At 53.3% G+C, this 107,531-nt stretch overlaps 4 protein-coding genes across 13 annotated transcripts; 1 reads left to right on the top strand and 3 right to left on the bottom strand.

The window, feature by feature from the left end:
* Window positions 1–2,574: 2,574 nt before the first annotated feature.
* Llgl2 (LLGL scribble cell polarity complex component 2) lies at window positions 2,575–38,436 on the bottom strand. Of its 2 annotated transcripts, XM_075990095.1 has the most exons (26): window positions 38,319–38,436; window positions 27,115–27,216; window positions 17,940–18,037; window positions 16,333–16,414; window positions 15,926–16,041; window positions 15,357–15,515; window positions 11,259–11,421; window positions 11,034–11,166; window positions 10,722–10,776; window positions 10,077–10,231; window positions 8,685–8,902; window positions 8,543–8,610; window positions 8,260–8,413; window positions 8,067–8,171; window positions 7,481–7,773; window positions 7,223–7,373; window positions 6,212–6,362; window positions 5,378–5,494; window positions 5,084–5,250; window positions 4,440–4,704; window positions 3,959–4,118; window positions 3,737–3,765; window positions 3,467–3,514; window positions 3,274–3,316; window positions 3,126–3,187; window positions 2,575–2,895 (listed from the first exon to the last, which is right to left on the bottom strand). In XM_075990095.1, exons 2-26 carry the CDS (start codon window positions 27,187–27,189, stop codon window positions 2,888–2,890), a joined length of 3,075 nt encoding a protein of 1,024 aa, XP_075846210.1. In that variant the 5' UTR covers window positions 27,190–27,216; window positions 38,319–38,436; the 3' UTR covers window positions 2,575–2,887. The 2 variants fall into 2 exon arrangements, with proteins under 2 accessions (XP_075846210.1, XP_075846209.1); XM_075990094.1 differs by lacking the exons at window positions 2,575–2,895; window positions 3,126–3,187; window positions 3,274–3,316; ... (1 more) ...; window positions 3,737–3,765; window positions 3,959–4,118 and adding an exon at window positions 4,125–4,263 and having other exon boundaries at window positions 4,378–4,704.
* Window positions 38,437–38,979: 543 nt separating this feature from the next.
* Tsen54 (tRNA splicing endonuclease subunit 54) lies at window positions 38,980–47,111 on the bottom strand. 2 transcript variants are annotated; one of them, XM_075990104.1, is made up of 11 exons: window positions 47,010–47,110; window positions 46,748–46,912; window positions 46,597–46,660; window positions 46,421–46,504; window positions 46,035–46,133; window positions 43,735–43,787; window positions 42,076–42,174; window positions 41,265–41,890; window positions 40,564–40,624; window positions 40,156–40,272; window positions 38,980–39,677 (listed from the first exon to the last, which is right to left on the bottom strand). In XM_075990104.1, the coding sequence occupies exons 1-11, from the start codon at window positions 47,063–47,065 to the stop codon at window positions 39,527–39,529; spliced, it is 1,575 nt and encodes a 524-aa protein (XP_075846219.1). In that variant the 5' UTR covers window positions 47,066–47,110; the 3' UTR covers window positions 38,980–39,526. The 2 variants fall into 2 exon arrangements, with proteins under 2 accessions (XP_075846219.1, XP_075846218.1); XM_075990103.1 differs by lacking the exon at window positions 38,980–39,677 and adding an exon at window positions 39,692–39,942 and having other exon boundaries at window positions 47,010–47,111.
* A 1,029-nt stretch (window positions 47,112–48,140) lies between these two features.
* Caskin2 (CASK interacting protein 2) lies at window positions 48,141–62,382 on the top strand. Its single transcript, XM_075990093.1, has 20 exons — window positions 48,141–48,300; window positions 49,473–49,958; window positions 54,208–54,259; window positions 54,742–54,839; window positions 55,194–55,339; window positions 55,439–55,534; window positions 55,614–55,744; window positions 56,114–56,222; window positions 56,537–56,645; window positions 56,770–56,864; window positions 57,330–57,591; window positions 57,699–57,820; window positions 57,903–57,963; window positions 58,080–58,168; window positions 58,323–58,433; window positions 58,508–58,609; window positions 58,893–59,031; window positions 59,176–60,636; window positions 60,722–60,944; window positions 61,288–62,382. The coding sequence occupies exons 2-20, from the start codon at window positions 49,865–49,867 to the stop codon at window positions 61,376–61,378; spliced, it is 3,591 nt and encodes a 1,196-aa protein (XP_075846208.1). The 5' UTR covers window positions 48,141–48,300; window positions 49,473–49,864; the 3' UTR covers window positions 61,379–62,382.
* Window positions 62,285–98,238, bottom strand: Tmem94 (transmembrane protein 94). 8 transcript variants are annotated; one of them, XM_075990091.1, is made up of 32 exons: window positions 98,108–98,238; window positions 84,984–85,113; window positions 75,344–75,463; window positions 74,984–75,111; window positions 74,595–74,731; window positions 73,535–73,737; window positions 72,948–73,099; window positions 72,510–72,612; window positions 72,243–72,329; window positions 71,911–72,027; window positions 71,579–71,635; window positions 71,203–71,307; window positions 70,902–71,066; window positions 70,309–70,518; window positions 69,724–70,039; window positions 69,184–69,357; window positions 68,745–68,847; window positions 68,434–68,651; window positions 67,561–67,742; window positions 67,348–67,486; window positions 66,804–66,919; window positions 66,572–66,671; window positions 66,167–66,275; window positions 65,853–66,042; window positions 65,491–65,568; window positions 65,190–65,275; window positions 64,879–64,960; window positions 64,076–64,224; window positions 63,886–63,980; window positions 63,687–63,780; window positions 63,363–63,533; window positions 62,285–63,048 (listed from the first exon to the last, which is right to left on the bottom strand). In XM_075990091.1, the coding sequence occupies exons 2-32, from the start codon at window positions 85,005–85,007 to the stop codon at window positions 62,976–62,978; spliced, it is 4,083 nt and encodes a 1,360-aa protein (XP_075846206.1). In that variant the 5' UTR covers window positions 85,008–85,113; window positions 98,108–98,238; the 3' UTR covers window positions 62,285–62,975. The 8 variants fall into 8 exon arrangements, with proteins under 8 accessions (XP_075846206.1, XP_075846201.1, XP_075846204.1 ...); XM_075990086.1 differs by having other exon boundaries at window positions 67,561–67,739; window positions 98,108–98,233; XM_075990089.1 differs by having other exon boundaries at window positions 70,309–70,452; window positions 98,108–98,224.
* Between the last annotated feature and the right edge of the window lie 9,293 nt (window positions 98,239–107,531).

The following is a 107,531-nucleotide window of genomic DNA, read 5'->3' as shown; positions in this document are numbered from 1 at the left end:
TGGACCCAGGCTGGGTTTTCAGCACCCATGTGTGGTACGAAACTATAACTCCAGTTCCAGGGGATCCAATGCCCTCTTCTGGCCTCGGAGGCCAGCAGGCACACACCCAGTACACAAACATATGTTCAGGCCAAACACCCATACACATAAAGTAAGGAATCATCCTTTGCTTATGTTATAAACAGCCCTGGGGTATAATCTCATCCAAGTAGAATTAACTCCTAGGATGAGACTTGCTGGGCCACAGGGCTGGGTGTGCTTGTAATTTTGAGATTCCTAAATTTTCTCCTATAGAGGTTGTGCCAATTCACAATCAGGAAGAGGAAACAACTGTCCCAAAAAACCACGAGATCATGGGCAACACCATGTGCCAGCAGACAGCCGCACGAGGCAATACCCACTGCCCGCAGATCTCGTCAAAGGGCTGTGCGTCCAGTAAAAAGGAGAAAGTTCATGCAGGGGATTCTCACGCAGCAAGGAGAGACACAGGAAGTCAGGGATGACAAGGGCGATCTTGTAAACAGAATGGTGCGTGAAAGCAGCCAGGCACAGAAGGGCATCCAGCATGGGATTCTATTGGTAGACAGGGCAAACATGGGTCTACAGCAGGACCCCAGGGCACGTATGATGCTGTGTGGCTGTGTGCTCAGTTTATGGAGATTTATCCAGATGATGACTCTGACCTATGCAGGACTACTATGCTTTCCTAAAGATATCACGGAGAAAGAGTCCTGCACAAACAATAGCAAATCCCACCCATGGGCTTAGTATGTCCTTGGCAATTTTTAACATTTTGCTTTGAACTTACTGAATCCCTGGGGCAGGTACTCCACAGATGTACTCTGAGGTCACAGCTATTAAACTGGCATGCGACCCCAGTCTAGCTCAGAGCCCTCGCTGGAGAATGGCTGTGGGGTACCACCATCGCTGACCAAGGGAACGCTAGTTTTTTGTCCCTTTTCCAGCATGTCCTGTGGGCTCTTGGACAAACTCTTACAAATGGAAGACTCTGCTCCCATGGACGTTCTGCTTCTCCTGGTGATTCAGAAGTAATATATAGTATATTGGTAAATGGTTGTTTTTTAAGAAAAGATTTATCTATCTTAGTTTTAATTACATAAATGTGTGTGGGGATGTTCACATGAGCACAGATACCCTCAGAGGCCAGAAGAGGGCGACAGATCCCCTGGAACTGGAGTTACAGATGGTTATGAGCCACAATATGGGTGCTGGGAATCAAACCCAGGTCCTCTGGAAGAGCAGCCAGTGTTCTTAACCACTGAGCCATCTCTCCAGCCCCCATGCTCTATTACTTGAAAGTCTCACCCAGGAGAAGGCATTCTGCCTGGACCCTCCCAAAGAGAATGTTCAGATAGAAGCATGGCTTAGAGCAGTGACTGTCCTCCAGGGTGAACAACCACCATCTTGGGGCATTCCGCTGCACCCCCCTGCAAAGAAGCATCTTGGACATTTTTCTGTCAGCTTAGAGGCTGTATGTGAAGCTACTGTTTTTTGGGGTTTGTTTGTTTGTTTGCTTGTTTGTTTTTTGAGACAGGGTTTCCTCTGTGTATCTTTTTGGCTGTCCTGGAATTCACTCTGTAGACCAGGCTGGCCACGAACTCAGAGATACCCCTGCCTCTTCCTCCCGAGTGCTGGGATTAAAGGCATGTGCTACCACACTTGGCCGAATCTACTTATATTAGAATTATCATCTGCAGTCTCATGGCCCCACATTAAACACTCTGCTAGCCACTCAGGCCCTGGAGGGCCTTCCAGCCCCACAGTTGAGGAAGAGCCGGGGCTGCAATATGTATGTTTAAACTAAATTTCTTATCATTTTATTTACCAACAAAGACTCAGAAGTCAGATGTGGGGGTGAAAACCTGCTAGATCAGAGAAGCTGAGAAGCAACCAGCTGACCTTCCTTTTTGGCTGGAGAGCCAGCAAGAGATGTGTCCCAAAACCAAAAGGAAGCACCACACTCAAGCCCCTGCCCTTTCCTTCCTGTGTGCCAAATTCCTGGCTTCTCTAGGGCAGCCCTAATGCAAAGTAAACTTTAACAGTCTTGGGAGTGTCACAGTAAGATCAAAATTCCTGCAACACATCCCTGCTGGGCTTGTTGGCAGTTTATATCCCAAAGGGTGGAGTAGGGTATGAGATTCTTGTCCAAGTATCCAGTTGCCCCTACTACCCCTGGAGGAGAAACCATTCCGGGGTCCCCACTAGCATGCTCTATTACTACAGGGAAGCTCTCACCCTTGCTGGGTAAAGGCTTTTTAGGGGCGGTCTATTGAGAGGAGGAGCACCCACACCTCTGTAGGTAACCCCTCACCTGTGCTAAGAAAGTCCAATAAACCGCATTAGTGCACCCAGGGTGGACTTTGGCGGGTCATGTCTCTGTTACTGGGACCTTAGGAGGAGGGACAGATGATGTTTGCATGCCCACCGCCATTCCTGGAAGGCATTTTAGCAACATTTGATGATTCAAATACGTAAAGAGGAGGTTCTCTGAGCATCTCCGAGCTGGGGATGGACTTAAGCCACCGAAAAACTCGTCCTCAGGCTGTTCCAGTGAAGACATAACAAGGTATTTATTAAAAACTCTGTTTTACTCAGAGGCAGTTACAATTTATAATTTAAAACCAACCCGCTACAAAAGGGGGTGGGGGGTGGGGAATAAAAACTGTGCACAACAAAAGGACAAGACACACAAAGGCCCAGGAGGGGCAGCCCAGGAGGGGCAGCCCAGGAGGGGCAGCCCAGGGTGGGGTCTCTCCTCTCCCAAGGCCAGGAGCAGCAACAGGGTGGTGACCAGGGTAGACCCTGGCCAGGCTCGGGCTGGAAAGGCCCTCAGTAGTGTGTTCATCACAGCCTGGATGCTGTCCCTTCACTCTGCTGTGGAAGGACACGGGGAGACAGTGGGTCAGGACCACCGGGGCAGGACAGCGTCCCAGAGTCAACCACCCTGAGCCCCCCATACCATTGGTGTTTTCCAGGGCTAGGATGGCCTTGTGGGCCTGCTGGGCCCTGAAAGGGTGGCAATTGAGGCTCGTCTTCCTGCTGTGCCCCCCACCCCAGCCCCGGGCAGCAGGCCCTCTCCTCCTCTGGGGTGCCCAGAGCCCTACCTTCCCCATTGCTGAGGCTGCATCCCACGGCCACATGGTGAGAACGCCAATTACCATAGCTCCTGAGGGGGCAACACAGGGAGATCACCATCCATGGGTGGCCTCATCCTCCATGTCCCCACACTCTCCCAGCGATGTAGTGACTTACCCCCGGTTCCCCTCCAGTGTACTCTGAATTTCCTTTAGGACCCCTGTTAGGTAGGAGAGACCCAGTGAGGCCTGCAGGGATGGGGTGCCTGACAGGCTTGTCTCCTGGCTTCCTCTGGCCTCCAGGCTTTGCCCTGTACCCCAAGACATGCTCCCCCACCCCGTGAGTCTCACCAACCCCCACATCGACTCACACTCGTCGTTGAGAAGTGCATGCTCCATCACCGGGCCGGGCTTCTTCTCTGGAAGGCAGAATGGTCAGGTGGGCCTGTCCTGGGCCCTCTGCCCAGCCCTCCCATTACAGGGGTAAAGGGAGCGAGTGCTGGAAGCCAGAGCCCCAGATGTAGGAGACCGACCGTCCCTTCCTGCTCCCCGTCTAAGCTCTTCCCTCTCACTAACCCTAAGCCCCTTGCCTCCCTTTACCCCAGGCTAGCCAGCTGGGGCCCAGAAGAGGCCTGTCTTACCTTCCCCGTCACTCTGGCTTCTGGAGCTCCTGTGGAGAGGCAGACAGTGAGGGCTGGGTACCACTAGGCTCTGAAAATCTTGGTCCCATGAGGTGGGTGAGGCCAACCTGCTTGACCAGGTGTGCACTAGCAGCTGGCCCAGGAAAAAGGGTGTCTCGCCCAGTCAGCAGTTGCCTCAGAAAGAGCAAGGCTGTGGAAAGGCCTCTGGGCCCTCATCCTCACCTGACTTGGCCCGAGGTCCTTTTGGGGTCTGTGTTGTTGCCATTAATGGGGTGGCTGTGGTTCTTGGTTTTGGTTGAATCCACTAAACACTGGGGCTCAACCAGCCACTTGGTAGAGAGAGAAAAGCGCTCGAACTCTGAGGGTGATATCAGGTAGAAACCTGAGGAGAGGCAGAGAACGTCAGCTCAGGGCTCCTGGGCTCCTGTGGCTGTGGCGGAGCCTCCCTCCCAGGGGGACAGGGACAGAGCCAGCCTGGCAGAGCTGCGTATCTGAGTGGCTCTTGCCTCTCCACCCCCTGACAGTGCCTGAGAGACCCTCTCACCCAGCCGCGCCCCGTTCACTGAGGCATCCCCTGATAGCACCTGAGAGACCCTCTCACCCAGCTGCACCCCGTTCACTGAGGCATCCCCTGACAGCGCCTGAGAGACCCTCTCACCCAGCCCAGCCCAGCTTACTGAGGCCCCAGTCCGTGCCTGCACACCTTGGCCATATTTGGTGAAGACACAGGAGGCAATGCCACTGACGTCCTCCCGCCGGATGCAGCTGTACCGCACCTGGGGCTTAAGCAGGGGCATTGAGACCACCTGGATGTCACCCAAGTTGGTGAGCACAGCCAGGTGGTGCTCCCCATAGTCCTCGGCCCTGCAGCTGCCAAAGTGAGCAACGCCAACTCTTCGTACCCGTGAGCCCTCCAGGGCCGTCAGTTTCAGCTTCAGCTTGGCGCTCACCTTGGGCAATGTGAATACCTGGGCACACGTGACAGTTGGTCATGAGTCACATCATAACCAGGCTGTGGTTCTCCTAACCCATTACTACCATGGGGATCTTGTCCTATAGTGGGCACTGCATGGTGTACATCTGAGTCCTATCGTCCATCAGCTCTCAGATGCAAATCTTGGGCCGGGAGGATGCAAGGCCACTGACATCAAGTTTGGGCATTCTGTATCTCCCACAGATGCGGGGCTTGCCCCTGTGTCTACCTCTGACCTGACACACACAAGCTATCCACTACCCCTCCTCTTTCCTGTGACCCCGAAACAGACACTCCAACTCCAAATGAGAACCTTGGTCCCAGCTATCATTACTTATGTGCAGGGACATCCAGGGGACCCAGCCATGTGGCACCTTGAATTGTTCCTCTGATACCACGAGCAACTGGTGGCTCCCTTGCATGTCTGGGCTCTTCGACAGGTCGTGGGCTACTTCCAGGGGCTCGGGCAGGGGTACATTGTGTCCGTCAAGCACGAGGATGCCCACCACAGGTGCACGATGCATCAGCTGGATCTCCTTGGCTACAGAAGAGGCAGGTTGGGGAAGAGGCAGTTTGGGGACCGGGCTATGATGGGTAGCTTGGTGACACCCTCCCCCCCACAACTCAAGCAGGTCAGGTCCCCTGGGTTTTCCCGGTCCATCACTCACCCTGCTCAGCCCGGACTGGCTCATCCATTCTCCGCTCTGCAGGCGGCACGCGCAGGGAAAAGGCGTAGACAGTACCTCCATTGGTGCCAGCCCACAGTGAAGGGCAGTGGCGGGAGCCTGTCGAAAGGTAAAAAGGCTTGGGTACCTAACCCCGGGCTCTGGGAGTTGAGCGGGGCTGGCAATATGGGCTTCCACCCCAAGCCTTGCTCCTGAAAACCTAAAGTCAAGTTGGCAAGCTTCTTCAAGCTCAATTTCCACCTCTGTTACACAGATATGCTGTGGACCTCTCCGGCTTCCCGGGAAAGTACTCCCACAGTCTCATGGGGCTCCCCACACAGAGGATACTGAACCTAGGACAGGGCTGCCCTTGAAGGGACATAGGAGTGGCCACTCACTTTCAGCAGGGAAGAACCAGCTAGGGATAAACATTGCCACATGCCTATTGGGTGGCAATGGAACTATGCCACCTCCAGCCCCTATGGAGGGAGAACATAGCAGTCCCCTGTTTTACATGAGAGGAAGCTGAGGGCCAGAAAGGTTAGGTGACATGTCTAAGGCCATGTTTCAAGAGAGCAGAGGAGAGAGGCTATCAAACTGGGCAACTGACTGTCACGTCCAGGAAGAGAAGGGAATGCAACGGGTATTGGCTCTGTCTGCACCAACAGACCAGTTCCTTGAGGGTTCTAGGCAGGCAGCACCGCCTACACGATTTCACACCGGGAGCACCCATCTACCATTTCCTTATGCCGGAGAGTCCACCTATTCATCCGTCATGCTAGGGGCATCTCCCGCCACGATGTGTTCTACATCCCCAACCTCAGGCTAGCTACTCACTGTCCCTTAGATAGGTGTCAGCAAAATAGAGGGTCCGAACAAAGCCAGTGAAGGAGTCCTCTGCCGAGCGGGCCTCGATCTTGCGCTGCACCGGTGCCAATTCCATGTTCTGCAGGCCTGCTCGCTCCGCCTTGCTGCCCACAGCCTGAGCCTGCAAGAAGTTGGGCTGGGCCTAAGGGTGGGCTCTTGCCTCTGCTCCTCAATGCTAATCCTTCCAAGGAAGGACTGGCCATAGCCTAGCCAACCACCTGACTGCCTGGGCCCAAGAGGACTTTGTCCAAATAAGAGGTTTCCTGAGGAGAAATTGCTTGACTTCTCAGTATCTCATGGGTAGAAAGGGACAGAAAAATAATACGACAATTGTGCTGGCTAATTTTCTGTCAACTTGACACAGGTTAGAGTCATCTGAGAGGAGGGAACCCCAGCTGAGAAAAATGCCTCCATAAGACTGGTTCCAAAGCAAGCCTGTAGGGCATTTTCTTAATTAGTGATTGATGGACGAAGGCCCAGCCCATAGTGGGTGGTGCCAATCCTGGGCAGATGGGCCTGGGTTATCTAAGAAAGCAGGCTGAGCAAGCCAGTAAGCAATACCCACTATGGCCTCTGCATCAGCTCCTGCCTCCAGGATCCTGCCCTTTGTGAGTTCTGGCCCTGACTTCTCTCAGTGATGGACTATGATATGGAAGTGTAAGCCAAATAAACCCTTTCCTCCCCAGCTTGCTTTTGGTCATGGTGTTTCATCTCAGCAACCCTAACAGTCATCATGAACATTTACTCAGGACTTGTCTTTAAGGTTAAGTATTACAGCTATGGCTTTTTGGATATGGGGAAACTGAGGCATAATGACAGCATGGCATATATAAGCCACTTGGTTAGTAGGTGGTGAACCTACTTGGCCTGGCCTGGATTCAGATCCTGGGCTCATAGCCCAGAAAGAGAGAGAGAGAGAGAGAGAGAGAGAGAGAGCGAGAGAGAGTTGTACGGTCCTGTAGATGGTTGCTTGGGCCTCACCTCTCCTGCGGGGCCACCAGGCCGCCGTTTATGATTGGACACCCTGCTGCGGCGCATCCGACGGAATGACTGACGCAAAGACTTCTTGAGGGACTTTACTCGAGACAGTGGGCCCTCCAAGGCCAGTTGGTCACTGGGGTGCAGTGTGCACCTTGAGAGAGGAGGATGTCATGTCAGGCCATCAACACAACACTTCAGGTCCCCCAAGAGCCCCACGAGGTCCCAGTCCCAATCCCCAGCCCCAGACACTCTGCTCACTTGACAAAGACCTGCCGCCGCTGCTGGTGATCAAAGAGGCCGAAGCCATGGCTGGTGCCAAAGGCTACAAGCCGCCACTCAGAGTGCAGAGCCAAGGAGGTGACCACGGCTGGGGGCTGGCACTGGACCAAGACAAAGGGCTGAAAGCCTGGCTCAAAGCTCACGGGCCCCGGGCGGGCGGCGAGGCGCTCATGCCCCTTCCAGCGGTAGCCCTCCTGGTCCTGAAGCAGGTCAGCCTCCACGTACTCCACAGCATGCTCTGCCGCCTCATCGTTCAGCTCCAGCACCAGCACCTGGGGTGGGGCGAAGGCGGCAGACAGTTCAGCTGAGCCCAGGCATCGCAGCGCAGCAAAGGACTTGGGAACCAAGCCGAGGTCCTCTGCCTGACTCCAGCAGATCCTTATTTCAGGAGCGGAAGCACAAGTCACTCAGGGGGCCACTCACTATGGGGATCAAGCATCCTGCGCCTGCCAGGAAAAGCTCCAGGCGCGCTCCCAATGCTGCTGCCAGATAGGGGATCCTATTCCCGATTTGCAAAGCCACCCAACCACTCTGCCCTCGACCCCCACCCTGCCCAGCCTGCTACCTGCCCTGCCGTGCCTGCCACAGCCAGGTAGCCACTGTATTTACAGAGGAAAATCTTCTGGATGCCCAGCCGGGGGTCATCACTGTAGGGATCAAAGGAGCCCACCTGCCGAGGTAGGGAGAGGTCTATGAGTGGCCACTGGGCCGTCCTAGCTTGGGTCCCCTCACCCCGGCACCCGGGCTCCTGGCCTCACCTTGCGGAGTGGGGGCCACTCATCCTCACCCTGGGCACTGAGGTTCTCGCTGAGGTCTGTGTCTGTGAGGAACACCCTCACCGTACTGAGTTTGTAGAGTAGCCGTAAGCAGACCCCCGAGGCATCCCAGAACCGCACTGTGCCATCTTCATGCCTGCGGGCAGAGCCTGGTGAGGGCTATGCCAGCCAGGATGCCTGGGGTTTGCAACGCACAACCCAGGGCTCTGTTCCCACTCACCATGGCCTCCTTAGCAAAGGCAAAGTAGCCATTAAAGTCACCTACCCTGTGAGCAGCAGGTCCCTCTGGGGTGGAGGTGGGGCTAGGTTGGTGCCACCATCTATGGGCCACTCCTAGAAGAGATCAGAAAGTCCAAGAGAACCTGGGCCCAAGTCAGGAGTGGGCCTGGGGCTAGGACTGGACCTACCATGGCGGAGAAGTGCAAGTTTTGGCGGCTGCCCGCGGCTATGACGCGCTCCCACAGCTTCAGGGGGATGTTGGAGACGTGGTGAGAGCAGGTGATAGCGGAACAGTGCAGGGAGGCGAGGTAGGGCAGCTGGACCGGTGGCCAGCCCGGCGTCTGCAGGTCAATCACCACCAGCTCCTCCTCTGCTAGCACCACGAGGGCGTAGGGGTCATCGAAGGCTGGAGTACAGACAGACAGTCAGGGCCAGGAGGCTGCAGCCCCATCTGGCCTGCAGAAAACGCTCCAGGCTAAGAGCAGGATCCATCAAGGTCTATAAGAGCTACAAGCAGGCCGGGCAGTGGTAGCATGCGCCTTTAATCCCAGCACACTGGAGGAGATTGAGGCCAGCCTGGTCTACAGAGCGAGTTCCAGGGCAGACAGGACTACACAGAGAAACCTGAAGAGCTCCAAGCAGAAGTATCACAATCAAGGCCTCTCTGCATGGCTGTCCTAGGGATCAGTCCCACTGAGAACTGAACAAGAGCTCCATCTGGCACGGAAGCGGCTAGAAGTGCTGGCTTGGGAAACTGTAGTGTTTGGTCTTGACTGATGACCTGATCTGTCAAGGTTGGGATGGTGTGTATTTTGTCTGCCACACCACCTAGTTTGCCCTGTAGGCCCAAAGCGGGGACGGGCGGCAAGCCGCCAAGTATGCCTGTGTCCCCACAGAGTGGCCCTTAGGCATTAACCTATAGACTGCTTGTGGAGTAAAAATGGGAGGATGGACCAGAGCAGGAGGAGGGAGGAGAGGCTGAGAAAGAACAAACACAGGCCTGGGGTCTCCCGGGGTGGGGGAAGACCAGAAGACTCAAAGCCAGGAGTAATTGGAACAGTCCCGGCTGCGATCCCTGAGGATGCTGGCTGGGTAAGTCATGGTCACTGGTCAAGCAGGCCTGCCCTCCTCTCCCGGACAGTTCCCAGGCCTCCTCCCTGATTCTACACCAGCCCTTGCTAGGCTTGTCACTGTTCCTATTTCTGGGGCAGACTCAGGGTTGGCCCCACACAGCCATCTGCTACCCCACCCAGACTTCACCACATCTAAGCCAGGACCCTCTTGCCAAGTTGGATGGGCAGAAACCCAGCAATGCGATCTGCCCGAGTCGGGCCAAATCCCTTAAAGAGAGCTTGGGACAGGTAAGAGGTGTAGCCTGGAACGGTGACATTCCAGACTGGGTCTCCACCTGGGAGAACGGCAGGGAGGGACAGAGCAGAATCACAGGTGTCACTGGCCTTGGTGACACTAAGAAGAGGTAATAAGGACAAGAGACCCGGAAGGGTGGCAGGTTTGGGAGCATCTATCCCAGCACCCTTCTTCATTTTTTTCCAGAACCCCAACTCCTCATACTCGCTCACCAGCTGTAGGGTCCGCCTCCGTGAGGACGGTGAAGTCAATGACACGGGAGGTGAAGTCGAAGGCTGTCTGCTGGCCATTGTGGACCACGGAGATGCAGTGGCGGTCCCCATAACTGGCACGTGGCATACCGCCCTGGAAGATCGTGAAGGGCAACCTGCAGGCACAGGAGAAAGGTGGGCTGGGGCTCAGTACCACTCCTGACAGCCTTGTGCAAGCTGGGCTGGAGGCTGGGGGACCCCAGAGCCGGAAGGGAAACTAGTCCCCAGGATGGCTTTGGGGTGAAATGGGGCACCTGGGCCAGGAGCCATCCCCCCTCTTCTACAGGGTCCTCCTACACATTCCCACACCAGGCCTCGCTAGATACAATTCCTTCTGAAGAAACGGGGCTGTGGCCATCAGAGTACGGAACCCTGGCTGACGGCATCTCTCTGGGAAGGCTGAAGGAAGGTAGGGGAATGGATTTTGCAAGAACTATTTACAGAAAGGTGGAATAACAAATCTGATACCCTACCCTACCCTAGTGTCCCTGGGACCAAGACCACGGAAGTCCTCATTAGGCCCTGACTCCCCAGAGTCAGGGCTGAGCCCAGGGCTCTTTCCAGGGAAGCTGTACTAAGTGGGAATGACAGGGCATCGGCACTCACCCTTGCCTGGTAGTAAGCCAGAAGATTTTGGTTATAGCCTTGCAAGGAAAGGGACCTGGAAGAAAAGGTGTTATCTTGAGAGGGTTTCCCACAAGGTCTAGTTTCCTCGCTCTAATCACATGTTACGGGGAGGCTTTCTCTCTGCACATCCCCGAGGCAGCCACAGTGGGAACCAGGAAACCAGCTGCGTGGCTTTAGACTAAATCCTGAACCTCTCTGGGTCCAGATTCTGGTTCTACGAGCTAGGCAGCCTCCACCTGAGGCCAGGGAAGACGGAAGACAGGGAGAGATCCTATAGGCAGAAGCACTGACCATAAGGTATGGAGCTGCGCAGGGGATCTGGGTTCTGGGTGTCACTGGGCACGGGCCACTGGCAGTGGCTGCCGTCCGAGTGGCAGGTGACGATCAGGCAGCCATCCCGCTGCCAGCTGACATTCTCCAGTTGCTTTGAGGGGGGAAAGGAAGCGATTAGAAGCGGATCAGGGCAGCGGTCTACACATGGGCCTGGGAGAGCCGCCCCCTCCAGACACCACCTACCTGGCTGCTGAGGAAATGGGAAAGCACACGACTGCCCTGAAGGTCCCAGATGACAACGAGGCCTCGGCTGTAGCCAATGAGGATCTGGTTGGGGTCACGGGGGTGCTCCTGCAGAGCTTCCACCATCTCGAACACCCGCCGGTGGCGGGCCTCTTCTGGCAGCCTAGGCAAGGGAGTGCCATGAGCCCATGCAACAGTGGGTACCCCACATGCCAGCCTGGGAAGATGGTAGGGCCAGCCACATCACAGTGAGGGCCATGTCGAACAAGACATGGTAGTTATATATTTAAACACACACACTAACCCCCCGGGGGGGGAGGTATAATAGTAAGCACTAGGTGTTCAAGATCAAATGTAGTTGTACAGTAATTTGAAGCTAGCCTGGATCACATGAGATTCAAATCTTCAGAGGCAAAAGTCTGCTGAGTGTGGTGGCACACGCCTTTAATCCCAGCAGAGGCAGATGGAGCTCTGTTAGTTCAAGACCAGCCTGGTCTATTTACCAGGTCCAAGGCAGTCAGGGCTACAGAGAGACACCTATCTCAATCCACCCCACTAAAAAGATGATTTTTATTTTTTTGATTATGCATATATGTGTTAGCATGTGCACACGAGCGCTGGTGCCAGCGGAGGCCCGAGGCAGCAGATCCTGTGGAGCTGGAGTTAAGGAGGTTGAGAGTCACCCACGGAGGGTGCTGGGAACGGAAGCCTGTCTGTCTGCGAGAGCAGCAAGTGCTTATCCGTGGTGCCTCTAGCTTCTTCTGTCTCGCCTCAGACATTTTTAACGAAGGCAAGTAACATTTATAGGAATTTAAGTTGTAGAACAATTAAATGTGCTTGTTTTAAATATCTTCTTGAAATTTTATTTTATTAGATGTATTTATTTTATGTGTATGAGTATACCATGTATGTATGCCCACAGAGGTCAGAAGAGGGTATCAGATCCCCTAGAATTGGAGTTATGGATAGCTGGGAGCCACCCTGTGGGTGCTGAAAACTGAACCTGGGTCCTCTGCAAGAACAGTCAGTACTTATAACCTCTGAGTCATCTTTCCAGCCCCTTGTCTATTTTTTTTAACAATTTTATTATATTTATTATGGGTGTGTGCATGATGCATGTTTGTGAAAATGGACATGCACAAACCATAGCATGTGTGTGGTCAGAAGACAATCTTTTATTTTTTAAGTTTATTTTTATTTTATATATATACATACACATTGGTGCTTTTGCCTTCATGTGTGTTTATGTGAGGGTGTCAGATCCCCTGGAACACAGACAGTTGTGAGCTGCCATGTGGGTGCTGGGAACTGAACCTGGGTCCTCTAGAAGAACAGTCAGGCACTTAAGCACTGAGCCATCTCTCCAGCCCCTGGAAGACAATCTTTTGAAGTCAATTCTCTCCTGCTTTTAACCGGGTCCCAGGGATCAAATACTGGATGTCAGGTTTGAGAGACCAGTGTTAAACTTTACCTGTTGGGTCATCTTGATGGCCTCTTTGTGCCGCTGTTGTATGGTGCACGTGTACATATGTAATCCTGTATGCGTATGGGGGAGGGGGAGGGTGCCCAGAAGCTGACATTGAGTGTCTCCCTCAATCATTCTCTGCTGTAGAATCTTCTTGAGAAAAGATCTCTTATTGAACCTGGAACATACTGGTTCAGCTAGACAGGCTGGTCAGTCCCTCAGGTCCCCACATCCCCAGTTCTATGATTACAGACATACTATTATACTGGGTTTTTCTTTCTTTCTTTCTTTCTTTCTTTCTTTCTTTCTTTCTTTCTTTCTTTCTTCCTTCCTTCCTTCCTTCCTTTCTTTCTTTCTTTCTTTCTTTCTTTCTTTCTTTCTTTCTTTCTTTCTTTTTGATGGGGGGGTTAAGACAGGGTTTCTCTGTATAATCCTGGCTATCCTGGAACTCACTCTGTAGACCAGGTTGGCCTCTAACCAGATGTCCTCCTGCCACTGCCTCCCAAGGGCTGGGATTAAAGGTGTGTGCCACCACTGCCCAGCTCAAGGTTCTTCCTGTGCTTTTGTTTTGTCAAGACAGGGTTTCTCTGTGTAGCCCTGGCTGTCCTGGAACTCACTCTGTAGACCAGGCTGGTCTCAATCTCAGAGACCCGCCTGCCTTTTTCTGCCTCCCAAGTGCTGGGAGAAAAGACGTGAGCCACCACTGCCAGGTTGGCTAAGACCTAATGAACACAAACAATATCATCATAGAAATGAAAACTGCTGGGCAATTAGACGGTTTCCAATCTTATTAAAAACAGCACGATGGGTGGGGTGCGGCTTAGCAGCCGAGCACTCTCCCAGGATGCCTGAGGCCTTGGACTTCATCTCCAGCACACACCAGCACCACACACGCGCGCGCGCGCGCACACACACACACACACACACACACAGAAACACTCTACAATGATAACAGAGAACCTCTGTATTTTGTAGTATTTATCTCTTTAGATGGAGACCTTATTAAGTGTAATGTCACCAGAGTTAAGGGATGGACACTGACAAAACCTAGGCACCGTGGCTGGCGCCTGTAATCCCGGCACTCTGGAAGTGGAGACAGAAAGATCTAGACACCATCCTTAATACAGAGCATGTTTGGGGCCAGCCTGGGCTATATGATACCCTGTCCTACCCCCTGCCCCAAACAAAATAAAAAGCTATTTAAGTATCAGAGTAAAAGGTGAACAAAGACTTAAACAGCAAGAAGAGGGTCTCGGGGCACTCCAGCCCTCCCTGATAGCTCCCCCAGCTCACCATGGGGTGACGGCGAGGCTGGGCCTGACAGGGCCATTTGTGTAGGAGTTGGTCCTTCTAATGCCCCGCCCATAGACTTGGTCCAGGCTAGACACCAGCCATCCCACCGGTCACCTCACAAACTGCTCTGACCTCAGGCATGCTGCCCTAGCCTAGTTCTGCCCAGCCCTGTCAAGCGGGAAAGAACAGGGGTTGAAGTCAGAAGGACCCCACCCCACACAGGAATCCTCCCTAGCCGGCACCGCCACGCCACGGCTGGACAGATGGGTCCTGCTTGGGTCTACATGGAAAGTAGGAGAGCCTGGTTTGCCAGCTGCCTGTGCCCTGAGCCTGGTCCGGAGCCTTCAGGGCCAAGTCCTAGACACTGGCCACCTGCCTTGGAAGTGAGGCATATTCCAGTACCCTCAAACTGGCCCAACAAGCTTTTGTGCAACCAACTCTATTGCCCTTCTAGAACCATCTTCCCCTCTGCATTCTCAGCGCTGCTCTGAATTCGCCTCCCTGCTAGCTCCTGTGGTCAAGCAGCAAGTCTCTGAAGTGACCTTAACAAACTTGCAGCTTCTCAGCCACAGCAGAGCGCCCCAAACCTCAGGTGTCAGCGGGAGCAGGCTCAGCTCCCCCACGGCACAGGTCCTCAGGACTCTGAGATTTGTGGTCCCATGTGCTGTGGACACTGGACTGAGGAGTTGCTGGCATACCATTATTTTGGGTCTTACTTCTTTTACATTATTATCAATTATTATTCTCATTTGATGTGTGGGTGTTTTGCCTTCATGTACGTCTGTGCACTTCATGCATACAGTGCCCCTGGAAGCCAGAAGAGAGCGTCAGATCCTCCGGGACTGGAGATGCAGACAAGGTTGTGAGCCACCACGTGGGTGCTGGAGATGGAACCTGGGTCCTCTGAATTCCTAAGCTCTTAATTCCTAAGCCATTGCTTCAGCCCACTTTTTAGTTTAGCTTGAGACAGGGTTTCTCTGTGTGCCCCTGACTGACCTGGAGCTTGTTATGTAGACCAGGCTGGCTTTAAACTCAGAGATCTGCCTATGTCTGCCTCCTGAATGCTGGCATTAAAGGCGAGTGTCACCACACCCAGCCACTTCTCACCTTTAAATGAGGTGACAAAATTATTTCTAAGACCCGCCCCCACTATCTCCCCCCACCTTACTGCTATGATGTTAGCAGACAGAGGCTGATGGACAAGCAATCTGGGATTGGTAGAGGTGGGTAGAAAGTTGAGGGTATTTCTTCCGGGCCCCCACACTTCCAAGGGATAAAATGACAAACTGAGCCTATGCTGGAAGCCACCTGGAGAAGGCCACGGCCCATTTGGAGCTCACCATTGCAGCACTGCCTCAGAGCTGATGGTCCTGTCGTCCAGCGTGCGGAAGCCTGGTAGCTGCACCACAAACACGGTGCCGCTCTCGGTGCCCAGGTAGAGCAGTTCTCGGGAGGAGTGGGGAAGGATCTCGGTGATCTGTGTGGCACTGGGAGCAGCCCTGTGAACAGGGACAGCTGGTGAGATGTCCGAGGTCTGGACAGGTGGGACCCCAGGACTTCCCGGAATCTCTACCAGCCCCTGGAAGATCTTGTCTAGGGAAGACAGGCCCATAAGGGCCTTGAGTATCCCGGTTGGTTTACATTCTACTACGGTGGGAGCCAGGTGGCAGGGCACATGAGCTGTGGGGTAAGAGAAAGACCTAGCACTCCTGTACACAAGAGGGTGTGGGCATGGGAGGGCACAGCCCACCATAGTTTGGGACGGGCCCCTGAGCATGAGGTTGCGGCTTGGACACAAGTTAGGCACTGCCAATCAGTCGACAGGACTCTCAAGAGATGAGTCCGCCCTAGAACTGGGGGAGAATAAGGTAAGGAGGGGCCAGGAAAGCAAGGGGACCACCACCCTTACCCTGGGGCACCACGCAACGTGAAGCTCTCCTCTTCCTGCAGCTCTGACACCCCACCCTTGACCTTCAGGCTCCATAGGTGCAGGCTGTTGTCATCCAGCAGAGTGACCAGCTGACACTAGGAGAGAATGGGGATGGAGCTGGCTTGCTAAAGAGCCAACATTCTTCAAGGCCTCTCCTTTCTGGGCAGTCCAGCCTGTGTTGGGTTTTTTAAGAAGCCCCAGGACAAACACCCCTCTGTGGTTCTCAGGGTGGCCTCGAGCCTCCAGTGGACAAATGGGGGAGGGGAGGGGTCCTAGGTGTTCCACAAGCACCAAACCCAGGGTCAACCCCAGGCCAAGCCCAGCCCCACTTCTTAGCATCACGGAGGCCCCTCCCCTCCATGGCCCCTCCCCAAGCAGGTGCTCACCTGACCAGGCAGGAAGTGGATCTGCATCACCGCGTTGTTTTCCTTGTGAAGCCCCATGAACTCTACCCCAGGGGCGCCATATCTAGAAGGCTCAGGAAAACCTCAGAAAGCTGGACACCAGCCCTCCCCAAACCTAGTGGTCCATAGCCTGGGTGGCAAGGAGTGCTCGCAGGCAAGTGCCTGTGTGATGAAACGTCTAGGGGCGTGGGATGCGGGGGAGATAGCAGCTGCCCTGCCCCAGGTGCACTCAGTCAGTGATCTGACCCTGGGGACAGTTCCCCCAGCAGGACAGATCAGGGGCAATTCCCCAGAAAGGTAAACTCCCCATCCTGGCAACAGTTAGACTGCTCCCTCCTCCCCCCTTCCCTGCAACTTGAGCTGTAACAACAGACGTATCACCTGTCACCTGGTGGCACCTGCCAGAACATGGGGCACGATGGGGGGGGGCACCCCCAGCAGCTTTGCCCTGAGTCTTGGCACCAGCGACTAGCAACCAGGATGTGATTCTGGCTGGTAATGATTAACCAGGTGGAGGAACATTGGACTAGCGCTGCCTGCTGCAGGGCTCAGGCCCCTGGCCTCCTGTGTATACACTAACCCAGCCCACCTGGCACCTGGACTCGGGGGAGGACTTTGTGGGAGGAGGTGCCAGCTCAGGTAGTCAGACATCAGAAGTGAGGGGCTTTGTCTAGGACTCAGGGCCCGGCTCATCTCAGGCCGGCTAGAGGAGCTGTCCCCAGGGTGGAGCCGCTGGTATCCCAGCCACATAGTGCGGGGGGCAAAAGACTGCACAGCTAGGTGATGTCTAGTCATGGGTCAGGGAGGGCCTGTTTCTGCTAACCAATCCCCTTTCAGGGATGTGTGTGGCTGCCCAAGTGCTAACCCCACTGCTCACCTAAGGTCATTCCACCTTCACCTGCAGACACGACAGAGCCCAGGGCCAGGCTGCTCCAGCCTCTTATGGAGGAGAAGCGTGAACGGTTAAAAATGCATTGCCCATCCCCTCCCTGCCGTCAGAGCAGGCTCCTGAGGGGATGGATACCTGCACCATTCCCAGGGACAAGATGGGTCACGTGAAACTAGCTCTTGGCAGGGGCACAGAGTTGAAGGCAGCAGAGAAATAGAGACCAGGCCTCCCTAGAAATGTGCCCACCAGTCTTTGAGATACGCTCCCACGAGTCCCGTTGCCATTGTTGCCTGAGTGGCACATTAGGAAGGCACCTCTTACACAGTGAAAGGGCACAGACTCCTTTAGGACCTCCTAGCCCCCTATCCTGTCAAGGCAGAAGGAAAAGATGCTGAGGCCAAGCCCGACTCCTCTAGACAAGGTGCTAGCCACAATGGGCCCACAATCACATCTAGCTCAAGTCCTGAAACCTCCGGCTAGGAGGGGGACTCGAGCAGTCAGAGAACAGAAAATAACCCTCTCCTCCTCCTTTCTCCCCCCACTGCCCCAGCGAAGGACACATTGCTTGCCATGTTAAGCTCTGCCCTGTCTTTGGACCAACTGCCAAAGATCAAGCAGGGACCCCTCCAGATCTCACCCACCCCATGCCCTAGACCCCACCTTGGCCTCTCCCCGTGGCAGCAGGCACTGGAAAGGATACAGCTTGATGGCTCCAGAGCGGGTGCCAATGGCCAGGATGTGCAGCGAAGGGCTGTAGCCAAGGGCGCTGGGCTGGTGAGGGAAGCCATGCTCCACCGTCTGTAATGAGAACCATGGGGGTTGGACCTGTGACCCTAGGGTTGGGGCCAGGCTGCGGAATCGCAGATCAATAGGAAGGAAAAGGGGAACAGAGCACTGCACCTTCTTGGCTCTTCTCAGACACAGAGGAGGACTGGGGTCATTTATTTCTGTAGTCTACACCCCTAGCCACACGGCCACTCCTGTGAGTTCACCCAGGCCACCTGACAATCTCCAGGAGCTTGTGCCTCTACTGAGAGCACTCTGGGTCACACTCCAGCCTTCCTGAGTCTCTGGGAGGTGCTGGAGGGGGTAGAGGGTGAACTCCTGGAGACAATGGTTCCTTAATAAGGAGGCCTGGAGATGTCACAGCTCCAGGCCCGCCCTGTGGTCTGAGGATGCCCCGGCGTCCCGGCCTGGCTCTGGACTCCCCCTGCCATCGTGTTTCCCTCAGCCATCTTCCCCGACAGGAAATTCCTGGAGTTACATGCTTTAGCTCAGTCCCTTTTCGTCAAACGCTTCACATTTATTTATTTTGTGTGTCTATGTGGGCAGCTGGGGGTGTGCGTGAGGGCTATGGGGCATATTCAGAGGTCAGAGGACAACCCACGGAAGTCTTTTCATTCCGTCCATCTTGTCGGTCCCGGGGGATCTGGGTCAAGTGGTCAGGTTTGTCGGCAGGAGCCTTTTCCTGGGTCTGCTCAAAACCAGAATTCGACCTTTGGCACCCACAGAAAGGTGAGAAGAAAACTGACTGACAAAGTTGTCCTCTGCCCTCCACACAAGCACCCACGTGTGAGCTCACACGCCATTTAACTATACACACAACACACATATAAATTCACATATATGTAATTTTTTGTGGGGAGATACAGGGATTCTCTATTTTATGTACCTCTGGGTGTCTTGGAACTCACTATGTAGACCAGGCTGGCCAGAGATCCCCCTGCCTCTGCCTCCCTGATGCTGGGATCTAAGGGGCGTGCCACTACACCGGGTTATATATAATTTGTGAAAAAAACAGAGATGCGACTGGATCACATTGCACCAACACTCCCACACGTGCTCGTGCACAGATAGAGCTTTTCAGGTTATTTATATGCATGAAATCAGCCTATGGTTAAAAGCTTTAAAATGAACAGCAAGCGGCTGGAGAGCATTCCCGAGGGGTCGCTGTCTCACTCCCAGGGTTTCTGAACAAGAGCCTCACTGGTGATCAGGTGCTTGCCCGAAGCTCTGGGTGTCTGTGGAAGGAACTACAGACTGAGAGGGTGTGAAAGATAGAAGGACAAAGCATCCCTCAGGAGACTTGGGGCTCTGCATTTAACCAGCTACCTACCCCCAGGGGCACAGATTCTGGCGAACTGGGAAGGAGCTGAGTACAGGAATGGCAATCAGTCACCTCTCAGTTTCTTAGCTAAATCGATGTGGAGAAGGGTGCCGAGGCGGCCTCTCTGGCCCTCTGGTCGGCTTTCCTGAGCAGCCCTATCAGGCCTCCAAGCAGGACAGAGATAAGCTTTGGTGACAACAGGCCTCAGAGCTGGAGCAAGGGCTGCACCTCCTCACAGTCCAGCCCAGAGGCTCCAGGGAGGAGGTCAGGCAGGGAGAACTCCAACAAAAGCCTCCTTGGAGAATCCCTGGGGCTGAATGGGTGGATGGGGCAGGAACACACTCAGCCTTGTAAAGGGCCCCTACCTGGAGGGTCAGCCAGGAAAGCAGGCACCCAGAGGGGACCCAGTCAGAGGCCCCCAGCCAGCCCCAGTCCCAGCTCAGCTATGTGAAGAATGCGGACCCTGGAAGAGCCTTGAGTAGATAGCTGAGTGTCTGGAATGCAAACATTTCTTAGGAAAAGGAGAGCATAGAACTCACACAGGTTGGCTGTGTGGGTGGGACAAGCTCTTGCAGGGCTCAGCTGGGCCTAGGCTGATCTCAGGTTGCTGAAGCCTGGAGAAGTCAGAGGCCTGGAGAAGGTTCCAGAAAAGAGCATTTTGCTCATCACCACAGGCAGGGACAGTTTAGGCCAAAGCCTTTGGAATGTGGAATTTGGGGGACTGTCTGGGGGTGAGGTGGGGGCTGGGAATGCCCTCGGGAGCTTGAACCCAGTAGGAAGCCCCACACCTTGAGCAGCCCTGAGAGCAGCCACAGCCCTTCCTCTCTTTCAGTGTGGCAGCTGCCATACCAAGGAGCCAACTTATTTTTCCATCAACTTAAATGGGGATTCAAACTGCAACCCCAGGAGCTGGAGAGATGGCTCAGCAGTTAAGAACATTCCAGAGGATCTAGGTTCAATTCCTATCACCCACATGGCAGGTCACAACTGTCTGTAACAACAGTTTCAGAGGATCTGACACCTTCACACCAATGCACATAAAAATAATTAAAAAAAAAAACTGCAACCCCAGCACTCAGGGCAAAGGAAGACGACAGGAGTGTTAGGGGTCCGAGGGCAGCCTCACCATACAGTAAATTCTGGGCTTTGTGAGACCTTATCGCAAAAAATTAAAAAACAAACAAATGAATAAGTAAAGAATGTACCCTCAGTGCCACCACGGGGAACCCCATTTCAAGTGTCTTTATTGAAACAGCCTGAATTCCAAAGAGACAGGGCAGGGCTCTGCCAGCCAACTGCAAACCTTCAGCTGGACGTCTCAAACTCTTAAAGCAGAGCCAGGTATTTTCTTTCTTTTCTGTATAGCTCTGACTGTCCTGGAACTCGCTCTGTAGACCAGGCTGGCCTGGAACTGGCAGATCAGCCTGCAGGCTGGGATTAAAGGCCCACCACCACAGGTGCTAGATAGAGCCAGGTTATTTCCAAGAGCTTGTTTTACAGCTGAGACGTGTCAGGAGCGCAAAATATACCTGAATTTACAGACTTAGTATCAGACAAAGCAGGTAGGTTCGATTTCCAGAACCCACATAGCGGCTCACAACTATCTCTGACTCCAGTTCCAGGGGCAATGCACACATGTATCCCACAGACATACTCGCAGGAACTCATGTCTCTGTGAAGATGCCAGATGCCCTGAAACTGGAGTTACAAGCAGCTATGAGCTGCAATTCGGGTGTTGGAAACTGAACCTGGGACCTCTGGAAGAGCATCCAATGCTCTTAACCACTGAGCCACCTCTCTCCAGCCCAAAAGGGCTTTTTTTTTTTTTTTTTTAAGATAAGGTTTCTCTGTAACAGCTCTGGAACTTGTTCTGTAGACCAGGCTGGCCTCAAACTCACAGGGACCTGCCTGCCTTTGCCTCCCGAGTGCCACGATTAAGGGCATATACCACCACTGTCCGGCTGTTCCTATTTTATTCTTACTGGACCAACACACATCACACCATCCTAGATTATTTTGTGTTCTCATCAGCAGGGATAAAGTCAAAGAAGAACAGATGTGAGGCTGTATGCTATCCCACCAGCTTAAGCAGTTCCACAGTCTTGCTGGACCCCTCCGTCCTGCTGCAAAGGCTGGGCATCCCCCTCCATCACCCACAACTCATTCCTCGCTTCCTTTGCAGTCTGGTGGACACCTGACCACTCCTCCCCGCCATCCTCTCCCCGTTCTTCCAAAGGTCAATTTAGAACAGGCTCACCAAGCCCCGCCAGGATGATACCCACGATGCCCTGCATGGAGTATTCTTGGACCGAACATGAGGCATCTTGGGAATATAGTGAGTGTGGGGGGGGGTTGCTCACCCAGTGTGAGAGCAACTGTCCCCAGGCTGGCTGGCTGCAGTATTCCCCCCAGGGCATCTTGTCCAGCTGACAACACTGTTCCCTCAGAAGCAAAATAAGGGACGTAAACTCCACAGGACTTTTTCTGGACAGGGCCCAGGTGAGCGGCCACTCCCTAGGTCAAGGCTCCTATGAAGAGGCAAAGCCAGTCCTGAGCGCAGGGAGCTCTATGGGGAGGGGGTGTGGAGGACTCAATGGCCCCAGCTGGGACAAGGAGAAGGATGTGGTTCGGCCAGGAAGGCTGACAGAGCCAAGAGAAGAACAAGGGAAGAGCTAGAAAGCCAGGGCGAGCCCTAGGGAAACCAGGTAAGAGAAGGAAGCCATCCCGTCCCAGACATCCTCTCCTCAGTCCCTGCTCCACGCTGGCTGGCCCTTCCCAGCATAACACTGATTTAAGCCTTTCACGCTTCGGATTCCCCTAAGTTCTCCATGGATGATAACTGCCTGACCTTGTTTAGGGCCCTGAAAGGATGAATGTAGATGGCTTTTCTCAGAGATGCCCACAGGGTACCATGGGGTCTCCCCTATAATTCAGAGCACCACATGGGCAACAGGTACAGCCTCGGGGAGACTGGAAGTATGGAACTCCCAGACCCCAGAGAACTCCAGCTCAGGACTGAACTAGGCGGTGGACGGAAGCTTGGCAGCTCCCCCTTCATCTCCCCAGCCCCTGTCCTGTGTTGCACCTTGAGCTCAGGTGACCGCTGCTGAGGGAGCCAAGAACAATGGGCTCTTTTGATGTGGAGAAGCGAAAGGTGAGCAAAGATGGACAGGAGCTGCCAAGACTGTAATATCAGCCCAAGTCCCTGTCAGATTGCGAGAGGCTGGAGGCCTTTCCCCAACACTCAGCTGGGAAGGACTTCTCTAAGCATGAGGCCTTGGGGGAGTCTGGAGTATCTGTCAGGGGCTGAGAAGAAAGCCCCAGGAAGCCGCTCAGGGCCACAGGAGGAGGGGGCACACCTACCTGGTCAGCTAGATGGCTCTGCCAGGCACTGGGTGTGGTAAGCTCAGATTTCTGGCCCAAGCAGCTTGGTCCTCTCTATGTGCCTGACACCCGACACTGGGGCGCAGGTAGGAAAAAGCCACAACAAAATGACCTGGCACTGGGCTGGGTAACTGGTTAAGAACATGCTGTTCATTCAGGGGGCTGGAGGTGGGGTGGCAGGGAGACCCTGGACGAGGCTGCAGCCCAGGAGAGGCACCTAGGTCCAGGTCTGCTCACACCTGGGTGTGGCTATTCTGTTCCTGTGTGTGCCTGGGTTTCACCAGAGAAGCAAGCAGGCCCCAAGCAACGCTGAAGGAGGGGAGTTTCACTCTGACTAGGAAGTCCAACCCCGGATGTTCCCATAGCTGGTCTTCAGTGGCCTTATGCAGCACCTCGGTTGTCTGACTGGGTTTGGGGACCCACCACAACTGCTAAAGGCAGGAAAAGAAACTGAGACTCCAAGAGGCAAAGTCACCTCAAGCCACCCAGCCAGGAGCAGACAGGACAAGACCTTGACCGTCCCTGGAAGATGCCCTCTGGGATACACTTAGGCTGGTGATGCCTGGAGACCTCAGTTTCCTCGCTTGTGGAGTGGGGACAGCCCCCATCTGTGAGTCCTTGTGAGAACGAGGTCACGACAGGACAAACCCTGGTATGGGATGCTGCCCATAAGAAGCCATTAAACACGGGGCAGCAGTTAGAAGTGCCTGCTGTTCTTGCAGAGGGCACAGAAGCTGCTCCCGGCACCCAAATGGTGGGACACACGGTCCCTAACTCCAGTTCTAGGGGATGTGGTGCCCTCTTCTGATTTCTGGAGGTACCAGGAGCCTGTGTGTGGTGCCCATACATACATGCAGGCAAAACACATATACACAGGCACACACACACACAAAAAAAAAAAAATCTAAAAAAATAAATAAATAAAAACAAAGCAATTAAACTCACTTAACACAACGGTGCTCCGGCAACGCCCACTTCACAGAAGAGGAAACTGAGGAACAGACAGGCTGAGCAAAACCAGAACCAAGGCCCAGACTGTTTGGTTCCAAATCCCTGTCCCAACCACTGTAACACTCAGCCCGGACGGCCTGGCGCCCAGCCCCTTCTCCTGCCCAAGTACAAGCACAGCCCTTGTGGCCCTAAGGCAATGTCCTTGCTTCCTATGAGGCCTCTTGCTGACACTGGTGTGAAGGAGTTTGGCAGGAAGAGGCTGGAGGGAAAAGCCCAGAACTGGTTTAGAAGCTGTTGGGGGCCAGGCTTGCCATGGGACCACTCACTGTTCCATATCTGCACACCAACTCGGCCCTCGGGACGGGGCTCTCAGAAGTGGTGCCCACAGCTCCTGGGTAGACACAGACCCTAACCTACACGTGGGGGGTTCCTGTGTCTAATCTACACAACAGCACACATGCCGCTTAAGGTCCAGCTTGGTACATCAGTCTGCAGGACCCCCCTCACCTGAGGGTCCCCAGGACCCTCAAATTCAGCAACACCTGTAGATCCAGGTCACATGATTCGGCATCCGTTAGCTATGCACACATGTGCACAGCCCTTTAGAGTATGCTGGATCTGTTATAGCTCTCACCCAACCTATGGACTAGCTTCTAAAATCATATCCATTCCAGAGATCTGCTGCCTGCCATGGCCACACACGGAGTGCATGGGGCCAGCAGGTGCTGGAGTCTATACTCACCGTTGGACCAGATGCTTCATCATTAAGAGAGGTCACTGCTTTCCCTTCTATCCTAACCGAGATGGTCAGAGTGACCGGGCATGGTAGGGTGTACCCTGAGCCTTTAATCTCAGCATTTGGGAGGCAGAGGCAAGCAGATCTCTGAGTTCAAGGCCACCCTGGTCTACATAGCAAGCTCCAGACTAGCCAGGGCTACAGGAGACCCTTTCTCAAAAACAAAAACAAACAAAAGGCCAGGTAGACCATTTCTCTCAATGGGCCCCTCGCTGCTCCTGGCAGGGACCCTCGGTCCTTCTTTTTCTGCCTTTTCCCCCCTTACATCTCTCACCAGGTCTCAGAAACCAGGATCCCCTAAAAGAATTCCCAGCCAAGAGCAACTGCAATCCGCAGGTGACAACTGACAGTGTCTGGATGTATTGTCACATCCGGACAGAGGCACGAGACTGGCATCTAGTCAGAACCAGGGTGTTGCTAACTGCAGTGCCCCAGGCAGGCCTCTCAGCACAGCCCAGACGTCACCGCTGTGGAGGGTGAGACACCCTGCTCAGGCCGTCCTCTCAACCTGAATCGTCTTTTCTAAACTGTCACTGGGACACTGACTGCCATGATCAGAATCTAACCAGGCTCCGATGGTACAGCTTTCTCCTGGGCCATGGAGAGGGGCTGCCATGGGTATGATTCTTGAGTCTCAAATCCTCCAGAATCTGACTTTACCTTCCAATCCTACCCTGCTAGATTCACCACACTCTCAGAACCTCGAGGTCTTGGTGTACCCAGGCCTTCCCTCCTGTTTACCCATCAGCCCCTTTCCACCAAGACTGAAGGGCAAAGGCCTTACCAATTCAAGTCTTATAGACCCAGGCCTTGGTCTACGTATAGAGTAGGTTAGGTTTGACTAGTAAGAGGTTGAGGAATTCCAGGCCACCCTCACATCCCATGAGGCCACATTATTTGGGGACCACCAGTGGGGCACACTAGAGGCAGGGGTAAGACTCCTTCACCCCAGCCCCACCCACCCAGCTTCACCCATAGCACAGAGGAACTTGAGGCCTAGGTTTATCCCTTTGCTGAGCCAGTCTGTCTGGTTTCTGCTAGAATTGGCCTCCTTTTCCCAGTGAGAGATTCTAGCATCACCAAGGACAGCAGTGGCACCTGGGGTCACTCGGGCCAGCTGACGGATACTGACTGGTTCTAAGACTTACACCCAGCTCCTGGGGGTCACTCGGGCCAGCTGACGGATACTGACTGGTTCTAAGACTCACACCCAGCACCCAGGAGTAAGGGTGTCACCCTGTTCCCAACACCCGCACCAGACGACGGCCTGTGGCTTAAAAGCCAGCCAGGGAAAGAAGCAATCTCTGAAGCAATCTCTGGGGAGGCCTGATTCTAGGGGCAGGTGTTATGAAAAACTCCAAGGCGACACCTCCCACGGGGCTGGGAAACAGCGGGTGAGCGGGACCCTGACATGCAACTTTCTGGACACAGATCTAGGAGGCACAGGCTGATAAACAAGACACAGCAGCTAAGTTTTCTGGGCCACGGTGCTAACACAAAGCTCCCCTATTCCCAGTGATGTCTGTATACAAGCCCACTGCATAGGTGACACGCATTTTCCCAGTCCTTAAGTGGTAGAGGTGGCTTTGGACCTGGGTGAGCCGACTTCTACACTTCTCAAATGAACAAATAAATCAAGACAACACAGAAAGGAGGAGTCTGAACTTACTCGTTCCTTTCAGGGTGAGGGGATTCCAAACCTAACAACAAAAGGCATGGATGGAGGGGCTGCTCAGTTGAGGGCTTGCCTACTATAAAGGTTTGGGTTCAATCCTCAATACAAGAAAGAAGAAGAAAAGAAGAAGAAGGAGGAGGAGGAGGAGGAAGAGGTCAGAGTTCCACCTATAAGATGTGTCCTGTCCTGGAGGTTCAGACCCCAGGGGAGAGGATGGCTGACTCAGGCTTACAATCTACTAGGACAAGGATCAAAGCAGAGGGCGAAGGCTAATTGCCCCCAGGCAGCTCCAGTTTGCTGGTGGCAGGAGCTAGGAGCTAATGAACCACGCCACAGTCCTCTTTATGGGCCTGTGCAGGCCTTCCAAGGCCAGGTCTCCTGGAGCAGTCCAGCAAAGCTCCTGGCCCTTCAGATGTCAACTTTGGCCCCCTCCTGCACGTGCTGGTCCCTAGGCTGGAGTCTGTGTCCAGCTTGCAGGGAAAGCTTTTGTTTCCTTTGGGGCGGTCCTCAGCCCCAGGGACTGTAGCATCATAAGGATGTTATTATATCAGATCTCAAGGTGCTTTCATCTTTTCTGTCCCTCAGCGCCCTGCACAACCCTGTGACAAAGCAGGCGGGCCGATCGTTTTTGTGCTCATTGTAAGTAGAAAGGCAGAGACTTGATAGAGTAACTTGCAGAGTGAGATAGCCAGAGAGAGACCTGGGACAAGGAATTCCAAATCACAGAAAAATGTCATTCCTAGACAGGGTGGTGACACGTGCCGTTTTGATCCCAGCACTCAGGCAGAGGCAGGTGGATCTCTGTGAGTTCCAAGTCAACCAGAGCTATATAGACAGTGAGCCCCGTCTCACAAACAATGTATCTCTTCCTAGGAAAGCTGTCTACTCCTGCTAGAATACTGTCGTGGGGTCTTTCCCATAGTGAGGAACCCAGAGCACCCCTGCTCTCCCTCACCACTCACCTTGTTAAACTGGAACAGATCCCGCTTTAACCTTTCCCGGGCAGGGTCTTGTCCCGTTCTCAGGAACCGTCTCATCTTCAGTTTGCAGTCTCCACCAGAGCCCTGCCAAAGACAAAGGTGCCCGTGAGCCCAGGCCCAGGATCACTCAGGCCACAGCTGCCCAAGCCCAGGGTCATCCCTGACAGGCAGCCTCCAGTTGCTCTGCCCAAACCTAGCTTCACCTGCAGTTTCCGGTACTCCCTTCCCTGTGTGGGCCCAGAACAGGAAGTCAGTGAGACCTTGGTTCCTGGAGGCCTGTGCCTGTCCTTCCCTGGCTGATGTTCTAATGCCACCAGATACCATAATGGGAGCAGGAGAAGCTGGGGGAGGAAGCCATTTAGCCTGGCTTTATGGGAACACGGAGGGCCAGAGGCCCTAAGGTTAATTAGCTTAATTGTTAACCTGTTTTCTGAAAAACCATAAAATTCCAGAAAGAGAAACTTTGCAAGGTTGGTGGAGGCAAGGCAGTCCTGTGGAACTCCTTGGTCAGAGCTCCAGTGGGACAAGCTAGGGAGGAACCTGGGGCAGTTTCCACAGGACCACCCAGGATGGGGTGGGGTCAGCATGCACCTGGGCCAGCCCTTCAGGGAGCCTATCAAAGGACCCAGCCGCTAGTGCAGGGGACCAAGGTCTGGCTCCATGAGGCTGCTGGGGTCCCCAGGTCAATCCTAGCTTCACCCCACTGCTGATCCCCAGTTGCAGCTCCCTAAGTTCCCTGTGTACCTACAAAGGCTCCTTTTCAGGTGTGCATGGTGGCACAAGTGTAACCTAGGCAACTGGGAAGACAGACAGAGGACCAAAAGTTTGAAGCCAGTGAGGGGTACAAAATGAGACCCTATTTCCTGTCACTCCCGAAAGAGGCTCCTTTTCCCAGGGGCTGCAGTAGAGTCCAAATCAAGAGAAGACACCTGTACCTAATAAAGAAACCAGATCAAGGCCCCCCAAACCACCCACCTACCATAGGAAGCGCTCCCAGCCCAAGGGGAAACTATTTTTGACTCCTTGGGGGAGGGGACACAGCAGCTAACTGCAACTTCCAGCTTCCAGTAGCAGCAGCTCCCGCTGACCAAAGGACACTCAGGCCTATCCCTAGGAACACAGGGGCCCAGGTCCATTATAGGACCAGCTTCCTTCATTCCACTCTAGATTAATAAAGAAAACAAACACAGCCAGCACCCTTCAGCGAGGAGCCCACTGTGGGTAGGGACAGACAGAGAGACAGGCCAGCAAAGTACGCTAAGTGTTTACCCTGGGGCAGCGTGGGACACCAGCCTCAACCAAGGGTGGGGGGTGCTTCTTATCTAAGCCAGGTTCGAAAGATATCCCGAAGGCTGGGGGCGGGGTGGATCTAGTTCAGTGGTGGAGTACTTGTCTGGCGTGCAAGGCCCTTAATCTTCGGCTCTGCAATCAATCAAATGGCCAGGACATTGAAAGGACCCTGTGGATTTAAGACTGGGGGTCCTAGTGGCTGGAGGCCACTCCCCACCGCCTCCACGGGTGGGTGGGTAACTAGGACTTGCTACACATCACATTGAGGTTGTGGAAGAAAGCCAGTGGCCAACATCCCCTGCAAAGGATCCGCAGGGCAGTTAGTTCACTTCCAAACCAAAAGCCAGGGACCAGTCCCAGGGGAACTGTCACCCTCTGGGGACAACCAAAAAGCCATTATTTGCAGTGGGGGATGGGGGTGGGGATTAGAGATTACACGTTGTAGAGAAGCCAAACCACTCTGGGAGGTGGGGGTGGGGGTGGGATGTTGGGAAGATCTGGGTGCCCACAAGTCATCTGAAGCTCCACAAGTCAAGGAACGGAACAAGCATGTGGCATCAAAGTCCTGGGAGCTCCTGGGGCTGGAAGTGAAAACAGGCCCCCAGACTGCAGCCGTCCCTGCCTCTGAACAGACAGCTGAGCTGGCTAGCTGAACATTCCAGCCGTGGGGGAGGGTGGCGCAAGCTCGTAAATCAGCAGCTCCGGCTCCTGGGGTGCAGGCTCTCCCCTCCCCAGTCGGGGTCACTGGGTCAGAAGGCACAGGAAGCTGGGAGTGACTCTCTGGGAAAGAGACCTACAAACTCCAGGGAAGGGACAAGAGAGACCAGCCATCTGTGCTAAGGACCCCCACAGGAGCTCAAAGGCAGAAGGTGGCAGGAGAGAGGGGAGACGCCCCTTTTGGTCAGGAGGGCAGAACACTCCATGGTGGCCACCAACCCCAGTGCCCCTTTAAGCCCTGCTGTCCACCACCAGGGACCGGTCCAGACTCCCCGGAATGTACCTGTTGATAGTTTTAAATATTTTTTTGATCTAGTCACAGAGGGAAACTCCAGATAACCTCAGGAATATGTGGGTGCAGGTTGGGAGTACCTCCTGCCCTCTGTTGTTTGTGATGGCAGAGTAAACACCAGCCTCAGCTCAGGCGGAAGCCACCTGAGAGGGCAAGCGGAACAACCACCTGACAGAGGAAGCCAGGCCACAGACTAAGCAACTCACCCAAGGTCACCACTGCATAGGAAGCGGCAGAACTCAGCTCTGACCAAGGGTGACTAACGCTGGAATCGAAGGGCTTATAAAGGAGTGGATGAGGGACGGTCATTACGAGCGGGGATGCCTAATTACACGCCCACAGTTAAAAGGCAGGGGCACGCGCACATACTCCCACAGGCCATGAGCTCAAAGCTAGCCAAGCAGTTTGGAACCTGATACCTGGCCACTGCTTTCAGAGCTGGTAAAAACTAGACTGGCAGGACTCGGCGACCTTGCAGGGGTCTTGCTGCTCACCCCCCAGGAAGGACCCCAGTGGCTTGGGAGATAGAAGAGGGACTTAGGAGCTGGAACCAAGGTGGAGGCGGGACAGGCGTGGGGGGCAATGTAACTGCCCCAAGGCAAGGCATGAAAACACGCCACCTCTCCTTAGAGGACAGGTTTAGGCCTGGCTAGACTCAGTTCAGGAAGCCCCCACCTCCTCCCACCCCAGGCCAGTTACTGGAGATAAGCAAGTTCTCTGGAGCAGCCGAGGAAGTCAGGCAGGGGCTGTGAAGCCTGATACCGGGCAGATTCCGCCTGCCTAGCCTACTCCTGGGAAATGGGGAGGTAAAAGGAAGAATAGGGGTGCATACCTACAGCCCCCAAGCCTGGTGACTCCTGGGCAGACAAGCTATGAGGGAGGCAATCTGGAAGGAGAGAGGGTAGCGCCAAAGGCTGAATCTGTGGTACAGTGCCTGGCACCCAGCAAGCCCCGTGCTGGGTCCAAGGATGCTTCAGTGATGGTGGGAGAGGGGAGGAAGCAGCAGATTCTTTAGAATCTTTAGTTCAGGCCTATGGGGAAAACAAAGTGCCCAGGGGTTGCAGGAGGGGAAGCCTAGCAGAGTGTCTTTGATCAGTGCCGACACGGTCACCGCGCTCTACGGGGCATACCATCTTGGATGCCCACACACAACCCTCACTGCTCAAATGCCCCTTACCTCCTCGGGCTGAAATTGGTGGCTCCCTACGGTTCCCTCCTGACTTTTCTCCTCAAACCTTGGCCCGCGGAGCAGAAGATGAGAAGCAATTACTGATTTAACCCTGTTGACAGCCTGGGAAGGCAGCGACCTCGCACTGATTCAACAGTGTGGCCCCTTTCCCCTGTTGAATCCTGCCTGCATGGAGTGGACATTACTGTGGCCCCTTACCCTGTTGAATCTTGCCTGCATGGAGTGGACATTCCTTACCTGCTGACGGACTGCTGGCTGGCTGAAAGACTGGAGGAGTCAATACCCCTATTCAGGACCTCAGTGGAGGAAGTGAGGGCCACACAGGTAGGGGCAGGGTTAAGGGGTCAGAGGGTCAGGCAGGTGGAAGAAGCATAGTGCCTCAGGGCAGAACAAGAAGCGCATTCCAGGAGCACTGGGGCAAGTCTAGGCTGAGATCATAGAGACCCCGCACAGCGCGGCATAGCATAGCACAGATGACACACCGGAAAGATGAAAGGGACAGCCAGAGGCAGGGCCTCGGGGACGTCACCTGTCCCACCACGCCACGTGCCCTCTCCTCTTTGACCCCCTTTTTTTTTCTGTACAGCCCTGGCTGTCCTGGAACTCACAGAGATATGCCTGCCTCTGCCTCCTGAAGAACATTCCCGCCCCTTTAGCAGCAGGATTCAAATACACATTCCTCACCTGATCTGACCCTGGTCCTGTTTGCAACGCCTGGTTGCCCCCAAGCTATGGGGATAGCTCAGCTGGGGAGACAGCTGTCTCGCAAGCGTGAGGACCTACCTGAGCCTGACCTCCAAAGCCCAGGTGAAAAAGCTGGGTGTGGTGTGTGCTTGTAATCTCAGCACACAGGCAAAGGAAGAAGGATCTCTGGTGCCCACTGGACAGTCTAACAGACTTGGTGGGTTCCGTGAAGGATCCTGCCTCCAAAAACAAAGTGGAAAGTACCTGGGCAATGACATCTGAGGGTGACCCCGGCCCAAGCCCCACCCCCATACACGTACACGTCACATGTACCCGCTCACATGCATGAACACGCACACACACCTAAAAATAATAAAATGAAATGATTACTTAGAATCACATGGGTGGGGGGCTGGAGAGATGGCTCAGAGGTTAAGAGCATTGCCTGCTCTTCCAAAGGTCCTGAGTTCAATTCCTGGCAACCACATGGTGGCTCACAACCATCTGTAATGGGGTCTGGTGCCCTCTTCTGGCCTTCAGACATACACACAGACAGAATACTGTATACATAATAAATAAATAAATATTAAAAAAAAAAGAATCACATGGGTGGGCCACATATCCAGCTCCAGTGTTAGTAAGCTATAAGGAGAATGAGAAGCAACTTTATATGACAAGGGACAAGGGACAGGACAAGGGGCTCAACCTTGCAGCAGAAGTCTATTTACTGAGAAAGGAGTAGTATACTGGGTTTTGAAGCAAGGTAGAATCTACTAGAAATAATAAGACACACAGACACGCGATGAAAAGGTTATGACATTTATGTTAGGTTTGTCTTCAGGGACATAGGAGGATCAAAGGGGAAGAGATGTGTCCCCCGAGTATGTTTGTGTGTGTCTGTCTGTGTGTCTGTCTCCATCTTGCAGGTGCGATCGCTCAGGGAACACAGGATTCCTGTTTAGCCACGTTGGCCTCAGTGGATGGGACACCCCGTTACAGACCCATATAGACACAAAGCTGAGAGCATGCAATCGTCAGCTGGGAGGAAACCAGACGCTAATGAGAAACTGAGGCGGTCATTCGGGTCACCATGTGGCTATTTGAGGCCCGGCTTCTATAGAAAAATGGCTCCTAGTCAGGCGGTGGTGGCGCACGCCTTTAATCCCAGGCAGAGGCAGGCGGATCTCTGTGAGTTCGAGGCCAGCCTGGTCTACAAGAGCTAGTTCCAGGACAGGAACCAAAAGCTATGGAGAAACCCTGTCTCGAAAAATCAAAAAAAAAAAATTAAAAAAATAAAAAGAAAGAAAGAAAGAAAAATGGCTCCTATGCTCCCTAACTTCTAAAGATGAATCCGTCTCCATTTCTAACCCTGCTGGTCACACCCCCGATCAGAACCAGACCAGCCTCTGGGCCATCCCCCTATTCGGCTCCTACAGGGGCAGGCACTCAAGACTCGGGGGTGGCCATGTGAGCCATGCGGACCATTATCCACACAAGTCACTGCCCTGTGTGTGGAATGAGTCCAAGAGTGACTGCAGGGGTGGCCTTGTCTCAGGTTCGGATCTGGCCACGTCTGGGTAGGACGTGGGGATCTCCAAGTCGGACATCTCCTATGGGGTGCCTGGGCTAATGTGTTCCCACGCAAACAACTTGTGGCCCAGCAGAGTCCATCTGTCCTGTTGGAGCCTCACCCAGAATCCCTGGGGCTCTTCAGGAGCACACTGTGGAATCCAAGCTTCCCTCACCTGTCCCCCGTGCTTGGGCTTCCCACAACAGTCACTGATCAAGGGACTGGCCCCCTCCCTTCCCCAACATCCTGTGTGAGGCCAGTGTGTGTGGCTTTGGCCTCCTGCTTGGCGGATGTGAGAACGCCCATGCACCTCCCACTGACAGAGTGTAGGGCGGGGCGCTAAGGTACTGAGGCAGCTGCTTTTCTGTCTGTGCCAACTCAGAGGTCCATGGCTACTCTTCAAGGACTGGTGTTGCTTGGGGAAACTCAGTCTCCCGAAGGCCCCAGGCAAGCCTGACTGACCAGCAAACCCCAAATAAGAGATAATTTCCATGTAGATAGAACCTAGGAGCCCACGGGACAGAGGCTGTTGTCAGGTCATAACAGGAGAGCGGGAGCTAGCTGAGGCTAGACGTCCCCAAGCCTCTCCCTTGCATTAGTTCATTCGTTCCTCCAATTACTGACACAATAGCCGACTCAGGACCGCATCAAGTTCAAACTGTCCCAATCCATCCAAGTCCCAATCTGGCTGACTCCGGAATCCTCTAAGCACCTTCGGCTCCTTCTCCAGGATACAAGGGCTAAGCTAAGAGGTTAGCTTGGGCTTGGCCTCCCATTCCTGGTCCCACAACACAGAGAGAGGAACCCAGGATCCTCTGAGGGTTCTATCCAGTGTCCTTGAAAGCTTCTCTGACATCCCCACATCAGGCTCCCCAGTAAAGTGTACAAAAGCTCTCTGGGAGGCAGACAGTTGACTGGGTTACCCAGCCCCAGGCCAGCCTTATCCTAGGACCCGCTATCAGCCCCTAAATGTGAAGAGAATGGCTGTCCCAGCAGTTACAGGGGGAGAGTACGATGGCAGTTTCGTCCCCAGGGCCACACAGCATTTGAGGCACTCAGATTTTATTTTCAGAACTCCCCTGTCTCCTCAAGTCTTTAACTCAAATATCCCCCTCTTGTCAAGGCCAACCTTGCAAAGCCACATACAGCTCTACCCACCAAGGGACATCCCAACCCCTTCTTTGGTTCTTTCTAGTCTACAGCTCATATTACCTGCTAATGCTGTTTATTTTCTGTCATCGGGGATCTCCGGCACTTCGAAAGAAAGAAAATTCCAAGACAGGACCAAGAAACAATGAGAACTTATTGTTAAATCAATGATTAAGCAGTCAGTCCGGAGATTAGGTAGGCACGGTCTTCCCTAGCCATTGCCCTTAAGAATGCTGAGGCGGCCTGGCAGTGGTGACGCACACCTGTAATCCCAGCAGAGGCAGGTGAATCTCAGTGAGCTCAGGGCCAGTCTGATCTACAAATAGAGATCCAGGACAGACAAGACTGTCACTCAGAGAAACCCTGACTTGAAAAACAAACAAAAGAAAAGAAAAAAGAAGAATGCTGAGATGGAGTTTACAGGGTCCTCAGAGAACTTTCCTCTTCTGGCCTCAAGTCACATGGGTGTCATATGTGACATCCTCTCAGGATACCTGAGACCCTGCCACAGATTGTGGCTTCAGGATACCAACTCCTTGGTGAGGAATATCCCAGAATAATATTATTTAAAATAATAATATTATTTTTCCTGGTAGCACCAAGTCAAGTCCCTCAAGAGAGGGCTCCAGTCTCTTGCTGAATTCCTAAAGGGTAGAGTCAGACACCTCTCAGTTTCCCCGTCCCCACGCCCAAAGGAGCCTCTCCTAACTCAAGAATTCATCATCGAGGTTCCTGGGAAGGGCAACTGACTCCTCACAGGACCAGCTTCCTGAGGCAGGGAAGACAGAGAAAGCCGTCTCAAAGGGAGTAGGTAGGGCACAGCTAGGAAGGGTTTCCCTGGGATCTCTAGGAAGCCAAGTCTGGGGAGGCCACGTAGTACAGGTGGCCCTGATGGGCAGGGCAGCGCCCATCTCCTGCTCTGGATCCTGCCTGGGCAGAGGAAAACAAAAGTTGTCCAGCAGACCTGGCATGCCCGGCCCAGGAGGAGCGAGATAACAGTATCACTGGGAGATAAGAGGCCCCCCCCCCCAGCCCGAGTGCGTCTAGCTGCCGATGCTGCTCCAAGGAGCCACCTTGGAGATAGCGTCAGTTTTTCCAGCCTCCAGTGGTACCCAACTCAGGTGTCTCAACAGCTGCTCCTGGGTGTCTTAGAAAACCAAGAAGCTCAGTCTCCCCACAAGGCCCCAAGGTTCTGCCAGACCCATCCAGGAGAGCAAAGGGCCACAGGCTGATTCCAAATCTTTTCTCTCAGGGCAGGCAGGGGCAGGGAGAAAGAGGGCAGGAAGGGCACCTTCCCTTCAAGTGTCTTGAGGACGCATGGAGCAGCGCAGGAATGTTCTCACTCCCCTGCCCGCCCCCCACAGGGTGTAGTGGAGAGGGGACGTCTGGGCGGAAACAGATCACAGGTTCTACACTCAGAAGACAGACTCAGAGCCACAGACAAACGGACACACACGGACAGGGAGAATGTCTTGCCCATCAGCCCTCCACCCTGGCTTTCCCAAAAGAATAAGGGAATTAATTTTTAAGGACCAGAGAAAGGAGGATGTCAGACTAGGAAAGGTCAATGCCCTCTCCCCATGATACCTGTCCTCATGATAAAATTCAGACCTTCAGCTTCAGAGACCAAAAGCCTACAAGGGGCCAACTGGCACTTTCCTTTTTCCTTTTTCTTTTTAAATCCTTCTAGGAAAGTTAACAGATTCTGGTGGGGGGACACCTGCTAGGTACGAGGTCATGTGATCTCGTGTTTACATGTTCTCAGCAACCACTAGGACACTCAGGCCCAGTGTGGTTAAGTGTCAGACCTAAGACTATTCGGCAAGAGCTGGAAGACAGGGTTCAGAGCCATCTGATGTTAGGGAACGAGGCTACTGTGTGTTTTTCGAAAAAGGGTCTTAGGGCTGAAGAGATGGCTCAGCAGTTAACATTTTCCAGAGGACTCAGTTCCATTCCCAGCACCCACGTCTGGCAGCTCATCAACTACCTGTAGCTCTGATGTCATCTGGTCTCGTCTACATGTGGCATACACTCACTCAGACACACACACACATAAAAGTAAAATCACGCCAGGTGGTGGTGGCGCACTAGAGAGGCAGAGGCAGGCGGATCTCTGTGAATTCAAGGCCATCCTGGTCTACGTAGACTTCCAGGATAGCCAAGGTTATACAGCAAAATTCTGTCCCAAAAAACCAATAAATAAATAAATAAATCCCAGCACTTGGGAGACAGGCAGTTCTACAGATGGGGTTCCAGGACAGCCAGGGCTACACAGAGAAACTCTGTCTTGAAAAATCAAAAATAAAATCAAGAGACTGGTTTTGTAGCCCCGTTTGTCCTCCAGTTTGTACAACCTTCCTGCCTGTCTCAGGAGTGCTGGGATGCAGGGATAAGCTGCCCATCCAGCTCCTTGTCTGTTCTTCAAATGAACATATGAGCCTTCCTTTCTTTTTTGTTTTTGATACTGTTGTTCACTGAGTATTATTTTATGGCCAGCAAGATAGCTCAGCAGGTAAAGGCACCTGGCAACAAGCCTGATGACCGGAGTTCAATCCTTAGGACCTGCATGGTGGAAGAGAAAGTTGTCCTATGACCTACATACATACATGCATACATACATACACACACACCACAACATGTGCATGCCCAAACATACACACAAGCACAGATACAAATAAAATTTAAATGTAATAAGAGACTAAATTTGTTTTTCAAGACAGTTTCTCTGTGTAGACCAGGCTGGCCTCGAACTCAGAGATTCACCTGTCTCTGCCTCCCAAGTGCTAGGATTAAAGGCATATGCCACCATGCCTGGCTTGAGACTAAATATTTTGATATAATTAAAATTATCCCAATCTATATCTAAAGAGGAGCCATCATTGCCTCAAGGAAGAGTAGAGATGCAGGATGTTCCGAGGACCTGGAAATGCTCTCCAGGAGCTGATCAGAGAACAGCAAGCTTGCTTTGAGTCCTGTCAAATGTTCTGCGTGCAGATAACTTAAAACTTCCTAACTCAGCTGGGTGGTAGTGGTGCACGCCTTTAATCCCAGCACTGAGGAGGCAGAGCCGAGCCTCTGTGAGTTCAAGGCCAGCCTGTTCCACAGAGTGCCAGGCCAGCCAAGGCTACACAGAGAAACCCTGTCTCGAACCAAAAAACCAAAAAACAAGCAAGCAAGCAAACAAACAAACCTACCGGTCTTGTACAGTAGAAACATTTCTTCCTCCATCCTCCCGCCTCTCTGGGTAGCTTACTACAGGGACCCAGGGGATTTTCTCCCAGACTCTCTCTAACTTTGCTTTCTCTTAGGGAGGCCACAGTTCTTCGGCCGTGCAGCGCAGCTCAGTTCTTCCCACAAACATTTCCTTGTTACCCTGACACACCCATTCTCTCCCGGCTCAGAACGGCCTCAGTCTCCAAAGCCTGCACCAACGTAGGTACCCAAGGGAAGGGACGCGGTATCTAAGTCCCGCCCTCCTTACCGGAAGCTCACCTGTTTCAGGTGAAAACCTTTAAGAGCTACACCGCGGTTACCCCAGTTATGGCCACGTCCCACAACTAAGGCCCAGTGTGTCCACCAACTGTTCAAACACAGTGAAAGCACAGCACACTTTCTTTGACAAGAATTTTCCACTCCTTGCCAAGTCCCACAGTGCAACCCCCAGCTATCAGCGTGTAAAACAGTCTGGGTCTCCATACCGTCGGCTAAAGGTGTCCAAAGCCGCCCCGAGCGTAGAAGTGGCCCCTTTCTACGAGAGAACCAGGTCCCACCCGCGGACTTCCTGCGTCGGAGGATTAGGAGGCACAAAGGGCGGGCAGGGAGAGAGCCCAGATGGTAGAGGTAAGGGCTAAGCCGCCAAGGTAACACTCTCCAGACGCCGCTGGCGGACGCCGGGTCACGGGAAGCCGTGTCGCCCGGCTCTGAGTCCAGGCGCCTCGCTCGAGGGTCCGGGACTGGGTCTCCGCTCACCGTGTCCCCTTGTACCCAGCCAGGCCAGACACCTGTTCCCTGCTCCCGAAAGCCAACAAGATTGTGCAAACCCGAGTCCCAAGTTTGGTAATCCGTGTGGCGAAACAGGAAAAGACAAGTTTTCAGAGCCACTTTCTACAGGTGTCTTTCTCCGGGACGAGCCAAACGTCGGAGATCTGGACGAGCAAGGAAGGCAGACCTGGGCGCTGCCTTCTCCGACCCGCCCGGGGAAGCCCAGGGGACTCGGATCCCCTCGCGCCGCGCCGCGCCGCGCCGCCCCGAATGGTCCGCGCCCTCGAAGACAGTGTAAAGCCAGGTAGGCTCACCTGCAATCGCCGGCCGGGCCCTGCCAGAGGCCTCGGCGTTCCTCGGCGCCCGTCACCCGCCGCTCCGGTTCCCCGCGCCGGCCCACGGGCTGCAGGGCGGCCGTCTCCTTCCTGCTCACCTCCGGCGCTGCGAGCGGGGGGGCGGAGCTGCCGCGATTTACATACAGGGCAAGCCTGCCGAGCTCGCGCCCCGCCCCTGGACCCGCCCCCTAGGCGGAGCCAATGGGGCGGGGGCCGCGCTCTGGCCAATCGGGGCCCCAGGAGCGCGGGGCGGGGCAGCAGCGAGGAGACTCACCTAGTGCAGCCAGCCCGACCCCGCCCTCACCTGCGCGCACCTGGTCACAGGACTGCTCCCTGTTGCCAGTGTCCCACCACCTCCCGGAACAGGAAATAGTCCCTAGGTGCCTTCTAGGATGGATGCCAGGTATCAGGATATGTTACTCTCGCAGCTGTTGAGAGAGGGGCATAGCCAGGCGGGCTCCTCAAAAGAGCGTTCCTTCCAACTAGAATGACCCGCAGGTGCAGGTTTCAGACCCAAGAGTAGGGCCCTGTGGGAACGAAGGCATAATGGCGAGATGCCTAACCACTGCTGGGAGCCCCCCACTTCTGTCTTCAGTGGTCGACTGGAGCCCGGGGTCCAAAGGGCTAGACACTGCAGGTAGGCTAGTTTTATTTAGCTCAAGCTTGGAAGTTACATGTGGGGGAAAGAACCATGGGGTGGTCCCTCTGCGTGGCTGGGGTCGAATCCAAACCGACAGAGGCCTCTCAGCCACCACCCAGCTGCACCCGGGTTAGGACCAACAGGACGGTCTCCTCAGGCGTCCTTCAGACCTCGGTGTTAGAAGTCAGACAGACAAGTTCAGCGTGGACAAATGAGGAACGAAGGGAAGGGGTAGTCCAGTAAGTGATCAACCACAGCAGAGAATATTTCTTTTAATGGCTTTGGCTTTATGGCACGAAGCAGGCACCCCACTGTTTAAAAGGCACAGAGTCCTCTCTTCTGCCCCATCTCCTGGGCCTCTGAAATCAAGTCCTGAGTTCCAAGGGGGTCACTGCCAGGCAAGAGGGCATGGGGCAAGGCTTCACTCCCCTACAAACAGCAGATACCCAGGGCTGTAGACCACACTGGCCCAGACAGTTCCCGATGAGTCCTGTACAGGAGTCAGCCGACATGGTCCCTGAGAGCATCGAAGTCCCCCAGCTGCATTTCAGTGCTCCAGATCCCTGGGCAGTGTGAAGTCTCTGAAGCTATAGAAGGAGATGTCACCGTGATCCACCAGGGCAAAGATCAGGGGGACATCCCCACTCTGGTAGGTCAACCGCTTGAGGCTGCAGAGGTCTGGGACAGGCTCATCAAATCTGTAGGAATAAAGATTAAACTGAGGCCTAGTCACAGCCCACCCACGGCCCTGGGCTGCCCCCCCTCCCAGAGCAGGAAGGCTCTAAGACAAAAAAGCTAGGAATACAAGAATACTGGCCCCGGGCTCTGCTGTTTACAAACTCTGTGGCTTTGATGAACTTCCAGGAGCCCCAGAGTAGAGGGACAGCAGGACAGAGTGGGTTCTCACCACTCTTAGCCAGAAATCCCTTCACATCAGTTCCCTCCTGCTGAGTGAGCCCAGGACTAAAGTGGAAGAGAGTTTACTGCAAAATGCCTGTAATGAGGAGCCAAGGATTCAAATGCTTGGGTTCCTATGGCACCAACTGGCCATATGGCCTTAAGATAGGTGGCACTTAACCCTCTGGACCTCAGATTCTTCTCAGGGACTGGCAAGCTGGTGGCAGGGATCAGGCGAGGGGCTGGCAGCAGGCAGGGTACTGCTCAGTCGTCTCGTACCCACTAATGCACATTCGGACATAGGGTTTGCCAGGGTTGTTTTTTCGGAACGTAGCCACAGCGTCAGCCTGGTAAACATCGAAGCTGATCTCCAAGCCTCTCGACTTCTCCAGAAGCCTGAGGACCAGGTAAGAAACGTTACAAGGACTTCTTCTCCCACCTCCCTCCACACCAAACCCTCTCCTACTACCACGTCTGCACAGCAGCTTAGTCATGGGATAGACCCAGCATCTTGTCATTCTTCCCTTTCCCTGACGCACAAGAGTAGCTGTCACTGGAAGCTAAGTATGTGGGCAGGTGTCCCTGGGGTGATCCTCTGACTCACACCCAACTCCAGGAATCAAATCCCAGCTGTCTCTCCACCTGGCAGCCAGTGTCATGGAGACAGCGAGCGCAGCTGAGACTCACCGGTAACCTCCGTCAGCAAGATGTGTTGTCTGCAGCACGGAGACATGTTCAAGGACCGCGGCTACAAGGACAGTGAAAAAAAGATGTGGAGAAGGGGAGTCAACTTCCTACATGCTCCTGTGGTGCTACCAAATCTGCTAACCAGGTTAGGACCACCAGATTTACCAGAATGTATTCAGTAAGGTATGCTCCACACAGTAGCAGTATTTAGAATACGCTTATCTGGTAACCCTGCTCTCCTCACCCACCACTCTACCATGTTCCCATGATGCCTTTACAGAGTTCTGAATCTGTTACTACACTTAGCTCAGACCACAGACTTAGTTCCTTGTGTTTAAAACCAAAACCAAGAACAGACAGTGAACTTTCCTCTTATTTGATTAAAACCTCTGTGGTGCCACCATGTTCTGGCTAACAGGCTGTAAAGGTGAGGGACCTGAAACTGGTTGCTGGCAAAACCATCCAGCATTCTTGGGTATGGCCTTAAGGATGCGGGTACACCATGCAAGTGTCCCTGGGCAATCTGGGCTCTGCTGGGGCCACGGTCCCCACCTACAGAGGAGCCTCTGCGGGGCCCACGCCACTGCAGCCTTCTCCTCTCATACCTTAGGCATCAGCCAGCCCTGGTCAAAATAGCCCTTTTCAAGTCTCATGATCCTTCTGCTCCCAGTGGCCTATCGTATAGCAGAGTGAGGGGATACCTGGGGAATCTGCTTTATCAGGGTTGAGCAAGGGAGTAACAGACTGGCCCCACAGGTGTGGAGGGCGGGGCTGGCTCTTCTGCAGCTGTCGCCTCTGCAGCAGTTCCTTGTACTCCCGCCAGCTGGAGCAGCCCTGCACCTCGGGATCTGCGTTCACATCCTCCCGGAACTGCTGCGCCTCTGCTTGCTGGTCCCGGTCTCTCCGGGAAAGCTTCTCCTTCCGCTGGTTCAGCTTTTGGCACCAGGACTCAGCATCTGTCCCTCGCCCAATGACATTGGCGGGGAGCAGTTCTGGGGCTGGGGCAGGCAGGCGGGTGTGGCGGCTATCTGAAGCCATGTTGGGGAAGGAGATCTGCTCAAAGTTCCAGCGTGGTTTAGGAGCCCCCTTGGCTCCATTCTTGATTTTATCATTCTCCTGGCCACACTCCATATCCTCCCTGGCCAGAGCAGGGCAAGGCTCTGAAGACCCCAGAGCCTGAAAGGAGAGTCCTGAGCCCTTTCTGGGGCTTGACTCCTGGGGCTTCTCTGAGTACTGGCTACTCTGGTCACAGGCAGGTGGGCTGGAGGCTGCCCCGCTCATGGGTGGCAGAGAGTTCTGCAGAGCCTTAGCCTTCTTACTAACAGACCTTAGAGACATGGGAGGAAAAGCAGTGTATTCATTCCCCTTGTTGCTGTCACCAGGACAGGTGTGTCCCACTGGAATTGAGGTGGACCCCTACTGTCTCCCAAAGCCTGTATGAGAGCATCACAGGCCCCTTCTTAAGCCCGGAGCTCATGATATCCCTGGGGTGGCAACAGCAGGGGGCATTACCGACAGCTGGAGCTCCTCTTCCTCTTGCCAGTCCCGTCCTCCAGGCACTGGGCATAGCCATCCAAGTTAAGCTGCCTCTCATAAGGGGACACGACAGAGCTGTGGGGCGAGAACAGCAGGCAGGCAACAGATCCACCTTCTCAGACTGGTGCTGCCGGCAGGATTTGGGAGGGAGTGGCCAAAAGGATGAGCCAGAGGCCAGAGGCAGATCCATACCCAAAGGAAGGGTACCTGGGAACAGCCATAGGGGCCTAGTCACCCACCTCTGTCCAGGTCCCGAGTGTCAGCAATAATACCTGTGTAGCCCTGGCTGTTCTGGAACGTGCCATCAAGTACACTTTTATCTCTTGCACATACACACTACTGTTTCTCTGCTTGTTTCTGTTTTGTTTCCTGACAAAACCGACATTGTACTAACACACTACTTTGGATCTTTTTTCTTCCCCACTCAGTTACACACTGTGGGCTCAGACCCTCATCACTTAGCACCACAGCACTCTTCCTGCTATGAGAAGGGGAGAGGGTATGTGACAGAGAGAGACAGAGAGAGAGAGGGGTGTGGAGGGGAGAGCACCCAACAGCAGAGTGCCTCTTGGGAGCTGTCTATCTTGTTTGAGGTGGGGGTTTCTAGTTGGCTTACAGCTCACTGATTAAGCCAGGCTCGCTGCTGAGCCCCAGGAATCTGCCTGTCTCTGCCTCCCCAGTGCTGGGAATATAAGGATAATCACATGGCCTTGGGTTCTGAGGGACTGGGCTCAGGTCCTTGTACTTGCTGTAAATCCCCTCCCAACACTATGTATTTTTATAGCTCCCAATGCTGCACAGTTCAGGCGCAGCATGGTGGATAGCCACGAGTGTCTATTCACATTAAATCCAAGCCAATTAAAATTACAAAATGAGACCTCAAGTCCTGTCACTTCCACAGAGGGCATCTTTGTACTACACAAGTCCTAGGTGACGACCGCTTTAAAAGAGCAGCCAGTTTGTGTGGGTAGGTCTCCGCAGCTGAGTCCAAGCTTCTCAAGTACTGATTCTACAAAGTGATGGCGTTTTGCTACTGTTCTTTAATACATAATAAGCAGGTAGCGGCTGTGATTTCGTTCTGTTCTTCCTAAGCCACTAGTTCAGGGCCTAGCATCAGAAGGTGCTCAATAACACTGCTGAGTGACGGAACAATTCTCAGGAGGAACTTCTGCACACAGCCATGCCTGTCTCCCTAGAACAGATCCCACTTTGGGGAACTGCTTTAGGGTTTTGGGGACAGACTGTAGAGGCAACACCAGTTTCTACTGTAAGTCCGAAAGTGGCTGTGGCATTCAGCAAAGCTGGACCTCTAGGTAATAGAGGGAGATCTAGCCCAGCCTAAGAATGTGAACGGCACCTCAATTATAAATCCAGCCCCTCGCTCTTGCACGCGCTCCACAAATGGGCCTGCACACCTACATGCCAGGCACTGGTTACTGCAGTTCTGCGCTCACAGTGAGCTGCAGGTACTTGGTTATTACCTGAGCAGAGCCCAGTCTGACAACCCAGGAAAAAGTGCAGGAATGGAATTCACCCCCACATGCTGCACTGTAGCCAAAGGCCCCAGGAAAGTGGAGGCCACTATAACAGTCAGTCAGGTCCCCCCAGCTGCAGTGGATGAGTCAAAGGACTTACCTCGGCTGGAACCGGCGAACCACGTAGCCTAGTCTCTTCAGGTGGCTGAAGACCTCAGGAGAAGAAAAAGGAAATCTTAGATGCTTTTTGTTTGCATGTTTGTTTGCAAGGCTCTTGCTATACGGTCCTAGCTATCCTGGAACTACGTGGACCAGCTAGCCTCACACTACTCAAAAGTCGTATTTCTCCCTCTAAACCTCTACGTGCTGAAATTGTGACAGGTACTACCATGCCTGGCTTAGATGTCCACTCTTTTTTTTTCGAGACAAGGTTTCTCTATATAACCCTGGCTGTCTTGGAACTTGCTTTGTAGACCAGGCTGGTTTTGAACTCAGAGATCCACCTGCCTCTACCTCCCCAGTGCTGGGATCAAAGGCGTGTGCCCCCATGCCTGACTTGGATGTCCATTCTCTACAGTAACATAGTGGTTTCTCCAAACACAAGTCATTTCCTCTATCTCCCGAAACTTTCTCTCCTACAGAGCTCCAGGCTCCAACCTCAGGACTGCTTGAAACACATTCCATTATAAATATTACCCGCACCAGGCCTACTGGTTCAAGCTTGTAATCCCAGCTGCTAGGGAGGCTAAAGTAGGGGGATCACAAAATCATGGTCAGTCTGGGGTACAGAGAGAGTTCAAGGTCAGTCTATGCAATTTCCAAAGTCCCTGACTCAGAAAATAAGAGTGGGCGGGGCCACAGATCAATGCGAGAGTTTGCTAGCATACACGGGCTGCTGGATTCTTCCCCAGTAAAACTAAAAGTAAACTAGCAAACACCATGTTCCAAGGAAGTTTCACTCTTTGAATTCTGTCTCTTATTCTGGGTACAAGTGACATCTAATAATTTATCGACAATACAAATCTCAAAAGAAAAACACAAACAGGGGTGGGCCTCCTGGGAAAGACCTACATCATAGGATATGCTGACATTAAAGTCTAGGCAAAACAGTGGTAGACAGTGTTAGACATCACCCCACCTATCCAACCCTCCACAGACTTGATGGGAATAGTCTCCGCTAAGTAGCCACACGTTATTGCTCGTGTCCTGTCCCCACAGCGGAGGAACAAACCCAAAAGTGTCCCCATCTCACTCAGTCTCCTCCCAGCATTCAACACAACTGATTGTTTTCTCCTTTAAAAATGAGCGCAGGGCATAGTGGCCTTTAACCTTAGCACTTGAGAGAGTGAGTCAGGCAGATCTCTGAGTTCGAGGCCAGCCTGGTCAACATAGTGAGTTCCAGGACAGACAAATCTGCACAGTAAGATCCTGTTTCAAAACAGAACACTGAAAAGAAGAAAAAGAGAGGAATGGAAGGTTGTACTAGAGGCTTTGGCGTGGTTTCCTCTTCTCCTCCTGATCACGGATGGGTCCCATCTCTTCACTAACCTTCCCACATCTGTGAGCTCCAGGGGACAGTGACAGTCCCCTGCTGGTTGCACGCCCTCAGAGACAATGGCTTATACTATCCACAGCATGCAAACATCCAAGGTTATATTTCTAGCTTTGCCCTCACCCTACATTCTAGGTTGTATCTACTGTGTGCCTGAAATCCTGCTGGATGTCCAGGAAGTACCTCAACGTTACTTTGTATCAAACAGAACCCCTGAGTGGTCCTAGTCTTCCATATAAACACCCACCTCAGTCTTCCCAGCTAGATGACACCATGGTGGTCACAAGCCTTGAGTCTCTCAGTCATCCAACCTTTCCTCCAAAACACTCCTGCCATACCTTTTCCTGCTCACTGCCCCTAGCCCAGCCTACACCGTCTCTCTCCTGAAAGGATGGTCCAGAACAGATCTTTTTCCTTGTCTAATTTGATCTTCCACCTAGCACTAATTCTCTATTTGGTTCTTGTTTGTTTAGTAGTTCTGTTTAAGGCTGGGTTTCATTAGGTAGCCCAAGCTGATCTTAGACTTGAGATTGTCCTGCCTCAGCTTCCAGAGTGCTGGAATTACATACGTGGTTAACCATGAGAAGCACTAAGTACTTTTTGTTTGGAGACAGAGTCTCCAAATATATAGTATAATGGATGGCCTGGAACTCACAAAGATCCTCCTGCTTCTGCCTCCTAAGCACTGGGATTAAAGAGTGCACCACCGCCCCGCCCCCCCCCCCCCGCCCCCAATGCCTGGCTTCTTAGTAACTTTTTATTATCCAACTGCTTCCTCTGACTATAAGCCTGACCCGCACAGGCTCCTAACTGTCCTATAGCCGTGATATTGTGTTTGCAACCTCAGAGGTACTTGTCACCGTCCATTAGCTTGACCAACGGGAGGCTCCTTGAGACGTAACTGATACCTGATATTGTAGGAAATTCAAGGTGTCCTCAGTCAGCAGCAGCTGGTAGGCCTCTTGGATGGACAGCGGTAGGTCTTGGTAGAAGAGCTGAATAGAGCCCTGGAAGCGGACCAAGGGCTTAGCTGTGTGTAACCTTCCTTCAGCGCCCAAGTCAAATAGGGTCAACTTCTTGCCTCTGACCCTCTCCCCCCCACACCCTCAGCATCACTGCATAACCATGACCAGCTAGGAGAAAGGATTAGCATCATCGCTGCTGCCTGTGTGGCATTCTCTTCTGTTCTCCAAGTCCGCCTTTAAGTTCTCCGAAAACGTAATTCTAAATTCTTCCTGGTCCTTCCCATTCCTTACTCTGAACCCCTTTCCCACAGCCCTAGGAGCCCACTCACACACTCCAGCAGATACAAGGCCTCTTCGGGGTGAAGCCGCTGCCGCCCTTGCTCTGAGTAGCCCATGGTCTGCCAGAATTTCCCCTGTGGGGCATCAGCGCAAGTGTCACCAAACAGCTAAGGGAACGAAGGGAGGAGATCCACCCCCCAGACGCGGAGATGCTCGGGTCGCTCACCGCTGGCGACTTCAACTCCACGAAGCCCTCTTCGGGTCTCCACTCCGCGGCCACCAAGCTGCCCCTGGCGAGGAGTGGGTTGGGGGCGTCTCGGTCTACACGGGCAGTCCCCGGCCCCCGCCCACCCGGCCCCGGCCCCAGCCCCTCTCACAAGCGTTCCACGCGCTCCTCTGCCAGCAGCTGCCACAGCTCCTGGCGACACAGGCGCAGCCGCTCGGCCTGGGCCTCCGAGCCGTCCGGGAGGAAGTCCTTGGGGCCATGCGACCGCTGGGGCAGCTTCTGGGACCGCGAACGAGCCGCCCGGAGTTCCGAGGCGCTGGGGCGAGCCGGGGACACGCGGTCAGCACCACGGCCACCCCGCGAGGCCCCGGCCCACGCCACCCCCCCCACGCCGCCCCCGTGCCGGGGAGCACCTGAGCACACGCCCCGCGGGAACCTCCACGGTCGCGGGTTCGGAGTCCGGCTCCATCGGGCCGCCGGCTGCGGCTGCGCGCGCACCGCCCAAGCCCCGCCCTCTCCGGGAACGTGACGTCCGTGCGGTCCTAGCGCTCGGCGCTCCACTCCCGAGCGCAAATCCACCTGGCTTCGCGCCTTCCTACCTGCCCTGTGTCCCTCAGACACCTGACTGCACGTGTCCCTAGGTCGGCGGGGCCGAGTTTAATCTGCAGGTTTCCAGACGTGCAGGAACACACCTATTCAGTTTGCAGCGCTCCTGGGGGCACCTCGCTCTAGTAAAACCTCCCCTGGCGACTGGGCATGCAGTATGAATAATCACGTGTGTGACCTCTCTCCAGCCCTGAACTGCCTCGTGCTCTTCCACTAAGAGGAAAGAGATTCGAGGTGGGGAGAAGAGCAGTGAGCCCTCGAATACCAGCTTTGCAAACTGGAGGCCACGTGGGGACGGTCAGGAGTGGTCCAGAGACATTCGGAGTTCCTTCGGGATGAGCCAAAAGAATCTCTCCAGAGGAGCTCGGCTACAGGGTTCAAAGGCCACGGGTGGGAGGCGCTGTCCGGCTCACACTGGTGCTGAATCGCCACCCCAGCCTCCAAAAGCACCTCCTCAAGGCTGGGGTCCCCGCCGTGACACCGTGGGTCGTTCCTACGCTCACCACTAGGTGGCACCATTGCTCCAGCCAGCCGCCGTGGGTCAGCGACTCTGCTCGTGGACGAAGGTCGCTGAGGGCAAGCCGGGAGAAGATGGGACGAAAAGGAAGGGATCCCCGCTCCTAGTGGGGTCCCCAGGCTCAACCGCCAAAACGTCCCCTATTCTACTTATTCACACCTCATTCTCTGGTCTAGACTAGAGCCCAACTCGCTCGGGATCCCCAGCCAGGACACAGTGGCACGTAGCTTCATCCACCCGCCCTCTCACCACCCACTTGGCACCCCAAACAGCTTCACCTGCGCGCATGCGCTGATCCCAGGGGCTCTGATCCTGGCTGGCTGGCGGGGGCGGGACCTAGTGTGCATTGGGCGGGACTCAGGGTGCTGATTGACAATCCGACTGTGCGGCTGGGACAGTCCCCCAGCTCCCGATCCGGCGGGAGGGAGGGGGGAGGGGCGGGATTTCCTGCGGGAGGCGCCGAGCCGGCCTTGGAAAGGAGGAGAAAGGGGTTGTTTGGGGGGGCGACAGTGGAAACCAGCGTCAAGAGTGCTTGGGACTGAGCGCCGCCAGCCAGACCCCCGGCGGGGCGGCCGGGAGAGGTGAGACTGCGGGGCCCCGGCTGGGGGTCAGAATCCTTGAGAGCATACGCAAACTAACTTTTCTTGTCTGATCGGCGGGCGCCTCCATCTCTCTGCTCCTTCCGCCTTCCTTGAGACCCCCCTTTTCGTTCTCCTCTATCTATCCCTCGGACTCTTGACTCTCCGGGTCCCTCTTGCCGCTTTGTTCCCGGGATCGGTCGGAGCTGGGCTTGGCTGCGGGGAGCTGCGCGGCGCTAGAGGGGCATTCCGAGGGGCGGGGGAGCCAGCCGACCCCAGGCACTGCCAGGAGCACCCTCCCCCGGTGCGGGTCGCGGGTTTTGCGGAGGAGTGCCCTCCGGCTTGGGCTTGGACTTATGAGGAATGAGGGGTTCCCTACCTGGGCCCCAGGCCTGCACGAGTCTCATGCCACAAGATTCTGGCAACAAAATCACCGCCACCGAGGAACTGACTTAAGGTTTTGTGCGGGAAGTCGAGGGTTGGGGTTTCAGATTCAGGCTTGGGAGGCAGTTGGTTAGCAGTGTCCAAGCCCTGGCCTGGGTCTCTACCCAGCTGTTCCCTCACACCTCAGAAGCAACAAGGAAGGGGTAGCAACAGGTGTTGTAGAACTTGCCTATCCTACAGGTAGACCTCCCCAACCCCGGAAAATGAGGACCATAGCTCCCCACTCCACCCTCTAAGTGGAGCTGGGATGTTCACTTATTAAGTGAAGCCTAGGTAGTGAGGAGTCTGAGGGCAGACACCGTGGACAGGAGTGACCCCTGCCCATCTGCCTGTGCTACTCTTCCAGGCCCTACCTCTCGGCCCCGCCTGTTGTCTGTGGGTGTCAGAGCCTGGGGCTGTGGAGAATGGGCTGCTGGCCCTGCCTACCCCAGTGTCTCCTGCTGCCAGGGCCCCTCCTGCCCAAGGTTGAGGAGCTGCCCAGTGCCATGGGGCACAAGCAACTCAGCCCCTCCTTCCTGGACTACTACTCCCTCCCTTTGCGTGTTATAGTTATATACTAATCTCAAGTACAGCACCTTCCTCCCCTCCCCCTGAGTGGCTCAGACCCTCCATGACTCCCAGGGCACCCAAAGTGATTTGGGGCTCTCTAGAGGTCCTGTCTTGGTCATCGTCTGGGTCCTGTTTCCTGGCCGTGACCCAGCTTTTCAGCGGAGAACCTGTACCTTTTCCAGACCCCCGGGACTTGTCTACAGCTGCTGCCTCATGCCAGAGGGAATGCTGACTGCTCTCTGGATGGGCATTGGTGCTTCTGAGCTAACCCAGGAAAATTGGCGGGCGCAGTCTCAGCCCATCCCAAGGCCGTCGGAAGCAGCAGGCTGATCTTAGTCCAGACTTCCACGCAGCCTCCACCCCCTAGAGACTGACTTTCCTGCAGCTGCCAGAGCACCTTGAGGGACTATATCTCTGCCTGACAAGGAGCCCATTGCCTGGGACACCAGGCTCGTGCCCCTGGGACCAGGAGTCCTCCGAAGCACTGAGGCATGGCGAACTGACATTTGGCTGGACCAGCGTCTTGCTTCTTCCTGGACTCGGAAGCCCAGAGCCTGGCGGCGCCCTAGTCAGAATGGGTCGTGAACAGGACCTGATCGTTGCCGTCAAGAACGGAGATGTGACATGTGTGCAGAAACTGGTGGCTAAAGTCAAGGCTGCAAAAACAAGTGAGTCTTCCCTCGGTGGGGTGGCCATTCCAGCTGAGGCTGCTCCCTGAGTACTGAGGCTACAGAGGGATGCTCAGAGGGGGAGGGGGAGGGGGAGGGGAGGGTAGCCTCGGTTTGCAGACTTGAGGAAGAAGACTGTCCTGTTGTAGACAAGGAGTGCTTCTGTGTAAGAGTGCCAGAGAGGAAAGGGGGTCCCTTCTTGCTCTGGGTCCCCAGACAAGTCATTTAGCCGCTCTGAGCCACGGAATCCTGGCCTGCGAAGGGCGCATATTGAAGTGCATTCTATTTGCGTTTTTTTATCGTTTGTTGTGCGTCAGGCTCTTTTCTAAGCCCTGGAGGTTGCCTGTTGGTAGCTGGCTTTTCAGATGTGTTCTTTGGCTCTGTGGGACTTGGCTGCAGGATGGGAAAGAAGGAAGAGAGCGCCGTGACCACCCCCAGTCCCATCCGCATAAAACCAGAGTTTCCCTATATTTGTTTCGAACTTCATGAGGATGTCTGTAAAACCTCTTTGGAAACAGCGGTTGGGTTTCTGGTGTTATTGGTTGTTTGGTTTGGTTCTGAGAGGCTTAGAACCCAGGACCTCACACTTGACACATAGTGATCTATCATCGCTGGCAGCGTATTCCCAGCCCCCAAAGAGAGCAGATTCCCGGGGACTCATAGCACCATCTGACCGGTACTAAAGCTCCTTGCTAGCTCACCTGCTGGTGTTCCTGGAAGTGTGTAGCCCATGCTAATTTTCTAGAGGTGTCCATAGCCCTGAGGACTCTATCCCTGACAGGGCAGTCAGGGCTGGATGCATGGGTGGCCACTAAGCCCCATCTCTCAGGACCCTGTGATGGTAGGGACCTCTCAAACCCACCTCAGGAAAATGGACCTCTTGACTTCAGGCGAGCACCCTGGGCTCTCCCAGACCCCGAGGCTTGTCTCCTCCAGGACTTACTTACAGGAGCCAGTAGTTCTTCCGGCTCCTCTGGGGTTAGAGAAAGTGTTCCCTGAGGGGAGGGTCTTCTCTGTAACATTGGGGCTTTAACCCCAAGCCACACCTGGGTCTTGTACACAGGAAGGAATCCCCAGGCTACTTGGAGACATCTTATTATTCCCGCCCACACCTTGGAGTGTGGGTGCCAAAAGGAAAGACGTTAGTGACGTGCACCCACCTGCATAGCGAGGCGAGTGGGGTGGAGACCCAGCCATGGGGTGGAGCTATGCCCCTAGTCCTTTCATCTTGGGGAAGCGAATGAGGGTGTGAGGGTGAGTGGGATAGAGGAAGGGGCCGAAGCAGTCCCCAGGAGATGGCCTGAAGGTCTGAGAGGGAGCCTGCTCTCCTCCCCGCTCACCTCTGTGTTGCTTTTGGCCACCTGCCCGGTGGGGCCTTGATCACACTGCTGCTGGCCTCACCGGCCTGGCTGCCTTAGACAGTGAGGCCCATTGGAGGGTAGTAGCAGGGTCGGCTGGTGGCGAGACCCCCGCAACTAGGCTTGTCTTCTCTACCAGAGACAGAGCCTCTAGGGGTTGAAGTTCCTTCCCTGCATCCAAGGTGTGGACTCCCCTATACAGGGGCAGACACACGGTGACAGGCCTGAGTGTCCTTTTAGGTGTCGGCACCGTCCTTCCCTTCTTTGTCCTCTGAGAGACCAGTGACAAAGATGAGATCACAGGTGACCTTTGTAAACCCTGGGGTTTGTGAAATGGTGTTACCCCCTGGCTTCCTGTCAGGTAGGAATTTCTTCGGCCCTTGCACAGATAAGGAAAGTGACGCTCTGGGGTAGTGACTTACCCAAGGTCACGTAGCCCTGGGGTCAGATGAGAAATTGATAAGCCTGTGTGCTTTCCTCGCCTTTCCTTAGCGACCGCTGATTTCTGTTCGGTCAGTACCACCTAAGGGACGTTCTACACACATAGAGTCCCCTAAATTAAAATTGTGCTAAAGAGCCTGGGACTCAGCCGGGCAGTGGTGGCGCAGAGGCAGGTGGATCTCTGTGAGTTCGAGGCCAGCCTGGGCTACGAGAGCTAGTTTTAGGACAGGCTCCAAAGCTACAGAGAAACCCTGTCTCGAAAAATCAAAAAAGAAAGAAAAAAGAGAGAGAGAGGGAGACAGAAAGAAAGAAAGAAAGAAAGGAAGGAAGGAAGGAAGGAAGGAAAGAAAGAAAGAAAGAAAGAAAGAAAGAAAGAAAGAAAGAAAGAAAGGAAAGAGCAAGCGAGCCTGGGACTCTGTGGATGATACAGTTTATTTGATTCCAATGCAATCTCAGAGAGCGATGCAGGGCCCCTGGACCAAAGCAAACCACTAAAATCAAGTCATCGGGGCGCCCCTTTTTCCTCTCACCGCACTGGCTGGGAGCCTCTAGCCGATGACTCTTTCCTTCCGCCTCATCCTGATCCACCCTGTCCCAGGCCCTCTTCTGGAGCAGGCTGCTGGGAGGGGTGCGATTGCACCGGCCTTGCCTCTTCCCTCTGCCCCTCCCCATCTTTTTCTGAGGTCTCCTTCCTTGGCTAGAGGAAATGGATGGGCTGGGGTGACTGGCTGAACTCATATCCTCTGCTTGGGCCTGAGACGGGGTGACCCTTCCAGCTCCAAAGCCAGGCTGGGGAAGAAGGTTTTGCCACGTCGGAAGTGACTGGTGCCTCTACAGGACCCTCCGCCCACCCGCCAGGGTCCCCAGCCCAGTTTCTGTGGGCCTCTTCTCCGCCACCTTTCCGGCTATTGTTCTAGAAAGAACAGAGCCACCTATCTGGCCCTGCCCCTGTTCCTGTGTCCCCTCCTGTCACATTGTCTGCCCCTCCCTAGAAGGGACACATCCAGCCACCCAACTGTCCCATCCCAGACTTTAAGTGCTAGTGAAGGGCCGCCTCCCTCAAGGACTCTGGCGCTCCTCTCTTGGGACCTTGTCTTCACGGAGGCTTAAAAGGCACCTTGGCAGCCAAAGTCACGCAGCCCAGGAAAGACAGAGTAGCCTTTCAGCTGTGCACTTCCTGCTTCCACAGCTTCTGTTCTTTCCGTACTCCACCCCCACCTCCCCACCCCACCAAAAATGGTTCTGTGTTATAAGAACTATCAGGTCAGAGGTCTCTCTCCTGCCCCTTCGTGGTTCTGTATTTACCTTCTCAGTATAGAGTCTTTCAGCTCCACCTTGTGTGTGTCTGTCCCCTCCCTCCCTGTCCCTTGCTTCCCTCCCTGATGGAATGAGGCCCTGCCTTTCCCAGGCTGCTAGGGTATTTGGGGGCCCACCAGGGCCTGGGGGGCAGGCCTGGGCCAGCATGTTTGGCACCTTGCCCAGCCCGGGCTGAGCCAGGCCCGTTCCTTCCCAGCAGGGTGGGTTCCAGGAGGGCGCAAGGGCTTCTGGTGACAAGGCTTGTCCTTCCTCAGAGCCTCAAAGATCTGCCCAACATGGTCTGTGTGCCCCTGGGTTCTCACCTGCCCGCACCCTGTCCTGGGGAGGCGGTGCCAATGCCCACTGCTTCTCTAGGGGGGCCCAAAAAGTCAAAGCTTGTGAGTATCGAGTCAGCAGGTGTGCCCCCCACAGACAGAGCTCTGTGGAGAGGTCAGAAGGCAGTTTGGGTCTGGGGCCCCAGTGTAATGGCCGGCACGAGAGGGGTGCGAAATCGTTATCATCATCATTCCATGCTCACAGGGGACAGACACTGTCCCCACAGCTTCTGGGGGCAGATGCTACGGAGACCAAGTCGTGCAGATTAAGTGACCTGCCCAAATTGTCAGGGTTGGCACATTGGACCTGGGCTATGATCAGTATATTCTATACGGCCCTGCCTACCAGGTCCTGCTCAGGGATGCTCCAAGCCCAGCCTTGTCAACAACCTACTCTCAGCCCTTGAATCCTTAAGACCACCCCCCCTCCTTTCAATGCCTGTTCCCCGTGGCCCAGCAGGACAATATGACTCTCTCCCTAACCCATTCAGGCAGGAATGCCAACCATGCGCCCCGTGGGCCTGTCCTATTGAAGGCATGTCATGCCAGTACCCCTTCCCACCCCCTTTGGCTCTATAAACAAGCTGGGCAGGGGTTCTAGGGAAGCCAGGCGGCTGCTGCGGTGGCTTCCAGTGCTCCTTGCCCTCGAGCCATAGGGACAGGACCTGTAAAAAGCCATGGGGCAGGTGCCCTTCTGTATACCGAAAGGTGGGTTGGGTCCTTGGAGGTGGGTAGTAGGAGTGCTGGGTGAGGGCACAGCCAGGGCAGGTGGTGCCATGTACCCTGATGTTTCCTCCCCTGACTGCCCCCCCACCCCAGAGCTCCTCGGCTCCACGAAGAGACTCAACATCAACTACCAGGATGCTGATGGGTAAGTGTGTACTCCTGGGTGAAGAGACCCGGGGAGGAAGTGAGAGGTACTGGGACCCGCAGTTCCTCCCTCAGACTAGGTCCTTGAAGTATGTCTGCCCAGAGCTGGGTCCTGCCTGTGTAGGGCCAGAAGGAGGGGGTACTGCCCACCCACCTGCCTGTGGAGTTAGCCCTGAGCAAGAAGAGGGCCCCCCCCTTGGGTCAGATTCTTCCTGGGCCCCTTCTCTCCCTGGAGGGTAGGAGCCCTCAGGCTTCTGCTCCCACGGCCCCCTCCTCTGAGCAGGCTGGGTGGGGGACGCTAGACAAACGGGCCTCTCAGCCAAGACACTGAGCCCTTTCATGCTGTGGCCCGGCTGCTGTGCGCTCCCACGGCAGGGCTGGCAGGCACAGGGGGGCAAGTAACCCATCACTGCCGGCCCCCAGAACGAGCTTGGGGTGGAAGACTGTTCACTGACACCCCCTATTTTGTGTCCCCCTTGCCAGATTCTCTGCTCTCCACCATGCTGCCTTGGGGGGCAGCCTGGAGCTCATAGCCTTGCTGCTGGAGGCGCAAGCCACTGTCGACATCAAAGACAGCAATGGTGAGAGCCCAATGTATCCCACCGTGTGGGGAAGCCAGGAGCGTCTCCTGTTAGGACACACCAACAGGCGTTTGGGTTCCTTCTCTGAAATCGTGAATAGCTTCCTTCTGGAGAGAGTGTGTAGTTAAGATTTCCATTATTTAGACGAGGAAGCGCAGAGAGGTTATAGTCCCGCCCTGGGGTTGTAGATCATGTGTGCAGGGCACAGTTAGAACTCTTGACTTCAGAGCCGCGTAGGACCTTTTCCTGAGCAAACCCGGGTGAAGCTAGCATTGCCGTATGGAACTCTTCCCGTCCCAGGGTTCTCTGCTGGGCCACCTGTGACCCCTCTTAGAATCTCTTTCCCCCTGCCAGGCATGCGTCCCCTACACTATGCGGCCTGGCAGGGCCGGCTGGAGCCTGTGAGGCTGCTGCTGAGGGCTTCTGCGGCTGTCAATGCTGCCTCGCTGGACGGCCAGATCCCTCTGCACCTGGCTGCACAGTATGGACACTATGAGGTGGTAAGTGAGCGTGCCTGCCTGAGGGGATGTGGGAGCGAGGAGCCGGGTAGGGGCCTGCATCTCGCAGGCAGCCTCCCTTACTTGGCTTCCCCATCCCAGTCAGAAATGCTTCTCCAGCATCAGTCCAACCCGTGCCTAGTCAACAAGCTGAAGAAGACACCCCTAGACCTAGCCTGCGAATTCGGGCGGCTCAAGGTGAGGCGTACAGCCCTGGGTGCTGGGTACTGGGTGCTGTAGTCAGGAGGAGGCTCTAACTGGGTGCTGCACACTGTAGGTGGCCCAGTTGCTTCTAAACAGCCACTTGTGTGTCGCACTGCTGGAAGGAGAGGCAAAGGACCCGTGCGACCCCAACTACACCACACCCCTGCACTTGGCTGCTAAGAATGGCCACAGAGAAGTCATCAGGTACCCAAGGGACCCACCCGCCTCCTCAGCCTCTTCCTCAGGGACCATTGGTTTCTAACCAATATCTCCCTGCTGCTTTTTTAAAAAATGACAAATACGCGTGTGTTCTGTGTGGGGTGTGTGCACATAAGCACAACTACCTGCAATGAACCACAGAGCCAGAGCTCCAGGTGGAGATGAGCTACCCCATGCGCGTGCTGGGAATTGAACCAGAGCTCTCTGAGAGCAGCCCAGCCTTATCTTAGCCACCGAGTCATCTCCACAGTCCCCTGCTGCTGTCTCCATTCTTGGTTTCAACGCCACAGTCCCCACACCCCTGGCAATGAGCTTTTTCCCGTCCCAGCCACCTCACACTCCTGCCCACCACAGGCAGCTCCTGAAAGCTGGCATTGAGATCAACCGCCAGACCAAGACCGGCACCGCGCTGCACGAGGCCGCCTTATACGGCAAAACCGAGGTGGTGCGGCTGCTCCTAGAGGTGGGTGTGGGTGCAAAGAGCCTGCCATCGTGTGCTGAGGGCAGCTGGGAAGGCCGTGGTGTTTTGTGAGGCTTGGGAAAGAGGGTCTCACTCCCTCCGAATGGTGCTAAAGCCTTGTGGATGGAAAGCAGCCCCAACTGGTTAGACACCAAGTCCATCTCTTACGAGCTCGTTCTTAACCCATGTCGAAAGCGTCATGCTTCCCACCTCTAAGCCCTGAAAGTGGTAACAGCACCTGCCTCCTGGGTAGTTGGGAGGACTCGAAGAGAAATGTCAAGCAACATGCTATGCTCTTGTGGTGCTGTGAACCCCAGGGAGGCGTGGATGTGAATATCCGGAACACGTATAACCAGACGGCGCTGGACATAGTGAATCAGTTCACCACCTCCCAGGCCAGCCGGGAAATCAAGCAGCTACTTCGGGGTGAGTGGGTGGGAGAAGACCTAGTGGGTGGGAGAAGACCTACAGTCGGCACCAGGGTGTGGTGGGAGAGTCCGCTGGGGAATCGAGGGTCCATCATGGACACCTGCCCTACCCCTTCTCTTAGAGGCTTCAGGAATCTTGAAAGTCCGAGCACTTAAGGATTTCTGGAACCTTCATGACCCCACCGCTCTCAATGTCCGGGCAGGAGATGTCATCACGGTGAGGGGCCCACACATCCTTTGTAAGACAAGCAATTGTTATGACTCACTTGGGCATCTGCTGTGGTCCTAGGCCAAGTTAAATCTTTATATATTCTTTCATATAATCCTCTCTGATCCTAGGAAACATGGGTACCATTATCATTTTCCTTATTCTTTTCTTTTTTCTTCCTTTTTTTTTTTTTAAGAGATGACAAAGTTGAGACTTAGAGAATTAGATGAACTGGGCCAGGTCACATATCTAGTAAACACAGAATATAGAATATCATTATTCTATAGAATATCATTGTTCATATGCCTCATGCTACAAAGAGACTGGGCTGGCATCGGTGACCAAACTCGGGTAGAGGTCAGCTCTGTGCCAGGAAGAGATGGACCAGGGCTGCTGGACTGTCACTACAGAGACAGCCACTGCCACTTGCTTGGGGTAGTGACTGTCCTTTCCGTCCACATCCTGTCACGACAGGTGCTCGAACAGCATCCCGATGGCCGCTGGAAGGGCCACATCCATGAGAGTCAAAGGGGCACAGACCGTGTGGGCTACTTCCCCCCGGGGATCGTCGAGGTGGTCAGCAAGCGGGTGGGCATACCTGTGGCCCGTCTCCCCTCTGTGCCCACCCCGCTGCGGCCGAGCTTCCCCCGGATATCACAGTCGTCTGCTGACGATTCGCTGCAGCCTCTTACCTACGGCCAGCTCCCGCGGGGGGGCCTCAGCCCGGACAGTCCAGGTACATCCTCCCAGGAGGTAGTGCAGGGGGGTCCCCTGGGCGCTGGCAGGTTGCCAGTCAGCTGTTAGCGGTGTCAACTCTGACCTTTATGCTTCTGCCGCCTGCAGCAGGTGACAGGAACAGCGTGGGCAGCGAGGGCAGTGTGGGCAGCATCCGCAGTGCTGGCAGTGGGCAGAGTTCTGAAGGCACCAATGGCCATGGCACTGGCCTCCTTATTGAGAATGCTCAGGTAGGAGAGGAGGGCACCCAGGCCTGGGCACGGCCTGCCCATTGTTTTCCATGTCCTGAGTAAGCTCTTTCTCTGTCTCCAGCCACTGCCCTCTGCCAGTGAGGACCAGGTACTGCCAGGCCTGCGTGCCCCGTCTGCGTCAGGTAAGAAGGGTAAATGGGACTGGTATTGCTGGGGAGTACAGGTGGGGAGGTAAAGCTATGACCCCACCCATCCCTCCTCCAACTGCCCCTGATGCCATATCTCTCGTTCCTTGAAGACAACCTGAGCCATCGCCCCCTGGCCAGTTATCGCTCTGGGGAGACCTTCACTCAGGATGTGAGGCCGGAACAGTTGCTGGAAGGGAAGGTGAGGTCCCACCCCCCCAGAAATACGTTTCGGGCCTCGGCAGAGGGTAGAGGGCTTTAGTATCCACGGAGACCTGACCCTGGGGAAGGTGCGGGCCAATGGGCTAGTCCACCTCTCAGCCGGCTTCTCCACCCTGTTTCGCTCCACGCCCCAGGATGCACAGGCCATTCATAACTGGCTAAGTGAATTCCAGCTGGAGGGCTACACTGCCCACTTCCTGCAGGCTGGCTATGATGTGCCAACCATCAGCCGAATGACTCCCGAGGTAAGCACTGTCACACGTGACGTGAGGGCCCAGCAGGCATGGGAGGGCCCTGATGTCCATGCCCTGTATGACAGGATCTGACAGCCATTGGGGTGACCAAACCTGGACACCGGAAGAAGATCGCCTCAGAGATTGCCCAGCTCAGCATCGCTGAGTGGCTGCCCAACTATATCCCGGTGAGCAGGTGGACAGGGTGGGTATTTTTTTGTTGTTGTTCTTTTGTTTTGGTGAGAGGGTTTCTCTGTGACTTGGGAGCCTGTCCTGGAAATTGCTGTGTAGACCAGGCTGGCTTCGAACTCACAGAGCACTGTCTCCCAAGTGCTGGGATTAAAGGTGTATGTCATCACTGCCTGGCAGGGTGGGGCTTTTGGCCCTTACCCAGGGCTGTGGCCTTGAGAGGGGTCAGGGCTTCCTTTCTCACTTGGGGAGCGCCAGGTTTTGATGGTGGCACTCATCCAGGTGGACTTGCTGGAGTGGCTGTGTGCCCTGGGGCTGCCACAGTATCACAAGCAGCTGGTGAGCAGCGGCTACGACTCCATGGGGCTGGTCGCCGACCTCACTTGGGAGGAGCTGCAGGAGATAGGCGTGAACAAGCTGGGTGAGGATCATCTTGAGGCCTCCTGGCAGCCCCTGACCCCAGCTATCTCTAGCATCTCTGAGAGGAGGGGGAAGGGGGTCTAGCCAGGGCAAAGGGGACAAGCCTAGACTCAGTTAACCCATCTGCTTCTGCCTACCCTTCCAGGGCATCAGAAGAAGCTCATGCTGGGGGTGAGGCGGCTGGCAGAGCTTCGGCGGGGCCTGCTGCATGGGGAGGCTCTAGGTGAAGGCGGACGCCGGCTGACCAGGGGTCCGGAGTTGATGGCCATTGAAGGCCTGGAGAACGGGGAAAGTCCAGCTATGGCTGGACCTCGCCTCCTCACCTTTCAGGGCAGTGAGCTGAGCCCAGAGCTACAGGCAGCTATGGCAGGGGGTGGCCCAGAGCCACTCCCTCTTCCCCCTGCCCGTTCTCCCAGCCAGGAAAGCATTGGCGCCCGCTCCCGGGGTTCTGGTCACTCACAGGAACAGCCTGTCTCTCAGCCCAGTATTGGTGATTCCATCGCCCCACAGGAGAGGAACCTTCCAGAGGGTACAGAGCGCCCCTCTAAGCTTTGTACCTCACTCCCTGGCCAAGGACCTGCCCCTTATGTCTTCATGTGTTCACAGAGTTCACCCACTAGCCCAGCCCCAGGGCCACCTCCCGGTGCTCCTCGGGCCTTCTCCTACTTGGCCGGCTCTCCTGCAGCTCCTCCAGACCCGCCTCGGCCCAAACGCCGATCCCACAGCCTGAGCCGCCCTGGCCCTGCTGAGGGGGAAGCTGAAGGGGAGGCTGAAGGGCCAGTGGGCAGTGCCTTGGGCAGCTATGCCACCCTTACCCGGAGACCAGGACGCAGCACCCTTGCCCGGACTAGCCCTAGCCTGACCCCAACTCGAGGGACTCCCCGAAGCCAGTCCTTTGCCCTCCGTGCCCGTCGTAAAGGCCCCCCACCCCCACCCCCCAAGCGCCTCAGTTCCGTCTCTGGCCCCACCGAGCCACCTTCACTAGAAGGAAGCCCAGGACCCAAGGAAGGGGCCACAGGCCCCCGGAGGAGAACACTGAGTGAACCAGCCGGCCCCTCAGAGCCCCCTGGTCCTTCTGCCCCAACTGGCCCTGTGTCTGACACAGAAGAAGAGGAGCCTGGGCCTGAGGGGACACCCCCATCTCGGGGCAGCTCAGGAGAAGGGCTGCCATTCGCAGAGGAAGGGAACTTGACGATCAAGCAGCGGCCAAAGCCAGCTGGTCCCCCGGCCCGGGAGACACCTGTGCTCCCTGGTCTTGACTTCAACCTCACAGAGTCCGATACTGTCAAACGGAGGCCCAAATGTAAAGAGAGAGAGCCACTCCAGACTGCGCTGTTGGCCTTTGGGGTAGTGGGTGGTGACACCCCTAGCCCCTCCACTCCCCTGTCCTCCCAGGCCCCCTGTGAATCTCCCTCAACTTCTTCTAACCCTCCACGGTCTGAGCCTAGCAGCCTTCCGTCTCAAGGAACTCCAGCCCCAGATCTCAGCCCCAAATCTCAGCCCCCCGGCCACCAAGGGGCCTCTGCCGGGCCAGCTCTGGCAACAGGCAGCCGGCTGAATGTGGAGACAGAGCCTCCTGCTGCCCTCCTCAAAGTGCCCGGAGCAGGTAAGAAGTGAGGCCCGTGGAGGGAAGGTTGCTGTGTGCAGGGTCACGTCGCGCCAAGTCACGTGGTAACCTTTTGTCTTCTCAGGAGCAGCTCCTAAGCCTGTGTCCGTGGCCTGTACGCAGCTGGCATTTTCTGGCCCAAAGCTGGCTCCCCGGTTCGGCCCCCGCCCTGTACCCCCTCCAAGGCCTGAGAGCACTGGGCCTGTGTGTCCAGGCCAGGCCCAACAGAGACTGGAGCAAACCAGCTCGTCCTTGGCAGCCGCACTGAAGGCAGCTGAGAAGAGCATTGGCACTGAGGAGCGAGAGGGGTGAGCTGGGTGCTGGGTGCGGAAGGAGGGAGGGAAGGCTGGGCTTGGGAGCATTGGAAGGCGACTGCGGGCCAAGTCTGGGGCTAGGGAGGCCTCTAGTGGGATGCTCGGGCCTAGTGGTCTTAGGGAGGCCTACGGAGGAGATTCCTGGGGACTATCACTTATTCCTTAGCCCAGTCCTTTGTCCCCGAGCCTCTGAACTCACCCGTAAGGGAAGGACGGAAACTCCTGCTACGGGGAGGTTGTAGGCAGTAAGAATGAGGTACAAGGTGTTTGCCATCAGACAGGACTGCCATGGTAGAAGGCCCACGGCCCACCTCGTTAAGGCTTTTTCTCGATGCAGCCCCACAGCGGCCTCCACCAAGCACATTCTGGATGACATCAGCACCATGTTTGATGCCCTGGCTGACCAGCTGGATGCCATGCTGGACTGAACAAGACTGGCTTGTGACCCTACTTTCCTGGTACCCACAGTGGCCTGCCAGCATTCACGGCCTGTGGCCCAACATGGAAGAAGACCCTACCACCCAGAGCACAGGCTGAGGGTTGGTTGGGCTGGAGTCAGAAGCTGACTGAGGGGCCTCAGCTGGGTGGGAGCAAAGCTCCTCCCGTGTAGAGCTGACTGCTCAGCTTTGGCCCCTGACGAGGGACCCGTTAAGAGCATTCTCCTCTAGGAGGAGGTGGCGGCAGGGCTTTTCCGATGCATGCACCTCCCCACCCGGCCCGCGTCTAACTAACGTCTCAGTGCTTAAGGAATTCCTCTGGCCACCCACCGAGCTGCTCTAGGCTCCGTGAGGCTCAGTGGAGGCTGTGTACTTGGCTGCTTCCCTCCGTGCAAGTGTACATAGGAGATGTAAATACACGGCAGGGGTATGCCTTCCTGCCCGTGGCTATGGCCTTGTCATCTCCTGCCCTGTCTTGCCATCCCACACGGGGAAGGCAGCGCCGGCCGGGGCAGAGGCAGTGCAACTAACAGATCCCCGATGCCCAAACTCTTACAACTGTACATAATATTTTTCAAGCAGAGAGAAATGCATATATTTTAAATGGAATTTATTCTATCTATTAACTGCCTGAGAATGCAGTGGGGAGGCCTTCAGACTGCAGAAGAACCCTCTGCCCACCTCCTGCTGGAGGGCCCCGTTGGTCCAGGCCCTGTAACTATTAACCTCTTCCCCAGCTAACATCAATGAAAGTGTCATTCCACGTGATTGGACTGTGTCTGGATCTGTGCATCAGACCTCCACATCCGGGACTGTCCCTTCACCCACATGCCGCCGAGGCACTCATCAGTGTTGGGAGGGGAGCCTTTCATGGTTGTTTCATGGATCCGCCACAGGTTTTTCTTAAGCAATTTACAATTTTAATATAAACCAGTTGACATTCATTCCTAAAAGGCTCATTTCCAGTAAAAAAAAAAAAAAAAAAAAGTAAAAAAGGTCTCTCAGAACAAGGTCAGCGCCTGGGCTGGGTCCTCCATGGATGACCTATGGCCAGCTGATGATGCAGGGGCTCCAGGGTGAGGTGGACCCTTTTCCATCTTCCGGCCCAGAGGAAGGGGAGGGCCCCAGGACCACAGCCAGGCTGCTGCCCCAGGAAAAGGATGGGTGGCAGGGAGAACACAGCAGCAGCCACTGCTCCAGCAAAGCCTGAGGCTCACTCTGAGGCTGCCACAGATGTGAGAGGAGGGTGTTCGGTAAGGGGACCCCAAAGAGAGGCCACCCGCAGGGGAGGGGGCTAAGGGTCCCTTTACCAAGGGCCTGAGGTCATACATTCAAGAGTGCCCCTGGCGAGGCCAGGGAAGAGCCAGGGCAGTCCGGTCAAACCATGGCGACGGCCCCTGGGCTCCTTCGTGAAAAGCCCCAGAGTCGGGAAGACAGCAGGGTCTCCAGTGACCGGAGCTGAGCCTCCAGTGCCATGAGGCACAAAGACGAACCCTGAAACATTCGTGATACCAACTCCTCAGACTCAGGAGTCGGTCTGGCTCTAGCCCCAGGAACCAGGGCAATGACGGCCACCATGGCCAATGGCTCAGAAAGGAGAGTTCATGCCCAGCTTAGTCTCAAACTGCAGCTTCTGTCGCTTCTGGTAGCGGACACGGACCCTGGTAAAACAGATTAAGATACAGTTGACTATATCTTACAACTATATCAAACAAGTGGGGTTCGCACTTGTAATTCTAGCTTCTTGGGGGCTGAGGCAGGAGGATTATAAGGTTAAGATCGAGAGCGTGTCTCAGAAAGTAGAAAGAGTGTTAGGGCTGTAGCCAGGGCAGAGCGTATTAGATGAGCTGACTCCCTCTCCAGTACTAGGGGAAGAGGTTGGCACCCCCTTAGACAAGAGAACTGAGCAGGACGCCAACAAGGGGTGAGAGGTTTAGGGGACAAGGCCCACTGGAGTGCCGGGCTGCAAGCTCACCGAATCTCATGCAGTTTTACGATCTCATTGGTGACGACCACAAGGACCAGGGACAGGCAGCCCAGGAGCCATGTCAGCAGGGGCACATCCTCTAGACCAAAGTGGACACGTGTGTCTCTGTGTGTCCACAGCTGCAGGTCCACAGCTGTCTGGACCACCTGACCTAGGAGCCTACGGAGGGAAAGAACAGCCCTGTGTGACCCTGGGGTCATCGGCTTCCTCCCCGGCTTTCCCAGGACCATTAGTTCAAGGAGAGCAGACAGACCCGTCTTCCTCCCACCTGTTGTCCCAGCCCTGTCCCGCAGCCCCTCAAACACTACTCACACCACAGGCACGGTCACTGCCCACCAGAGGTTTGTCAAGGGGCTCTTCCTCCACAGAGGCTTAGTACGATGGACGTGGGTGATGGAGATAAAGACTAGAAAGATTGGCCAATGGGGTGTCAAGGCTTCCGCTGGCCCAAAGCCTTGCCTCCCACCTCAGGGCTTCCCCATTAGCAGCCCCACTGAGACAGCGTCCTCACCGGTGTGCAGAACGATCAGGGCAGCTGTAAGCTTCTGCGCTGACAGCAACCCATTGGCGAAATCTCCAAACCAGGCTGGAGCTCTGTCATCATTGCTGCCAAAGGGAGACAAAGGCTCACCCTCCTGAGGGTCTACAGGAGAATGGGTTGGGGTGGAAATGGGTGGAAAAGAAGAAGCCCCAGGGCCCACCTGCAAAGCATGACTGAGGAGCAGTTGGTGAGGTTGCGGGCCCGGGCACTGTCACAGAAGCTCTGCAGTGTGAAGCCAAAGCAGATGAGGCACGAGCTGATGGTGAGGCTGAACTTGAGCAAGAAGCAGAGCAGGAAGTAGTGCTGGGTCTGTGGCATAAAGGAGAACCATCAGCCCTGCAGCGGGCAGCCCCTCTGCGGGTCACAGAAGGACCGTCAGCCCTGTAGTGGGCAGTTCCTCTGTGGGTCACAGAAGGACCGTCAGCCCTGCAGCGGGCAGCCCCTCTGTGGGCCACAGAAGGACCGTCAGCCCTGTAGTGGGTAGTTCCTCTGTGGGTCACAGAAGGACCGTCAGCCCTGTAGTGGGCAGTTCCTCTGTGGGTCACAGAAGGACCGTCAGCCCTGCAGCGGGCAGCCCCTCTGCGGGCCACAGAAGGACCGTCAGCCCTGCAGCGGGCAGCCCCTCTGTGGGCCACAGAAGGACCATCAGCCCTGCAGCGGGCAGCCCCTCTGTGGGCCACAGAAGGACCATCAGCCCTGTAGTGGGTAGTTCCTCTGCGGCCGCAAGGCAGACCTGGCATCTGCTCATCTCTCTCATGTTCAGCAAATGGTCACACCTCAGGAGATACGGACCAGGAACAACATTCCCAGCAAGGCTCTTTCTCAGTTTTGACTACTACCTCCCTCCATTAGCCAAGTACCAGCTCTCCAGGTCCCTGACCTCTGCAGAGTCTTCCAGGTTAGGCCGACTCCCAGCACCAACCCCCAGACTCTGTGAAGCCCTGGTAACCTGGGCTTACTTACCTTCTTAGGAATGGATTGAAGGTTTTTGCCTGTTGCCATAGACATGATGGAACTATGTGGTGGCTTCCCCAACAGAGAGATGCTGAAATTCAGTGTGGGTAAAGGGACAGTGGTTACTACCTGTTTCCCAACTCTCAAAGGGAACACCTACAGAGAATCTTGGGATGAGGTCAAGTCTAGTGAGGCAGAATAAGACAAAGGGACCATGCCCCGGTGCCTCCTAGCACCTAGGTGATCCCTGAGCCATCTTGCCAGAAAACTGACACCCCAGCCCTACTGGCCGGGTGCCGAGCGGCTGCAAGGCCTCTCACCTGAGCAGAGGGTAACAAAAGCAGGACAACCATAAGATGTCTGTGGTACTCAGGAGTGGTGGCAGCTGAACCAGACAAGAAAGGAACTAAACCAGGAGAGAAAACGTTACCAAATTTTTAGACCCCCAAGGCTACCTTCCCCTGCCCAACAGACTCAACATCTTGACTGAGGAGCAGGAGAAGAGAACACTTCTGACAGCGGGGCCATCTCCCAAGCTGAGGGGTACACCCCAGACTCCTCAGACCATTAACTGTCCCTCCCTTATAGAGAGAGGCAATGCCTGTGCAGGCCCTGGCTTACCTGAATGATCACAAGGGTCAGCTGGCACTGCAACAGGAAGAGGAAGCACTTACGGATGCCATAGGTGGCGTGCCGAGCCTAAGGACCAAGAGGGACAATTAATGATCCAGTCTTGCCTGGCCTCTCTCAGGTCCTACAACAAGCAAGCTTCAGTCAAGAGCCATTTGCCCGAGTGTTCCTATGAAGAAGGAGCAGAAACAAATTCAACTGCCTTGGGGAGCTTCACTTGTTCCTCCCACAGGCCGGGAAGGCGGGAAGCACGAGGTCTAGCGGGCCCATAAGTATCACGTGTTGCAGTCTACCTTCAAGGTTGCTTACCCCAGAGGGCCCTGTGCCACCCCCAGTACCTATCTGAGGCCCACCTGCTCAATGAGCCGGATGATGCTGATGGTCTCTTCCTGGCGAAAGGTCAGGGAGCAAGGCAGGCTGTTGAGCTGCCCTGATAGCTGCAGGGGAGAAAGGCCATCGGAGGCCTGGGCCATGGTGGTGCTGGTGGCATAACCAAAGGTCTCCCAGGAGCAGCGGGATGGATACAGGGGATCCAGGGCAATGCTGCTCAGTAAAGGGAAAATCCACCCATGAACTGTACTGTCAGAACTGTCAACCACAAGACTGGAGCATCCCATCCCTCTTCTCCTACCAGACCCAGGCCCACAGTCCTGTGTCTCTCCCTGACCTGACATCACTCTGGAGGAAGAGGCAGCTGTTCCGCAGGTTGGCAGAGCTGCCCAGGCAGCAGGTCACCTCCCCATATTCCTGCATGATCTTTATCATCTCACACATGGCTGAGGGGAGGAGAGAGGCGCAAGAGTCAGGCGGGCAGAGCCCTGGGCAGGTGCTAGCAGAAACCCACAGGTCAAGAGGCCAGGAACAGTGAGGAGGAGGACTCTCTTTGCAGCATTAACCCCACCCAGCAGCAGGACAGATCACGTGACCACCCACTCCAGGCTCCCTGAAATGAGCATGCCCACTGCATGGTCCCACTGGACCCCAGCTAGGCACAGCCCAGGTTTTCACTTTTCTTAGAAAACTCTCATCCCCACCCCTGCCAGAGCTCGGAAGGAGGGACCCCAGTACTCACTCTCAGGGGTACAGTCAGTGAAGAGGGGGACCAACAGTGGCACGTTGTCAATGTTCTGCAGGTGGGGCCGCACCTGGTGGATGCCCCGGGGCAGCTTGGCCTGGAGGAAGCAGAGATGTCAGTAGTCTCAAGATGTGGAGCAGAGACTCTCCTGCCTCCCTCTCCTCCTGCCCTTCACTTCCTGAATCAGTTCTTGGCCACTTGAGGGCATAGACAGATTCCGCCATCATACCCGGTTACAGTCCTCCAGGAAGCTAGGGATGTCACTGTCCGTAGGCTGGAAGCTGATGAGGTCTGAGTGACCCTCCTCCTCCAAGAGGAGGAGCCCTTCTGCATCATCTCTGGACACTGGGGATGAAAGCCTGTACTCACATTGGGCCAGCCTCCCGGGAGGCCAAGTCATGCCCTGCAGACGGTGCAGCCTTCTGTCTCCAGACCTCCACTCCCGGCCCTCCCCCCCACTCCCCTCGAACCCCCCCCACTGAGACAGGGTTTCCCTGTATAACAGTCCTAGCTGTCCTGGAACTCACTCTGTAGACCAGGCTGGCTTCAAACTCACAGAGATCTGCCTGCCTCTGTCTCCCAAGTACTGGGAATAAAGACATGCGCCACCACCACCCCGCTCAGGCCTCCACTTTTAACAGCCCTTCCGTTACTGCCCATAAGAAACATGGGGCTGTTTCCCGAGGGAGTGTGCTTCTAGGCAGGATCTAGGCAAGTTTCTTCTAGCTGTACTTCCCAACAAGAGGATCCTGCCATGTGCCCTTTGCCCTCACCCTGATTCAGGTCGTCATGGAGAGAACCTGCGTGGCTGGGGCTGGAGGGAGGGATCTCAGAGCCAGGCATGTCGCCGTTGGGTGTGAGGGAGATATGGCAGTTCCAGCCTGTCTCCAGGCCCATCTTTTCAGCAAATACCTGCGGAAGGAGGATGGCGATGAGGGGCACGGGCTCGGGAAGAGCGGTGGGGACACACGGGAAGGCACTCTCACCTTGCTTTTGAGCTCGTCCTCCAGAGAGAAGTAGACAAAGCGGATGCAGGCGTTGACCAGCCCATCGATGAGGCGCACGATGTCCAGCCGGGCCTGGTACTGGGAGGACACCATGCCCATGAAGATCTGACCGCTCAGGGCCTGCATGCAGTCTTCCTTCTCCAGCACCTCCCCGATCCCTTCTTCAGGCGGGCACAAGACACAAAAGCCAGCCGGCATGTGTGGCAAGACAATCAGGACACAGCCCAGTCAGGACGTGGAGGAACCAGCAGATTCCAGGAGGCAGCTCAGGGCCACACACATAGAGGTCACACCCAAATCCGTGAGCATAAGGGCCCCAGGGGACCACACACACAGCCACACAGGTGCACAGAGTCAGGATACATACGAGCCAACACACACAAGAGAAGAGACAATGAGAGGTGCTCATCAGCAAGGCAGCCATGCTGGGAGCCACGCTAAACACGGCTCAGCTGCCCAGCCCTCTTCCAGGCCCCTAACACATGTCTCCTGGGCTTATAAGATATGGCCAAATATGCAGGCTTGGGACAGAAGGCAGGGTCTATGTCCCTCTGTTCTAACAGTTTGAGCTAATTCTGAGAGGTAATGCTTTATAAACACGCCATTCTAAACCTTTCTAAGGAAACACTTTTATATACATTGATCCTCCTGAGCACCAGGAGAAACCCCTGAGGAAGGGAGAGAAGGCAGCTAGCTTTAGATGAGGAGAAACTGAGGGATGCCCCATGTCACAGGCTAGTGAATGCCACCCTGGACTGCCCGGGGCACTTTCCTCTGAAGCTCGTTGGCTCTGGGTTGCCCAGCCCCAGGGAGCCCCCGTGTCATCCCCACTGAAACGCAGGCTCACGGTACCATCAGAACTCCAGCTGTTGCGGCGGATGTTGGGTTTGATGGGGACGGTGCTGGGCAGCTCGCACATGGTGAAGATGCTGTTCTGGCCGGGTACCTGTACCAGCTCGATACACTTGCCATTGAGCTGGGAGGACAGGGTGCAGTTCATGGGCTTGTAGGCGAAGGCAGAGCAATAACCAGACAGGCAGGCTCGCTGGTAGAAATCCAACACTTTCTTTCTGCCAGAGAAGAAGGGAGGACGTAAGACAAGTAGCCTTGAGATGCCTAGGACCATTAGACAGGCAGGCAAACCGGCAGAGCCCCTCACTTACCTGTCAGAACCCGAAAGAGGGTAGATGTCAGCGCCATCCCAGAAGTCTGTGCAGGCCTCCAACACCACGTCAGCAGTGCCATGGGACAGCATCTGCTCTGTGCCTGGGATGGGGAAAAACACCACATCGTGAGGCCACAAACCAGCTCCTACCTCATCCTGACCCTTTCAGAGGGCGGAAAGTACTCCTGGTAGAGGATGGGACCTCCTGCCAGTCAGAAACCATGGAACCTTCTAGACTACTAATGATGGCGCTACAATCCCCATCCTTTGGAGAATCCCACTCTCTGTGACTCTGGTCCCCAAGCCCAGCCCCTGCCACATCAGAGAACTTGGGGAGCTGTCTAGCATCCACTTGAATAAATGGGACAGGGTATAGTCTTCTGCCCACCAAGCCAGAAGGTTTGTCTGAATGCCAGCTGAGCTCAAGTGAGGCTTACTGGTGGCAGTGTCTTTGATGAAAAGGCTGATCATGTGGCTGAGTGGGGGGCGCCGCTTGGTGACACAGGAGGGCCGCCCAAGCGCTGTCTCCTTCACCGTCTCAGCGCTGGGGAGGCGGTAGAGCGCCAGGTGGTTCTCCTGCTTGAAGAGTTCCTTGGCCCCTGGAGTGAAGCCTAAGAAAAAGGACAGCACAAAGGGCCTTAAGAGAGGAGACAAACCGGGCAGTGGTGGCGCACGCCTTTAATCCTAGCACTCGGAGGCAGAGACAGGTGGATCTCTGTGAGTTCGAGGCCACCCTGGTCTTTAGGACAGGCTCCAAAGCTACACTGCGGAACAGGTGGAAAGGCAGAATCTAGTTGACCTGGCTGGCCATCTTTATATCCCAACATTTAGTCATTGTGCCGGACTAGAAAGCTAAGGGTGGCTACGTTCATGACAAATGGATGCCATGCCAGGGACAGTCAGTGCCAGGCCCATCCTGAAAGGTCAGCAGTCACTCAGGTGGCTCCACCACAAACACCGCCGCCACAGCGCCGTACCGATGAGCCGGGCCAGCTCGCAGAGGCCCCAGGGCACGTGCACGGGCAGCACCGCACTGTGGCTCTCCTGCAGAGCGATGTTGCACAGGTGGTCGGAAAAGCGGCACAGGCGCTCGGTGACGCTGGCGTTGCACAGGTTCAGCAGCACGTTGAGGCCCAGCGGCTTGAGGGAGGTGAGGTGTAACTGCCAGTTGGAATCATCAAACTGGATGCATGAAGGGTTCTGCTGGTCTTGGGACAGGCTCAGCATCTCCAGGTGGTAGTCACAAACAAAGTCCTCGGCCTCATATGGATCACCTTCTGTCCCAGGCTGGGCCTGGAGAAAATGTGGGGTAAGGCTGGGAGGAGGTGGGGAAAGACCCCGATGCCCAACCAGGCCTGGAAGCAGTCCCACAGGAGAGCCCATCTTCCCCAGCCGGGTGCCAGAGCTCTCGCTCTCCTCCTTCAGGAAGAAGGCTGCCTGTGCCTCCCTCCTCTGCTCTTCCAACCCCACTGGTTCAGACTGAGCTATTTCCCTTTGACAGGGGAAGCAGGAAGGCCTGGGACAGACAAGGTGGCTTCTCTACGCTGTCTCCTTCCTCTTACCTTGCTGGGCTCTTCCTCCCCTCCTTCAGTGTCCCTGCTGAAGCTCACGTTGGAACCAGATGGGTGCTTGCTGCGGCCGTGTACTTTGTGATGCGAGTAGGGCTCCGAGGGCTTGGGGCCGTCGCCAGGCCAGTCACCACGCTCCTGCTCGTTGGAAAGGTGCAGGGTATTGTTCAGGGAGCCAGCAAGGAGGGCATCTCGTTCATGGAGCTGAGGAGAACAGGAGCACAGGTCTCGGACCAGAGTCCCATGGCTCCTGAGGATCAGGGAGACGGGGCAGTTCTGGGCTCCTGCCTTAGCCTTAGTTTTTTTGGTTTTGGTTGTTGAGACAAGGGTCTCTCTAGGTAGCTCTGGAACTCACTCTGTAGACCAGGCTGACCTCAAACTCACAGAAATCAACCTGCTTCTGCCTTCCAAGTGCTGGGATTAAAGGTATGTGCAACCACACTTGGCCACTCATCCTTCATCTCAACCACTCAGAAGACCCAGGAATACTGAGCTCCTTTCTCCTTCCTAAGCCTCACTCTCCAAAGGCTACAGGCCCAGCTCTGAGACTAAGCACCTTAACCGACCTCCATGGGAGCTGGCCATACCTCCTCCTCTACCTCAGGATGGCAGAAGGAGCGGGTGGACAGGTCGTCTGTGAGGTCCTCATGGCTGCTGTGAGGGGGTTCCACCTTCCCACTGAAGAAGAGCACAGTTTCTGGGCTGGGGTTTGGCCATGACAGGATCCCCTGCTTGTCCACACAGCACAGCACCTGGAGGAAAAGAAGCAGGGTTAGGAAAGGATTCAGTGTTAGTCTAACTGCTCAGTGCCACACACAAACAGACGACCATCCAGACCCAGCAGGAGGTCCAGTCAACAGGCCTACCCTCCCCGCAGGGTCTCCTCACCGTGACAGAGCCCAAGCTGTGCAGCAGACTGGCGCTGTGGCTCAGCGTTGGCGATGTCCCCTGGATCACCCTCAGGAAGTGACCCCAAATGCATCGTAGCATTTCCTGGTAGGAGACAGACAGTCTGTGAGGCTATTTGGGGCTCAGTCTTATTTCCTTGACGACAGCCTGTAGGGCCCAAATCGAGAGGAGTCCAGGAGACGCCAACAAGTGGAGTTGTGGGACAAGATACTGATACAGGATCAGGTCCGGATCGTGCACACATTCAGCAGGGATGGGGGAGGGGGCAAGCGCTCCAAGAGCTCAGCTGGAGGCCAGAGAATCACAGAGATCCAGCAGGGGCCTGGAGGAAACCCCGTCTATCTCAGCAGTTTACCTGAGAGGAGACAGTTTCAGTGTAACTGCTGAGAGTATCCTCTGAGAACTTGGCCAACTACACAGAGAGAGACAGGGTGAGCATCAGTGAGGAGACAGCTACCTTCGCAAAGACCCCCATGTCTACACAGCTGGGATCACTGATGGGATCCACCCCTGGGCCTGGCCTGGAACCTACTTGGTAACAGAAAGTACCTGAAACCATGCAGAGATTCCCAGGGCTTCAACATGCTAAAACCAACGTGGATCTGGACTCAGGCCCCACTTCCTGGCACAGCCAATTAGCTCTGTTTGTTCCCGCCACTGTCCTCTGGATGCTTTGGAACAACCTACCAGGGAGCTGGGTGAGGCCTTGCTCATCTGGGCCAGGACACGAGCTTCTCCACAGGCGGTGGCCAGGACCCAGAGGACTGGGAAGAGCAGAGGGAGGATGGGCAACATGCCATTCACCTGAGAAAGAGCCAACCACATGCCAGGATCCTTAGGAGATGCTGCTCCAAAGGGAGGAAGAAGGGGAGGGATGTCCTGCCATACAGCCATCCCCCAGGGAGCTGGAAGGAAGGGCAGCACAGGAGCCAATTTAAGCTAAACCCTGAGACACCCCAGGCTGCAGAAAGAAGGAGCAGGATAGAGAAGCTCAACAGGGAGGAAAGGGTCGCCCTTGCCTGGAGCTGGAGAAGGGTGTACTGCCATGAAGTGACCCCAGGAGCATTGAACATGAAGCGCAGGGCATTGGTGATGAGAAAACCAGCCTGTGGGGACAGAAGGGGCATAGCCTTAGTGACTTCCCTGGAGAGGGACTGAGTTGCAGGCCCCTTCCTTTGCTATTCACACTGCCGGCTCACTCTGACCCCTCCATGCCCTCTCCCTTGGGCTGGGCCCGCAGCTCACCCATGTCTGGCCCTCTCCCCGCCCTGCAGTCCCTCACGTACCAGGACCACCGGCACGGCATAGTGAAGCATCACCGACTGGACTGTGAACCTTTCATTGTCCAGAGCAGTGACTGGGCGCAACAGGGCCATGTCCAGGCACCATCTGCAAAAAAAAAAAAAAAAAACCCTCAAGTCTCTCTGAGGGCAAGATGCCAGACAGCTACACCTCAAAAGGGTTCTGGGCCTCTCTCCTGAACAAACCATCACTAAATACCAAGTCCTGAAATTCCCTAGTCAGCGTTAGCCCCAGCCTGGGCCGCACAGTGCCATGAGAGAGGGGCTGTAGCCACCACCATCTATTCCCTCAGCCTAAAAATGCTCACAAGACACTGAACAGGTGCCCCCACCAGCACGGCAGGTAGGATGAGGCCCCCTCCTTGTCCCAGGAAGCACTGGAGGAGAAGCCAGCAGGGCGGGACAAGAGGAAGGCAGTGCTACCTGACGCTGTCAATCACAGGAGTCTCCAGGACGCGGAAGAGCCGGTACTGCTGGGGGTTCTGTGGTCCCTTCTTCACTTCCCCCCTCGGGGAGGGCGGTGGAGAGAAGGGGGGGAACAGGTCTCCCGGCTCCAGGACAATGTGCTCGTCATCCTGCCAGCAGTGATGCGGAGTGAAAGGCTCCATCAGAGAGCATTGTGGGTCTTTTGGGAATGGGGAGGTGGGGCTGTTTTGTTTTGGGTTTCTTGAGACAGTCACACTGCCCTGGAACCCGCAATCCTTCTGCCTCAGCCTCTACAGGGCTAGGAATATACATGACTAGCACTATGATTGGCAAGACCACTCTTTCCGGACAGAGCCAGCCAAAGTAGAAATAGCTCCCCAAGGTCATGGTCTCTCCTCTAGCAATGAGCCTGCTGGGGTGGGCCCTATGGGACTTGGGTTTCCAGGAAGAGACAGAGCAACAGCAGGAGGAGGTTTCAACCCTGCCCTGGTGCCCTGGTAACCCCCATGCTGGGCAGGAAGCTTCAAAGTCTAGCCTCAGGACTCCCAATGGATTTCAGATCCTCCCCCAGCTGCTCCCTCTACCTTGATGCCCCTCAGGGAGGCGAAGGACTCCTGGCCAGGCCTCAGGGCTATAATGTCTCCTTCTACCAACAGGCTAACTGGCAGGTTCACCAGGTGTCCATCTCTGTAAGCCCAGTGCAGGGACCAGGACGGTGCAAAGGGCATGTGGAGGTCTGGGTACATGGCGTTCGGCCATGTGATCTCCTTTCCATCCCTGAGAGCATCTAACGAGAACAAAACAACAGCGCTGGCTCTGCACACCTATCCCATGCATGCAAATGCACCCCATATTTCAACAACACCTGCCCTGAGAATCCTTCCTAGTGACAAATAAATAAAGAATCATTCCAGCACTGTGGGGAGGGAGTACAGAAGGAGTGAACCTGTCTGCCAGGGAACAAGAGATGACTTCCAGGAAGACAGGGACAGCATGAGAAGAGACCAGGAGGACAGGGACAGCATGGGAAGAGACCAGGAGGACAGGGACAGCGTGGGTAGTAGGCCAGGAAGACAGGGACAGCATGGGAAGAGACCAGGAGGACAGGGACAGCGTGGGTAGTAGGCCAGGAAGACAGGGACAGCATGGGAAGAGACCAGGAGGACAGGGACAGCATGGGAAGAGACCAGGAAGACAGGGACAGCGTGGGAAGAGACCAGGAGGACAGGGACAGCACGGGAAGAGACCAGGAGGACAGGGACAGCATGGGAAGAGACCAGGAGGACAGGGACAGCGTGGGTAGTAGGCCAGGAAGAATGGACAAGACTTCATGAGTTAGAGACAAAGAAGAAGAAGCAATCTGGGTGGAGAGGAGCAGAACAGAGGCAGGAAGCAGGAAGCAGGCTGGACGGAGGGGCTCTAGGATGGAGATGAGCTACAAGGAGAGGCTGGACAGGACATCTGGAGCCTGGGCAGAAGCAGCTCTCAGGAGCTGTGTGTGGCATCTGGGATGGCCTGGAGAAGCAAGAGGGAGCCACAGAAGGCACCCGTCACCCCAGACCTGCCTGCCTGGGTCTGGACTGGCGGTGTTCTGACATGTCACAGAGCCTCATTACTAGAGACTGCTCTGACCCTCAGCCTCACCTTGGATTTGGTCAATGATCCCCCGGAGCCTGCGTTCCACCTCCTGGCGCTTCAGCCGATCTTGCCGCCCGATAAGGATGAGATCCAGAAGCAGCAACAGGAACAGGGCAGAGGCATTTACCAGTTCCACTCCTTGGCTGGTGTTGAGGGACACAGAGAACGATATGCATTTCCAGAGAAAAGGCCTCCCAGCCAGCTCCCTCCGCCCATTCCTCTAGCCACTTTTAAAAGTGGTCTTGCTTGCTTCCTGCACCTCTGTCCCCAGTCAATAGAAAGGGGACTCTTCTGTACTCGGGTCACTATGGGCAGCTCAGGGAACAGCCCCCTCAGAGCCCTGGGATGGCCGAGGGGTTAGAACGGAGTTGGCAGAAGCCAGGGTCCGTGCTTACCTCCCGGCTGGCTGGCCCCCACAGCAACACAGCAACAGCAGCACAGCCAACAGCATGAGAGAAGCCCCCGGCCAGTGGAAACAGGAGCAGCGGTTACTAAGGTGCAGGAAGCTGCTTCTCCACGTCTCCTAGAGCAACACGACAGGCAGGCAGTGAGTCTCCCAGCTCGCCCCAGTATGCCCACATCTCCCAGCAAGTAGGGTGGGACACCACTCCCAGTAAACTGGAACTTAGGACTACGTGAAGTGTCAGTGGAGTCTTTGCTGTCCAGGGGACAAGCACAGTATGTCCCTAAGACAGGACCTCCCTGCTTCGCTGCCTGTGCAGCCATGCTCCTGTCAACCCCGGAGGAAGCGTCACCTTCCATGTGCGACATTTCTTCCGTTCTTTGAGGTGTTTCTCCAACACAGCCTCCAGCTGTTCTTTCAGGACACTGAGGGCCTTCCGGGTAGACAGGCCCAGGGCCAAGGGGGGCTCTCCCTGCAGGGTGATAGAAACAGTCAGCATCTCCCAGGGCCCTGCCCAGACTCACTCTTTGATTGCAGGTCTTCTTCCCCATCCTAACCCTACACTCCTTATAGCCAAGTGAAAAAGAAAAGCAAAAAAAAGGACTTTCTCAACTCATTTTGTCGTTAGACCATCGACCCATGGAGCTGGGTGGTCTTCCTGCCCCATTCCAACTCTTCTTGCTCCCAGCCCCATCCCCTACCCCATTTTACTTCAAGATTTCACAGACCAGAGGGTATCTATTTCTTTTTTATTTACTGTTTTATGTTTTGAGGCAGGTCTGTCCATCTATTTCTGGCTGCCCTGGAGCTCACAGAGCCTCCTAAGTACTAGGATTAAAGACATGCATCACCCTGCCCTGTTCTCTCTCTCTCTCTCCTGCTCTCCCACCCCCTCTGGTTTTTTGAGACAGGGTTTCTCTGTGTACTCTTGACTGTCCTGGAACTCACTCTGTAAACCAGGCTGGCCTCCAACTCAGAGATCTGCCTGCCTCTGCCCCCTAAATGCTGGGATTAAAGGTATGTGCCATCACCGCCTGGAATATATCTCTTTCTTTAAGAGAGTTAACTCAGATGTTGTTCTTAATCATTCCTGGGGAAGGCATTTAAGAAAAACTTTTGGCTGGTGAGAGGAAGAAGGGCGGAGTGAGAGAGAAGCCATGGAGCCACCGCCAGAGACCGCCACATGGTGATACACAGATTAATAGAAATGGGCTAAATTAATATGAAAGGGTCAGCCAATAAGAAGCTAGAGCTGCCGGGCGGTGGTGGCGCACGCCTTTAATCCCAGCACTCGGGAGGCAGAGGCAGGCGGATCTCTGTGAGTTTGAGGCCAGCCTGGTCAACAAGAGCTAGGTCTAGGACAAACTCAAAGCTACAGAGAAAACCTGTCTTGAAACCCCCCCACACACACAAAAAAAGAAGAAGGCAGAGCTAATGGGCCAAGCAGTGGTTTAATTACTACAGTTTTTGTGTGATTATTTTGGGACTAAGTGGCTGGGAACCAACAAGCAGCCCCTCTTACTACAAACTGGCGCCCATCGTGGGGCACCAGAAGAAGAAGGACACTTAAAAGAAATCCCACACTCGCTCAGAATTGAGAATAAGACAGGGTTATTTATTTAGGGGTAGACTTACAAATCACAATCCTCTGCTAGAACGGAAAACAGCAATCAAATCCCACAGCCAGAAAAGAGGCCAGTAGCACGCTTTACATAGGCATAAATAAGAGGCCATGCCCAAGTGGGCGGGTAACTTAAAGTTTACTGGTGGTAGGAATTTCTACAGCAGGCTGGTGAAATGGTTTTGCCAGTAAAGGTGTGGGCTGCTAAGCATGATAACCCGAGTCCAAGCCCCAGGACCTATGTGGTAGGAGGAGAGAACCAACTTCTGCAAGCTGTCCTCTGACCAACACACACACAAACAGACATAATAACGTTTAAAAATTAAAAAAAGAGGGGCTGGAGAGATGGCTCAGTAGTTAAGAGCATTGCCTGCTCTTCCAAAGGTCCTGAGTTCAATTCCCATCAACCACATGGTGGCTCACAACCATCTGTAATGAGGTCTGGTGCCCTCTTCTGGCACACAGACAGAACATCGTATACATAATAAATAAATATTTAAAAAAAAAATTAAAAAAAGAAGACCCTGCCACCTTCGCCTTCTAGCACCACTATTTCGCAAGACAGGGTCTGTGACACTAGAAATTAGGCAGGACATAATCTCAGGGAGAGAGACAGCTAGCCGTTCTTACAGACAGCACCATGACTCGGCCCCTCTCCTCTCCACAGTGGAGGCACAGGGACACAGGGACCTCCACCTGGGCCCTCTGTGTTGAGAACCACTCATTCCTGCTCTCCCCTCCTCTCACCCCACAGCCCATCCTTGCCAGCTGGCGGATGTTCCCAGGAGACCTCTGCCACCGTTGCCACCTCCCTGCTCCAAGACCTGCATTTCACTCCCGGCCAGGCCCGTTCTGAACTCAGGCCTGTCTACTGACTGCCTCAGAGATGCTTTACAGGAAACAGGAAATATCCCAAACTCCAAACTCATCCTTGCCGGTCACCTCTCCTCCCACACCACCACTACCCAGTCACCTCTGCACCACCCCAGGCTCTAACCTGGCCCCCACACCTTTCCTTCCCATCCCTTCTTTACCTTTTCCAAACCCACCGCAATACCCCAGCCCTCAACAGCCGACTCCCTTTATCTTTACATTTTTATGATATTTGATTGACTGACTGTGTCAAAGGTCAACTTTCGGGAGTCAGTTCTCTCCTTCCGTCACATGGGTCCCCGGGACCCAGCTCATGTTGTCAGGCTGATGGCAGGCACGTTTCTCCACTGAGCCGTTTCTGCAGCCTCCTCTCCTCTACTGCCACAGTCCTGCGCCTGCTCTGTGAGGCCTTAGGAGCCTGTGGCCTCCCAGCCTCTCCCTGCTCTTCCTTCTGCAGCCCTTGCTCCTTCAGCTCACGTGCAAAGGGACGCGTACTTCCTGACCAAGGACATACTTGCCACCAGGCAACTCTTGCTTCTTCAAGATAGCTCAAATATCATCTCCCATGGGAAGGACAAACAGTTCCCAAAAGCCCAGAGCTGCTCTTCATGTCTGTGGTCTAAGGGCATCGGGGCAACCTGGCTCTCAGCTGGTACCTTATGGAACTGATTCTGGATTTGCATGTCTGGCTCTCTCACTGTACCTTAAATTCCTTGAATTTGGTATAGTATTTGGTACAGAATTGAAGAGGAATTCTCCTGTTCCCACAAGCCCTCCCCACTGAACCACAACAGACAATACTAGACACACACAAACTCAGTGAATGAGTTGAATGGTTGAGCACAGAAATAGCTTCAACGATCCCAATGGCACCTTAGTTAGGGGACGTCAAACAAAGCCTGCAGTGGTACCTGCAGCTTTCAAAGACATGCCAGCTGGGTGGTGGCACATGCCTTTAATCCCAGAATTCAGGAGGCAGAGGCAGGCAGATCTCTGTGAGTTTGATGATAGCCTGGTCTACACTGTAAGTTCCAGGACAGCTACAGCTACACAGAGAAACCCTGTCTTAAAAGAAAAAAAGAAGAAGAAAGAAAAAAAAGACCAGGTGATGGTGGCACATGCTGTTAACCCCAGCACTGGGGAGGCAGAGTGGGTTCCAAGACAGGCTCCAAAGCTACAGAGAAACTGTATCTCAAGAAACCAAAAATGAAGAAGGAGGAAGAGGAGGAGGAGGAGCCTGTCTGGATACCATCCTGACCCCACTGACCAAAACTTAAAATTTTAAAATTTCTGGGATGAAGCTGATGTCAGGGTGAATTCAGTGGACAGATCTCCAACTGTAAAATACAAGGCAATGGGACCAAGAAACAGAGTTCTGAAGGGGCAGCAAGTTTTCCCCAGAGGCCACCTGAAGAGCTTCCACCAGGAAAAGTCCAAGCAAAAGCAGCAAACTCTTGGCCCGAGATACCTCAAGACTGTCTACTGAGAACGAAGGGCTGTGGGGACCCTCTGACTCCTTGTCCTACCTCGCCACTCCAATGGCCCCATTTCTGTCCTCTGCAGGGACCTGTTCTGGCTTTGCCTATGGCAGGCCACTCTGCATTTCTCTTTCCTGACTAGTTCCAAATGTATCCCCTGGCTTTCTCCTTGGCCATTTGGCTTTGGTGGGACACACACCTCCATGACCCTAAGGGCCTGCCAGGCCTGAGGGGCAAGGGCCCAGTGCCACACACCTTGAATTGTAGGTACACATAGAATCCCCAGTGTCTACCTCACCACTGGCCACCCCAGTTTTCCAGGGTGCATTCACCCCAAGAGTCTCAGTTTCTTTTTTGTTTGTTTGTTTGTGATAGTGTTTCTCTGTATAGCCCTGCCTGGCTGTCCTGGAATTCTCTCTGTGGACCAGCTTGGTCTGGAACTCATAAGGGATGTGCCTGCCTCTACCCCCAATTGCTGGGATTAAAGGTGTGTGCCACCACTGCCTGGCAACTGTTAGCTCCTTTGCCTGAAGCCAGGAGGATCTTGACCCTCCAGAGCCCAGGGTCCAAATCAAGCATTCAGTGCAGCTAGGATCCATTATACAACTTCCCAGAAGGGCAGAGGCCTTCTTGGGGGCTCTAGATAAGAAAGACAAAGGGCTCCAAAGGGCAGGCTGGGCCTGTTCTTCCCTGTTGAAGGAAGGAAAAGGACCTGGGGCCAGAGTAAGAGGCCTGTGCCCCCAGCATCTTCCCTCACACTAGCCTCTCCTCTTGGACTCCGTCTTCTCCTGGCTTCCTCTCCACAGCTGGATACAAGAGTTCCTGGACAGGACAGGATTCATAGACCATACCTCTAAAACAGAGGAGGGAGAGAGGACCACTGCGAGAGGTAAGGGCTGCATGCCCAAGAGATGGGACGAGCAGTAAAAGGGTCCAGGAGACGTGCACAGGCTGTAAGGTAACATGGGAAGCTGCTGGACCTCAAGCTAGGACCTTCTGCCCAAGAAGGAGCAGTTCCCTGCAGGACTGAGAGAAGTCTATGAGAAGCCAGGGAACCAGAAAGACGTCCCTCCTCTAGCCAAGCCTGCAGAGCGCTCACTGACTCCTGGGTTACACTGTTACCACCCAGACATCTCCTGCCTCCTTCTCTGCAGCCCCGAGCCCAGGATCGCCCGCCTCGCCATCACTTGCTTTCCCTGTCCCAGGTACTCTGCTCTTCTCCGGGGGAGAGAGGCATGGTCAGAAGGTGACAGATGCTCCGTGGACAGGACACCTGCAGAGCTGCCTGCACGCATCTGCCCATCTGCCCCCCGCATGTTGTGTCTGGCCGGGGGCACCAACTCCAGACAGGGGATTAAAGACAGTGCAGCAGAGGGAAAATAAGCTATTCTGTAATTACATGCTGCCCAAAGGAAGTGCCTGCCCACACAGGCTGGACAGTCTGTGGTGAGGACTGGGCCTTCTGAGCCAGCCTACTCTCTGCAGGGTTCAACCATGCTGATCCAACTCCTAATCCTGTTCTGTGGAAGGAGGGCTAGTGTTCAGGGTCAGATCACTGCTACCCTCATTGCCTGAGCTTTCCCCAGGTGGCAGAAGATCCAGAGGGAAGGGGCTCAGTGGAAAACCATCGTACTTAGGAGGAGCAGGACCGGTTGGTAGGGAACAGGCAGAGTGACACGGAGCACTCCGTGTTGCTGGGCGCCTTGAGAGACGCAGCTAGTTCCTATTATCTGGATAAATAAACTAAGTCAGCACAGGCAAAGGCCTGCTTCTCTTTACCTACTGAGGTCAAGAAAGGTGAGGAACATTTTGATGTGCCTTAAGTTTCCAAGGCTAACGAGAGATTTCTCCTCTTTCTCTGATGCTAAAAACTCACCCCTTCCCTGGCACTGGCACCCCTAGACGGACTTGTGGGGCCAGGAGGGACCAGGACAGAAGGGCGCTGAAGTCATTCAGGCAGAGCCAGCCCTTCCCACTATTGTCAGCGCTCACACTCAGCCAGAGCGAAGAGGAAACAACTTGACTCAGAAAGGCAGCTGCTGTCGTTTGGTTGGGTTCTGTTTTGCTGGGTTTTTTTGAGACAGGGTCTCACTATGTAATCCTAGCCGACCTGGAACCCACTACGTAGACCAGGCTGACCTCAAAGTCAGAGATCTGCCTGCCTCTGCCTCCTAAGCGCTGAGATTTGCCCACCATGCTGGGCAAAAAGGAAGTCTTGACTTGGGAGGCTGGATGCCCTCGCCAGCTGGGCTGGTTCTCTCTGTTCCACCACTGAGGAGGAGCACCAGCAGGACCGGACATTTGTGGGGAACAACGAGGGCAAAATGACTGGCAGTCGCCAGCAGTAATCTAACACTGAGCGGGACCCCACTGCCAAGGTGTATAACTCAGCGTCCAATAGCTGGTATACCTACCTCAGCAAGGAGCCCCAGCCCCCGGCCCCCAGCACCTAGCCCATGTCCCTGTCGGGCACTTCTGAGGCTCGCTCCTCTTTTCTTCCTACTCCACCTGCTTCAGAAGCAGCAAAATTATGGCTATACATTCAGGAAGGCAGGTTACAAAATAAACTTTGACTGGTTGCCTTGACAACAGACGGCCACCAGTTATAATCAGCTGGGTCCCCTCGCCAGTCACCCCATCAGAGCTGCTGTAGTCAGCACAGACGGAGAGGAATCCCTCTGAGTTTGGCTGGCACAGCTGGGCTCATCTGCAGCTGGCACATCTGGGCTCGTCTGCAGCCTGGCTGGCCAGAGGCAGGGCAGCACCGCTTACTCCTCTTCCTTCCTCGTAGACTCACGCAGACCCCAGCATTTCCACCCACCTGCTTCTGCATCTTCAGCAGCCACCGAAACCCAGGAACTATCCCAGCCCTGACTCCTGACTCGGTTACCTGAGTGATCCAGCAGGGGAAAGTCCCCTCATTATAGAGAAGGAATGGAAGCCAGGCCCCGGGCTTTTGTCACCTGTACATGGAGCTTTGGGACCCTGCATCCTTTCCCCTCTGGGAAACTCAGTCCCCAAGGCTGCTCTGGATAACTTGAAAACCTGGCTAGCCATTCCAAGACACACTAGCTTTTCGGTTCTCAGTCCCAATCTCCTTCCAAAGCCCTGCTTAACCCAGGCTCATCCTGCCCTGCAGCATCTTCAGGACTCCTTTGGCAACCATAACCCAAAGACACCCTGGTAAGCAGGGCAGGAGGCAGTAGGAGCTGGGGAAGCCAAGCTGGCATACTCACCGTGCTGTGCTTGCCCTGGTGGGGCATCCATAGCTCTGTCTGCTTGAAGAGCATGGGGCAGAGCCTGAGGGACAAGCAGTCAGGTATGGTCACTCCCAACACCACCCTCGAGGAGAGAAGGAGACGCAGAACAGAACCAGAGAGTGAGAGACTGTGTGAGCGAGAAGAGGGGAGAGGGCCGGACCGTGTGTGAGTGAGAGGCCGGTGCTGCAGAGAATTGGGCGCAGTGGAGCGGAGCTTCAATCTGCTGATTAATTCAGCCTATTTCCAGTCACGCTGCAGATTCAGGGAGGGAGGAGGAGGCAGCAGGCAGCAACAGCAGCCCAGAGAGGGAGGGAGGCAGAGAGGGAGGGAGGGAGGAGGGAGGGAAGAAGGAGGGTGAAGAAAGGAGGGCTGAGAGGCCAAAGTTGGTCCCTGATCTGCCTGATGTCCAAGAGTCCAGTGCAGGGTGAGCACAGAGGGGAGATCCAGCTAGAGGACATCCAGACGGACAGAGGGATATTTGGACAAACGAAGGGAGCTGTCAAAGGCCTGGAGCCCCCAGGGCAAATGCTGGCATCCAGGAGTACCCTGGGGAACAGATTCTGAATCTCCTGCCGGACTACCTGTCCACCACCCCTAGGTCACTAGTCAGCATCCCACTGTGGCTGAGCTCCCTGCCTCTCGGAGAGCGGAGAGCGGAGCCCAGGCAACAGCAGACCTCCACCGTGAGAGCTGCAGGGAGGAGGGGAGAGAACCGGGGGTTTTATTAATAGCAGCACATCCTGCAGCAAGGAGGGGTGGCCAGCAGGGATTCCTGCAGAGACTTCTAGGAGTCTGGAGGAAGAGACCAGTAGCAGAGGGAGAGAGCAGGCCATCTAAAAGGGCTTCTTAGGATTTTAACGCCCTCCCTCCAGGAGATCTAGAGATCCCACAAGTCACTGACCCACAAAGGGAAGCATTATATTTAGGCACAGTAGAGACCAGGGCTGCCTGGGTACACCGTGATCTCTTTTTGGTTTGATTTTTGTATATTTGTTTGTTTGAGACAGAGTCTCTCTGTATAGCGCTGGCTGTCCTGAAATTCAGTGTGTATGTAGACCAGGTTGGCCTCGAACTCAAGTGATCTGCCTGCCTTTGTCTCCTGAGTGCTCAGGCTAAAGGCATGTGCCACCAGGCCCAGGTACAGGCAAAAAGGCTCCCAGGCTGCACTTTAAGCCTGGCCCAAGTGACGCTGGTCCCTAGTTTGACATAAAAGAAATCAACACAGGCACTCTGGGTAAAGGAGAGGTAAGACACATTCCTCTGCTAATGGATAGGCCATCTTCAGCATGGTGACACAACGCCCCAGGGAGTGAGGACAGCCTAATGGGTCCCTTGGCTGGAGAGCAGGCTGGAGGCTGAGCGTGCTTCTCCAGGGCCCTCTGTCTCCTAGACTACACCCTCTCCAGCTGCTGAGAGGAAAGAGAACACCTCCCAGCACAAGCCGGCCTCTCCCCTCCCCCTCACTGGCCTATGTACCTCCCTGTGGGGCCCCTGCCAAACAGTAGAATGGGGACAGAAAGGAGGGGCTGGGCAGTCCAGAGGTTAAGGGCAGGAAGTCTTTGCCGGGAGCAGGAAAGAGGGATGGGCGGGGTCAGCCTCTGTACCAGTCTCTGTGAGGACAGAACCAGGCAGCAAAGCTCCCCCTGCTCCAGGGCACACCTCAGAGCGCACAGGGTGCTATGCAACATGGTCCTTTCCCTTCTCACCCACTCCTGCACTGCCTGCTCAAAGGCAGGAGAACAGCCCTGATAGCTCAGAAACAGGGCTCAAGCTGGCATGGCCACAGTTCATCCTCCATGTGCTTCCAGACAGGCTGGGAACCGGTGGGTCCGAAAGAGAGGGGACCAGGTGCTAAAAGCCATCCAGGGACAGGCAAACCAGTCCTGGACTAAGGCGCTGGCTATAGTCAACCTGAGGAGCAACTGTCACCATGCAAACTCCCCTTAATCCTTCTTCTCCAAGAAGCCATCTGAGATACCTGGGCAGTATTATCATTAGAGTTCATCTTTGGAGTCCAGCGTGTTATTGAAGAGATCCTTTTGGGGCTGGCAAGACTGCTTAGTGGGTAAAGCACTGGCGGGGGCAGTCTTTGCCACAGGAGGAGACTATTCTAAATCTACTTCCATCCAGAGACAGCGAGAGCGCCTGAAGGCAGGGCCAGTCTTCCCTGCCTGAACTACTCAGGCCTGGGGACTTTCGATGGACACTGGCCTCTGAGAGGAGGCCTCACCCAGTTGCCAAACTCACTCTGTAGTCCAGGCATGCCCCAAATTCGCAATTCTCCTGCCTCAGCCTCTACAGTAAGTGACAATACAGACCCGCACCACCAGGCCCAGCTCAGTCCTGTTGATTAGCACGCAGCTGTGTTTGAAATCTGATGAGGTGCTTGTCCCTAACCACAGACAGGGTGCCCAGCAGTCCTCAACATGGCCAGGCAGGTTGGGGCACAGCCCTAGCACAGTGCAAACAAACCAAATTACACAGCTCTGGGCAAAGCTGGCTTGGGATCAAACCCAATCAGAAAGCCTGCTGTCATGCAGCCATGTTAGCCGGGCTCCCCTTAACCTGTATTCATCGCAGCCTGGCAATAGTGACCTCTGAGGAGGGGTCACAGTTATATCCCCCACAGGCCTCACGACACCCCCTTTGCTCACACTCAGTGTAAAACCTCGAGCTGGAGATCTCTCAGGAAACCCAGGGGAGGGGAACCCAATAGAGATACCCCCCACGACAGACACACAGCAAGAGAGCAGGGCCCACCAGATGCTTCTCCTTCAGGTCCATGGGCACAGGGTGCTTCAGACATGCCCAGATGAACACAGTCACACCTGGAAGGAAGCTTCCTCCCCAACATGGACAAACCCCGCTGAGTCTGCCACAGTCACAGCATCTGGGGAAAAAAGAGGAAAGAAATCCCGTAAATAAGGTCACAAGGTCACAGGACTTGGAGACTGTTGTGTGAAAGGATGCCCTCAACTAAGCCTGACCAGCAGCACCCTGCTGGCCTGGCCCTCTGGTGGCGTCCTTCAGGAGTCAGCCCTGGATGAGGCCCACTCCTGGGGGGGTCCCTGGAGGAGCCCCAGCTAATCAGCCACCTCACAACTAGGGTTGAAGACAGCGGTAAAGTCATCTGGAATCTACCACAAGCCAAGTCATCAGGGACATCGGGAGGGAGGCCGGAAAGAGACCGGGCGGAAGCAGGCACACGATGCTCTCTGGGCTGAGCAGGTGCCACACTTGCCAGCACATGCATGCCCACGGGTCTTCTGAGCCTCTTGTGTGGGTGACAGAAGTGCTAGACAGGCACTTTGGGCAGAGGTCGGCCAGGATGAGCAAGCCAATCTGACAACAGTGTGACAAAATCCAGCTAGGTGCCTGGACGACGAAACCAGCCCAAGGGCTGGAATGCAGCCGTGTCAGAACAAGGCGCTTAGCAGGGGCCATAGCCTGGGTTGGATCTCAGCATCCCTCCTGCTTCAAAAACAGAGACATGTGACCCTGACACCAGTCCCACCTGCCCCACCTGCCCCACCTGAGCCCTGATCCTCACCCTTCCGTCCTGGCAGCCAACACAACTTTCACAATCTCAGCTCAGGGCATGTTCTCAGTAAGAAGTGACACTGAGTGATCTGGCCCGGTGCCAGAGGCCTCCTCTCGGAGAAGCGCTAACCTGCTGATGAGGGCAGTTCTCCAGGGCCACGGCCAACCTCATTACGAGGAATCAGAGGCCTCGGAGAGCTGACCCATAAAAGAGCTGTCGAGAAACAATTAAAAATCTATGTCCAGAGGGCCAGCCAGGAAACTTGGATTGGAAGCCACCAACTCCACTCCCAAATCCCACCCAGTTCCTCCGAGCGGCACCCATGTTGATGTCACCTGCCAGGATGCCAAGTTTCTCCCTACCCCTTCCTTTCAGCCAGGACCTTCAATCAAAGCTGAGACACCCCCTCAGGGTCAGAGACAGTGACGCTGGCAGTGGCCTTGCAAAGCGGTGACATTCAGTCTTTGGCAGCCAACTGAAATGGAATCCTGAGAGGCCAAATCACTCCTCCCCAAGGCCACTCTGACCAAGTGGCCTGAGCCTTGTTTACAGCTATGGCTGAGGTCCCCATGACACCCCATCCCAGCAGGGGCTGAATAAGGTTTTCACCACACAGGGAAAGGAACCAGGGTCCAATCCAAGGGGATTGTTCCTACTAACGTCTTCTGCCAACACAACCAGAGGGAAATGACTGTGGCCAGCTGGAACCACAGCAGTGCAGAGGGCAGCCAGGAACATGACATTTTTCTAAGAGTCTCTGTATTCCCATCATTCCATACATGGGATTCTGGGAGAGGACTGTTCTTAACATCTGACCTGAAATCAGGAGCAGAACCCTTAAAGGGCCAGCTCTGCCTATATCTCACTGCAAAAAGCAGACGCTTCACAGATAAATGAACACCTGTGGGTTCAAATCTCAGCTCCAAAGTGTATCAGATACTGAAGGATCTTGGTAAATTATTATCTGTCCTTTTCGGCTTCTGCTCCTTGTCCTTAGGATGGATGTGGCAACACCTGTTTCACAGCAGTGCCATGAGAATTATGAAAAATAGCATATGTGCTGGGCTTGGTACAGTATTTGGTGCTCAATAAACCATAGTAGCCATTACTATGATGAACAACAAGAAATGACAATTAAGTTCATCCAGGTCAAGAATAAGAAACAGGCTGGGCAGTGTTGGCGCACGCCTTTAATCCCAGCACTTGGGAGGCAGAGGCAGTTGAATCCCTGTGAGTTCGAGGCCAGCCTGGTGTAGAAGAGCTAGTTCCTGGACAGCTAGGACTGTTACACAGAGAAACCCTGTTTTGAAAACCAAAAAGAAAGAAAGAAAGAAAGAAAGAAAGAAAAAAAGAAAGAAAGAAAGAAAGAAAGAGGACTCAAGGGGCTGGAGAGATGGCTCAGAGGTAAAGAGCATTGGTTACTCTTCCAGAGATCCTGAGTTTAATTCCTAGCAACCACATGGTGGCTCACAACCATCTGTAATGAGATCTGGTGCCTTCTTCTGGCCTGCAGGCATATATACAGGCAGAACGGTATATACATAAAAAATAAATAGGGCTGGAGAAATGGCTCAGAGGTTAAGAGCACTGCCTGTTCTTCCAAAGGTCCTGAGTTCAATTCCCAGCAACCACATGGTGGCTCACAACCATCTGTAATGATATCTGGTGCCCTCTTCTGGCCTGCAGGCATTTACACAGACAGAATATTGTATACATAATAAATAAATAAATATTCAAAAAAAATAAATAAATCTTTAAAAAAAGAAAAAAAAAGAAAAAGGAATAAGGACTCAAGCTGGCAAGCCTAAGTCTGGGCGGTGGGACCCACATGGTAGAAGTCCCTTGACCTCCGTGTGTACACAGTGGAAGCAGAAGGTATAGAGATTGAGATGAAAAGTCTCCGTGCACACCAACAGACAAAAATTATCACAGAAAAACCACAACAGGTCAAAATGTGGAGAGCAAGTGCCCCGACATATCCCCTGACACAGCTCCCGCACCCAGTGCTCAGGGATCATAGCAAAACAGGATGTGGAAGACCGTAACAGTCACGGGAGCAGGAAGCTTGCTGCGAGATTTCATCTCCTGGACATGTCAGGGAAGCTGCACCCATCGAGTCTCACTAACATGACTGCCTACACAAGACCTGAGCAAGGACGCCCGCAACACACATGCCAACAAGGAAGGGGGAAATCTCATGGGGCCCCAACTCTAGAACTGCAGGCAACCAAGGGTTACCGCATGTGGGAGAAATAGACTTTCCCAGGGAAGAGCCTCCAAACTGGTTACCCAATACCAAACAGCCCTTAAATTATATACGTACAAGTAACAAACATCATAGGGACTGAGCAGGTTGTACTTAAATACTTAGGAATATATAGTCATTTCTCTCTCTCTCCCTCTCCCTCTCTCTGTGTTTGTGTGTGAAACAATTTAAAAAATAGAGACCTTGCCGGGCGATGGTGGCGCACGCCTTTAATCCCAGCATTTGGGAGGCAGAGGCAGGCGGATCTCTGTGAGTTCGAGACCAGTCTGGTCTACAGAGCTAGTTCCAGAACAGGCTCCAAAGCCACAGAGAAACCCTGTCTCGAAAAACCAAAAAAAAAAAAAAAAAAAAATAGAGACCTTGTCAGGTATGGTGGCTCATGCCTTTAAGTTAAAATCCAGCACTTGGGAGACGGAGTCAAATGGGTCTCTATGAATTTAAGGACAGTCTGGTGGACATGGTGAGTCCTAGGACTGCCAGGGCTACGCAGTGACATCCTGTCTCAAACAAAATAAAACAAAACACACACACACAAAGAAGCCATGAATTTCAGAGAGAACGGGGCATGGGATGCATAGGAAGAGCTGGAAAGAGGAATGGGAAGGGGAAAAATGATGTATTTAGATTTTAATTTTTAAAAAAATGTTAAAGGAAGACCGCTTCTGTTTACAGAATAAATAATACAGTCTCCAGAAAACGGTATGAAGTCTGCAAGCATGAGGTTGTAAGGTTAAAATACAAATATAAATTATATTTCTTATGCCAGCCAGACGGTTCCGTAGGTGGAAGGCCCTTGCTGCCAAGCCCAATGAGCTGAGTGCAGTGCCTGGCACCCACATGTAAAAAGGGAGAACAGACTCCTGCAAGCTGTCCTCCGACTTCACACACGTGAAACGGCACGTGCACGCGCACACACACAAATAGAGAAATGCAGAGGCCAGAGAGATGGCTCAGCGGTTTAAAGCCCTTGTTGCTCTTGCAGAGGACCATGGTTCAATACATGGTGGCTCACAAGCCCCTGTCACTGCAGTTCCAGAGGAACAAACTCCTTCTGCCCTCTGTGGGCACTGGCAAGCATGTGGTGCACAAACCTACATTCAGGCGCATTAAGCACATGAATAAATCCGTTTAAATTAGTCGGACTGACTTCATGTATATAGGTGTTTTTTCTGCATGTATGTATGTGTATTATCTGCGTGCCCCGTGCACACTCAGAGGTCAGAAAAGGGCATCAGATTCTCTGGGCTGGAGTTGGGGATGATTGGGAGCCACTGTGTGGGTGCTGGGAACCAGACTCTCTGGAAGAGCAACAAGTGCTCTTAACCATGAAGCCATTTCTTTAGTCCCAAATATTTTATAAAACAAAAACCAGAGGCCGGGCGATGGTGGCGCACGCCTTTAATCCCAGCACTTGGGAGGCAGAGGCAGGTGGATCTCTGTGAGTTCAAGACCAGCCTGGTCTACAGAGCTAGTTCCAGGACAGGCTCCAAAGCCACAGCGAAACCCTGTCTAGAAAAACCAAAAAAAAAAAAAAAAAAAAAAAAAAACCAAAAAAAAAAAAAAACAGAGCCGGGTGGTGACTTTAATCCCAGCACTCAGGAGGCAGAGGCAAGAGGATCTCTGTGAGTTCAAGGCCAGCCTGGTCCACAAGAGCTAGGTCCAAGACAGGCTCTAAAGCTACAGAGAAACCCTGTCTTGAAAAACAAACAAACAAACAAAAAACAAACAAGAGCAATAAAGCAGACAAGGCTGGAGGAATGGCTCAGAAGACAAAGTGCTTTCCATGTAAGTGTGGGTGCTGGAGTCTCGATGCCCACAACACGGCAACCTACCTTCAGCATTTGGAAGGCAGAGAAAGTGAAGTCAGAACAAGCTGACTACCTCGACTAGCCAAACAGCCACACTTTCAGTTTCGTGAGAAGGTCCACCTCTCTCCAATATACAAGATGAAAAGCAGACGGGGGAAACACATCAGCTCTGACACACACACACATGAATATGAATACACACATGCTGCCATACATATGAGAAACACGCATACATACACATACATGTGCAGAAAGAAAAGTTACCCTTAGTTTTATTCACAATAGCCCAAACCAGCGGCAGTTCAAGTGTCCATTCACAAGAGAATGGGTGAACAAACTCAGTCTCCCGATGCAGTGGAACCACCGGGAGATAAGGTGAACGGTAGGACCGATAATACAACCATCTAACTGGATCTCCAAATGGTTGCTGCGAGACATAAGCCAGGCACAAAACAGCTCCCAGTATATGATTCCATGAGCCCAGGAGCCAAAAGCAAAGCTTCCCTCTTCTTCAGTGATTATCTTGGGATTGTATTCCAGCAACAGAAAGCTGACCACCATGCTCCACTCCTTATGCCTCACAAAAGAGGGTAAGAGGCTGGAGAGACGGCTCAGTGGTTAAGAGCCCTGGCTGCTCTTCCAGAGGTCCTGAGTTCAGTTCCCAGTGCCACATGGTGGCTCACAACCATCTGTAATGAGATCTTGTGTTCTTCTGGCCTGCAGGCATACATAATAAATAGATAAATAATAATAAATAAGACAAAACAAAAGAGGGTAAGGAATGATGACCTTCAAAGTGTAAGACGTAACGTCTCTTCCTGAGGAAAAGAGATTTGCTCTGCTTGCCTCAGTTTCTCAGGGTCTGGGACTGTCAGCGTATGCTACCGTACACAGAACGGCCTCAAACTCTTAGCCCTCTGTTCTCAGCCTCCCAAACAGCTGGGACTACAGGCATAAGCCACAGAGAAATGTATAACATAAACAGTTTGAGGGCTATTATAAAAACAGATAGCTAAGGGCTGGTGAGATGGCTCAGCCGATAAGGACACCTGCTGCCAAGCTAACCACCTGAGGACCTACGTGGTTGCAGGCAGCCAACTCCTCTGACTTCCACATCCACTGTGATTCTCATGAGCCTGCACAGATACACGCGCGCAGAAAGTCAGTAAATAATAAAACAATAAAAATGTAATTTTAAAAACAGCTATGATTCCGGTTGGCCCTGAAGTACTCAACAGGAATTTCCAAACAACAGGCGCTGCAGGGGCCTGAAGGTAGCAGGGGAGCGTGGGACACAGGACCAGGAAAGTCTCTCAGGAGAACTGAGGTGAGGCTAGGGCTGGGCAAGGGGCAACCCACACAGAAGCTACCCGTCTCAAGAGGGCACCAAGGAGAAAGGCGCACAGCCCTCTTGGGAGACAGCAGAAAGTGAAGAAGGTGAAGAGCCCCCACCCACACAGGAAAGGACTCAGACCAACATGGCCCCAAAGGCCAGGGCCGTGAGGCCGTGAGGAGTTGCTGACAGTTCCTCAGGAGACTCGAGTATTTAATAGTTAAAAAAACAAAAATGAGAGGGAGAAGGGGAAGACATGACATGCAGGAGAGTTAGGAGAAAATTATAATAATCTTGGTTTGCCACAACAAGTAGCTAAAAACGACTACATCAACCGCCATGGAAAGAAGGGATGGATGGTCCTCCTGCTGCCAAGCTCAGAACGGAGGCCAAAAAACAAGTACAGGTCCAAGGCTCAAGCTGAGGATGAGCTGGGAGCTGCCTGTCCTTCTAGACCCTTCTGATACAATCTGCATCAGGTAGGCTTGCACGGCGGCCTTGCTTAACACACCACAGTATTTGATGGGCCCATACTTAGTTAAGTACCTGAAACCGGAAGGAACTAACTGGTGTGTTAATGCCACGATGAACGGAAGGTCTCAACAGCAAGCTATCCGGCTTCATCCTTTGCATCCTAGTCAATATTTTTATCAATGGCTTGAAGAAGGAAACAGATGGTATGGTAATCAAATTCTTAGATAGCGTAACCCGGGGAAAAATATCAAAGACAGGATCCAAGGAGATCGCAACAGGTTGCAAAGACGAGCCAAATCCAATAGCTCAGTTTAACTGAAAAGAATAATATGCCCTCAGCTTGGGCTCAAAAACTATCATAAATGGCTTAGTCAAACACAATTCCAACACGTGAGCGTGCGCATGGCATTCAAAATTCATTATCTTTCGGCTAACAGTTAACAGACATGCCTTCTTCCCAGCAAGAAAGACATCTGATCTCTGCTTATACCAGAGCGTGTCTGGAATACCTCATTCAGTTGCACAACACACATGCATTGTTTTGTTTTGTTTTGTTTTGTTTTGAGACAGGGTACATAGTACTGGCCATCCTGGAACTCACTCTGTAGCCCAAACTGGTCTGAAACTCATAGAGATCCACCTACCTCCCAGTTGCTGGGATTCCAGGCCCGTGCCATCATTGCTGGCTATGATGGGAATGCATGACACAGGTGTGGAGGTCAGGGGACAGCTTGCAGGGGTTGATTCTATCTTCCGTCACATGGGGCCGGGACCTGAACTCAGGTGGCGGGGCTCGACAGAAAGGCTCCTCAACGGCTGACTTGTCTCAGCAGTCTCCGCAAAACAGAACACAGAGAGGGAAACTGAGAAGCTAGGTCCGGTGGTCTACGTCTGTAATCCCAGCACTCGCGAGCCTGCGGCAAGAGGATCTCCAAGAGTGCCACGACCTGTTCTACATAGCAAGGTTCAGGCCAGCCTGGGCTGCAGAGGGATGCCATAGCCAACAAGAGGGTAGAAAAGGAAGAGGAGGAGAATACAGCAGGCTTCTGGAGAGCAATAACCAGAAGGAGAAACTGACAGGAGAAACGCGAGAAGAGAAGGTGCTTATCCGACACCAAAAGCACACACGGGATGAAAAAGCTAGAGAAGAATGGTGCTATCTATGGCAGCAGGAGACAGTCTTGCTGTGAGAAGCCCCCCAGTAGGGACTAGGACCTCCAAGGGAAGGGAAACACCTATAAAATAAAGATTAGAGCCAGCTGTGGTGCCTCATGCCCACAACCCCAGCCTGGACTGCAAATGAAGACTTTTTCTTAACATGTGAACGTGCGCGCAAACACACACACACACACACACACACACACACACACACACGCATACAAAACTAGAACAAACAAAAGCAGTATGAGAAATATTTTTCTATGTGATTAGGATTGCTTAACCTGATACAGTGGTATGCACAGCACTTGGGAAGCTAAAACAGAATTGTCCCAAGCCTGAAGCCAGCCTGGGCTACACAGTGAATTCCAGGCCATCCTGATGTATCAAGTGATAATGAGACTCAAAAAAGCAGAAAAAGAAGAGAGGGGAGAGGAGGAGGGAGGGAGAGTGGAGCAAGGAAGGAGTAAAAGCATACAAAAGTTAGAAGATGCCACGTGACGTCAAGGATTATAACACTACCGCACTCAAAGCGATGTGGTATTGGCTTGGTATTTGAAAGGCCAGAAATAGATCCAGACATTTTTGGACAATTGATTTTTTAAGAAAAGTACAAAAAGGATTCAGTAGAGGAAGGAAAGTGTTTACCAAAGGCAGTCGGAACAACTGAATAGTACAATCCGAAAAATAAATCAGAATGCCACCGACCACACATGGGACTTCTTTTTTTTTTTCAAAAAAAAATGTTTATTTATTTATTATGTATACGATATTCTGTCTGTGTGTATGCCTGCAGGCCAGAAGAGGGCATCAGACCTCATTACAGATTGTTGTGAGCTACCATGTGGTTGCTGGGAATTGAACTCAGGACCTTTGGAAGAGCAGACAATGCTCTTAACCTCTGAGCCATCTCTCCAGCCCCACATGGGACTTCTTGACAGCCAAAAGTCTTTGTGTGGCAAAGGCAACTGTTAACGGAATGGAGACAACAGACAGACGAATCTTGTCTAGCTATACCATTGACAGAAGAACATTAACATCTAGACTATAGTAAGAACTAGGAAAGCTAACCAACAGGAGATCAAACAACCCAGTCAATAAAAGAGCTTTCAAAATGGACAGCTGGTTCTCAAAATGTGAACTGCAGACAGCCGGTAAACACAATCGCCCAACCCCACCAGCCATCAGAGCAATGCAAACCCAAACTACTGAGATTCCATCTCACCCAGTCAGAGTGGCAGCTAGAAACAAGTAATAGCCCAGGTGCCTTTAACCCCAGCACTCGGGAGGCAGAGACAGGCGGATCTCTGTGAGTTCCAGGCCAGCCTGGTCTACAAGAGCTAGTTCCAGGACAGGCCTTAAAGTCACAGAGAAACCCATCTTGAAAAACTAAAACAAACAAACAAACACAAATAACAGCCAAGTGCTGGCAAAGACATGGACAAAAAGACATCCACTGCTGGTGGGAACGAAAAGCACTCCAGTCACCACGGAATTCAATATGGAAGCTGCCAAAAACCTCAAAATAACGCTGGGCATGATAGCGCACGCCTTTAATCCCAGTACTCAGGAGGCAGAGGCAGGTGGATCCCTGAGCTCGAGGCCAGCTTGGTTTTAGGATGGAGTTCCAGGACAGCCAGGGCTATAACGGGAAGCCCTGTCTCAAAAACACAAGCAAACAAAAATCTCAAAAGGCATGGTGGCAACCCCTTTTATCCAAGCACTCAGGAGGCAGAGGCAGGCGGATCTCTGTGAGTTAGAGATTAGCCCGGTCTACATAGTTCCAGGACAGCTAGGGCTACATACTGAGCCCCTGCCTTGAAAAAAACAAAAACAAAACAAAACAATCAAAACCTCAAAATAGATCTACCGTATGACACAGCTAGACACAGCTACATGGCTCCTGTATCTCCAAGTCAACACCACAGACATTTGCACATCCTTGTTGACCACAGCGCTGTTCACAACATCTGAGTCATGGAGCCAGCCTCCGTGACCAACAGCAGAGAAACAGAGAAGGAAAATGTGCTCTGTGTACACATGGGGCTTTTTTCTGGTCATCATGAACAAAGTTTTATCATTTGCAGAAAATGGATATAACTGGAGAGAATATATTAAGTGAATTAAGCCCGTCTTAAATATTGTTTGCATTTTGTCTCTCATTTTTGGCTCCTAAATTTTACATGGATACAAAAATCACATGCACACACACACACACAAATGACATGAAAGGAAAAGCAAACCTATCTAGGAGAACAGAGGAGACAACTAGGAGAGGGAGAAATAGGAGGGGACGAGCAGGGGACAATGTGCTCCCTCTTTGATAGACACTTGAGCAAGTCCTTAGATAACACAGGACTAGGTACAATAAATATACACAATGAAAATTTTAGTAAAAGGCCGGGCAGTGGTGACACATGCCTTTAATTCCAGCACTCAGGAAGCAGAGGCACGTGGATCTCTGTGAGTTCGAGGACAGCCTGGTCTACAAGAGCTAGTTCCAGGACAGGCTCCAAAAGCTACAGAGAAACCCTGTCTCGAAAAACCAAAAAAAAAAGAAAAAAAAGAGAAAGAAAATTTTCCTAAGAAAACAGTCAAGCTGAGGGGGACGTTTAAAACATTATGCTAAATGGACTGAGGGGTCAGAAAGGACAAACACCATAAGATTTCTCTCACATGAGGTTTCTAGAATGTTCAAAAACCACAGAGACAGAAAGTATAATGAAAGTTACCAGGGGAGGAAATTGAGGAATGGAGAGTTGGCTTTTCATGGTAGTTTCAGGTAGGGAAAATGAGAAACTTCTAGAGATGGGTGGTGGTGATGGTCACACAATAACACAGACTACTGAGTGCTACAGAACTTGTTAAAATGCCAAATTTCATGCAATATATGTATTTTATCACCATTTTAAAAAACCAGCGAGGGGCTGGAGAAATGGCTCAGCGGTTAAGAGCACTGATTGCTCTTCCAGAGGACCCGGGTTCAATTCCCAGCACCCACATGGCAGTTCACAGCTGTCTGAGAATCCAGTTCCAGGGGATCTGACACCTTCACACCAATGCACATAAAATAAAGATAAATAAGTCATAAAAAATTAAAAAAAAAAGAAGTGGAGCGAGGAGAAGCTTTAAAAAAAAAAAAAAAACAGCGAATTTCCGGCTCTGCCTAACATTACCAAAGCAATGTTCTCTTTGGAATTTGCTGTCAGCTCAGGGCAGGGTTATGCCCTGGGAGCTCACCTGAGTCTCCAGTAACATCTTTCCTATGATTCCTGGAGTTTTTTGTTTATCTTCCTACAAAGGAAGACTGCTATCAAAAGCATTTTCAAGTGGAAGCTAAAATTACAAAAACTGAGATCACAGCCGGGCGATGGTGGCGCACGCCTTTAATCCCAGCACTCGGGAGGCAGAGGTAGGCGGATCTCTGTGAGTTCGAGACCAGCCTGGTCTACAGAGCTAGTTCCAGGACAGGCTCCAAAGCCACAGAGAAACCCTGTCTCGAAAAACCAAAAAAAAAAAAAAAACCTGAGATCACATGATTATGCTGAAACTCAAAGCCATCAGTGAGATTTGCCAGGTTTAGGGAGCATCAAGGTTGGGCTAAAATCTTGCCCTCACCCTCCTTGCCACCTCACGTGACCCGCACTGTTTACTACTGTCTCAGCAGCCGCAGGCAAAGCTGATTATTACCCAAACCCCTGATCACCAAACCACACACTGGGTCTTTCTTTCAGAAGGAAAACATCCCAGTTCCAACCATGGCCTGAACTTTATTTCACCCAAGAATAAAACTGGAAACTCGGGTTTAAAACCGTTTTAAAGAAACCTGACTTTCAGCCATGGAAGACACTGTGGTGAAAGCCACACAGACACCAGAGCAACCGGACTAGAACACCGGACACGTGTTCACCGGAGGTGCCAACAGGGATGGGGAGCCTTTTACCTGAAAACCAGGAATGGCCTTAGAGGCGCTGAGGGGCTTTCCAGCTTGCACTTGACAGCCCGGGTCGTTAAATAACACCTTAGATGTAGGCAGTATTCGTTTGACAGCTCCTCCCTCCCTGTACAAAAACTGATTCTGGAGTCCAGTTTAGGGGAAAGGAGCAGGGAGGAACCAAAGTCTGTGACCTTTAGATCTCATTTGTTCCCCAGGAGGTAGCCCTTCCAAAAGCTGCGAGCTGGCACTCTGTAGCCACTTAAAATAGAAACGTCAAGTGTTTTCTGTTTTCTCTCCATCTCGCTGCCCCGTCAGCCTTTTGTGGTCTAATCATCTATGAGGTCTGGATACCAAAGGGGGTGAGCAGAGGTGGGCATTCCAGGACAGTTAACTCTCCAGCTAGCTGGGGGCCGGCTATCAAAGGGATGGTTTGTACTTCCCCTCGCTGATCAGTGCAGTGCTCCCCAGATTCTAGGTGTCCCTGCCTATCAATCTGCCAAGAGGGAACCTAACAGAAGTTAGGGCTAATGAAGCAGGTGAGATTCTATCCGCATGGCTTCGTCCTGCTGCAGGCTATGCCCACATGGTACAGTGGCCTGATTCGGAAAGTGACTGTCAAACTTCTTTATCCCTTCACTCACTCTTATTTGACTTTTAAGATACTGAATCTCAGCTCTGCTTTTGCCTTTAGGGTTTCACGGGAGAGAAAACGAGGGCGTCGCACGGCAATTGCTCTACAGAATTGCAAACACTGGGGGGCTAGGGTTGCTTCTGAAGAACCTTGGCATGACTCTGAAAGCGGGGGAGCCCACCCCAACTGCAACATCGCAGTCTTGCAGATGAACTAAAAGACCCTCTCAATTCCACCGGGTGCACTAGCTACTGTCAGCTCCGGGGCCCCGGCGAGCCCAGCGCGCGCAGTGGGTGACAACCGTCTTCCTTTGGGCTGGGACAACCCAGAGGCCTACAAATAAACACTCGTGGCATCAGAATGGGCAGCCCTCTGGCCCAGGGCCCGGCCACGACGAACCTGGGCCAAGGACTCTTTGTTGGACACAACCTTTATTTCCGACGAGGGGACCGCAGGCAAGGGGCAAACCAGGACAGAGAGGGAAAATAAGGGAAAAAAACAAACAAACAAAAACAACAACAACAAAAAAACACCCTGAGGACGTGAGGGAAGGAGCCGGCCGGGAGTTGGAGGCGGGCCCCTCGACTCCCCCACAGAGAGATGTCCCCTTTGATGCCACTTGCTGGGTGCACACCCCAGACACTCCTCGGCTCGGGTAAGAACTCAGAGGACGCGGAAAGTCGGGCCCCACGCCCCCTTGCTCCCCACTTCGGGCCGCCGGCCTTCTCGTACTTACCGGGGGACCCCCGGACCGGTCTTCCTCGCCCGCGTCCTCTCCCCTCCCTGCCCCCTCCTCACTTTACGTCCCCGCCTCCAGGGGCCGCAGCCATGTCCGTTACGGGCAGCTCGGAGGCGACTTGCCTCCTTCCTGCGACAACAAAGGTGCGGACAGACCTGCTAAACATCCGGACGCTGATTGGTTGAAAGTCGAGATGGCGGCAGTTTCTGGATTTCTTATTGGTCGTTGGGTGCGCTAAGATGTAGCTTTAACCGCCCCTCAGGGAGCCTGGCGGAATTATGCGATAACTTGCTCTGAAGCCGGGAGCCTGGTCCTACCTTGGGCACGATGCTCTGGCGTTTTTAGCTATAGAGAATCTGCCTAGAAGCGATCACACAAGTTCTTCCCCATTAGTTTTCCCAGTAAATTGTTTTAAAGCCATGAGCAGGCGATACCTTCTGCCCTTTATTATTTTTTAAAAAGCCCCTTGCAAGAGCGCCTTATCTCTGTTTTTTTTAATTCTCCCTCCTTGTTTTTTTAAAGTCCCACCAGACTAATGCTGCAGCCAAGCCAAAGCTGGAGAATCTAAAGCAATACTGTTATTTCACCCTCAGTTCTTTTGAAATATAAAGGGAAAAACAAGTTAAAAAATTTTTTTTTTCTAGATAATTAAAGAAATCGCCTGGGAACCGTGTCTTGGGAAAACAAAATAAGCCTGTGTCAGTATTTACTTTCGTTTTCCCAGAGATCTAAGTCTGGAAGAGTTGCTTTAAAAAAAAAAAAAAAATCTGTTTATGAAATCAGAAGGGGTCATAGCTGGTCCTGGGAAGAAAGACTTCCCTTCCTTATATTATTAAATTTAATCATGTAATTAAAATTCCTCTTCTCAGTTAGACAAGAAATCATTTTACTGATTTAACTCTGTTTAAACCAGTTCAGCTGTTACCTAAAACACACCACAGAATCATGTCACTTGCCCCAAATATCTGTAATTTATCGTTACAGATTCCACGGAGAAGTCTAAATCTCACCATGTAATCATAGATGTTCCTAACATGATGGAGATACGTATGCATTTTCAGGGCTCACTGCCACATGGGCTTGCTACAGTCTCAAACACGCTGGAGAACGTTGCCGGGTGGCTCTCTGCACTGTTTCTTTCCCTTTAATAACAGCCAGCATGCAAACCCGTGCTTGTCCAAAAGTCGCGCCCTAACACTTCCTTCCCAGGCGCTGTCCCTGTTTCTTCAACAGAACTGGTATTGCTTGGGTCTTAGGTCTTCTCACTTCACTCCACAAAACATGGTGCCCTTGGGAAATGTTGGACATTCATTCTGCCTCTCTCAGTCAGGGCTACTGATGCTGTTATAAAACACCATGACCAAAGCACTTGGGGAGGAAAGAGTTTATTCCGCTAACGCTGTCACATTACAATGCAGCAAAGGAAGTCAAGAGCTCAAGTGTTCAGGGACCGAGAGGCAGGAGCTGATGCAGAAGCTGATGGAGGAGTGTTGTTTACTGGCCTCGCTCAGTCTGCTTTCTATTTTTGTTTGTTTGTTTTCTATTTTTGTTTGTTTGTTTTTAAGCCGGGCTTCTCTGTGTAGCCCTGGCTTTCCTGGAACTAGCTCTGGAGACCAGGCTCAGAAATCTACCTGCCCCTGTCTCCCAAGGGCTGGAATTAAAGGCGTGCCACAGCCACCCAGCCTCAGCCTGCTTTCTTACAGAACCCAGAACCACCAGCCTAGGCTGGCACCATCCATAATGGGCTGAGATCTCCAGAATCAACCACTAATTAAGGAAATGTCCTGCACTGGGCGGTGGTGGCGCACACCTTTCATCCCATCACTCAGGAAGCAGAGGCAGGCAGATCTCCGAGGACAGCCAGAGCAGTTACACAGAGAAACCCTGTCTCAAAACAAAACAAAACAAAACAAAAAAAAGGAAAAGAAAGAAAATGTCTTTCCTACAGGCTTGTCTACAGCCTGATCCTACGGAGACATGTTCTTAGTTGAGTCTCCTTTCTCTCTGATGATTCTAGTTTGTGTCAAGTTGACATAAAATCAGCCGATACACTGTCCTAATTCATATTGTTGTTTTTTTTTTTTTGAGACAGGGTCTCTATGTAGCCCTAGCTGTCCTGGAACTCACTATGTAGACAGGGCTAGCCTCAAATTCACAGGGATCCACTTGTCTCTGCCTTCCAAGGGCTAAGATTAAAGGTGTGCACCACCACACCCTACCTTTGCCCCTCTGGACCACACATGCCTCTGGGCACCATTTAAATTTTCTGAACATCACTTAAGTGAACCTGACTGGGTTGCCTGCCAGTTTAAAGGGCTGTGAAAGGCTCCTTTGCCCCTGACACCCATAAAAACCTGCTGAAAGAACAAATGGCTCAAGCCCAAACTTGCCACTAGCGTACTCTAAAGCACCTTGGATAACTTTTCCAAGGCTCTAAGGGCCTTTTGGCCGTGTCTTTCTAATCTAGCCATTTCAAGCAGCTAGCTGTACAATCCTTCATTTTTCTGAAGCATCCCCAATCTCTCTAAGACAGCCCTGAGAAGAGCCCAAGGCCTTCCAAGGGAGATTTTTTTCATCTCCGTCTCTCCTTTTTTCCTTTAGGATTCTAAAGAAAACCACTCCTGTGTTCTCAGTTCCTTCCTTTCCAACCTCAAATGCTAATCCCATTTTAAGGTCTCAGCTGGTGCTGTTCCTTGCTCCTGAACTGCCCTTCCCGGCCTCCTTGCTTCCTCATTGGCTCCTCCTCACCCTTTCAGATCTGGTGGGTTTGTCCCTGTTTTCTCACAGTTGCCTGTGGATAAGGGTAGCACCTTGCTTACCACTGGGTTGTATCTTTGACAGAAAATATTAATAAAGCATAAGTATGCGTACGTCTTTCCCTCTCCCGCCTGCTGGGGGCAGGTACTAGCAGATAGGACGAGGGGTGAGAGGAAGAAACGTTGTAGGGATTTTTGATATGGTGATGGAGGGTTTTTTTTTTAATTTTGTTGTTTGTTTCTTAAAGACATGATACCATGTGTAGCTTTGTCTGGCTGGGAATTCACAATGTAGACCAAGTTGATCTCAAATTCCCAGAGATCTACCTGCCTTTGCCTCCTGAGTTCTGGGATTTAATGTGTGCACCACCATGCCCTGCCTGTGGTGATGATTTTTTAATTTTTTTATTACTTTGGGGGCATGTGGGAATCATAGTATGTGTTTAAAAGTCAAAACACAATTTAAAAGAAGTCAGTTCGTGTTTAAAAGTCAAAACACAATTTAAAAGAAGTCAGTTCTCTCCTTCCACTGTGGGTTTGGGAACCCAACTCAGGTAATCAAGCTTACATTGTTGGTTTTGGCTTTTTGTTGTTGTTGGTTTTTGTTTGTTTGCTTTGTTTTGTTTTTGTTTGTTTTGTTTTATTTTGAGAAAGGGTATCTCTATGTAACCCTGGATATCCTGAAATTTGCTGTGTAGACCAGGCTAGCTTTGAACTTATAGAGATTTGCCTGCCTCTGCCTCCTGGGTACCTGCCCACCTCTGCCCCCCATACCCTGCACATTATTGGATTTTGGGGAGTTTATACTGTAGCCACCATTTCCAAGTGCAGGAGCGAGTACATACAAGAGAAGGATGCGTTTTCAAAGAAGGAAGAGGGCTGTGGGTGTGGCTCAGTTGGTAGAGTGCTTGCCTAGCATAAATGAAGCCAGGATTTTATCCCAAGCACCACGTAAGCCTGTGTTGGTACGGACCAGTGAGACTAGCGCTTGGGAGGGAGAGGAGGAGAGTCAGAAGTTCAGGATCACCTTCAGTGAACCAGTGAATTCAAGGCCAACCTGGCCTACAGGAGACAAAAGAAAGAAAGAAAGAAAGAAAGAAAGAAAGAAAGAAAGAAAGAAAGAAAGAAAGAGGGAGGGGCAGGAGAATCAGAAGTTCAGGATCATCTTCAGTGAACAAGTGAATTCAAGGCCAACCTGGCCTACAGGAGACTTTATCTTGAAAGAAAGAAAGAAAGAAAGAAAGAAAGAAAGAAAGAAAGAAAGAAAGAAAGAAAGAAAGAAACAAAGGAAGAAGAGGAAAAGAGGGAGGGAGGGAGGGAGGGATGGAGGGAGGGAAGGGCCAGAAGGAAGGAGGGAGGGAGCAGAATGGTCTGAAGTAGGGCAGAATTGGAGGAAATTTGAAGGGAGGGAAAGAGAGCTTTAGGACAGAGTGAAGAGCTTTCTGGCTGATTGGGTAACAAAGTTCATTTCAAATGCTACTCTGCTGCTGCTAAACAATTTCAGGACGGAAGAAGTTGGGCAGAAGAGAAGGTTCAATGGTCAAGAGCTCTGGCTGCTCTCACTGGGGACTCAGGATGGGACCCCAACATCCACGATCACTGGCTGCTCTCACAGGGCACTCAGGATGGGACCCCAACATCCATGATCACTGGTTGCTCTCACAGGGCACTCAGGATGGGACCCCAACATCCACATGACAGTTCATTAATTTATGTAATTCTCTTTGACATTTTCCTCAAGAAACCACATTGGCATTTGAAGTTGCGTGGCAATTTTTCTTGGATGCCGACTTCATTTTCTTTGCAGTGGTACCCAGTTACTGCCCACTACACATCTTTCTCCCTAAACATATAAGCATTCGTAGGTGTCCTCGCCCCTTAAAACAAAAGGAAGTAAAAGTATATAAAGCAAAAAGAAGAGAAAAAAATATGGGATGGAGAAGAGGAAAATGCCTTCAATATCAGGTGACCTGGTCTAGGTAACACATCTCTGTCAGACTAGCCCGAGGAGCACCCAATGCCAAACAGAGAACTGCAGCTTTCTCCATTGTGTGGCTGTGGCTTCCCGGAAGCAGTGATGTTTATGGTGACTCCAAGTTATCAAGGGGAAGGAAAGGAAGAAGGCCACTCCCACCAGAGGATGCAGCATCGGTGACAGTCACGAGAAGGAAGCAAGGGTGTGAGGAACTGAAGGAGATCCCCACCTGACCCAAATACCTGAAAGAAGCTTCTGGAAGCAGCCACATTAGCCCTTTTATCCCATGTCAAGGATTTTGAACTCTATTCTGAGACCCGGAAAGACGGTGGGAAGATCATCAGCACGCTGTGAATGGCATTTATAAAAATCCTCAGGCTGGGTGCTGAGTGAAAACGGGATGGCAGGGAAGCGAAAATGGCACTGGGAAGATGGAGGGTTGCCGTCTGGGCCTATGAGAGGTGGGGGGGCCTGTGCTAAGGTTTCAGCAGCTTGGGTGGTAAGATATAGATGTGTCCAAGAGCTATTGAGCAAAACCTAATGGCTGATTTCAGATGTCTTAGGAAAATGGTGGAACATCTCTCTTAAACCCTGGGCCTCGTATCACCTCAATTACAACGACAGAAGCTGTCTGCGTCCTGTGCCAAGATACCCGGGAAAGGCTAACACACAGAGAAAATACCGAGCAATCAGATGGGGAAACTGGAATACGCCTATAGTTTCAGCAGTTGGGGGTTAAGGTAGGGTGATCAGTTGAGCCCAAGAGTTTGAAGCCAGTTTGAGCAACATATTGGGTTCCCCCATCTCAAACACAAGTTACTGAGCCAGGAGTGGCAGCAAATGCCATTAATCCCAGCACTAGGGAAGCAGAGGTAGGTGGATGTATTAGAGGCCAGCCCAATGAGCATAGCGAGTTCCGGGCCAGCCTGGGCTATGTAGAGAAACCCTGTGTCAAAACAAACGGATGAACAGACCATTAGTCTGGAGGGACAGCTCACTGGCTGCAAGTGCGAACCACCTGACATTAACCCAGGTTTCAATTCCCAGTGAAAAGCTGGATGCTGCCAGGCGGTGGTGGCGCACGCCTTTAATCCGAGCAATTGGGAGGCAGAGGTAGGCGGATCTCTGTGAGTTTGAGACTAGCCTGGTCTACAAGAGCTAGTTCCAGGACAGGCTCCAAAACCACAGAAAAACCCTGTCTCAAAAAACCAAAAATTAAAATAAAAAATAAAAAGATAAAGTAATAAAAAAAAAAGAAAGAAAAGTTGGATGCTGTAGTGCAGGGCTATAAGCCCAGCAGGAAGATAGGAAGTGAAGACAGAATTGCAGAGGCTCATGAACCAGTTAGCCTGGAACACACAGTTCAAGAGAAACAAGAGAAATCCAACCTCAGCAAGGTAGAGATGGGAACTGACTCTCCTGGCCCCCATAGCTGTGCTTCGGAAACTGTATACCTGTATTCACATAGAAGAGGAAGAGGGAAGGAGGGAGGGAGGACCAAAGCGGAGGGGAAGAGAAAGGGGGAGGGAAGGAAAAGAGAAAAGAAAAGCAGTTGTAAACTGGACAAGTCAGGGTGGGACACACACCTGCAATCCACACACTTGGAAGGCTGAGGCAGGAGGATTTTGAGTTTGAGGCCAGCCTGGGCTACATAGTGAGACCATTTCTCAGAAAGAAAAAAACCAAAATGATGAACAGGACATCACCTAGAGAACCTTCTTGTTTCTAGGACGTCGCCCAAGTGGAGTTGAATCACAAGCCATGAGTGACTCAGGCCTGATTCAGGATTTTAGCAAGGAACGACATGCTAAATGACCTGCAAGTTGAAACAAGCCCCTCCTACCGCCCACTGGAGCATCCTTCGTCATTGCGCCATCTTTTCCACCTAATCATTTGCTTAAAGATGACAGGAAGAAACGGGCATGGCTTAGTATCTTTATGCGGAGCTGCTGGAGAGATGGCTCCGCGGGTAAGAGCTCTGGCTGCTTCCAGAGGTCATGCTTGTGGCTCCCAGGTGGAAAATGGTGGAACATCTCTCTTAAACCCTGGGCGTCGTATCACCTCAATTACAACGACAGAAGCTGTCTGCGTCCTGTGCCAAGATACCCGGGAAAGGCTAATACACAGTGAAAATACCGAGCAATCAGATGGGGAAACTGGAATACGCCTATAGTTCCAGCAGTTGGGAGTTAAGGTAGGGTGATCAGTTGAGCCCAAGAGTTTGAAGCCACTTTGAGCAACATATTGGGTTCCCCCATCTCAAACACAAATTACTGAGCCAGGAGTGGCACCTACAACCCAGCTCCACCTATAATTCCAACACCGTCTTCTGGCCTCCAAGGGCACCTTACATGGCACAGACTTACGCATAGACACTCATAAATAAAAACCTTTGCATATATTAAAAGTCTTTGGGCTGAAAAGCCTTTAACTCTGCCGGATGAAACAGACCAGAGTCCCTGGCCAGAAACAGCAGAGTGAGGAGCCTCCTGCTGTGGGCGCTAATCCTCTCTCTGTCTATTGTCACAGCCAAAGTTTCAGACACTTTCAGGTTCTCTGAAGGGGTGGGTCAAATGGTCAAAGGACACAAGCAGACAGTCGAGACAAGAAAGCAAACGTCAGGAGTTGATTTGGAGGAGGGGAAGATTTTATTTTCCTAATAAAAATAAGATTGACCTGGAAAGAACGCAGAGTTTGTTTCCCATCGCTTCGGTCGCACGAGATAATAAAATTGAACAAGGCAGAGGCTACGGTGACACCGGCACGTTTACCTGTGATTTATATGTGATTGCAGTGTAAGAATATCTTTGTGGGGCAGTCTTTGACAGTAGACAGTAAAACACAGAAAACGACCAGCTCTTTGTCATGGCTGTCATTTCTTATGGCAATACAACTGGAGGAAAGAAGTCCAAAGCTGTGTGTGTGTGTGTGTGTGTGTGTGTGTGTGTGTGTGTGTGTGTGTGTGTGCGCAGGGAGTATTGACCACAGCAGGAATCAGATAAAAATCACTCCCCCAAGGGGCTGGTGAGATGGCTCAGCGGGTTGAAATACTTGCCACCAAGTCTGACGACTCGAGTTCGATTTCCTGAACCCACGCGTAGGAGAGAATCAACATCCACAAGCTGACTTCTGATTTCCACACTGCATTGTGGCATGTGCAAAAGTGTGCTCAAATACACACAGTAGGTGTGTAAAAAAATTAATACCCCTCAGGGGCTGGTGAGATGACTCAACATTTTTTCTTTTTTTGGTTTTTCGAGACAGGGTTTCTCAGTAGCTGTGGAGCCTGTCCTGGAACTTGTTCTGTAGACCAGGCTGGCCTGGAACTCTAGACCCACCTGTTTCTGCCTCCCAAGAGCTGGGAATAAAGGCGTGCATTACCACACCCCCCTGTCTGCCACTCAGTTTTCCTACTGGCTAAGTCTTTGCATCTCTCCCACCCTTGTGCCAGGCTTTCTTTTTTGGGGCACCAACCAGTTCCCACATCGTGACATGTAGTCTTGCTAGTCTTGAATGCTTGGCCTAGCATAGGCTCATTTCTGGCTATCTCTTTTAACTTAAATTAACCTGCTTCTCTTTATCTACCTTTCGCCTCGGGGTTTAGAGCCTTTCTTCTGTATACCTTCACTGCTTCTCTATGTCTGGCTGGTGGCTGCCTGGCTTCTGGCCCAAGGTGTCTTCCTTGTCCTCTCCTCTCTTCTTCTCTTGTTCTTTCTCTTCTAGCTTGAGCATAGAGTTTTCCCTCCTCTTTATTCTCTCGCTATCGGCCAGCCCCGCCTATCCTTTCTCTGCCCAGCTATTGGCCGTTCAGCTCTTTATTTGACGAATCAGGTACCTCACCAGGCAAGGTGAAACAAGTGCAATGAATCTGTACATAATTAAGCATACATTCTTATATTGCTAAACAATCACAGCATAAACAAAAGTAACACACCTTTGCACAGTTAAAGTAATATTCGGAAACAAAAACAAATGTAACAAACCTTTACATAGTTAATATTCTACATCAGTGCCCACGTAGGCAGGCCCCTCTGTGAGCAGCTGGTTTATTGAAAAGAGACACAGGATGTGTTCCCTATCTTGATCAATAGTGTTGGATCAGTAACTGCACCCGTGGGGCTGTGGAAGAATCTATAAAGCAGTCAATTTGGCCGGGAACCAGCAACTGCCAGAGGAACTTTAGACCCTCCAGAGAAGTCTTTAGAAAGAAAAAAAAAAAGTCTAAGGGATTTCCCTGTGCTATTAGGAACTGTTCCTGCCTAGTTATCACCAGGAGTGGGCCCTCTAAAGCTGAGCTGCTCTAGCCTAGCAGGTACGTTAACTGGAAGAGGTAGCCCACTTCCTCTCGGGCCAGTGCAACACTGACTCATCTCCAAAGGGAGCCATGCCAGTCAAAACAGGATGGACGGCATCAAAGGAAAACAACATCCTGCATGGGCTGCTCTCTGTTGTGAATTATCTGGTCCATGCAGGGCGACTGCTATAGTTCTTGCAACCAAAACCATCATTTTGATGGGGAGGCAGACGGCAAGACAGGGTTTCACGAGAGGAGAGAACTTCAGCTGAGAAAATGTCTTCATAAGACTGGGCTCAGGGCAGGCCTGTGGGGCATTTTCTTAATTAGTGATTGATGGGGGAGGGCCCAGCCCATTGTGGGTGGTGCTATCCCTGGGCTGGTGGTCCTCCTAGG

This window comes from Microtus pennsylvanicus, chromosome 11 (assembly GCF_037038515.1).
Source record: "Microtus pennsylvanicus isolate mMicPen1 chromosome 11, mMicPen1.hap1, whole genome shotgun sequence".
In the NCBI taxonomy this organism is placed as follows: Eukaryota; Metazoa; Chordata; class Mammalia; order Rodentia; family Cricetidae; genus Microtus; species Microtus pennsylvanicus.
The sequence above is the reverse complement of the archived record's forward strand: the minus strand, read 5'-3'. Positions and strand labels throughout refer to the sequence as shown.

Bases quoted from the DNA above. Each gene is read 5' to 3' on its own strand.
- Llgl2 (XM_075990095.1), bottom strand. From the start codon at position 27,189: ATGAGACGGTTCCTGAGAACGGGACAAGACCCTGCCCGGGAAAGGTTA. The intron at 8,414-8,542 runs GTAGGTGACTTT...CTCTGCCCGCAG, and splicing joins AGGGACCTGCTGCTCACAGG to GCATGAAGATGGCACAGTGC. The intron at 3,766-3,958 runs GTGAGGATGAGG...GCCTCTCCACAG, and splicing joins AGGACCTCGGGCCAAGTCAG to GAGCTCCAGAAGCCAGAGTG.
- Tsen54 (XM_075990103.1), bottom strand. From the start codon at position 47,065: ATGGAGCCGGACTCCGAACCCGCGACCGTGGAGGTTCCCGCGGGGCGT. The intron at 46,661-46,747 runs GTGAGAGGGGCT...ACTCCTCGCCAG, and splicing joins GAGGAGCGCGTGGAACGCTT to GGGCAGCTTGGTGGCCGCGG. The intron at 39,943-40,155 runs GTACGAGACGAC...CTTCCACTTTAG, and splicing joins GTCCGAATGTGCATTAGTGG to TCCTGGGCTCACTCAGCAGG.
- Caskin2 (XM_075990093.1), top strand. From the start codon at position 49,865: ATGGGTCGTGAACAGGACCTGATCGTTGCCGTCAAGAACGGAGATGTG. The intron at 54,260-54,741 runs GTAAGTGTGTAC...CCCCCTTGCCAG, and splicing joins AACTACCAGGATGCTGATGG to ATTCTCTGCTCTCCACCATG. The intron at 58,169-58,322 runs GTGAGGTCCCAC...TCCACGCCCCAG, and splicing joins AACAGTTGCTGGAAGGGAAG to GATGCACAGGCCATTCATAA.
- Tmem94 (XM_075990084.1), bottom strand. From the start codon at position 82,253: ATGCTCTTCAAGCAGACAGAGCTATGGATGCCCCACCAGGGCAAGCAC. The intron at 73,100-73,534 runs GTAGAGGGAGCA...CACTGCTGGCAG, and splicing joins CCTCCCTGAGGGGCATCAAG to GATGACGAGCACATTGTCCT. The intron at 64,225-64,878 runs GTAAGTAAGCCC...TTTATGCCACAG, and splicing joins TTCAATCCATTCCTAAGAAG to ACCCAGCACTACTTCCTGCT.